The 142,436-nt window shown below is 39.4% G+C and overlaps 5 protein-coding genes across 9 annotated transcripts; 2 read left to right on the forward strand and 3 right to left on the reverse strand.

The window, feature by feature from the left end:
• Window positions 1-579: 579 nt before the first annotated feature.
• Window positions 580-31,298, forward strand: LOC127636603 (telomerase-binding protein EST1A-like). Of its 2 annotated transcripts, none has more exons than XM_052117242.1 (19): window positions 580-716; window positions 4,385-6,668; window positions 12,668-12,860; window positions 13,127-13,237; window positions 13,521-13,627; window positions 13,842-13,920; window positions 14,055-14,165; window positions 14,353-14,571; window positions 16,724-16,785; window positions 17,002-17,147; window positions 17,282-17,398; window positions 17,660-17,834; window positions 21,716-21,932; window positions 22,995-23,162; window positions 23,345-23,488; window positions 23,735-23,879; window positions 23,958-24,175; window positions 29,475-29,556; window positions 29,649-31,298. In XM_052117242.1, exons 2-19 carry the CDS (start codon window positions 4,522-4,524, stop codon window positions 29,777-29,779), a joined length of 4,572 nt encoding a protein of 1,523 aa, XP_051973202.1. In that variant the 5' UTR covers window positions 580-716; window positions 4,385-4,521; the 3' UTR covers window positions 29,780-31,298. The 2 variants fall into 2 exon arrangements, with proteins under 2 accessions (XP_051973202.1, XP_051973201.1); XM_052117241.1 differs by having other exon boundaries at window positions 596-686.
• A 52-nt stretch (window positions 31,299-31,350) lies between these two features.
• LOC127636604 (palmitoyltransferase ZDHHC20-A) lies at window positions 31,351-46,026 on the reverse strand. 2 transcript variants are annotated; one of them, XM_052117243.1, is made up of 14 exons: window positions 45,889-46,026; window positions 44,558-44,584; window positions 43,047-43,141; window positions 41,609-41,729; window positions 40,670-40,739; window positions 40,557-40,589; window positions 40,067-40,187; window positions 39,685-39,720; window positions 39,142-39,274; window positions 37,442-37,568; window positions 36,832-36,915; window positions 36,280-36,389; window positions 36,001-36,048; window positions 31,351-34,539 (listed from the first exon to the last, which is right to left on the reverse strand). In XM_052117243.1, exons 1-13 carry the CDS (start codon window positions 46,019-46,021, stop codon window positions 36,011-36,013), a joined length of 1,128 nt encoding a protein of 375 aa, XP_051973203.1. In that variant the 5' UTR covers window positions 46,022-46,026; the 3' UTR covers window positions 31,351-34,539; window positions 36,001-36,010. The 2 variants fall into 2 exon arrangements, with proteins under 2 accessions (XP_051973203.1, XP_051973204.1); XM_052117244.1 differs by lacking the exon at window positions 39,685-39,720.
• Window positions 46,027-62,221: 16,195 nt separating this feature from the next.
• On the forward strand, window positions 62,222-66,277 carry LOC127636980 (uncharacterized). Its single transcript, XM_052117798.1, has one exon. It carries the CDS (start codon window positions 62,437-62,439, stop codon window positions 64,969-64,971), a length of 2,535 nt encoding a protein of 844 aa, XP_051973758.1. The 5' UTR covers window positions 62,222-62,436; the 3' UTR covers window positions 64,972-66,277.
• Window positions 66,278-72,254: 5,977 nt separating this feature from the next.
• Window positions 72,255-102,614, reverse strand: LOC127636883 (pleckstrin homology-like domain family B member 2). Of its 3 annotated transcripts, XM_052117666.1 has the most exons (18): window positions 102,470-102,614; window positions 95,898-96,014; window positions 91,911-92,872; window positions 89,457-89,792; window positions 85,295-85,432; window positions 84,954-85,091; window positions 84,404-84,532; window positions 82,489-82,644; window positions 82,096-82,206; window positions 81,916-82,005; window positions 81,638-81,817; window positions 81,414-81,513; window positions 78,900-79,098; window positions 78,138-78,228; window positions 77,797-77,913; window positions 77,092-77,311; window positions 74,985-75,070; window positions 72,255-74,875 (listed from the first exon to the last, which is right to left on the reverse strand). In XM_052117666.1, exons 2-18 carry the CDS (start codon window positions 95,950-95,952, stop codon window positions 74,735-74,737), a joined length of 3,249 nt encoding a protein of 1,082 aa, XP_051973626.1. In that variant the 5' UTR covers window positions 95,953-96,014; window positions 102,470-102,614; the 3' UTR covers window positions 72,255-74,734. The 3 variants fall into 3 exon arrangements, with proteins under 3 accessions (XP_051973626.1, XP_051973628.1, XP_051973627.1); XM_052117668.1 differs by lacking the exon at window positions 84,404-84,532 and having other exon boundaries at window positions 81,668-81,817; XM_052117667.1 differs by lacking the exon at window positions 84,404-84,532.
• A 27,395-nt stretch (window positions 102,615-130,009) lies between these two features.
• Window positions 130,010-140,699, reverse strand: LOC127636542 (uncharacterized). The gene is made up of 7 exons (XM_052117134.1): window positions 140,302-140,699; window positions 137,231-137,515; window positions 133,704-133,982; window positions 132,791-133,117; window positions 132,558-132,647; window positions 131,689-131,751; window positions 130,010-131,106 (listed from the first exon to the last, which is right to left on the reverse strand). The coding sequence occupies exons 1-7, from the start codon at window positions 140,369-140,371 to the stop codon at window positions 131,039-131,041; spliced, it is 1,182 nt and encodes a 393-aa protein (XP_051973094.1). The 5' UTR covers window positions 140,372-140,699; the 3' UTR covers window positions 130,010-131,038.
• Between the last annotated feature and the right edge of the window lie 1,737 nt (window positions 140,700-142,436).

A 142,436-nucleotide genomic window follows, 5' to 3' on the forward strand; every position in this document is an offset into this window, starting at 1 on the left:
AGAACATTATAAATGTGTGCTTGCAATATGTATATTCTATAACCACAAAGAGAGACATAGAGAGAGAGAGAGAGAGAGAGAGAGAGAGAGAGAGAGAGAGATACTACTAATAATAATAATTTATATATTTCTGTTATTTATATATTACTAATAATTATATTATATATTGTCCAAGTTATTGGACAAAATTTATTTAGCTTTTATTTTATTTATTCTATATGATGCTTTGGCAACGTTGTTTTTGAAACTTTCATGCCAATAAAGCCCATTGAATTGACTTGAGAGAGAGAGGTATTATGTCATAAAATATAATAATTTATGTTAATTTAATTATTTATGGTAAAAGGAAATACATACTCAATCTTGAGGATTTGTATTAATGAATCAAGTAAATTGAATGACATAAAAATATGACACACAGTTTCTGTTTTAAATGGTCTGAATTAAAAAAAAAAGATGCCCTCTCACAATGCCCCTGAAAATCAGTTCCCGAGGGCAAATCTCGACGGGCGGAAATGTCAATTTCTAAACGCGTTATGGGGAAGTTTTTTGGACTTACCGAGCTACTGTGTGTTTGTGTTTGGTTCCAACGAAAATGGCGGACGAGTTGGAGAGAGTACGAATTTCAGCTGCGGAGCTCCGAGCGGAAGCGTCGAATTTCACCTCACACGACGACCATTTAAAAGGTCAGGAGCCCCTATAAAATTCTTTAACAAGTAAGCAAACTTATAGTTTGACACAAGTTCATTTTTGAAATGTGACGGCAAACTTATGCTTCAGTTGGCTAATAGCTAGCTAGCATAATAATTCAAAACAGTCTTTGCTCATGCGGGTTAAAGGGCGCTCGTTTTAAAAACGTTTAACTATTTTCCACGATAACATATCTAGCTTGCACAATTGCAGCGTCACGTAACTTAAACTAAACATTTAAGTGATACGATTCTTAAATTGGGCAAAGAAGGAAGCTTAAGGTTAACTCTAATTCTGTTCTAGAAGGCGGCATGTATGGGGTAGATTTAAGAGGTGAGTTTATGTATAGCCAACTGTTCAACCCCGACTCTTTAACTTCAAATCGCTAGTTGATTATTGCGGTCCTTGTTTGTGTGTATAGTTAATTTCTTATGCTGGGTTAATCTAGAGCGCATGCAACAGGTTGTTTTCCTTGTATGCCATAGCAACAGCATATTTTATTATTTTTGTTTTTGATCACTAAAAGCATCACACAGTATGTTGTGATCTCATTCTAAACTTGAATACATGCTTGATACGTACCTTTTTTTTAAGTACCAAAATAAATTATGCACTAGACATAATCATAAGGTTTTCTAAAGATTGTCATTATAACTTGTAAATTAAAATGTGACTGTCTTAATACACGTACCAGGTTTTAAAGAATATATTCTGGGTTCATTACAAGTTAAGCTCAATTGACAGCATTTGTGGCATAATGTTGATTGATTACCACCAAAAATATTTTCAACTCATCCCTCATTTATTACAAAAATAAAAGTTTAAAAAAAGAGTTACAATGAGGCACTTACAATTGAAGTGAATGGAGCCAGTCCATAAACATTCAAATACACACTTTTTGAAAAGTATAGCCACAAGACGAAAACAGTACATGTGTTCACATGATTTTAGTATGATAAAATCACTTGTAAACTTAAAGTATTAAGTTATATCCAATATTACAACTTTATTGCCATAATATTAGGGATGTGTGAGACTAGTCGACTAAACGGTTCTGATCCTGCTAGTCGGCACTGGAATTACTAGTTGGCAGGGGTGGAAAGAGTACTGAAAAAAATATTAAAGTAAAAGTACCGTTACTTATTATTTCTTAAGCAGAACACACTTTTTTTTTGCAGAATATCTCAGCTACTTTCCTGTTTTTTTTAATTATAAAAATTAACACACACTACATCAGGGGCCAGTTTTATAAAATAAAAAAAACAATATTATTAAAAAAATATAGTTTATATGACAGCCTACTAGACAGTGCTCTGTTCGATTACATGTACACTTAAAGTCCATTTTGATGCAAATACGCTTTTTGTTCCACTGTTTACGTTCACTTTAGACTACACCGACTGTGTTTACATTAATGCCTCACCAAGATGGGCATTGGAGTAATTATAAAGTGTATTTAACCATTCAAGCGCACCTACAGTAGCGCACAAACATTAGCCGCCTGTCAATCAAACAGCACACAGCTACAGTCATGTGCAGCCGGCAGGTGTTGAACTGTGCTTGAGGCATCCTCCACATCCATAGCAGTTGGTGCCAGATCTACAGTTGCCGTAAATAAAATCAGGACAGGGAAGTAGCGAACACAGATGGAGGGAAAATAGCGCAGTATAAGTACAGTTACAGCACTTAAAATGTACTCAAGTAAAAGTGAAACTAACATTTTTTAAACTACTTAAAAAAAAAAAAAAAGTACAATTCCTGTGAAAAACTACTTAATCACCCCTGCTAGTTGGTTAATATTTCCCCCGATTAAACTGATCAGCATTTTTGCACATTTACGTTTGGCTTTATATTTTTACAGAGGCTGTGCTTAAAATACTGTCATATTAATGTTACCTATTTTAAAGAGTATTAATAATACAAATATTATTTTAAAAAGAGCATATCTGATGGGGGCCTGGGTAGCTCAGCAATTAAATACACTGACTACCACCCCTGGAGTCACAAGTTTGAATCCAGGGTGTGCTGAGTACTCCAGCCAGGTCTCCTAAGCAACCAAATTGGCCCATTTGCTAGGGAGCGTAGAGTCACATGGGGTAACCTCCTCGTGATCACTATAATGTGGTTCACTCTCGGTGGGGTGCATGTCTCCACGGTATTGCGCTCCACATCATAAGATATGCGGATTGACGTCTCAGACGTGGAGGCAACTGAGATTCATTCTCTGCCACCCACCCAAATTGAGGCGAGTCACTACACCACCACAAGGACCTAGAGCGCACTGGGAATTGGGCATTCCAAATTGGGGACAATATATAAAAAAGGGGATATCTGGAGCAAATAGAAAGTTTCATTTCACCTCAGGCTGCGTGTGCTTCTTCCCTCTTTCACTTGTGGCGCAGTCGCTAGACAAGCAAACTCAGCAAAGTAGTTAAGAAATCACTTCGGTGGTGGTACGGGAATTGGATTTCCAAACGTTTTAAAGTCCCTATGGTTGTTTTCACATTTGAGACTACATCTGTGCATGCTTGTACATTATTTTTCTGCTGTGCAGGCTATTTCAAGTGCAGGATAGCTGCCTCAGGTGAGTCAGGTACCGTCTTTACCATGACGACATGTTAATTTCGCTCATCAAAAATGTATTTTAGAGTAAGCCTAGAAAATGACTTTATTTTCATTGAAGTGCTAACTGCTTAACGGGTTAAACTTTCTTTTATTTACTTTTTATATTATTTATATTTTATTTTACGTTGTTTTATTTTCTGTTTAGAACAGGCTGGGTTGCTCTTGGTCCTGCACTACTATTCATTGTTTTCAATAAATATGCCTGTTAAATATTCACTAATGTTGATTCAGTGAATGTGTGTCATGTTCTCTATTTAATATATAATGATCGTAATGCAAGGCAAGCACTTTGCAGATAAATGTCCCTTTTCAGTGGAATTTAGCTACGGATTTGGAATAGATAAAGTATTTTAAATGGTTCACAAGCACTTCTTTTTTTTTTTTTTACTTTGAAGGTTGGTTCTTTCTAGACTAATCGACTTAAAAAATTCTGTTTAAACGTCAGTGAAATTAGTCATTCAGCACACCCCTAATAATGCCACAGCACATTTTATTATGTCAATAGTCATTTTATCTAACTAAAATCAATGCAAAACATTATGACATTAAAACATGTTAACACATATAATGTTTATACCTTGTGGCTATACTTTTGAAATTTAAATTTTATTGACTGCCCCATTCATCTTCATTGTAAGTTCATTACTGCGAACTTAAAATAAACAAGGGATGATCAATGTTATGCTTCAAATGCTGTTGATCAAACTAAACTTGTATTAAACCTGAAATATTCCTTTAATGTGAATAATTTGGTTTAGTATTATTAAGTAAAAACAATTTTTTGGAAATCTTTTTAATCAACACGTAATACATTTCACTGTCTTTGAAATAACTTTGCTTATCGGTTGACATCACTGGGTCCTATCATTTTTTTCAACCCCTTCCCTCCAACCGTCTGTCATGTGGAGACTTCTATTTTACTAGACAATTAATTCCTGATCGATAAAATCAAGTTCTATCCTGTCCATTTTTTTTCCTTTTATATCATGTTTCACTCAGAAATACAACACATTACAAAAGTAAAATGTATTATGAGTGTTGTTTTTCTGCGTTTATTTGTTTTTCTCAGAATTGCAAAAGGAGGGTAAGAAACAACACCAACGAGACTGTAAGCGTCCAGACCTGCAGCGATACAAACCTGGCGGTGCTCAGTCACACAGACACAAGGACAGCGTAAGAGACGCACACATTGCCTTTTCGGATAGCATGCACCCACAAGGAGATTGCAGTTCTGAAAACGACATGAAAAGGCCTGACAACTCACCAACCAGTCCTGGATGCTCTCACAACCTTGGCATAGACAGTGAAAATTTCCCAAATGACAGTCAGCATGAGACAAAGGATTATAATCCTAAAGAACTTGTGGATGGAAACGCTGTTAAAAGCAGTGACAGTGCCAGTGCTAGTACATCCAGGTCTCCGAAGCAGTCTCGAAAGATGCGTAAACCTGACCGTGAGATATATCAACCAGGAGGGCGAAGGTCTCAGGGAAACAGAGAGACTGGGACCAACAAGGTACTAGACGGGGTCACCAAAGAGGAGAAAAGGAAAGAGGAAGCAGTGGGTGGTAAATCAGTGGAAAAAGATGCTAGTAAGAATTTACCTCTGGAGGAAGTGAAGGAGAAAGAGGAAAAGTGGAGAAACAGACGAGAGAAAGATAACAGGAAAAAGCAAGATCAAGGAAAAAAATCCAAAGGAAGCGTAGACTCCCCCTCTGCAAGCATCAGCGAGAGTAATGTTGAGAGTATAACTGGTAACATCAATAATCTCAGTATCAGTGGCCAAGTAGTAGAAGAGTCTGAGAAAAATAGAGAGGAAGGTGGGCAGGATGGTCCTCACAGGAGAAAACCTAGTAGAGAAGGACGAAGAGTCCAAGCAGGGATGGGAGAGGACCAAAAAAAAGAGAAAGGAAATGGGAAACTCAGAGCAGGAAAGGAGAAAGGAAGCAACTATGTATTTCCTAAGAAAGAGGAAGGAGAGGTAGGAGGAAGAGGCTCTGAGACTGCTCAATATGAGCAAGAGAAGGGTAAAAGACCAGAGGGAAGACGACAGAGAAATGTAGGTGCAAAGGAAGGAAGCCATGACCAGAATCTTAACCACGAAAAACAAAGAGGCAACAGATTGAAATTTAAGGGTGCAGAGAGAGGAAAAAAGTCTGAAGGAACAGATTTAAACACGGTCTACTCTGCTCCAAAGCGCTACTCTCAGTCGGATGTCCGACGACCTCGAAATCGCACCTACAGTACAAGTTCGGCCAGTAGTGGGACCAGTATGGATGGGCTAGCTGAGGCTGAGAGACGGAGGTCGGAGGGTGCAAAAATGGAGTCTGCGGTACGCACTACAGAGAGGACATCTGGACAGAGGGAGTTTGTCCGAGGAAGCCAGGCCCGTCAGAGGAGAAGGACAGCTCTAACCTTGTCGTCCACTGACTCGCTGGAGGAAAATGAGGCCTGGGAGAGAGAAGATAGAAGAGATTTGAGAGATCGAGATGCTGAAGACACAAGGAGCTCTCACAGGGGTCTTGAAGGGGGCGGTAGAGGCCAAAGAGCATCTTGTGGTCGAGGAGGAATTTTGAGAGTGTCTTTGCAGAAGTATTCAAGCACATCCTTGGGTGCCAGGGAGGAACAAGCAAGCCGTAAAAAACAAAACCCAGGAGGTCATGGAAGGGGCATCCTGGTACTTCCTGCCCACACCGATCTGACTATGGCCCCTGAGCCTGGCCCTCAGCTTGGTGGAATGAGAGGTGGAATGGGTCTGAGCAGAGGAAGAGGGGGCCGTGGAGGTGGAACAAGACGCCTTTGGGACCCAAATAACCCAGATAAGAAACCAGCTCTTGTGTCAAGCAAACCATCTCAGAATGCATCTCTCCAGCAGGCTTTGTACTTTCAGCAGGGTGGATGTGGGCCCTTGCACTTCCTAGACACTGACGACGAAACTGCTGGAAGTCCTCCAGTCCGCCAGGGGGAGTACTTGCAAAATCAGCAAGCTGCTGCGATGGGTTACTACAAATTCCAGAATTCCGACAACCCATACGGTTATCCCATAACTGCCGATTCCCTGAACACCCCTCCACGTTATCCATACCCGTATCACATTCCCTACCAAATACCTGTTTCTAATGGGATGTATCCTGCCTCTGCTATACTGTCTTTTTATGGACCCTATGGGCAAGGTGGGCAAGCTTACCCCCCTTCAGGGGGGTCCTCTCTCACCCCTGAAGAGGCAGAGGTGCAAACCAGAGGGGAGCTGGGAAAGTTGCTGCGTTTGGCTGACAGTCAAGAGCTGCAGCTCAGTAACCTGTTGTCCCGGGACAGACTGAGCCTGGAGGGACTGGAGAGGATGGCCCAGCTCAGGTGAGTAAGAATTTAACTGAGTGTGCTTATGAAATGGATTATATGAGAATATGAGTGTTCCATTTTGAAGATTGGAATTTGCACCATGAACTTTGAGTACCATCTCGTAATATTTTTTCTGACATTTTAGTAGCCTTAACCCTCTGGGGTCTGAGGGTGTTTTGGGCCATGGAGAAGTTTTGACGTGCCTTGACATTTGTGCTTTTTTCAGTTGCTTAAAAACATTAATGGCTAAAGTCTGATAACACTATTCAGCACAAACTGGGCTACAATAATATGTGAGCAATATGTGTGTACATGTTTGTGTTTTTGAGAAAACGTTTATGCATGGTTTTTGAAAAAACTAAATTAAGTCATTGAAATAAGGCCATATAACAAATACTCAACATTTGTCCATAAGCCTTTTGAGAACTGGATCTTGTAGCCTAGAGTTTTAGCTACAAAATTATGTGAAAACCATCCTGATCACTCATTCATACATACATTTTACTTTTGTAAGACACTTTTAGTGTTAGAAAGGTCATATGCGAGGAGGCATGAACTCATGAATATTGATTGTATTTCACACCTAAGGAGACAAAAGACCCCTCCTATCAATGAGGAATGTGACAAAGACAATGAATGATCAAAATCAAGTTTTAAGTTAAAAGTAATCCGACTATACATTTTCTTTAGATAAAGACTTAATTTTAGAACTACACTACCATTTAAAAGAACTCACTTCTGCTCACCAAAACTGCATTTATTTGATTGATATTGTGAACTATTTTTACAATTTAAAAGAACAGTTTTCTATTTGAATATATTGTAAAATGCAATTTGTGATCAAAGCTGAATTTTCATTGCACATGATATGTCACATGATACTTCAGAAATCATTATGCTGATTTGCTAATATGGGCATATTTAAAGTGCATTTTACTCATTTATCCTGAACACATATTTGCAAGCACAAGCTTTGTTGATGATAATGAGGCAGCATAAACACTATTTAAAATATAATCTAAACATTCATATTATTTTTGTATCATATTTAGGCTATATCATACAGCATACAATTTAAATACCTGCTTTAGCCGAAACAGCAATTAAATGTAACTAAACTTGCTTATTAGGACATATTTCAAATTTCATTACTTTGAATCCTGGCTGGCAAGTCTGGAAACAGTCCCACTAGTAAAATATGTACACGTTTATATAAAATAGCATGTCAACTAATGAAAACTAAATGACTTGCTCGTCCGAAATTGTATCCTTGGCTGAATCAAGTCTCTCTTTAAAATACATCGGTTCATCGGAGTCCCGCTCTTCTTCTGAGGCAAATTTTAACTCTTCATCACTAGCCAGGAGTTTTCTCACTTTTGTATTGTGCTGTCTTTCAAATGTGCAGAAAAGTGAATGAACTTTGTTTTTAAGGCACAGTCGGGGACGTTTACCATTTGCATTGATCGTCTCAGCACATTACTGTATGAATTGTGCCCTCTATCCGTGGGTGTGATCACATTAGAGATAATTAGCTGAGCCAGGAGAAATTGTACATCACTTTGTTGCATACAGATTTCATTGAAGGAGAAATTTTGTTTTAAATTTGAATTGTTTTAGACATTTTAAGCCTGCTTGGCCAGTCCATCACCTTCACCCTCAGCTTCTTTAGCAAGGCAGTGGTTGTCTTGGAGGTGTGTATGGGTTCGTTATCATGCTGAAATACTGCCCTGCGGCCCAGTCTCCGAAGGGAGGGGATCATGCTCTGCTTCAGTGTGTCACAGTATGTGTTGGCATTCATGGTTCCCTCAGTGAACTGTAGCTCCCCAGTGCCGGCAGTACTCATGCAGTCCCAGACCATGACACTCCCACCACCATGCTTGACTGTTTCCGCCACACGCTTGACACCATCTGAACCAAATAAGTTTATCTTGGTCTCATCAGACCACAGGACATGGTTCCAGTAGTCTGCTTGTCTTCAGCAAACTGTTTGTGGGCTTTCTTGTGCATCATTTTTAGAAGAGGCTTCCTTCTGGGACGACAGCCATGCAGACCAATTTGATGCAGTGTGTGGCGTATGGTCTGAGCACTGACAGGCTGACCCCCCCCCCCCTTCAACCTCTGCAGCAATGCTGGCAGCACTCATACGTCTATTTCCCAAAGACAACCTCTGGACTTGATGCTGAGCACATGCACTCAACTTCTTTGGTCGACCATGGCGAGGCCTGTTCTGAGTGGAAGTGTCAGGGTCTTGGCAATCTTCTTATAGCCTAGGCCAGGGGTCCCCAAACTTTTTTCTATGAGGGCCACATCATTTTTCCTTTCTATAATGGAGGGCCGTAGTCTAACAGAAAATGGCATGGGCCGGAGTGATTTATTGTGGAGATTTTATTATGATTTTAAATGGATTTACATTATTATGCCTCCTAATGCTAGATTCATTTATTATTTATGCACCATACATATCAAGTGATATATAGCCTATTAAAAGAGCATTATTACTATCGTAATGACATTTTTTCATATTCATTGCTATTGAAATCAAATTATTTACTTACTCATGCGTATTAGGCTAATCAGTGTGAACTGTGGGCTTGTTTCTGGCTGGTGAGAAGTCCAATGTCAGGTTCCATTCCTGTCACAGCCAGTCTCAAAGACTGATGCAAATGTTCATCAGTGAGTCTTGATCTCATCGGATTTTTCATCAGTTTCATGCGTGAAAAGGTTTGCTCACAGATATACGTGCTGCCAAAAAGTGTGGACATCTTCGTTGCATTCCTTCTGATGTTTGGGTAGGTCTCGTTAGGGAGGGCAGTATAGAATTAAATGAGACTGTTGGGCTTAAACGCGTCTTTCAGAACATCACAGTTCTGTAACTCAGCCAACTCAAACTGATAAGAAGGCAGGGCTTCGTCAATGTCAGCAGCAAAAGGGTTCTGAAAAAGGTGGATTTCTTTAGCGTGGACATGTAGCTCACGGAATCGCACATCAAACTCCGCCTTCAGCATTTCCAGCGCTTCCACTGACTTTTCAGCTGGGAATGGGACCACTGGTTTCTCAGCTGAGAGGCTTTGGGTAACAGGGAGATGGGTGAAGTCTTGCTTTTGCACTTGTCCCACAAGCAGTGCTAGTTTCACCTCAAATGCTTTTATGTGGGAATACATGTCACATATTAGTTTCCTCTTGCCTTGGAGCTGCACGTTGAGGCCATTCAACATTTCTGTCACATCTGTTAAAAAGGTGAGGTCCCATTTCCATTTTGTGTCGATCAGTTCTAGGACAGTTTTGCCCTTTGTCAGAAGAAAAACATTGATTTCGGGTAACAGCTCGTAAAAACGCCTCAAAACTCTGCCCCTGGCTTAACCATCGGACTTCTGTGTGGTAAAGCACATCTCCGTGAGAAGACTCTAGCTCGGACAGAAAGACTTGGAACTGCCTGTGTTTAAGTCCGTTTGCTCTGATGAAGTTTATGCATGACACCACCACTTTCATAATCGATTCCCACTTCAGAACTTTGCAGCACAGTGCTTGCTGGTGAATTAGGCAGTGTACTTGTGAGACCTCTTTCCTCCATTTCTCTATTCATGCGTCCTATCAGTCCCCTTGACGCGCCAACCATACAAGGAGCTCCGTCAGTCGTGATGCTGGCCAGCTTAGACCAGTCTAGATCCAACTCTTCTATCGTTTGGCACACTTTACCAAAAATATCCTCCCCTGTCGTAGTACCTTTGAGACTTTTTAGGGCTGCCAGCTCCTCGGACACTTCAAAGTTTGATCTAACTCCACGAATAAGAATGAGCAGCTGTGCCGTGTCCTGCACGTCATTACTTTCATCCAGCGCTAATGCAAAAAAATCTAATTCTTTCACTTTTTCCTTCAGCTGGGCATATTATACCCCATTTCTTCAATTCGTCTGGTGATTGTACTTGCGGACAGACTCACCGCATTTAAGATGTCTTTCTTATCGGAGCACACCTCCTCCGCAACAGCATTCATACATTTCTTTATGAACTCACAATCACTGAATGGCCTACCGCAGGTTGCAATCAGTTTAGCTACCTGAAAGCTAGCTCGAATGGATGACTGGTTCAACTGGGTTTGCAGTACAAACGTATTTTGCTGAGCAGATAGTCCAGTTTTTAGCTTCGACACTTTGTCTGCTCTCATTTGGCCTTGTAAACTCGCATACTTGTCTCTGTGGCGGGTTTCATAGTGTCGGCACAGATTGTATTCTTTGAACACGGAGACTGTTTCTTGACAGATGAGGCAAACAGCCATTTCTTTGCATTGAACAAAAAAATAATCACTTGTCCACTTTTGGTTAAATACCCTGCATTCTGAATCAACTTTTCTCTTTCCCAACCGTTTGGCCATTTTGTTGTCACTTTAAATTTTCTTGCTGGATCGCGTGCACCCGCTCGATCACGATGGAACGTTAATCCGGGTGAATGTAACAAATAATTTGGCTACTTTAATAATTATAACTAAGGGAAATTTTATTTTGAAAGCCAATATGTATTATCAAATACAAATATGATATGATTAAAACATATATAAAATTAAATTGTAAAAATATTTCTCTGCATGGCATTGTTCAGAGGGCCGGTCCAAATGTGGGGGCGGGCCGTATTCGGCCCGCGGGCCGTAGTTTGGGGACCCCTGGCCTAGGCCATCTTTATGTAGAGCAACAATTCTTTTTTCAGATCCTCAGAGAGTTCTTTGCCATGAGGTGCCATGTTGAACTTCCAGTGACCAGTATGAGGGAGTGTGAGACCGATGACACCAAATTTAACACACCTGCTCCCCATTCACACCTGAGACCTTGTAACACTAACGAGTCACATGACACTGGGGAGGGAAAATGGCTAATTGGGCCCAATTTGGACATATTCACTAAGGGGTGTTGAGTAATTTTGAGGGGACAGCAAATGTACACTGTTATACAAGCTGTACACTCACTACTTTACATTGCAGCAAAGTGTCATTTCTTCAGTGTTGTCACATGAAAAGATATAATCAAATATTTACAAAAATGTGAGGGCTGTACTCCCTTTTGTGAGATACTATATGTGGGCGTGATGCAATTTAGAACAATTTCTGGACAGAAAATTTTAGTTTTTCATTTTGGTGGTTCGTAACAGTTCATCTGGGTGAACTTTAAGGAAAACATCTAACTAGCTGCTAAACACCTTCTTACTGCCATTGGTCCACATCATCTCTATGTGTGACCTGCAGCTCCAACTACTTTGAGGTTGACATATTTTCAGTTACACTGTTCAGTCAGTTAACATGAACACACTGGCGTATAGAGTTATTTGCAAGTTGGTGCAAATTTACGTACATTTGTACGATCGTTCACGTAGAGACCATGTCATACAATGTTTTTGTTTGTTTAATTAGTCTACAAAAGGAATCAAATCTACTCATACTCTCAAGTGCCCATTAACCTGCCCATTAATCCATTAACATCTGCCCAAATTAAAATGTGCCTTTCTTATCATCCTTTTGTCTGTATTTTGCCCATTAACACTCTAATACATCCATCTATGTAGTTATATCAGTGTCATCATAAATTACAATAACAGCGTGTAATCGGCACATATTATGGACATGCAAAGCATGTTAGCTCAATAGCTGTGTATACACTCATTGGCCACCTTATCAGGTACACCTGTACATCTTGTACAGAATTAATGCATTTATCTAATCAGCCAGCCGTGTGGCAGCATTGTAGTATATAAAATCATGCAGATATGGGTCAGGAGCTTGAGTTAATGTTCACATCAACCATCAGGATGGGCTACAACAGTAGAAAACAATGTTAGGTTCCACTTCTGTCAGCCATGAACAGAAAACTGAGACTGCAGTGGGCCTACCATTTGTGTACCTCTGCAGAAATCCAGATTTGTCAGACCAGGCGATGTTATTCCAATCATCTATTGTCCTTTTTTGGTGAGCATTGTACTACAGTTTTCTGTCTTCTAACTTGTTCCTGCTCTATTCTGTTGTTTATTCAGGGCTGAACTCCTAACAATATACGAGCGGGTGATTTTGACAGACATAGAGTTCTCTGACTCTCAGAATCTGGACCAGGCGCTGTGGAAGAATGTGTTCTACCAAGTGATAGAGAGTTTTAGGCAGTTATTGAAGGACCAGACCTCAGACACCTCCCCAAATATAAAAACTATGCTCATGTCCATACTGGAAGAGGTATACAAAACAGTCTAATTCCTCTTTGTGAAATTCAATATCATTGTATAATTTGTTTGTTGTTTTTCCCTTTCTATCACGTTTATTTCATTGCCTTTCGTAATTGTCATTGTACATCACCATTGGCTTTCATGGTAGAATTAAACTATATATTATTGTTGGGAAAGAGATGATGTTTCTTGTGGATTGATATACAGTAAATTAATTAAATTATATAGACCTAATTAGAGAGGAAAGTAAGGTATAATGCAAATTTTTTGCTCTAGGGGACAGTATTCTTTGACTCATTGCTGCAAAAGCTGCAGACAGTGTTTCAGTTCAAGTTGGAGGACTATATGGACTGCATGGCTGTACGAGCAAGACCTTTACGCAAGACGGTACACATTTGTTTCTGTTCTCTAGCACTATATTGTGATTATTTACTTGAGAATCAAACCTTTGTTTGTTTAAATGATTATCATTAGTGCTACTGTCTGTGCTACCATCAATGGCCTCAAATACTTCACATTATTACTTCAAGCTAAACAAATATTAACTGATGTCCATCAGCTTATAAGAACAAAAACTGATCGGTCATCTTAGGTCAAGCAATTTTAAAATAGTAGCTGAAAGTTCCAAAGACACGTTCAACAAGTGTGAATCCTTTTTACCTTGTTGCAGGTGAAGTATGCTTTGATCAGTGCCCAGCGCTCCATGATCTGTCAGGGAGATATTGCACGATATCGTGAACAGGCCAGTGACTCTGCTAACTATGGGAAGGCACGCAGGTGAGTCATGTTCAGTTAATCAAACTGGATACAAGTGTTTATTTATGACTAATGACCAGTTAAATTAGTATAATATTGATTCTTCTATCAATTCTTGTTTTTAATAATAATCTTTATTTATCTGCCAATTTCTTGTCATGAGAGGTCTTTGGTTAAGTTGTGTGGTTTTTGTCTGATTTCAACTCTAGCAATAATTTTCTTGTTTAATGTGCAGTTGGTATCTGAAAGCTCAGCAGATTGCTCCGAAAAATGGGCGACCTTACAACCAGCTGGCCCTGCTAGCAGTGTACACGGTGAGAACACCACCATAACACCAAACTTTAGATTACTCTAAATAATTTCAACCTTCTATTTGTGTGGAAGAATGGAAATTGTGTTCTAATAATGGAAATCTAACAAGTTATTTTTCCCCCATTCTCTCTATCAGAAGCGAAAGCTCGATGCTGTTTACTATTACATGCGTAGTCTAGCTGCGAGTAACCCAATCCTCACAGCCAAAGAGAGCCTGATGAGTTTGTTTGAGGAAGCCAAACGCAAGGTACATAAGTTAATACTGCTGCTTCATTTAAGTAATCCAGTTTTAACACATCACTGCATTACCACCACATTTAGAAATATTTGCAATCTGTCTTTGGAGGAAAAACTTGACTGTCTACTGTGTGCTAAAACTGGAATACGCTGGAATTCACAGTTTCTGGATTAAACGTTTAATTTTTCCTACTCAGGCTGACCAGATTGAGCATAGACTGAAGCAGGATACAGATGGAGGTACCCGTAGTCTTAGAAGTCATGCAAGTGGGGGGCGTAGGGTTCGGGGGGAAGACACCCGTGTAGAGATCTGGATTTGTTCGAGCGGACACCCAGGCACGTCTCGTACAACTGGAAGTGAATCTGGTAAAGACTCAGAGCAGGACGCAGAGCTAGGCAATCTGAGTGCCAGTGATGTAAGTGCTTAGATAATAGCAGTTTTCTTACCACATGTTTCTTGGTTCTCTTCCTTTCTGATGCTAACAGCTATATAACATACTTAAAATATTCAGTAATTTTTTTTATCTGTATCCTAGGCCAATGTCTCTATCATATGCACTGTTTTAAAGTGACAAATTATGTTAATCTGAGTGTTTGTCCTAACTAGCCTTGTCCACAACAAGACATTTTGTTGGTTGCTTGATTTATATATTTGTAATTTTGTGTTGGGTAGTTATGCCCACAAGATGACTGCTTGCGGTCGAAGACGGAGCAACTTTCTGCTCTTAAGATTATTCCGTGCACTGTCAAGTGCTTCATCAGATTTGTTGTGTTGCCGGTCTTGGCAGCAATTATCTTGTCGCAAATATTGCATTGCGCGCTGTTGGCATCGGGCCTGGTGAAATGTAGCCACACTTTTGATCTTTTCAACATCTATGGGGGTTGAGACGCATACACACTACATCCTCACGTGTGAGCCGCGTCTCTGGGCGTAACCGGCGTAACCTAGTGTTTTTCCTTGATGCCTAAGTACAGCCAATCACCGGCACTTTTAGATTTGGGCACATCTAGCATGCTACAAGCTTACTGATGTTGATGATTAACTCCTTAGGTATCGAAATTTGGTACCGAACGACAACACAATTTTCGATACTCGATTGTTTTGAGGCAATTCGGTCGGTGCCTAAAATGTATCGAACTCGATACCCAGCTCTATTAACAAAGCAATCAAAGTGGATTGGAGGATAGCAGTGGATAGCAGGCACAACAACGCCGCTGCAGCATTAGCCGCCATCTTGATTGTTTTGGGTTGAATGAATCACATGACTGCGTCACATGACAACAAATATGTCCTCGTTTTTGAAAATCTCAGTTTTCCCTGTCCACACTACAATGCAATGATGGTGTTTTCAAATGTATCCACTTAGGAGGGAGTTTTCGCTCTGTGTTGTCATAAGGCCAAAACATAGAGAAAAATTTGCGTTTTCAAGCTAAAACTTATTAATGTGGTCATGGCCTGATTTGCTGATTTTAATATATTTTACTAGATGAGTTTAGGACCTCTTTCAGCATACCCTTACCCCCTCGGAGTGTTGCATTTTGCTGGTCATTTTGCCTTTTTTATTTTTTTGGTTTATTTTGTAGTTCCACCCACAGTGTAATCTCAATATTCCTACATACTACTCCCATAGCTTTTTATTTAACATACGATATGGTCTGATTTTGGCACTTGACAGTATTTTGCTTTTAGTCAAGTCAGAGAAATGACTTTAGTAAAATTAGCTGCAAACTTGTTGCTTCGTGCCTGGTTGTGTTCTTCAAGCAGCATTACATTAATTTCCCTCATTTTCCTTTTATCTATTTTGGTGGTTGAGTAAATTTGATGAAATCTGAAAGAAAGAAATTAGATGCCAGGCTTCTTGTTGCTTAGGTTTTGCCTCTACATTCTAAGTCGGGCACATTGTGCTGCAGTTAGATCCGTTAAATGTATTATTTTATAGCTACAATTACCGTTTTTGTGTCTACTCTGACATTGTATTTCTAAGTTTACAATCTGTGATTGTACGTGTAAACAAAGGCAAATGATTTCAAACACTTTGTGAGCTGAATGCTGTTACAAACTAAGGCAGACATACGTGCTGATGCTCTTGCAAAAACATGCACACATTAGAAGAGGTCATCTCGAGTTGTTTATGAGACTCACTATGAGTCACCCATCCATGGCAGAAAAGGGCGTCAGTGGGCCGTGAGGCAGCCGTCATCTCTGTAACCTTGGATATTTGCCCACGTCACCATTAAATGCACATTTACACTTTAAGAAAGTTCACCTCCTTCCGCCCCTCCATTCGTCATTAATCAGTGGCGCTTCAGGCTTTAAACTGATTTAATTAAGTTAGAGCATTTTAGATTGATCAGATAAACAAGGTGCTCATCCTGTGCTGAATTTATCCGTTTTCTGACCATTTTGTTTAATGAATCGAGCTGTGGTGACTGCACACTTATGAAGCAGTTGGTTTCATGAGGAAAAATCATGACCTATTTTTACTATGATGAATGATCACTGTAATTGCAACCATTTCTGCTGCTGTTTATAAACAATTCCTCATGTCTGTTTCTCTTTCTTTACAGCTCAATAAGAGATTCATTCTGAGTTTCTTACACTCTCATGGAAAGCTCTTCACCAAAGTAGGGTAAGTCATAATATAGACACGTTCATTATTATTTTATTATATTTAGTGTTGTTTTGCTGTTGATAATTTCAGTCACAGACCTTTGATTGAATGCCCAATCATTCCAGAACATCTTTAGCTTTACAGCTTCCTAATTAATGGACTGTCTTTCATTGCTCACATAATCACATAAACATGTTGAATTCATATTATTTGTATATTATGTTGTGTCCTAAGGATGGAGAGTTTTCCTGCTGTAGCCAGTAAAGTGCTGCATGAGTTTCGTGCCCTCCTCCAGCATAGCCCATCCCCCCTCGGCAGCACGCGTATGCTGCAGATTATCACCATCAACATGTTCGCTATCCATAATGCACAGATCAGAGGTTTTTTTTTTTTTTTTTTTAAGTATATGGGTATAATACCCATAATATTGATATGAATCATTCTCTCTTACCTTGTCTTTCTTGCTTCTCACATTTCTTTGCACTGTTTTTGAAATTTTTTCTCTCTCATTTAGCTGAAGGGCAGGGTGAATCTCGGTCCGTATTAGAGGAGCAGACCACATCTCTAGGTTTAGCTATGTTTGGTCTGCTGGTGCAACGCTGCACTGAACTCCTGAAAGAAACGCCAGCTGGTGAGTAGACATTTACAGTCTTCTAACTACACTCTTATGAGTTAATTCAAGTTTTGGTTTGTCATTTTGGTACCGCTGGTGGCATTATTCTGTTTGGTGCTGCTTGTGGCACACAAACTTTACCTGTCATTATTCACTCATCATGAATAATGTTGTTCCAAATTCTTATGCCTTTTTTCCCATGAAACACATAAAGAGATGTTTTAGGTAAGCTCAATTCTGCAACCGCATTTCATTGTGAATGTAACTTATCTCTCTTAGAGCCAATCCCTGCCGAAGAGCTGGGGGAGTTTGATGAGATGGACTATGAAGAGGGAATGGTACGCGTGTCTGCTTTCGCCCCTGACCTCAGAGAGCTTCTACCCAGCATTAAGGTCTGGTCTGACTGGATGCTTGGACACCCAGAACAGTGGAACCCTCCCCCACACAGTATGCAGTGAGTCTTTCTTTTCTTATATACACATGAATACAAAGGACTTTGCTTTCACAATTCATTGTATTTAGTCTATTTCAGTGTGAAACAGGATATTCTGTGAAAAATATTGTAGGTTTGGACTTAATTGTATCCATTGGGATGTGATTGGATGAAACATGTTTCAACAATTATATTATTGGTTAGGGCTGTGTATTGATACAGAATTCCAGATTGGATTCCAATTATATATCTATTCATATGGGTATATTTCAGTTATAATATCCCTTTTGCTTACACATGAAAGAAATTCTCTCCCAGCTAATGCTGTTAATTTTATCGGGAATCTTCTAACGAGGTACACTACCAGCCAAAACAAAATTTGTTTAAAATTAACAAATCCATGTATTCAATAAATAAGAAATGTAACTTTGTCAAGTAAAATATAGTTTAATACTCAATCTTTAAACACATCTTGAGATCACTTAGTTCTGATTTGCGCTCCAGGTGTTTTGAATGCAAGAACGTAACGCATGTCTGTGTTGTTGCTGCTAAAGGTTGTTTTCTTCACTGTATAAACTGCACGTTTTCATACAGCTGAAGTTTCACTTTAGAGGTCGACCGATATTGGTTTTTTCAGGCCGATGCCGATCTTTTGAAATCCGGGTCGGCCGATGGCCGATTAATGCTGCCGATATATTTTGGCCGATATTTGGCCGATATGTGCTTGTTTTTAACCTCTTATTTGAACCTTTTATTTGAAAGATAAAATGTAACACAAATAATTAATTAATAATTAAAAGACAACATTTCTCAACAAATACATTTATTGAACACTTGACCAATCTGCACTTGTACACTTAAAATTAAAAATGTATAATGTAAAAACATATTGTATAAATAATGTATAACAAATATATTAAATAAAAAAAGCAGGTGTTACGAACTGCTCCGAGACACGAAGGTTGAGATTCAAATGCAGCTTTAATTAAGGGGCAATCCAGACACGTAATCCAATGTTCAGAGCATCCAAGAGAAGCACAGGCATAACTAGGGATGGGTATCGTTAAGGTTTTAATGGTATTACTATCTTACCGATACTGCTTATCGATCCGGTACTTTAACGGTATTCTTAACGGTTCTTTTTGTTATATATATATATATATATATATATATATATATATTACACAAATATAAACGTTATATAGGCACAGTGATTTAATTTCAGGAAGGTCTACTAACATTACTGTTCAGGTGTGGTCTAAAAAGAAATCTAATAAAGTAATCAATTGTAAAATAACACTGCATAGTTTATCATAGATTAATGCTTATTAATGCAGAAGTTATTCATTCAAGAGCTGTAAGTGATTTTCTCTTTGCCTTTTGTTGTTTGATTCGCAGTAATGGCTCAATCGTCACATGGTTAATAGACAGCTTCCCCTTTAAGATCGAGTTCAGATCTAATAGGCTCCTGATGCAGCATATTTTCTCCCCAACTATTTCCATAACTACATACATTTAAGACATAAACTGTGTTTAAGTGAATCTCCAAGCCAGTCGTTTTGACATATTTTTGTGTATAGTTGATCGTTTAGACGCATGAAACCCAAAGTAGCCTATAGTTTGCTTGTCTCTTTGCGGTGTGTTTCAGAGCGTGCGCCGCCTTGGGAACAGTATCTCTTGCACTCTTTTTATTATTTTAATAGTAGTTTGTAGTAGTTTGTAGTGCATACAAACTATTATTTTAATAATAGTTTGTATGTACTATACATCATCTAATCATGACAATCCTCATATCTATCAATTCCTCATGCAAAGACGAAGAGAAAATTGGGTAGATTGTGTCTGTAGGATGTATTGTTCAGATTCTATGTAGATTTAAAATTTTCATTTTCCGCAGCCAAAAATCAAGCACGGACACAAAAGATGATACAAAAAATCACATATGGGACAATAATTTGCGTGGGGAACATCAAAATTCCTTTTCTAGACACCTTAAGGATTACAAAACACTAGGTTAAAAAAATATACCTTTCGGGTGCAGGTGAACCCCCCCTTCCTACCAGACTAAGTCCTTCAATAGCCTATACTGCGTTGGTATATTTTTATTACTTATTTATCTGCATTGAGTGACAACCCTCTCAAATATAAGACACACAAACAGAACAAATAAAAGTCTCAGATTCACTGTCTGTAATTGCAAAATTCTTGCTTACTTATTGTGACATGATAGCAACCCTTCTGCTGTGATAATGCAAATTCAACTACGCTATCAATATGCAAAGTAGCCGAACGTCATGTCAACTATCGCGTTTGTCACGTTTTTTCTTGAGGTTGGCAGTAACATATCAAAAGTTTAATTAAATCTAAAGAAGTTATACAAATTTAACCCTTACTGTTTTCTCCAAGGAGCTTGGCTCCTTCCTTTGGCACTGGATGAGGTCTGCTCACTCTGCTGGAAAATGACTCTAGGGGCAGCATGCGTCGAACACGTGTTCCACAACAACACTAGGCTGCCCACAGATGCGCCTGCCTAATAATCGGCTTGATATGCGTGGATATTGGCCTATGCCGATTATGTAAAAAATGCAAAAAGTCGACCGATTAATCGGTCGACCTCTACTCTGGAGTAAACAGGTGGTACTACAAGCTTGCATTTCTCAGGAATCTTCCTTAATGCGATTAATTGCGTAAATTGTTTTAACGCGTTATTTTTTTATAAAATTAATCACACTGAATTAACGGGTTAAATCGACACCCCTACTTTAGACATAACTCACTGTTTTTACATGAATACCTCAAGCATTTTGGTGGAATTTTTAAATGTATTTGACTATTCAGGCACTTGTATGCATCACCACAAGCATTCCCGAAACACACATGTTCAGCACACACACATAAGCCGATCACTAGTGAATTATACATTTATGCACTCTGGATTATTATTATTAAGAATATTAACTTTGTAAAATGTGGCACAGGCCTAGACTATATCACAAATATAGCCGGTTATTTTTTCATCATGGAAGTTTTAATCCGGCTATTTGTCCGGCTGAAATAAAAATTTAAAAAAGCCTTAATGTTGAGCCCTTATAATAAATGTATTATAACTAATAACAACCCTATTATTATAATAATAATAATAATAATTATTATTATTATTATTATTATTATTTTTCAAGTAATATTTCTCTAATAATTTCTTAATTTCTACGTGGCATTGCTATGGGATCTGGTTATAAAAATGTAGTAATTTTCTGTGTGAAGTTGTTAACAAAAGCCTTTGAATGAGCACCTGTGAATTCCAGTATGGTAAAATACTCTCATCTTTGCTTTTGTCCACACAAAAACCTGGTGTTATGAGATTGTTTTCGATTTGTGATTGTATAGTAACTTGTAGTGGCCAGTTAAAGTGAATTTAGGGTGCTGTAAATACAATTGAATGCAACGCATCCATTATTCTGAGCATGAGAAGATTCGTGGAGGGAGCACAGACAGAACCACCTCACGTGCGCTCAGAACAGAGCTCTGCAGAGCAACACGTGGTGCATGTAGACAGTTTGGTTGATTAAATCACACAGCACTTTGCAGTTTAATATTCATAAGGTCATATCTGGATTTCGATTTTATTTCAATGGATCGTTTACCCCAACACAATGCAATAGAAAGACATGTTGTTTTTGTATTATTTCAAGGCACATGACTTTTTAATCTCATCACATTGAATTTAGACTGCAAGCTTAAAACTTGAGAGTATCGTTCTCTTGCTGTGGCTGCTGAATGGTGGTGCAGGAAACACTGCTTTTCAATCCTTAAGTTATCCTAAATTAATGGAAATGTTTATTGGTCAGAATGGGTGGGAGCCCTGGATAATACTGTGCCCTGACCCGTGTGTGTGTTTATAGGGGTAGTCCAGATGTGTGGCAGTGCTTGGCAGAGCTGTGCAACTCTCTGTCACATGTGTATCACAGTGAGTCTCTACTGTATAAAGCCGATGTAGATGGAGAAGGAGACGAGGAGCTCCGAGTACTGCAGCTGGACGAGGACAAAATGCTGGCTGGGTTTGTCCCTCTGCTTGCTGCTCCGCAGGACCCCTGCTATATAGACAAGGGAGCAGATACGGTCAGTAATGTACACACACGGCACTCAACATGACTTGCTATATAAACGTCTACTCTGAGTCATGCATTGCTTCACCCTCATGCGCTGCCATGTTGTCTGCATGGTGAATCAAACAGAAGTCATCATATTCATATCATATTTAGGACTGTCACCAGATTAAAATAATCCAATGCAATTAAACTCATGATAGCAGCAGTCTTTTGGTGGTCTTGGTATCGTCAAAATTGTGTTTCACTCATACACTACTAGTCAAAACATTTAATCTTATCAACGCTTTGACTGAATAGTGAAGGAAACATTAGACTGGGGATATTTCAGACCTATTGTGCTATGATAATTAAATAATTCCATACAAAGAGTGCAATTGACTTTACTTTTGTTAAAAAGAATTAATTTATAAATTGAGGCATTAAGAAGGTCTTTTCCATAAACTTTGAAATGTGAGCTCTGCTATGGTGTGCTGCTATTTTTCTAATCAGTCTTCATAAAATCGCACAAACCAGAATTTGTTTTTCATTTTTGTCCCCTTTTCTCCACAATTTTGGAATGCCCAATTCCCACTACTATGTCCTCATGGTGGCGCGGTGATGGAGATGGACAAGTCTCAGTTGCCTCCGCTTCGGAGACCGTCAGTCCGTGCATCTTATCACGTGGCTTGCTGTATATGACACCACAGAGACTCACAGCATGTGGAGACTCATGCTACTCTCTGCGATCCACACACAACTTACCACATGCTCCATTGAGAGCGAGAACCACTTAATCACGACCACAAGGAGGTTACCCCATGTCACTCTACCCTCCCTACCAACCAGGCCAATTTGGTTGCTTTGGAAACCTGGCTGGAGTCACTCAGCACACCCTGGGTTCAAACTCGTGACTCCAGGGGTGGTAGTCAGCGTCAATACTCTCTGAGTAGGCCCCCAACAAACAAGAATTAAACACTTATAATGTCAAATTATTTGTTAAATAAATGGGAGGATGTAAAACGCATTGAATTAATCTCTAAAATCCTTGTTTTCTATAGCAGCCTTAATCCATATGAATGTTCTTGTTTTGTAGGCCATAGCAGCTGACTGTAAGAGAGTGACCGTTCTGAAGTACTTCCTGGAGGCTCTCTGCGGACAGGAGGAGCCGCTGCTGGCATTTAAGGGAGGGAAGTATGTTTCCATGGCAACACCACCTACACCCAGCATAAGTGCCGAAGACAAGACGCAAACACAAGAACAGGTACAGCGAACCACTGTTTTCTTGGACACCTGAAAGAGAAGTTTATTCTCATTTTGATTACGCTTATTTAATTTTTTTACTGTACCTGTTTTGTGCTTTCCCAAATTTCTAAACATCTTTTTTTCCATTTAATTGTAATTAACGTTCTGGGTGGAGCTCTACTAATCCTATTGTGTTCTTAGGAGGACGATGTCATTGTGGAGGAATCGTCTCTCTCGGCATCGGAAGGAGACGGAAGTGAGGATGATATCAAAGAGCTGAGGGCACGGCGCCACGCTCTCACACACAAGCTGGCACAGCAGCAGAAACGCAGGGACAAGATACAGGTATCTTTATCTCACAGTACCAGCTTTTATACTAATTTATACACATTTATCTTTACGCATATACAGTGTCACGTTAATTTAGTTTTAATATGGCCACTTAAACTTTTCAAAGTCTTATTTCAAAAGAGCAAGAAAAATCTTTCAATGGGGCCATTTAATAACACCAAAATTTTATATGTCAGAGCATTTGTGCAACTGCGTATCTGATGATACAGAATATGTATTTTATATTTTTTTGTCCTTCAGGCTGTTCTACAGACAGGTGGGCAGCTGGAGATTGAGATCAGACCGTTCTATTTGGTTCCTGACACAAATGGCTTCATAGATTACCTGGATGGCCTGAGGAAGCTTCTGGCCTGTGGAACATACGTCCTGGTTGTGCCTCTTATTGGTGAGTTCATCTCTGATAATCTAGATGCAAAGTTTCTCTTTTCTTTGGTCTAATGTAATCGTATTCTCTTTCTATCAGTGATTACAGAGTTGGATGGTCTGGCTAAAGGTCAGGACAGTCGTGAAGGGATCGGGAATGGTGCTCATGCCAGGCAGGTACAGGAGAGAGCCAAAGCATCAGTGATGTTTCTGGAAAAAGCCTTTGAGTCTAGAGATCCTTACATCAGAGCACTCACCAGCAGAGGAAACACACTGGAGTCTATTGCCCTCCGCAGCGAAGACACCTCTGGACAAAAGGTCTGTGTTTGGCGATTTCCCTTTTAAAAAAGTATGGTACTAGTCTACAGTTGACCTAAATGCTGATGCAATCTTCTAGTGACTACAGCGAGCCATTAAAAAATCCCACGACACAGCGGTTAGACTGGATAAAATCCACAATAAATCTTTAAAGAATCTACCCCACCTTTCCCTGAAAATGCTCCATAGAATTTTTTACTTCATCCGGATAACAGGAAAAATACCATCCGCCTGGCATGAGGAATAAATAATGCATATTCAAAGGCCAGGAAAAGACCATAACGACTCCATAAACTATTGCCCTATAGCTTTAACCAGTTGTTTATGCAAAACAATGGAGAGGATGGTCAATGATCACCTGGTCTGGATACTGAAATCTAAACACCACATAAGTAATGCCCAATGCGGTTTCAGGAAAGGTCGAAGCACTACAGATCACCTTATTTGTCTTGAAAGCTATATTCGTGACACCTTTACCAGAAAAGAACACATTGTAGCAGTCTTCTTTGATTTGGAGAGCCTATGACATGACATGGAAACATGGCATTTTAAACTATCTATACCAAATTAATTTTAGAGGTCGACTGCCAATCTTCATTGAAACATTTTTTTTATCGAACAGATTTTTTAGAGTTAAAATAGCAAACACCTTGTCTAACCTACAAGGACTTGGAGTACCTCAAGGAAGTATCTGTATGCATTTGTCTGCTTCGTTCACTACACAATGAACCAGAGCTGTTAATGGATGGAGTCCCCATTAAAGTTGTTAAAGAGAACAGGTTTCTTGGTATCACTTTTGACAGCAAACTGTCTTTTATTTCTCACATTAAATCACTAAAAAATAAATGTTTTAAAGATATTAATGTTTTAAAGGTTTTATACAAAACCAAATGGGGAGCAGACAGCTCAAATCTCATGAATTTGTACAGAACCATGGTATGCTCAAAGCTGGAATATGGAAGTATTATTTATGGATCAGCTAGGAAGTCATACATAAGACTTTTGGACACTGTACACCACCAAGGCATACGACTAGCTTTGGGAGCCTACAGAACATCACCAATCCAAAGTCTCTATGCAAAAGCCAGTGTATCTTCCTTTGAAATCAGATGCCTAAAGTTGGCCTTACAATATGCGACCAAACTTAAAACAAAGAAAACCCAGCCTATTCAGCATTTACCCACTTCAGCATTCAACAGTATATGAAAAAAAAAAAAAAAAGTTTCATTCGTCCATTTGGCATACGTATAAATACCCATCTGGAGAATCTGAAAGTGGATCTAAACAGTTTGGAACAGACACATTTCTTCAGAATTCCTCCATGGGATCTCAAAAAGTCTAAAATCTATCTGGATTTAAAAAGGAACCAAAAATCCAAAATGCATTCGAATGATTTCCATCAAAAATTTCTGGATATTCTAGCAGTATTCCCACAACTTATCCCAATATAAGATGGATCTAAATCTGGAAATAAAGTGGCGCAGCAGCTTTTTAAACAAACCAACTGTGTCGGTATCCACATCCCTGACCAAAGTTCAGTTTTCACTGCAGAGGCAAATGCTCTACTACTGGCACTAAAGTTTATTGAGACTGCTCCACAAAAAACTTTTTAATAATAACTGATTCAAAATCATGTCTTGAAGTATTGGAAGCTACTAAAACTGATCACCCAACAACTCTGAAGATTTTATTCAAACTGTCATATCTTGAAGCAAAGAGTTTTAATATTATTTAATATTATATACCTGGGCACTCAGGAATCACCAGTAATGAACAAGCAGACAGAGCTGCCAGAGAAGCACTATCTACTGAACCAGTTAAATGCCCTATACCTTCCACAGATCTGAAACCAACTCTGAATGTATATATCAAAAACAAATGGCAGCTGGAGTGGGATCAATGTTTAAACAACAAATTATGGGAAATAATAATAATACATTTTATTTATAGGTGCCTTTCAAGACTCTCAAGGGCACCTTACAGACATAATCAAGTTTACAATAAGAGAACATAAAAGATAAATAAAAATCTGAAATCACATATACGAATTGCATTATCATATGAATAAATCAGTGGTGGCTGCTGGTCTTTCAAAGAGGGGAAGCTCATTTTCGGCCTACATTATAAACTTATTTAAAAGTAAATTCTGCCCTACGTTCCTTTTCGAGAAAATGCACTGTGACGCTGTCGTACCAACTAGGCGTCTTTTCCAGTGACTTGACCAGTGTCTTCTCAATGGCCAGCAGAGCTAGGCTGCTTAAATGACCTTGGCCCATTGTGTTACGTGGCCCTTGTTGGTTGATTCACTACTCTCATCATGTCCCCTAAATGACAGCTCCTGTCGGCCAAGCAAGGATGTTACATCAATAAGGCGGTTTAGGAAGGCCCTGTTTTGTTTGACTGTTTCATTATGTTTAGTCACTTGAATGCGAGCACCTTCATTGATTGCATGCTCAACCCTGATCCTGCCCATGCAACTTAATCTTGCACATGCACTCACATGTTCATTGCTCTTTTCATGTCTTTTATATGCCCTGTCAAAGTTAGACAGATCTCCAAACCCCACTTTTGACCAAACAACACATCCGTGAGATGGTTTCATCAAGAGGCATGGCCAGCAGTACATTTTATTTGTCACAGCACTTCCAGTCAGCCAGCTTTGTCATACCAGGAGAGCTGAAAAGACCTGTTATTTTTCCCTATTTTTTGCACTAAATCAATCTTAGGTGTTGATCTGCCCTGCTGTTTAATTCTAATTTTTTCCTCGTAAGGAAGACTTTCAAATGGCTTCGCCAAAATCAGGTCGACAATATTAGCACCGTCTGCCATCGTGCACAGTTTCACCCGTACGACGCTAGCCTAGCCTACTGTATGAATGAATGAATGAACGAACGAACGAACGCTCTAAAACAAAATATATTAAACTTGGTAAAACTGAAACAAGGAATGTGGTGTATAATTGTGTGAAATGTATTATGCAAATTGACTAGCAATTTCGCCAAACAAATATAAAGAAATAGGTTGCAGCAGTTTGGCTTTCGACTACACTTGAGAAATCCATGATGGGACTGAGCTTGAAATAGCTTCAGTGACTTCTTATAGTACAGATTCGCTGTCAATCAAAAGGAGATGCAGTCTTTCGACAGATCCTCCAATCATCACGCTGAAGCCCGGAGTCCGGGCCAGCCCACTCCTCATTCACCCCCAGAGACGCTGAGCGTCCGTGGGCGGACATAATCGCAGCATTTATCCAATGACCGTCTATTTTCGAGCACTGAAAAAAACTGTTCAGAGCAGCCCCATTGAAGTCAATGGACGCTCGGCTTCAACAGGGAAATGCACTGATGCTACGGGAATGTATGAGAAGTAAATCGAGTCAGCCGACCTGCTATATGTAATGTAGCTGATTCTGAACGAACTCGTCTTCGAGATAAACGTGTTCTAACGCATTTTTAGTCAATAAATTGTTTACACAATAGTACATATTTGACCATTATTTTTTTGACATTATAGGGGAAGCTGAGCTTCCCTTGCAGTCTTAAAGAAATCCCCACTGGAATAAATACCTTCATAAATAAGAGTTATTTGTAGTACGCTAATTTAAAAAGGTGGGTTTTGAGGAGGGACCTGAATGTGGAAAGGCAATCACAATTGCGGATATCTGGCGGTAAAGAGTTCGAGTCGTGGAGCAGCACTGCTAAAGGATCTGGACCCCATAGAAGTCAGACAAACGAAGGTATCACAAGAGAGAGAGGGAGGAACAGGATCTAAGATTGCGGGTAGAAGAATATGTATGAAGAAGATGGGAAGGTGCTAGGATATGAAAAGCCTTGAAGGTCAATAACAGAATCTTGTAATGAATATGAAATGTAACAGGGAGCCAGTGAAGTTGTTGGAGGATATAAGTTATATGGACAGAGTTGGGGGTTTGTGAAATAATCTGTGCTGCTGAGTTTTGTAGCAGCTGTAATTTATGATGAAGTTTTTGTGGTAGACTAAATAGAAGGGAATTACAATAATCCAAGTGGGACGTTACCAGAGCATGTATGAGAATGGCAGTACTGTGAGATGAGAGGGAGGGTCGAAGACGATTTATGTTGCGCTTGTTGAAATGAGCAGACCTTGTACATATATTATTTATATGTGCTTCAAAAGAAAGAGTGCTATCCAGAATTGCATAAATAAATCTTGTTGTTGGACCAAGATATGTGTTCCATTTTATACATGATGCCATATAGGGCATACCAGACTCGCACGCCAATTTTTACTATCAGGAGAAAATTCACCAAAGTGCTCATCTTTTCAGAACCCACAATCCATTAAATATATTTTACTGGACTGTCACGCATCTGAGGAACATGTATTATTCAGTTGATACTTTTGGATTCACTTGATTGAAAACCTTTTCAAATTTAGTTTGAAGGTTTTTAGGAAAAATGAACCTTAAACACCTAATTTAACTATTTTTAAATAACTAAACCTGGCTCCTGCCATGAATATAGCCATAGAAGCTGGCATGGCTTAAAAACTTTAAGAAATAAACAAACAAATCTTCTAATTATATTAGAGTTTAATTCGATTCATGCTTCTCTCTCCCTGAAAGTTCCTTTTTGACATTGTTTTATTTGACTCTGAACCGTGGAAAGTTTGAATCAAGTGTTTACTCCCTGGTCTTAGGGAATGTTCACACAGGATGCTTTCTTGAGTTCCATCTGCACAGTTTTGTAATAGTTTGTTAATGTACTCGTGCCAATCATATGTCTTTGGCCGTTACATTGAGCAACACTGATTTTTCTCAGTGTCTTACACATTGAGTGCTGCATTTTTAAGATAGTATGTCAAGTTAAAGGGATAGTTCACCCAAAACAATGACAATTCTGTCATTTAATTATTCCCCCTAATATTGCTACAATCACTTCATGTATTTTTACCATTTAATGAAAGTGAATTGTTACTCCAGTCTGTCAAGGTCCATAAATTACCATAAAACCACTCCACAATGTATTCCGAATGCAAAGTCTTCTGAAGCCATACAACCACTTTGTGTGATGAACAGACTGAAATTTAGGTCAATCCTGCAACCTGTGCACAAATCAAATATGTTTAATAACATTAAACCTCATTGATTCTTGCAGTTCTTTCTCATGACCAAGAGTCATTACGTCATACAAGTTGTTTCAAGCATTCTGATCTTGCTGAACACCTTCAGTGTGAACAGCCCCTTAGAGGTTCATAAATATTCATGAAACTTTATGCTCTATTTTAAACCCACCCATTCATTGTGCATCTGTCTTCGCAGGGCAACAACGATGATGTCATCCTGTCCTGCTGTCTGCATTACTGTCAGGACAAAGCCAAGGACTTCATGCCTGCCGAGAGAAGTGAGCCATCTCACTGATTACTTGTTGAATTTGTTGTTTTCCTCTTTTATAATTTTCCCACTTGACCAACACCTCTGTGTATTGTTTGCCAGATGGGCCAGTGAGGTTGCACAGGGAGGTGGTCCTGCTCACGGACGATCGCAACCTGCGAGTCAAAGCTCTCACGCGCAATGTTCCTGTCCGAGACATCCCTGCATTCCTGAGCTGGTCTAAAGTAGGCTGAACCACAGACCGGATCTACTGCTGTACAAACCATTTGTCCTCCACTATAACAGTTGGAGAGGAAATGATGTCAGAGAGAGAGGTTGAATATAACGGTGGAAAATACAAGCTTTTTGTCTGACAAAAAGAGCGAGAAACCAAGCCACTTAATAAGAAACGAAGATCTTCCCCTAAAAATGCAGCGTGCATAGACAGCAACATGCTTCTGAGAGAGAAAGGAAAAAATCATGGGGTGAAACCAGCTTAGCTCATTTAGGGGGTGGTCGGAAGTGGAGGGCTGGATGAGGAGACATCAGTGAATGCATGCATCCTGTAAGTGAGAAACCAGCATCAGCTATTCTGCTGTTTAGAGTGTCAGCTTGTAGTGATTGTGTGGAATCACGCAGAAAGAGTGTCCATTTGCACTGCGAATGAGTTTGTTCCAGTGCTAGGGCGATTTCTCAATGCACTTCAATGGCCTGTGATGAGGTGAGAGCTCAAGTAGGGGGCCGTAAGAGGGGATCAGAGCGATGAGACATTCAGCTCGCAGGTATTCTGTGGCCTGGGAGGCAAGTGTGTAATGCTGTTTATTGTGTTGTTTCATTGCCGCCCTGCATGCTTTTGTTTGCTCAGAGCATGATTATGATCTTATGATTTATTTATTTTTACATGTGTATTTAAGTTAGCATTGCATTTTGATTAATTTACCAGTTCTCAATCACATAATTTCTCATCACATGGTTTAGTTCTAACACAGTAATAACCATTTCATCTTCTGAATTAGCTCTATGGAAAAACCTTGGCTTCACACATTTTATTTGTAATAAAGTCAAGATATAAGGTTATAAGCTCATTCACTCCTGAATAAAATAATTCACAACACTGATGTAATTAATTGGTTATGAGGTTTGTCTTAACACTCGAAGAGGAGTCCAAATGTCATGGTGCTTCTTTTGCATTACTGAAAGTGTATTTGTCTCTAAATGGAAAATAAAATCTTTTGAGTCACAAAGGTTCCACATTCTAACACACATTAATTATACGAACAATTGGTTTTCATTTTAGCAAAATTAAAAATGCATTAAGGACAAATTGTATAGTGAGCTATTATTCATACACCTCAAAAGAAAAAGGGGCAATGTACCAAGAATGGTGAAACCAGATGTGCATTTGTTTGGTTAACATTCAGAAACACTGCATAGCTTGATCAATTTTAAGTTTAATTCATAGTGTTCCTATAGATCTTTAAAGGTCGTAAATATGATGTGCAGGCGTTTGTCTATACTTGCTCATAGAAATAGATTTTCAGGATTGTTGAATTTGTTTCAATTTTCACAGATGTGAAAAAATTATTTATCTTTTTACAGCTAATTTGTTTCAATAGTCAAAGTACCATCCTCACTTTTTTGTTCTGTTGTGACATGAGCCCTTTTGTTTTAATGTTGTGAACTCTGCTTCGTTTGGGCTTTAGATGTCGCTATTTCTTTTTGATTATTGTTACTGTGTCACTGCAGGAATGAGAACGTCAAAGAATAAATAATTTACAAAACTATCTTTCATCATCTTTATTTACTGTGATGTCAGTTGTGTTCAAATAAATCAGACTGAATTTTATTGTTAAGTTGATTTTAAAATGCATACACCGAATACTTGTTTCCTCTGCAAAGTACAAACATTACATTTAATTAGACATGACAAATTTGTGCAAACTGTTCAGAATCATCTTAACATATAATATGAAGGGTAAGTATATATATATATATATATATATATATAAAAAGCTGAACATTTTGCACAAGCAAGTTTTTTGTAAATAAAAATAACAGAAATCTGAAAAGAGAAAATAATCCTTCATATGTTTGGTATTTAATTCCAGTAATATTACATAGTCATGAGGGATTAAGTGATTAATTATTGAGTTCCTTGATATCAACCTATTTTTGGCATAATCACTGTTCTTACTCATATTTAAATGATACAAAACTCATATGACCTCCAGCAGATGTAGCAGCCCATTAGAAATCATATTTAAACAAATTGCATATTTCGGTATGATACTGCTCAGGTAACATCAGCTCCTGTTCTGCATAAATGGTGATGTGAGGTCATGAAGTGGTAAACCACCTCATTATCCAGACCATGTTTTTCAATATTCTTCACATTGATGTGCAATAACATAAATTAAATGCTTTGCAACTTTGTTGTGCTGCTAAACCATAAAAATACAAAAATATCTAACTCTTCAGCAAATTAACAACATAACTTGATTCGCTGACTTTCTTGATAATCAGACCTGAAATGGTGCATTTTGGACTGATCAAATTTTTCAGTTCGCTAATCTGATAATCAACTGACAAGCCTTCCTATTACAAATATGAGGTCACAATCCTTCAGAAATAAACAAGACAGCACAATGCAGCTGTAAATAAATCTCTCTGCTCACCTCTCACTTCCATGATTACGCATTAATGGAACAGCTCACCCAAAAGCAAAAATTTCTTTTTATGGAAAAATATGTAACGAAAGAGAATGGTGACTTAAGCTGTCAGTCCCTAATAGAGGTAGAGGATATATCTCGGTTTTAACAATTAATCAGTGCCAATAGTTGCTTTTTAGAGCGATCGTTTATCGGCAAAAATCTATGCCGATGTTTTTATTTATTCCTCTGTGTTCCTCCGATAATTACGTTCTTTAAGTTGAAGTGAGGCCATGCAAAGAAAAACGTAACTATGGCAATGTCCCTTGTCAGTACATACATTGAGTCTCTAACTTCATACATTGTGAATAATAATATTAATAATAATAATATAGGCAATACAAATATTAATTTGGTAAATATAAAATATAGAGCATTGTAACCAAGTCTCCGTCATTTCAAAATAAATGTCCCCGGTCTGTTTCATGCTTGTTTAGTGTTAAAAGTCACACGTTAGGCACCCGATCTTCTTTTTTTCCTTATTTTTATTGGGATTTGGTTAATAAAATGTTTTTTTTTTTTTTACTATATCTGGGATTTTATTAATTTTGGACTTTGGCCTTTAAGTCTGTGCCGACTAACACCCTGTTTATACCGGGCGCAAATGCTGTCTACATTGGACGCGTTCTAAACCATTTATTTGTGTTGTTTGCAGCAGTAACACCAGTTCGTACATCGCAAAATGGAACGGGACACTAGTTTACTCTCGCCGTGATGGACGCGCCACAACGGATGCTTCCAGTGTAGACAGCATCATTGAATATTACAGGGTTCTATAATGTATGGTTTCTTACACCCGGTGTAGACGGGAAAATTCTATTAATCCATTTTTTTTTAACTATCGGCTGATAAATTGGTTATCAGCCTTTCCACCATTAATGGTATAGTTATTGGTATCGGCAAAACCCACTATCGGTCAATTCTAGTCCCTAACTTCTTTCTAGTCCCATTCTTCTTAACATCTCCTGTTCTATGGAAGAAATGAGGACAATGTTTTGGGGGTGAACTAACCTGATCAAGAAAATAAAAAATGATCACCAAGTGCAATAAAACAGTTTTAACTAGTTTCAAACATTACCTTTATATCAAAACTACAAATTAAGCTTTTTTTTTTTTACGATTCTAAGTATTTGGCCTGAGTTCCTTTGTAATAAGCAAGTGTTCCGAGATGTGTTTGCGGTGCTACACAATCTAGAAAGTTTTAAGAGTGCTTTAATGTCACACCATCTGCAATAATATGTAACCCTGGAGGCATAAAGTATAAAATGCAGATTGGCTTGAGGTCAGAAAAAATTATGTTTAACTTGATGTTGATGAATGGGTGGAGGTGTGAAGCCCATTTTAAATGGGCCCTTACAACAAATACTGAGACATAAAAGTTGTAGAACGCCATTGAATACTATACAGTATTTCCATCTAGAACTTTATAGTTAAAGGGATATTTCACTTTTTTTCCATACTAACATAGTGAATGGTGACGGAGGCTGCCAAACATCTTTTGTGTTCTATGGAAGTGGAAGCAACGTGAGTGTAAGTAAATTATCAATTTCATTTTTGAGTGAACCATCCCTTTAAATGGGCTATTTTCAAAAACATAAAATACCTCATTGCAAGTTATGTGGCAAAATATTTTGACTAACATTTCTATTTCAGAGTCACCTAAGTCAATTTGTTTAGGTTGGCATTGATGAGTAGTGAATATAAATCTATGGGTTAATACATTCTAGTGCAAAATACTGGGTTGTACTTGGTTATTACTTCATCTCCATAAATATCTGCAAAAACCTTCATCAAAAATCCTTGGTGACAAAAGTGCATCTTGGATATAAAACACCTGAAATAAAAAAGCCTACCCATATTGACAATTTTTGGCCTACATTAACAAAGTAGTCCCAGAGATAACCAGAAAATATAAAAAAAAAATGACAAAGTATCAGATAGAAAAAACAAACAAAAAACTAAAGATCAGCTTAGGATATTTGGTCAAACAAAAAAACATATGTGAAAGTCTGGAGAAAAGGAAAAACATCAGATTACCAAGTGCTGTTAGCACCACGTCATAAAACTGGTGAAAGAGCCATTCAGTTCAGTCAATATTTGGTTCAAAGAGTTTGTGCTGATTTGAATTCAGTTTAAATACATCCACCACAGCGGCATGCTGCAGATCGTTTCCTTACAGATGAGATAATGCTGATAACTTTAAGGCATTATATCTGAGGGTTATGTGGTCTTTCATGTGAGGTCTTAGGAAAAGAGTATCCTAAAGACAGGAAAACCAAATACTTGTTTGCGCCATTCTAAAAGTCCTGTAAAAGAGGAAATAGGAAAGTTGAGATTGTGCTGTTTTAAAGAGTACACAAACATTAGAAAAAGATTTGTCCATTGTAAATACACTGTAGCTTGAGCTGCAAGTTAAAGTAAGCAAAGCAGCAGCATAACTGCAACAGCAGTTTTACGCTGACAATGTAACTGCTCTGTAACAAAGAATTTACATTAATGCAGAACAAGTGCTAAAACAGCACTGTCTCTTTAAGACTACCGTCTGAGAGCATGATAACAAGAGTCACATGACTTAATTTGAATAAAGGTTTATGTTGTTTTAACAACTGACTCGAACAGAAAGAATATTAAAAGAGACATTATCAATGACAAATGGATTGCATGGATCTCAACTTTGAACATGCATTAAATGGAAGGAGTCAAACCAAACTTCTACTCTCAACTTATATTAAAAGGTAGATTTTCGGACTTTAAGAAACGATATCTAGATTGATCGTAAAATCCATATTTTTACCCAGCCCTAATCTGTATTATTTTTAAGTCATATATTTTGTTTCATAGGTAAAAAACAAAACACAATTAAAGTTATTTTTATCATGTAACCGTGTCTATTCCCAACTGGGGTTCCAGGAAGTGAAAATAACTATTTTCGGTTACATGATAAAAATAACTTACATTTTTAAAAGTATATCTCGAGACATCTGCATTCTTTTCCATTCGTTGCGCTGCATCTATCTTTTTTTAGTGCAGGTATCCTAAATATTTGACGTTCTGAAGAAGTTCGGAGTATGTTTAAAGGAATATTCTGTGTTCAGTTTCGACAGCATTTGTTGCAGAACCACAAAAAATATTTTAGACTCGTCTGTTGTTTTCATTTAAAAGGCACTTACAATGGAAGTCAATTGGGCACATTTTTGGAGGGTTTTAAAGGCAGAAATGTCAAGCTTATAATTTTATAAAAGCACTTACATTCATTCATCTGTTAAAAGTTGTGTATTATTTGAGCTGTAACATTGTATAAATTATTATTTTTACAGTCATTTTAGGGTTTTTTGACATTATATTGTTGTGGCAATGAAGTTGTAACGGTTGGATAAAACTTAACATAGAAAAGGTTAGTAAGACATTTTATCACACTAAAATCATGTTAACACATATTATTTATGTCTTGTGGCTATATTATTAAAACAGTGTGAATTTTAATGTTTACGAACTGGCCCCCATTCACTTCCACTGTAAGCGATTCACTTCCAATGCTAGCGCTTTTGGGTCCGGGCTTAAAATTTGACGGTACTGGATGGGTTGGGTCACACAGTCTCTGGTGTGGGCCGGGTATGGGCTTCAATTTAATGCCTGTGCAGACGTCCACCACAAGAGTATTTTTTTTTTTACAAACAGCCATAAATTGTAAAATGGTTATCAGAAGTTGGCCATCATTTTCAACATATTTTTTTTGCTGAACTTGCTTTCTTGTGGTGTGAACTCACCTGACAACGACTAATTCTCCATGGTAATGGAAACAGTGTGGCATCCCTCTGTAAAACAGACCCAAACAGATCTGAATTTTATATATGAAAACATTCACACATACATTAATTTTCACATTTAGTGAAGTCATGTTATAAGCTATGTTAAGGAGCAGACAGCTGATAAAAACATTTCTAGGCAGAGCTCAAGAAATCAAGTAAATAGTTACAACTTTAGCACTGCCTACATTTCACAATGTTCTCTAGCATTTTCAGTATCAAACCTCAGTTGTGACGTACCACTGTTTGCAGGGCTTCCATCTTTCTGTTCCTCAGTGCGCACATCGTTGCCTATGAGATGATTCTGTGACTCACTTAGAGGTCTGGCGTTTGTCTGTCCATCAACTGTGCTGTTTTTACCATAACAACCATTATGCTATCAGTCATAAACACTTGCAGATGTTTCACTCTACCAGAATAAACCTTACCCTGGATTACATGATACTCTTAATAGAACATTTCTAGGAAAATAACTTAAATTATCTCAATTAATTATCAAGGCATTGTTCACCCAAAAATTAAAATTTAGTCACCATTCATTGTCATTATATTGGGGGTAAAATGTCATCAAAGTGAATAATGACCGAGGCTGAAAGTCCCTAATATTCCGTCAAACATCTTCTTTTGTGTTACACAGATGCATACAGGTTTGGAGCAACATGAGGGTGAGAATGTCATTTTTGGGGAAACTATCCCTTTAAGAAAAAATTGCATGGTTTAATTTGTCATTTTCCATACATTAAAATAAATGAAGGTGACTGCTATTGAAACTAAATAAAATTGTACAATTACCATTTAATGGTCTGGTGTTCAACATTGCCTTGCTCTGTGTCAATGTTGACTAGGCGGGTAGGGAATGTGTATCCATCTCCCAAACTAGAGGAAGAAAAACAATTATTCATTCTACCGTAAATGCACAGAAATGGCGAATGTTTACAGAAATGACAGAGGAATCTCACAAGAGAGTGCTTTTAATATACATACAGTATATACAGAAAAGATGACTGAATATTATGCACTTTCACACATTATGAAACCTGTTAAATAACTGGTTAAACTCCAGAAAAAAGTTGTCACATCTGTTATACACATGTGCAATGCACCACCAAAATGCAGTTAAAGCACTCTGATGTCCTTTGCCAGAAATTACTTTTAACCATCTGTGTCGAAAATATAGGTAAGTCTGTAACTAGATTGAAAAATGGTGGAACGTAATATATTTGGAGATGACTGCACAATGTCTGCTATGCTGTTTATGTTTGATGCATTTTCGTAGTGAATGTTTGTATTTATGCACATGATTTTTAAACAAAAATGCTGTTACATTTTCAGCAAAGGCTGCAAGTGTGAAAGTGCCTATTGTAGAACAACCCAAATGATGCAACATGTATGGCTTTTTTACCTGGTGTAAACTGGTAAGCACCAGTAGTACTTCTGGTCTCCAAACACCTGGGTGATATTCTTGCGAAAGCCCAGGGTGAAACCATTTTTATCTGGGCCATTTCTGAACACCGGTGCCCTAAAAGCCTCTGAACAGAAGAAAGGCGTGGTAAAACACTAGAAAAAAGTATCACTACAAACATAAATGATGACATGATTCACTTTTGAACCAAATTTGGCAGTGAACCAAACTTTATCATTGTAGGTAGGGCATAGAAGTTGTGTGTGTTACGTGAAGTGTGACCCAAATATTTTTCAGAAAAGTACCCACAATCTTTTCTACATTATACTTCAATCAGCAGTCATATTTGGTTTCTAAACATGTGGCTGCAGTTTCCCTCAATAAAAAATGATGAGAAATAGGTCACAATATGGAATTAAAAGATAAGAAGTCTAAACAACTTAAAAGAAAACCGTGCCAGGGAAAGGGGAATATAAACCTTGGGCTGAACTGCTTGAAAATAATCCGGATCTAAAGAGCAAAAACTGTATTTACTATATGCATATGCACATTCTTGAGGGAAATGTCAGTGTTTGCAAGGCTAGAAAGAGAACCAATAATAATGTATTATGCAAATTAGGCCTGTTAATCAATTATAATATTTAATCAATATTTTCAATATTTTCAGACTTAATTGTTAAAATTCCTAGTTTACAAAAACAGAAATGCACACCTAAGGCTGAAATTAATGCTGACCAATCACAAATTAGAGCTGTCAATCGAGAATAATTATTTTTTTTTAATCTCAATTAATCTAATATAGTTTACAAAGTTAACACATTCATATTAAGTAAATAATCATTAAATGGACGCCCGGCACTGGATTAGCCCAATCAGCTGGGAGAGGGATAAAGAGGAGCGAGGGATGCCAGTTCAATAGAGAGAGAGAGAGAGAGAGAGAGAGAGAGAGAGAGAAAACTGGCTCGCCGATCCCTGAACAAGCTGTTGACTGGTCCTCAGCTAACTGTGCCGCAGTCCTCTGCGATGCCGGCGATGGCGCTGGACCTCGCCTCCAGGCGGATGTGACTCTAGGTGTGGTAATCAGAGTTTTTACTTGCTGAGCTACCCAGGCCCCTAACAAACACTTTTCAGTGTATAACAAAACAAAGCAATTTTATGTTATGTTTTGTTCATTTGTTTATTAAAAGTTTATGTTGACTGCTCAGCCGGTTCCTGCCTTTTCCTTGCCCATTGTGTGAATCCATTACATCTTGCTATACGCAATGCATAATTTAAACCCATTGTATCCTGTTCAGAACACTCAAGGAGTCATTTAAGGGTCAACCTTCAGTCACGTGACCAAATACCATGGCGTTGATTCTATGAACTGCTTCTTCTTGGCACGCTGATAAACATGAAGTACACCGATGTGGAGCGGTTTTCTGACAGACGTTATTTTGAATAACTTTTCACAATCACAAATCTGTGGGTCATTTTGCTTCATTTTAATCAAACTTTTGTTATATTTGTATTTGTTAACACTGTTCCAGAACCCCCGCATCTTCCATTGGTTGTACAAAAAGACAGTCCAGCAACAAATTCACACCATTGATCGAGGCATCGAGCCAATATTGTTTTGCACGTTAGCTTTAAGCAGTTGGAGCTGAATTCATTGCAGAAAAATGTGAGAAGAATAAAGCAGTGTGATAATTTCTTCTTACCTATGGTGGTTCTGTTTTTTCCCACTAGCCATAAGTGGTAGCTGAAGAGTGACAGGATGCTGATGAAAAACATGGCCGCCACAAAGAAGAGGAACAACACATGGAACTTTGCATGAGTGTCCGGCAGCTGATTCTGTTGAGAAAGAAATCAAAAGATGAGAAGACAACAAAGCCAAAATTTCAGAAGTCCTTCCAGGCCATGGAAATATGTTAATCAAAATATCAAGTATAGATTCTAGTTCAGCATTTGATGAAGCTTCTAAGGCTTTTTGTATTTCAGGCAAGCACAGCAGTGTTATGAAATAGTCTCAGATGTCCAAAATCTCACTACATTTGTCAGAAAAGCTTTTAAACTTTTGTATATACCTGCCTCAGGGCCCATCTAGAATAACTAAAAAGCTTGAAACTAAAATGTTTTGCTCTTTACTGAAAAACTGCTGTTTATTTCCATCAGTGAAAATACACAGCAAAATGAGTGAACAGTGCAACATCACACCAAACAGCCACAGTCACAACAGTACAAAGCAAGCGTGAGTGGTTTACCTCCGGGCAATGCTCTATAGCCCTCCGTCTGCAAAGCTTCAGGCAAAGTGTTAAAAACACAGACAGAATGTTAAAAGCAGACTGATACATCCCTCTTTTTTTGCTTTCATTCTTCCTCTCAGAAACACAATCTTTTATCTGTTTTCTACTCTTTTCAGCCTTCTCATTTTCTGTAAAGCTTTTCCACATGCTAGTTTAAATAACTGTTCAGTCCTTTGGTCATACTTATTAGCTTATACATTGTTAATTCAGTTTCATGCTGATAGAAACACACATAGGCAGAAAGACAAGCTGCAGTTAGCGCTTAAATATAGCACATGGTGAGAGACAAAAAATGTGAGAGATGAGAGAAATCCCATGCTGTGAACACGTGAGGACTTACTGTCCAGAACTTGATGAAGTACTGCAAAACGGTAGAGGCAATGAAGATGCAGTACAGCATAGAGAATGCCAAGAATAGCACAAAGAACTTGTAGTTTGAGAATCCAACACAGTTATTAACCCTGAAAGAGAGACAGACAGAACTCAACATTATCCACATGGTTAAGCCAAACACTCAAAAACTAGAGTGCTTAAAGACTTAAAAGTGGTTCTGCTTTAAAAGAGCCCAGTCGTTTAGAATTAAATTTCCAATCAAACCAATAACGCTCAAGAGTAACTTTAAATGTAATTAATGCTTATTGAAAAATCACATCTGAACATGTAAAAATATCCTCTAAGAAATTCTTCTGCCAAAAATGAAAATTCTGTCACAATTAACTCATTTATAATTTAGCTTGGGTTTAGGACAACATAAGGGTGAGTAAATTATGACAGAATTGACATTTTCTGGGAACCTGTTCCTTTAAAACTGAAGTGCCAGAGACACGTACCAGGGACAGTGGTGATCCATTTTCAGGACACACCTGCAAAAACAAAAGATCAATTATAAACTTTATGCAAACCAAAAGAAACAAGATAACAAATGCATTTTGAGTGGACTCACTTGTCGCAAGTGGAGCAGTGATGACATCTGTCTGGTTTGATCAGCTGACAACGGTCACAGTATCGGATAGCTGAGGATGATGGAGGACACGTTAATAATTCTGAACAAAACAAAACAAAAAGTACCACCCTCCAAACCCTCCAGTGTTGTTCCAAAGCCATATGGCTTTCTTTCTTTCTTGGAATACAGTGTGCAGAATGACAGCCTCATTTACAATTCATTGTATGGAAAAAAAAGATTGACCGATAGTGGATTCTGCTAATAACAATAACTAAGATGGTGGAAAAGGCAGATTAATCACCCTATAGTTATTAAAATCGATTCATAGAAGGTTACAAAATTGTATTAGTCAGCACAGACATAGAGGCCAGAGTCCAAAATGACAAAAAAAAAAACAGATGTAGTTTATTTTTGTAGTAGATGTAGTAGATTAGGTGCATAACGTGGGACTTTTAACACAAAACAAGCCTGAAACACAACGGGGACACTTATTTTGAAATGACGGAGACTTGGCTAAATTACAATACTCATATATATATATATATATATATATATTATTTACCAAATTAAGATTTTTCTATCTTAAATATTATTTTTATTATGACAACATATGAAGTTGGACACACAATGTTTACAAGGGACGTTTCCATATTGTCAATTAAATTTATTTTTTGCATGCCCTAGATTCAATTTAAAAAACGTAATTATCAGAGGAACACAGAGTAATTAAAAAAAACTATAAGCAACTATTAGTATAGATTTTTGCAGATAACCAATAGTTCTAAAAAGCAACTTTCTGCACAGATTAATCGGTAAAACCGATATATCCATCTACCTATATTACATACTGCCTAACGGGTTTGGAACAACATGAGTGTGAGTAACTGATCATTTTTAGGTTAGGTATCCCTTTATGGTTGAGTTATAATATTCACTCACCCCCAGATCCTGTGCGTGTGTATATGGGCAATTCTCTAGCCACTTTCTTCAGGATTTCCTGCTGGGATTCTGGTCTCTCCTCTTTCTCATACATCTCTTTCTCTGTCTTAGGGAGACAGAACTAAGAGGGACAGGAGATGTTACATGAAGATTTATGTGAAAATATGCTTGTCTACATAACACTCCACATTTTCAAGTTCTAACCAACCATCTTTAGTCCTAAAGATGCAAGCCAAGTAACAAGTTCTGCGGTGTGACATACTGTACTCCATCTAAATCTATTTTTTAAACAACATTCTGATAATTATTTCATATTTTGTTATGCATACAAGTTTCATAACTCATTAATTGAGAACCTACACGGAATATTTGTACTTGAAAAATGTATTTGACACACACCAAGATTTAAAATTTACTAGCGAAAGCAAAAAGGTGGTGACCAGTCAGCACTTAAAATATACACTCTCTCTTAAACACGATGAACAAAGGCAAACATAAGGGCAAGAACTGTATAGTGCAGAATCAAGGGCTTTAAATTCTGAATCTAGAGTTATGAACAAAGTTTTTCTCCAGTGTAATATATCCCTATGATCTGTTTTAAAGTTCAGTGTTTGATATTAGGAAACAAACTGGCCTGGTTTGCCTTCAGATATTCCTAGATGACCTAAATCATTGCCTATGATAGGAAAACAATAGAAGTAATAAAACAGGAAGCAAACAAATTGTTATTCAAATGAATTCAAACTGTTCCAGATACTTAAATAGTACAAATAAGAACACAAATGGAAACATGAAATGTAATTGTGGCAGGGCGGAGGGCAGGGCCGGGTCGTGATTCTACACACCCGGTCCCTTATCAGGCTAATAAAGCCTCCGCAGTCGGCCTTTATCCCTCTCGGAGGCTTTATTAGCCTGATAAGGGACCGGGTGTGTAGAATCACGACCTGGCCCCGCCCTCCGCCCTGCCACAGTAATTAAGTATGTTAATTATTTGTAATTATGTAATAAGCAAACTTTGCGTGGATGACCATGTAGTGTAGCTCAACCAACACCAAAGAACATTTTTGACTTCGGAAATCCCCTGTAGGTCAATTGTCATTTTTGAAAGTCTATAAATTTTTTTCTTTTTTGCCCTTCTCCCCTTCTCTGTCATTACTGTAGTATTGAAACTACAGAGCAGCCTGCTAACCTCCAGATGTGAAAAGTATTACAACTGAGCCTGGAGCTTTCCAGATAAACATTACAGTTTGACTCCCAAAAAATATGATCAGTATGATGTATCACGAAATATTCTATTCCCCTAGCTGAACTGAGAAACTAAAGGCCCCAGCAATATGGAAGAAAGCTTTAACAGCAATCTATACAAGAAATAAAGGAACAGGAGCTGAGGGAGAGAAATAGATAGAGGGAGAGAGAGAGAGAGAGAAAAAAAATGTACCTCTTTCGAGGGGTTGGCTGGCTTGGAAATAATGGTCTTCCAATAGGACCATATAAACATGAAGAAGCAGATGTGAAACACTATGAGATATATAACTGCAACAAAAACAGCATGCAGAGACACACAATTATTTCATTTCAGTCACACTAGTGCTTCATACTTACTTTATAGCCCACAATAAAAGCTGTTACTTCATAACAATGCATATGTAACATATGTTCACTCTGGTGTGACAAAACATGTGACAAAAAAACAGGAGGTGGCTAGAATAGCTAACAAAAGGATTTGTCTACCATTTTTGCAATATTGACTGTGTCCAAAACCTAAAGCGGCCACATTGCTGCCTCGCGACTCTGTCAGGCAATTACTTTTATTGCATCCATCTACACTGTTTTTCAATTGTTTAAATTATCTAAACATTAAAGGTAGATCGATACATCGGTTTTACAGATTAATTTAGCTGATAGTTGATTTTATCTGCTAAAATCTATGCTGATAGTTGCCAATTCTTTTTTGTATTCCTCTGATAATTACGTTTTTTAAACTGAAGCAAGGACATGTAAAGAAAAATGTGACTACGGTATATGGAAACATCCCTTGTCAGCACATACATCATAATAATAATATAATAATAATTATTACTGAGCTATAAAAAACTTAATTTGGTAAATATTAAATATAGAGCATTGTTACAGAGCAAAGTCTCCGTCATTTCAAAATAAGAGCCCCTGGAGTGTTTCAGGCTTGTTTAGTGTTAAAAGTCGCACGTTATGCACCCAATCATCTTTTTTATTATTATTATTATTATTATTATTATTATTGGGATTTGGGTTGAAATATAAACTACATCAGGGATTTTATTCATTTTGGACTCTGGTCTCCATGTCTGTGCTGACTAACAACTTGTAACATTCTATGAATTGATTTTAAAATATATCGGCCAATTAATCAGTTATCGGTTGACCTCTAGTTAACATGAGCTAGACGGACGTCTTTGACTGTTGACTTTGACCATCTCATGCAAAAGCACCACATTTTTTAGATGCCTTATCAAGTTAAAACAAACTTTAAATAAAAATTTTTTATAAAAAAAAAAACATGACACACCTCTGCGTCTAGCTTATTTAAATGCAAGAACACATTTAGTCTGAAAGGTCCCTTAAGCAACTATAATGTCACATACAATACAAATTCAAGTGAGCTTTAGAGAAAACCATACAAATATATCACTACAATGTTTATTTCTCTAAAAATTGGGTCATAAGTTGAAGGATTTTTTTATTTATTAATATACTCTTTTAACAGCTCCTTCAGGCACAATGTTTCTTTTTCCACAGTCAAACACCGAATTGTAGGATATCATACGTAGTGAAAGATACATGAAGGCATCTTAAATGACAGGACGTGATGCAAACATTGGAATTGAATGTGCATTTATGCCTTCCAACTATGAAGTAGTTCAGATTTCTGACATATCCATTGTGTGGTTGATTTCACTAGAGTTTTCTTACCTTGCTCCTCGGTGTTAGGGATTGTATCTGCAAAGAGAAAGAAGCAAAGGTTAATCAGCAATCCCATTAACAACAATTGGCACAAAGGGAAACCACTCCTTTTGTCTCAGTTCCCACCAGCTCAGCTTGATCACCCCAGTTAGGCCCGGGCACTGGGAGACTGGTACTGCCATCTGGCAGAGAGCTGTCAGAAAGAGCCTTGTGTCCATCACTGATAAAATACACCCAGTTGCCATGACAACTAAACAACTGGCTGACAGATGTTATGTTAGCATTGTCAGTGAAATTTCTGACTGTAAAACTGTACATCTTTTAAGCAAAAGGAGGAAGAAAAATCAACAAGGAGATATTTTAATAAATCAGTCAACTTTACAAGGGCAGTTAACAGACTGGGACTCACAATAAAATGAGCATATTTTAAGACTGATGGGAATGTAATAACTGGGTGGAGTTGGTGTGGGAAAAGAGTTTATAGGTCAGTGTGAAGTGGTTAACAACAGATGTGCTGAGCTATAACAACATAGACATGTTCTTTCATTTAGCACACACGTTTGACTTTTTATTACTCAAATAGAAAGGAGATCTAACCAATATCATAGACAATTGAGCCACTGCAAATTCAGAGATGGAAAAAAACAATTATGGAAAAATATATCCAACTGAAAGAGTATAAAAACTAGAGATTAAAAACAGAAAGTAAAAGGAAAGCTGCTTAAAAAAAGTTTAAATATTGTCAATTTTTGTAAATGGAGATACTTTTGTCAATTTAGGTAAACATGGGGACATATATGTGTAGTAATACACGAAAAATAAGAAACACTGTATTTTTATTTTTAAGACTGGATTATGTAAGATTATTTTGTGCTTATTTAAAATAAGAAAATATATTTTAATAATAATAATAATAATACTGTGGTGAAATTACAGACATGTGGTCTAATATGCAGTCAAATTAAACGGACAGCTATGTAATTACGCTATGAATTCACACTCTTTACAGTGTGATATAAATCAGACTTGAATGAACTCCCTCCAAACCTACTCTATAATATCACAGCATCTCAACCAGTTTTACAGCTGGGTTTACGACTCGCATTTTAACTACAACATATACTACAATAACTGAAATGAAACCACAAACTTTACAAATACACGTCTGGCTTTCGATACAAAGCATGCACGCATTTGTATGCTTCGAACATAAGCAGAATTTATGTTCCAATATCTGCTGGTTCCAGTCAGTTTCTGCCCAAACCACCACAGCAACAACTAACCAGCAACTTTTATACCCTATGATGTATTCAACCAGGCAAACTCAGATCGATACTTACATATACATAGCTCCACCACATAGGCGTAGTAGGACCAGCACACGACCAGGTTGATAAAAATCACAGGTATCCAGGATAAGCCCCGTTGACAGCATCTTACCGCATGAGAGGGCGCCATCTTTAATCCGACCATCGCTCGAAAAGGGTGTTGGTGACGTCACGGCACGAGGCTCATCTGACAGAAGAGCGAGCGCTGAGAAAAACAAAGAACCGCTTCACACTGACAGCACGTTAATTCTGTGTTTACGGCCATTTAAACGTTATGACACGACAAGTTACAACTATAACATAATAGATGACTAGTTATTAATATAATCCCCTTACATTTTGAGTTTAATTGGTCTTATTGTAAGAGAGAAAATCACACTACTCTCAAAGTCAGAAAAATAACTATTATTTTAATGTAAATTATTAGTTTAACGCTAAGGCTAGCTATACCTTATTCAGAGTAGCGCCGTATTTAACCATTGTGCGACTTTCTGGACATTTTTGTCATTTTTTTTAATCGTTTTGGCTGTGTTAATGCCAATAGCATACATTTTGCCAAAGGTGTGTATTATAGGGGGAATTTTGATATGTCAATCTTATTTCCTATAAAACATCTTATATTACCAGGCCCGCCGTCAGGGGGAGTCAATTGGTAGAGACGACCCGGGGCCCAGGGGGACCATGCAAGGGTCAACTCAATAAAGGGTCAACTCAATAAAGTTGACCCTTAATGGAATCAAGTACTACAATTTACTTACTTATACGACCGATAATAGAATGCGCATGTATTTAGACTTCCGGTAGCGCGCGAACACTGATGGCAGCGTGAGGGAATTGCTCTCCAAACAGATATTTGTAAAAGCCCCCGAAATATTTAAATATTCAGTTAATCTTTATATAAAACACTACAATGGAGTGTGGGGCTGGAATGGAAACAAAGGCGAAACAAAAGAAAGTTCCAGGACGCGATGAAAAGACTGGAGAAGAAAAGGGTGAAAAAGAGCCGACAGCTCGCAGTCATGCTAACGCTGAGGGGGAAATTAACCTGGAAAAGATACTCGTTGAGTTAAGAGAATTCAGAAAGGAAAATAATGAAAAACTAGCGGACATCAAGGAGGATTTGAACACTACAAACAAGAGAATCGAAGATGCTGAGAATCGTATCGTGGAAGCCGAGGAACAAATTCAACACACTGGTGAGGTGCTGTCTGAACTGCTGAAACTCCAGGCTCAGCTCGAAGCGAAGTTAACTGATCAAGAAGGCAGGTCGAGGCGAGATAACATTCGAATATACGGAATTCCAGAGGGCAGTGAAAATGGTTCATCGACTATCAAATTTATTGAAGACTTGCTGAAGGATGGGTTGGGGCTTGACCCAACGACGGATCTCCATATTCAGAGGGCTCATAGAGCTTTAGCCCCAAAGCCAACGGACAATATGAGACCACGTCTCCGTTATAGCTAAATTCCTGAGCTCCAAGACGAAAGAAGAGATCTTGGGACAGATGTGGAAAAAAGGAGGGCTGAAATGGAACAATGCAAGAATTACATGTGACCACGATTACCCCCCTGATGTCCTAAAGAAACGAAAATAATATGCACAAGCAAAATCAGTGCTGAAGGAAAAAAAGATTAGATTCCAAACTCCATATCCAGCGAAACTCCGGGTGTTTTACGAAGGCGAGACAGTGCTCTATAATTCTGCGGAAGAGGCAACAAAGGACATGAAGGACAGAGGCCTTCAGGTGGATATCATCCGACCGCAACAGACGCCACTGGAACGCCTTCAGCGCCGAGCTTGGTCGACGAAAAGGGGGCGAGGAGGGAGTCAATTGGAAACCGATACAACACCGGACTATGTGGAGCGACTGAAAACTTTCAGACGAAAATAATTAGAAAGTGAGCTCGCACACTGACCTGTTCAACGGATGTAACTTTAATGCCAGGAAAATGACGGGACGGCATATGCAGGTCAGGGGATGTGTTTATTTGGAACTTTTTTTTGAATAAACCTTGGCAGAATAAGTTAACTATACGAGAAGAACGGTAGCCCTTTCCAAGTGCTAGTTACTCATAGTTTAATGTTGGGAGACCTTAAAATTGTATCACAAGGTGCCATTATATGACAACGTGCCATCGAGGGCCCTCACTTCAGCTTGCAGGTGTGAGGCTTTTCCCTCAGAGCCAAATTTTCATTCAGGCTCGAATAAGATCCAAAGATTGGGGATCTCTTCTATGGGAGTCACTTTACATGATACATGTTCTTGTTCATGTTCTTGTTTTTTGTTTTACATTGTTCAAAGCCCTGTGGTTCTATTACTGGGTAAATGGAAGTACAGTTGCGTTTATGTGTACGAAGGTGTTAATAATAATTATACATAATACATGGTTGGCATAGAGCAAGTGTTTAAATTAGTAACATATAATATAAATGGAGTCCATAATCCTATTAAGAGAACTAGAATTTTATCAAAATTAAAAAAGAAAAGGTTCAGGTAAGCGTTTTTGCAAGAGACCCATTTAGATCAGGCAGAACACTCTAAATTGGCCCGAAATGGATTTAAATATGTATTTTCATCATCCCATCCTTCTGGTAGAAGGAGGGGAGTGGCTATTTTAATATCAAACAAGCTTAGGTATGACCATCAGACTGAAGTTAAGGATAAAGAAGGACGCTATATTTTAATCAAAGGACAAATTGAAGGGGCTCCAGTTACATTTCTTAATGTTTATGTCCCCCCAGGTAGCAAATTTAAGTTTTATCAAAAAATCTTTGATATGATCTCAATTGAGTCACAAGGAACCTTAATTTGCGATGGAGACTTTAATATAATTTTCAACTCGAAAATGGATACCTCTACAAAAGAGAAACCGATAACTTCTACAGCAAGGAAATTTAAAGCTCTATTAAGAGATGTAGGATTGATAGACCTTTGGAGGGATTTTTTTCCTAAAGGACGAGATTATACTCACTACTCGTATGCACACTCCAAATACTCGAGAATAGACTATCTATTTCTGTTCAGAAAAGATAGACATAAGATAAACAAATGTAGCATAGGAACAATGGACCTGTCCGATCATGCACCAGTATATGCCTCAGTGAGTCTAAATAAAATTCATAGAAATACATTATGGAGACTAAACTCTAGTATTCTAAATAATGAACAGTTCATAGAACGGATGAAAACTGAAAACGCTATTACGAAGCTGGAAGTAAATCATTAAAACGTCTAGCGTGTAAACTCCATAAACAACAAGCTGACAACACAATTTATAAAATTAGAGATCCTAAAATGAAAAAGACTAAATTTAGATTAACAGAAATTCATGAACAATTTGAAATGTTTTATAAAAAATTATATACAGAAAATATATCTAGTCAAGAATCGGATATTAATGCATTTCTGAGTTCATTAAAATTACCCAAATTAACAGAAGAACAAAATGAAAGTTTAATAAAGGACATAACTTCACAAGAACTGTCAACAGAGATCATTAAATTAAAACTAAATAAATCACCAGGCACAGATGGGTTTACAGCTGAATGGTATAAGAAATTCAGGGAACAACTTGTCCCTATTCTCCTTCCAGCCTGTAATGCTACATTTCATGGAAGCGAGATTCCCATTTCATGGAATGAAGCGATTATCTCTACAATTCCTAAGGAAGGAAAAGATAAATTAGAATGCGCTTCGTATAGGCCCATCTCAGTTTTGAATGTCGATTATAAGTTATACACAGCAATATTGACTAGGAGGATAGAAAAATTACTTCCAGAACTCATCCACAACGATCAGACAGGATTCATTCAACAAAGACAAACACAGGACAATGTTAGACGCACCCTACACATAATGAAACACATTCAAGAGAGTAACATGCCAGCAATGATAGTGAGTCTAGATGCCGAAAAAGCCTTTGATTTGGTCAGATGGGCATACCTATATAGAACACTAGAAATATTTGGTTTTCATGAAAACATTATTAAAGCCATACAATTAATATATTCGAGACCACGAGCCAGAATTAAAGTAAACGGGAGTCTATCTAATTTTTTTAATCTGGAGAGAGGCATAAGACAGGGGTGCCCTCTCTCCTCCCTCCTTTTTGCCCTCTACATTGAACCCCTTAGTCAATGGATACGGCAAAATCATTATATTAGCGGGATAAAGATGGGAGAAGATGAACATAAAATATCGCTATTTGCAGATGATGTTATGATATACTTGAGAGACCCGGCAATATCATTTACAACCCTTATGTCAACACTAGATAAATTTAGCACTCTATCAGGATACAGACTAAATGTTAAAAAAACACAAGTCATTTGCTATAATTTTATTCCATCTGAAGAAGTAAGGACCAAATATAGGATAAATTATAATGTAGATGTAATTAAATATTTGGGAATCAACCTGCCAAAAGATACTAACACCCTGCTAGATGTAAATTATAGACATTTAAATAGTAAGCTTCACGCAGATATCCAGAGGTGGAGTGTTATCCCTTTTTTGAATTTGGGGGAGAGAGTGGATATTATTAAAATGAATATGCTACCGAGGCTTATATCTTTTTCAGACACTTCCAGTAAAGGTTTCAGAAGAACAATTTAAACATTGGGATAAATGGATTATGAGGTTTATTTGGGAAGGTAAAAAATCAAGAATTCGAGATAAAACACTCCAGATACCTAAAGAAAGAGGTGGCTTAGCCCTCCCCTCCTTAAAAGACTATTACATAGCTGCCCAGTTAAGAGCCATAGTTTGCTGGTGCAATCCAAGCTATAAAGCTAGATGGAAACAAATTGAACTTTTCTTTTCTCTGAAGTACCAATCCAAGCAGTAATTGCAGATGATAAACTACTAAGAGCCCATATAAGTAAAGAATATCCATGGATTACTACCACACTAGAAATATGGGCCACAATAATTAAAAAATGTGAATTGAAAGACACTTTGAAAATAATTAGATGGTGTGCATATGATACAGAATTTACCCCCAATACTTTAGACAAAGTTTTTAAGAAATGGATTAAGAAAGGAGTTACGTTGAACTATTCTATCACAAACAACAATATTTTCTTAACCTTTCAAGAATTTAAGAATCGGTTTGAAGTGAGTAATCATGATTTATACAGATATTTTCAAATAAGACACCACTTCAACACAACAGTAAATAAAACCGGGAATTGGGAACAAAATGATTTTGTGAAGATACTCTTGTCCACATTTAAGGCTACTACAATTAGTAAGGTTATTTCTAAACTTTATCATTGTCTTCAAAACCATAGACCAGAATCTACCTCCTATATCAGAATTAAATGGGAGAAAGAAGTAAACATCACTATATCAGAAGAGGCTTGGTTAGAAACATGTAAATACCAATGGAAAACTACGGGCTCCCATCAATGGAGGCTATTCGCCTGGAAAAATATAAGTAGATTTTTTATTTCACCTGCTCAAAAGAGCCATAGTGAAGTAGGATCAGGATGTTGGAGACACTGTAATTCAGAAGTAGCAAATCACCACCACATATTCTGGGCGTGTCCAGTCATTCACTTATTTTGGAAGGATGTTCACAGGACTGTAGAGGCTATATTAAGGATGAAAATTCCATTCCAATGGTATACCTTCTTTCTGGGAAATCTGGATTTACAAGAAACCGATTATATATACCTATGGAGAATATTCCTGGTGGCAGCTAAAAAGGCTCTTAAGCGTAAATGGCTTCAACCTACCTCACCCACTATAGAAGACTGGAAAGCAATTGTTAGTGAAATATATTGGATGGAAATCCTTACCTTTTCTTTGAGATTAAAAAAACAAAAAGGGGCTCTGTTATGGAAGAGATGGAAGGAATTTGTAGGAAATTGAGTAATTATATAACAGATGAAAACATAGATTATTATTGGAAATAAAACACTAATGATGCAAAGGTGCCACTAGACTGCACTGTACCCCATTTTTGTTTGTTTTTTTTCTGTTTGTTATTGTTTGTTTTTGGGTTCTTTTTGTTCTGTTTTTATATTATACAGGATTCGACATTTATGTATGTGTTTATATATGTATTATTTTGTTTGTAATTAAAAAAATACAATAAAAAAAAAAAAGAATGCACATGTATTTACATGATAAATACATTATATATATATATATATATATATATATATATATATATATAGAGATATATATATAGAGATATATATATATAATTTGTATAATTAAAACACATTTCAACTTATCATCTGATTCTGATACCCCATCCCCCGCTGTTATTGTGAAAATGGTTCGGTCGAAACACCTGGCCAATCAGATGTGTGGAACACACACACATTGTGCAAAGTGTGGGCTGACTAGATAGTAAAAATGCCTCACCAAAGGCTAAAATCAGGGGCACAAAAAGAAATTCGAGCAAACAGAGAGTAAAAGGGAATGTAAGAAACAGAGAGGCGATGGCCAAATTTCTTGCCAAGCATGAAGCACTAGGTATGACGTGGCAAAAGCGAGGAGCTACTGTAGACTAGCAAATAAAACTGCAGCTAGCTAGCTTAACCTTTAAATAACGTTAGCACGTTCACTTAGCTAGATAAGATATCACTATAATAGATAGATATAAGTAGGGATGGGTACCAAAACCCAGTATTAAACGGGCCCCGGTGCTAAATTATTAAAGACCGTAGTATTGATAAGCTCCGACATTACGGTTCTTTTTAACGATTTTGTGTATTTTTTAATCACGCTGCTGCAGCCTTTCTGTGCTGTTTCGGAGCTGTGCTCCATACATACACACTTGGGGTGACCAGTTCCCAACAAACGTGCCAATGTCGTCACGTGGTGCCATGTGAGGCTCTGCACACTTTCTGACACATCCATTGTGTGGTTGATTTCACTAGAGTTTTCTTACCTTGCTCCTCGGTGTTAGGGATTGTATCTGCAAAGAGTGGGGATGTCGAGAAACGGATCGATTATCTGGAGTCATCGGAGAGGGAATTAGCTGCTAAACGGCTAGTGACTAAGGCAGACTTGGAGTGCATCTAGGAAAAGTTGGAAGACTTGGAGAATCATAACCGTTGAAACGACATCTGAATTGTTGGAATTCCTGAAGAAGGCCAAGATATGTTGAAATTCCTTGACGGGCTCTTCCCTATTCTGCTCAACATAACAGGTCATAAGCTGTAAATCGAGCAAGCTCACAGAGTTCTGGCTCGGAGATCCACGAAGAGAGACTGGCCCAATCAATTCTGGACACATTTCTGAGATCATTAAAAAAGATCTTGTGTTACGTGAGGCGAGGAGTAAAATAAGTCTTTCTTGGAAGAAAAACTGCATTTTCTTGTTCCCAGACTTTGCAAATTCGAAAAGAGAGAAATGCGATCGATTCAAGGAATGCAAGAAACTCTTACATCAACGTAAGGTCACTTTTGCACTGATGTTCCTGGCCTAATTGAGAATAGATACTAAGGATGGCTGCAAAATATTTACATGGCCAGAGCAAGCAATGTCCTTCATAAAGTCAATGGAATGAGTAAGTCATTTTGTGGTACTCTCAATGCAGCCAAGTGAGCCTGACTCACTGAAAATTCACTTGACTGTCAGAGGAAACTGAGTGCCTTTTTGTTTCTTTTTGTGCTGGTTCCACTTATGGCTCCTACCCACTACACGACTTTCAAAAACATTGTATCATGGTACCGTTCATATTACAAAACTCATAGCGTTTTCAAATCACACAACGAATCAGTGACAGGGGTGAACACATTACAAGACATTTCACTACTGACGAATCCCCGACAACTCTGCCTGGACTTCAAATTAAGTTTCACAACAGACTACATGCGAGAAGTTATACAAGATCCGAAAACAAATGCTTGATCTTCTACCTATTTGCTTACCTGACTATCCAAGAGAATTGGCAATTTCTCTCCAACTCTTCTCTTTCTCCACCCGGTTGTGGTACAGTTCAGAGGAAATATCATATAGGCACTGGTGCTCCTGCCAATGTTCCACAAATTTTTCCTCCATTTCTTCAGTCCAATTAGAGTTTCTTGATACCGCAGACATGCTTGTTGATGTTCTGTTGCAGGTACATCAGGACTCCTCCCACTGAAACTTCCCGTGCCCTGTTTCTTGCTCTCTTATTGGCTGTAGGTCATTCTGTTGTATGCAGTCAAAACATATTTCACACTGCATGATTTGGAGTCGCAGACCGGTCCAGATATTTAATATTCTAGATATCTCGCTGACATCGGTGAAACGTCGCCGATTCTCTCAAATCGCGTCTTTGATAATTGATACATTGCGATCGTCGATCATGGGAGCGAGCTCCGATTTTCCCACGATTTCAGGCTTTTGTCGGCGAGCGAAAATCGGGCTTAAAATCATGTAGTGTAAACTCAGTATTAACGGCTGGAGTTTGTTTTGTGGAATAACACTCCTTCTGGACAGTTTCTGAATTAATCTGCACGTTCTTTGTGCTTATGCCTCCTATTGGCTGGAGCTTGTTTTTAGGAATATTTCTTGTAGGACATTGGAGTGATTACGTAATTTGTTGCACTCATGTAACAGCTGAGTGGGCTGGCTCACTGAACATTTGTTTGACTGTCCAAAGGATCTGAACAGCCTTTTTTTTTTCTTTTCTGTGCTGGTTCCGCTAGGGACTGGAGCTTATTTTGTGGAGGAACACACCATCGGGGCAGTTATGTGGATGTATCTTCACGCTCTTTGTGCTTATGCCTCCTATTGGCTGGAGTTTGTTTTACAGATTATTTTCTGTAGTGTAATTCTGTCTCACAAAATCTTTATACAAGCACCGGACTTGAGTAATCCGGCGGTAAAATTGTGCGGGGGCTCTCATATGCGTACATGGACTGTTTGAGTTTAGAGGGATGGTCGTGCGTGGGGCTAATGCGTACGTTTTTCTTTTTTCAGTTTTTTTTTGTTCTGGGAGATTTTTTGTTCGTGGTTTGAATGTTGCACTAATGTTGGAATGTGGTCGTTATAATTTATTTTTTGACACACAATCTATTTTTTTATATGTCAAAATGTAAAATGTTAATATGAGCGGACTGTCTCCACATGGAATGTGAATGGGTTTGGACACCCCATTAAAACAAGGAAGATTATTTATTTTCTTAAAAGTAACAAATATGAAATAGTGTTTATGCAAGAAACACATCATGTTTTGTACATGTTTTCTTTAGTGCTGGCTCAAGTAAGAGCAGGGGAGTCATTATATTGATAAGTAAGCATCTACAATTCAAATGTCTCAAACAGCTTAAAGATAAATTAAGAAAAGTCATTATGGTTATAGCAGAAATTCAGGGGCAAATGTTGATTTTGGCTAATAGTTACGTACCTAACGCTGATGATCAGGGCTTTTTTATAGATCTTGAAGGGAAGTTGCAATCTGCTGGCACCCCTAATGATATAATATTAGGTGGAGACTTTAATCTTTTGATGGAAACAAAAGTGTGTAAGCCCCCTAGAGCAACAGTGACGCTTCACAGGATGTGTAAAAATTTTGGTCTTACAGATATTTGGAGACATTTGAACCCATCTGTTAGGGACTATAAATGTTTTTCATCAGTCCATAAGCTTTTCTCAAGAATATATATATATATATATTTTTTATATCTAATTCCCTCATTTGTTGATTGCTCAATTGGAAGCATCTTAGTCTCAGATCACGACCTGGTAAATTTAGAGGTGTTGCCACATACAGAGAAAAATAAATTATATAGTTGGCACTTTAATGTATCCCTTTTGAAAAATTCTGAATTTCAACATATGTTAAAGGCCAAAATCAATGTTTATATGGAGACTAACTGGACCTCAGTATCCTCTGTGGGCATGGCTTGGAGGCACTTAAGGTGGTTCTTAGGGGTCGGATCATACAGTATGCCTCATTCATCCAAAAGTCCAAAGCACAAGAACTCGTGGAGTTGGAAGGGAATATTAAAAGTGCCAAGGCAGAGCTGAAGCGGCAAATGTCATCTGAGAATTGGCCCGATTGAAATACAGATATAACACTATTTTGTCACGGAAGATGCCGTTTTGGCTATTTAGGGCAAGACAGTCATACTTTGAGTTGGAGGACAAAGCAGGAAAACTTCTGACTTGATATATAAAGCAGAGAGAGTCTTTTTCTACCATTCCCTCTGCTGGTGATGAAATCTTTTACCTTGACCATTGATATTAATATCTTGTCAAGGTAAAATCTTGATCTCTATAGCTCCACATCTTTGTCTACTGATGAAGATATTAGAAATTTTGTGGAACCATTAGAACTTCCTATACTGATGACTGAGCAAAAAAATTATCTTGATTCTGAGATAAACTTGGAGTAGCTTGGCGAGGCAATTAAGGCCTTCCCTACAGACAAGGCACCGGGGCCAGACTGCTTTGCTGCGGAATTTTTTAGATCTTATGCTACAGAACTGGCTCCATTTTTATACGGACTCATTAAAGAATGGAAAGCTTCCGCCAACCATGACACAAGCCCGGATAAGGCTGATTCTTAAAAAGGACAAAGATCCAAGCGAGTGTAAGAGTTATCGTCCAATTTCACTGATGATGAAAAAAGCTAGATGTAAAAATATTGAAAAAAAATGTGGCTAACTGATTAAGTAAAGTTTTGACATCTCATAGAGATCAGGTGGGGTTTATTCGGGGCTGCAGCTCTTCTGTTAACATTAGGCATTTCATCAATATTATGTGGTCAGTGGCGAATGATCAGACTCCGGTTGCTGCCATCTCACTTGATGCTGAAAATGTGTTTGTATGGTAGAATGGGATTATCTTTTTAAGATTTTGGAAATATATGGGTTTAAGAGTACTTTTATTGGATGGATTAAGTTACAAACAAATGGATTCATTTCAAATTATATTACTCTGGAAAGAGGCACCCGGTAAGGTTGCCCTCTTTCCCCATTATTGTTCTGTCTTGCCCTGGAACCATTAGAAGCCGCTTCAGGAGTGATAAAGGAGGAATGGAGGATAGGCTTTTGCTTTACACAGTTGATGTTTTACTATTCATCTCCGACCCCACTAGATCTATGCCTTGCCTCCACAGGATTGTTAATTCCTTTTCTAAATTTTCAGGATGCAAAGTCAATTGGTCTAAATCTGAAGCTTTGGCTCTTACTGTGTACTGCCCAGCGATGGCTTTTCAGCCGGCGTCTTCCAGTGGCCCAAACAGGGCAATAAGTATTTGGGCAAATTTGTGTGATTTATTTAGAGTTCATTTTGACCCCTTAATTAAACGTTTTTCGAGCGATGTGGGCAGGTGGGCTTCATTGCAATTATCTATGATTGGGAAGGTTAATGTTATTATCCTTTCACCTGAGAGAGCCCCTCCCTGGTTTTGTATTGAACAGGAAGTTCTTGCCCCTTTTTTTTTCCTTTGCAAAGCCTTTCTATCAAACTAACTGGAGAAGTTGTTACAACCATCTCGCATTTGCAAAATTGTCCAGAGTGTTTAATTTGGACATTTATTTAAATGTTGCCTCAAGCATATGGCTGAATCCAAAATTATGAATTAATAAGTCCCCTTTCTGCTGTTCAGAGAGCATTGTGAAGGGGTTGCTACAATCTGTGAATGTTGAGAGCCTTTGAACATTTGGTTCAACATTTTGGGATTCCCAGATCTCAGTTCTTTAGGTATTTACAGCTGCACCACTTGCTCTGTACTATATTTGGGAGTGGCATACGCCCCCTTAAAGTGGCAGATACTCTGGGAGTGGTGATCAGCGTATTACTCCATGCAAATTTAGAGTCTGGGGGACGGAGCTTTAACTTCTATCAAGAGATTATGGGAGAAAGATTTTAACTTGGTATTGGAGGAGGGAGTTTGGGCAAGGATTCTAAAAAACATCAAGTCTGTATTTAGAGGTCCAAGGTGCGGCTTATGCAATTCAAGTTTTTACATAGATTCTATTGGACCCCCTCTAGATTGTATAGGCTTGGTCTTAAAGACACACCCATGTGATGGTGATGCCAATCAGAGGATGGAGACATGGCCCATATTTTTTGGTGGTGTGCTGAGATCCAGGAATTTTGGTTGATGGTTCAGAGTTTTGCGTGTGACGTGTTGGGCACTCACGTTTCATTTTGACTGGTGATGGGGGGTCATCGATATAGGAGATAAATACATAAAAAATTGGGTCCTGATCAGAGTTATGACAGGCAGGCAGATTATTTTAAGGGGATGGAAGTTGACTGGAGCACCCTCAATTCGGGAGTGGTGCGAGGAGATGGGGAGGGTGGCAGCTTTCCAGGAAGTGTTGTGTAGAAAGCTGGGGATCTGGGATTCATTTGATGGGAAATGCAGGGGTACTGTGGAGAGAGAGGTGTGGTTTTAGATGTGTATGATATAACCGGAGAAGTTAAGTTACAACCTTAAGTATATATTATACATGTTAAGTATATAAGTTAAGTATATATATGTATACATATATAGAGAGAGAGAGCAAGACAGAGAGAGAGAGAGTGTGTGTTTGTGTGTGTGTGTGTGTGTGTGTGTGTGTGTGTGTGTGTGTGTGTGTGTGTGTGTGTGTGTGTGTGTGTGTGTGTGTGTGTGTGTGTGTGTGTGTGTGTGTGTGCGTGTGTGCGCTTATGTGAGACCATGGGGATGTTCGTTGGGGTCAGGGTGTCAGAATCAACATTATACCACAAATGCTATTGACTGAGCTTAACAAGTCATTGTTTGCGTGCACCAAACAACAGAATGAAGAGAGACGTTGTCCGTGTTGAGTCGTAACTTCTCTTAACAGCAGTTGTATCGTAGTAAACTCCACACATAGATCACACCAGAAGGATTGTTTAGTGTTAATCATGTTGAAGAACAGGTGGTCAATTCATTGATTAGCTGTTTTCTCACAAAAGCAGTTAATTCAGTCTACAGAAGCATCTCCTCCATTAACGTCCATTTAAAATGAAAACAACCTTCCAAAAGAAAAAAATAAATAAATAAAGAAGAAGAAATAAAATCAGTAGACAAAACTCATAAAACATGCAACGTTTTCGCTGTCGTGTTGTGTTTAAAACGACTTAAAGCGTTTTACCATACAATGTTTTGGTATGGGCCATGGAGATTTCTCTAAAAAGTTCTTTTTACATACTTGCAATTCTGTGTCACGCCAGCAGAGGGAAGCAGCGCTAAATTTTCCGTGCCATTTTGTTGGTCTCCCATAGAGATTGTACAAAACAAAAAATATTAACAAATTAAAAATAAAACCCATATTTCAGTCCTGACAAAATTGACCCAGCCAAATGGATTCGATCCATTCAGTGAGTTCATGTTTCATGTGTCTCTTTGTATTTGTGCATTATTTGGTTAATGGTTTGTTGACTTGGTGGGCTAGTTGGGTTGTTTGTAAGATATATTATATTCTTTTCCACCCTGGGCTCTGTCCTGTAGAAGAATTATGGTATTGTTGCCAGATATGTTTAATTTCTCTGTAATGTAGAGAATAGAGCCCTCTAGTCCTTTCTCTCCTCCATCTCTTCTCTTCAGGAGATTTCAGAATCAGATGTGAGGTTGTTAGAGAAACAAAGAACAAACTGTCTGTTCATGTACTTACTTGTGATGAGATCTTGTGCTGGGCCTGATATAGAACTCTCGCTCTTGTTAAAATGAAATACTTTCTTTTTTCTCTTATTCACACAGTCTTTCTCACTCTCTCTCCATGCTCTGCACTGTGAGTGTTTATATAATATGTCCCTCATGTAAAACTGTTCACTTACAATGACTTGCTCTGCTCATTCAGTGCAGATTGACCTAAAATGGTAAATTAAATACTGTAATGCGAAAGTTTTGAACTTAAAGCCTTCACCGTTAAAGGGATAGTTCACGCAATAATGAAAATTCTCTCATCATTTACTCACCCTCATGCCATCCCAGATGTGTATCATTTTTTTTCTTCTTTTGCTGAACACAAATTAAGATTTTTAGAAGAATATCTCAGGTTCATACAATGTAAGTGAATGGTGGCCAGAAATTTGAAGGTCCAAAAAGTGCATAAAGGCAGCATAAATGTGATCCATATGACTCCAGTATTTTAATCCACGTCTTCAGATGCAATATGATAGGTGTGGGGGAGAAACAGATATTTAATATTTAGGTTAAGTCTGAGAGTACAAGTAAAAATGCTTCTACTTTGCATTATTTTCTAATTTAATAAATTACATAAATTATAAATTATGTACGAGTGAAAAGCAGAATGTAACAATTTAAATGAATTTTAGATCATTTATTTTTTGTATTTTTCATATACCCCTTTTTTGCTTTAATGACATCATGCACTTGAGCTTGTATGGATTGCACAAGTTTGTGCAAAACCTGATGATCCATATGAAATTGGACCTTAAAAGGAGTTAACATTGTCAATGTCACAAATTTGTTTATAATGGATATGATGAATAAGTTAAGATGAGAGAGTAGAGAGAGTAAGATGCGTCTTGATCAAATTTTGTAAATTATATTTGATGCAAAAACCTGCTCTTAATATAATGACTTGTGAGGTCTCTTATAATCAGGGGAAAAATAATCAGAACAAGACTTGAACTGAATTGAGAGCTGCTTTGAGAGGTGCTTTCATTGGTGGTTTATCTCTTCTAGCATTTGTTCTGGCATATCACTCTTTTCTATAACTATGTTTGTGTTTTTGTCTCTGCAAAGAATAATGTGTTGTTCTGCCTGGCCAGTCGCCCTGTTTTGTGAGCCCCAATGAAAGCAGCACTTTAGGAATGAATGAATTTATTGTTTTGTGGCGATGAGGTGAAGGAAGGAGGAAAGGGGTCTGTTTTAAAAGGGAGAATACTGAGCAGATAAGAACAAGATAGAAGATGGAGAAATAGAAATATATATATATATATATATATATATATATATATATATATATATATATATATATATATATATAACTGATGTTCCAGAGAAGAGGAATGTGGGCATGAAATTCATATGTAGAGGGAAAAGGAGAGAAATGGGAGAGAGACAATAATTTTGAAAGAAACAGATAGAAAATGGGAAAATGAAGCCGAGAAAGAGCCAGAAAGACTCACTGCTCTGATGGAGAGGTAGAAACCTAAATCAATTAATAAATGTCTGTATTTGCTTGTTTATCTATAAAGCTCACTTTTTTATATTCAGATGGGAGATTATAGTGCATTGTAAGCATGTATGAAACATTGTACAAATTGTACCAAAAAAACTGTCCATTAAAGGGATACTGTAGTTCACCCAAAAATTAAATTCTACAATTATTTACTCACCCATATGTTGTTACAAACCCATATGACATTCTGTGGAACTCAAAAGATGCAGAATATTAGCCTCAGGTACCATTCACTTTCATTGTAAGGAAAAGACGTAATCCAACATGAATGGGAACAGGATAACATTCTGCGTAACATTTCCTTTTGAGTTCCATGGAAGAACGAAAGTCATATAGGTTTGGAACAGCATAGGTAGGCCTATGAGTAAATGACAGAATTTAAAGAATTTAGATTTTTGTGTGAACTGTCCTTTTAAGGGTAGGGTTAGGTGTGGGTTATGGTTAATCTATATAATTATAATTAGCTTTATATAAAAAACAATTGAAGGCTATGACATGTCCCCATTTAGTTAGGTAAATTTATGTGGGAGAGATTATGGGTAGTTTAGTAAGAGGGGAAAAAGAGAGATAAAGAATGAATGTTGTTAGGGGAAAAGAGCACATGTGATATGATGAGAGATGGGCAGAGAGTGATGGAAATTACCTTTTGGATCATTTTGAAGCCTAAACAGTTTTCATATATTACAGCCATATAAGTGAGAACACCCTAAGCTGAAGCGTTTCTCACCCTCTAATGTACAGAAATTCAATATATGGGCTGGAAGTGATAGCATATTGTGATATTAGTGATAGTGATATTTTGAGTGGCTTGTTTGTAAATCTGTCACAGGATGCTGTAACTGGCATTGTTGCTGCCTGTTTCGTCCCTGTCCCATATGCAGCAGTGATTCTGTTAACAAGAGAACAGAGTCACAAATATGAAGGATAAATATGGATGCCTAACTGGATGCGAGAAATGGAAACACATGGTTAGATGATAAAAGGGAGTGGACAGAGAGATTGAAGGAGAGAGGGTAGGATGATGACAGCCCCTGGCTCCGCTCCATTGCTGACGAAAGCTGCTAAGACCCTCAGTTGCCATGGTGACCAGCTGGAGCAGCTAGAGGAGAGGAGCAGAGAGAAAGACAGGGAGAGGGAGGGCGGAGGCTAGGGAGGGAAGAACAGTGTGTGAGAGAGAGAGGAAGAGGGAGCGCTTAAAAAAGAGCAATAGACAGAGGGAGGGAAGGCGAGTGGAGACGGAGATAGATACGCATTGCTAGCAAAAACAGTCTGCAGAAATACAAACGCAAAGGTAATTATTTATTTTATTTTCATTAGAGTTGTATTTAATCCATCTGAGGAATGGAGATATTTACTAAACACTGAGGTATTTTAAAGAGATCATTTAAAAGGGTAGGCAGAGAGATTGAGACGAAGGTTAAGACACACTGCAGTGGAGCTGGAATATGGATGCACAGTCTGAGAGCTGTGAACCACCGCTATGTGACCCCCAGCCTTCAGGTAAAATCAGGAAAGCCTTCAAGCTGTTCGGCAAGCGAAAGCCAGGCAGCAATGTTGCCAGTATCTTCTCCATGCGTGGGAAAGGAGATGGAGGCCCTAAATCACCACCATCAAGGAGCAAAACTCTGGTTGAATTAAATGAGCCTACCGCCCCCGAAGCTGAGGCAGAGCAAGTGGATCTTGACCAAGAGGAGGAGGAGGATGCCCCATTGGAGGAGTTCATGAGTGGGAACATGAATTCAGAAAATACCCCAATGAGGCAGTCCATTTCCTCCCTAACATCTGCTAAGTCCTTGAGCTTCCTTAATATGCTTCGCAAAGGCAGACGAGGAGTAGCGGGAGAATGGCAGACTCAGACCGAGTCTCAGAGGCCCGGGCGACAACGCAAAGGCTTGAAAGGATTGTTTAGTAGTGTACGCTGGCATGGTAAAGAGAAGGAGGGCGAAGAGGAGACTGAACCTGACCCTCCCCTTCTTGCTTCCCGCACCAACAGTGTTGAGATTATAAAGGAGAGTGTACCATTGACACCTGGGCCATCATCTCGTTCTGTGGAGGAGCAACAGCAGGAGGAAAAGAAACAGCTTCCTACTCAAGAGGGCCCTAAATCATCTGAGGACTCTACAAAGGTTAGCGAAGCAACAAAACCACCAACAAATGAACGCTTGAGCACGCTGCTTGGAGATATCTCATCAATTTTGAGTTTTGATTCACTGATGGCATGTGGAGATATTGTAGCAGACGTTGAGGCAGAATGGGTCAAAGTCAGCACTCGAATGGAGGGACCAACTACACTGATGATGAATGATTTTGAAAAGGATAAGACTTCATCTTCTGTAATTTCCACCAGATCAAAGACCATCCTTTCTCCTCTATCAACTCTCAGCCCCAACGCCTCCTCCAAACCTTCGCCTACTTCAGCAAACAAACCCATCCCTTCACCTACCACCAGTAAACCCATCCCCAGCACTTTGACGAAACCTGCCATTTCCCCAACATCCTCTCCAGTGACCAAAATGTTCCCATCCATGCCTTCTGCCCCTATTAATCTTATCTCAACATCCAGCCCTCTCGCTAAACCTACCCCAACCCCATCAGCTATGAACATTATCCAGCCTACCTCAACACCAATACCAACCCCAATAACTCAAGCTACCCCAACTTCAACATCTACCCTGATTATTCAGCCTTCCCCAAACCCTACATCTGTTTCTATTGCACAGTCTGCCCAGGGCCCAATATTGATCCCTACGTCTAAACCCACCATTTCCCCAGCTAAACCTGCCCGGTCTCCTAAATCTAGCCCTGAAATCAAACCTGCCACAATACCACCATCTAGCCCCACAGCAACCCCCTTAACCAAACCTATATCATCCTCAACACACACTCCTGTCCCTGTCTCTACCTCTTTTTTTGAAATCTTGCCCCCACTATTGACCCCTAAACCTGCTGCTGTCACAAAAACAGCACCTACTCCAACCCTTGTGACTAAACCCACCCAAGCCCCAACCCCTGTTACAAAATCCACTCCAAGCATTGCAAATGAATCTAAACATGCTACTTCTACCTTTGCAACCAAATATACCCCTTTCCCACCACCATTTGGTAAGTCCCCCCCAGCCCCTGCACCAACACCAAGACCAAAACTTATAACAACATTTGGATTATCGACAAGTCGGAACACAGCTCCTATCAAACTTGAGACAAAGCAGCCCACAGTACAAGCTACAAAATCTAGCCAATCCACCACCCAAACTGAAAAAAATGGCACAACATCGAGAAAAGCCTCAATCTCTGAACTGCCTGCCCCCATTGCTAAAACACCTTATGCAGTTAGCCCTCCAGGGGTTTTCTTTACATCCCACAATCCGGTTCTCAAGTCTCCTCCATGTACTGCTCCACCTCCCATTTTATCAAGAAAAGTGGAAGAAGAGGATACTAGACAAGAAGGAGTTGGCACTAGAGACTCTGTGGCTACTCAGAGCCTCACCAAGGCAGTGAAAAATGGGCAAGCAGTGAAGCCCACATCCCTGAGTAAGATCCCTGTGAGTGGTGGAGGCAGACCTACAAAGCAGCAACACCGAGAGGCCCAGCCTAATGGAGATGAAGACCATTCAAATATACCAACACCGGTGCATGAAGAGGATAGACCATTCTCTCTCTCACGAGAAAGTAGCAGCAAGGAAGCCCTCAGTGATTTCTCCACAGAATCAGGGACTGTCACCCCAACCCTCTCCCACATCCAAGAGGACATTATGGATGCCAAACTTAGTCTGCAGGCATCTGCACATCCTACAGCTGGTTCCACAATCTTAGCTCGGGAGTCCAAGATCCCAATCAAACATGGCTCCACTGCAACCTACCATTCAGTGCAGGGAAGGGCAGAGGCTGCACGCTCCAAAATACCTGTGTCCAAAATGCCCGTCCGCCGTACAAGCAATAAGCCTACACCCGCAGCTACAGCTGTCGTCACCCGAAAATAACGGATAATCATATTCTGAAGATGACAAAACATAAAGGATTCCACTGGCTACAGTCTTCTAAGATTTTGTTTTTATTTTTGGTCAAGCATCACTGGGCCTGGTTTAAGCCTTTTTGCAGCAGATATCCTTACAAAAACAAATGTATTGTTATCATTATTGGAAATAATTTACATACCATGTCAATCACACTGTTACATTTTTTAGCAATTGTGTGTTTCTACTCATATCACTGTTAAACAGACTGACGTTATGGATTCAACCCTGTGCACCACCAGGAACAGGCAGCACACACACAGGCTTTGTTTAAATGATCCCCATGGCAACCAAATACTAATTAAAAGGCAGACACTAAAGCACAAGAGCCCACATGTGGATTACAACGCCATGAAGTCCTTCTCTGTAGAAGCAAGCAGTGCATCTATTTGTCCATTATATTTGGTATAGAGCATACTCTTGTCAACAGCATAAAAATGGTCCATAATGGTCTTATGTGGTAATTAAAAGCCTCATAGAAGAATATAAGCAATCCTTTTGGTTTTTGTCCAGGTCTATTACACCAGAGGCGCTCAGTATCATCACAAAGGTGCTTTCTTATCTTCCTGGCCTGCCACACCAGAAAAAAATATTTTATTACAGAGCAATGGAGGATCTTTGTAGCCTTTGTTACTTGGCCTTCTTTTTAAGATATTCTTGTGCCTGTCTTTTTTTAATTTTCTTTTTCAAGTGAACTTTGTGGATCAATGTTAGTCTTTTTGGAGCTCCCATGTGTTGTATGCAAAGAAACAGTATCTCTTACATGTACAGTTAATGCCAAGACAGGATATTCCACAATATCTTTTGAATGTATGTAGCAGATCGCATGCCCTACTTTTTGAACCAGATGAGCCATCTCACCTCTCTTCCTCTCACCATAACGTCTATTTCTTGCTGTTTTTTTAAACACTGTGTTAAGTCACACAGTGCCTGTCAACTGTGTATGTCATGTCATCGAAGTGGCATATGGATCTATCTATGTGGATTTTTATTTCTGGCTGCACTGAACATTGTGTGAGACTGCATTAAAGAAGTCTAAGGACAGTAGAGGTGGTTTTCCATAGCCAGTTGGTGTAATAGCTAAGCTAAGGCTTTCATGGATAACAGTGGTGTCAAGCTTTGGATAGATAGATACTTTTTTGAAGTTGCCATCACATGCACATGTTTAATAGAGGACTATTTTTGTGTGTGTGCGTGCGTGTGGGTGTGTGTGTATCTGGGTGGGAGTGTTTATCTTAATTTCACTGTTTCCTATTTCATCAATAAAATGTGATTATACCTAGAACGGTTTCAATTTCATGCAATGTTTTAATGATAATGATTATTGAGTGAGATGAGGACTTGGACTGTGTTCGGAATAGCAAACTAGCATACTGCTCTTACTATTTCAGCATTATATTGTATGTAAATACTGTACACAGATTGCAAATTTTTTATAATCCTGTGTACTATATGTGTTCAAATGAATGCTGTATGAATACTACAGCGAATACTGTATCCCACAAGGCAATATGCTTGACTGGAACTTCCATTTCCAGGGTTATGATTGAACTGGAAATAATTATAGCCGTGATTTTTAACATCTGTTTTGACTAATTATTTGTCCTGACTGCCAAAAGTTAAGATATTTATTAACCAAGTTGGATTTAAAAGCGAAACAAACATTTATATTTTCAAGATGATAACTGGATGCAACGTGATAAGACATGTTACAACAATATAGAAAAGTATTATAACCTTTATCGCTGAATATTTCCTACTATTTCACTTAAAAATAGTAATTTCTAAATAGTATACACTGTGCAGTATTCAGTAAGTAGAATGCTAGTATTCCATTTAGAACACAGCCTGAGACTAAATTAACAAGAAGTTGTGACAAATTGATGGTGTAGTGACTGTTTGTTTCAGAGTATGATGTTACGTTCTGGTTTGAGGACAGATATTAGAAGTTGAACACTACAAAGCTTCCACTAGAAAGACCCAGCCCCCTTAGCAATGCCAACACCCCACACCACCTGGTTTTTCTGCAGTGCCATTCTGTTGTGCTGAAAAACCCACTGACCTGAATAGCAGACCTCATGAATGTTGGCATTCCCTGGTCAGTGAGCTGTATGCTAAGATGCTAGAGGATCCCTGCTACACAACCACATAACCACTGAATATGAACAAAATTCCTGTACATTTCTAATGGTTTGTTATCTTGCCTCTTGGGCAAGAGTTGTGCATTCAGTTATTCTCATCCTTAGTCTGCATGGGCCTCTTGACTAAAGCCATGTCAACCTTTATAAAACTTTATTGAGAGAATGAATGAGAGACAACTGGAGGGACAGAGGCACACAGAGAGAGAAGGAAAATGAGTCAGAGTGGGGGATTGTGGTAGAGACAGAGAGAGAGAGGACAAGGAAGGTGAGGGTGTGGAAAAAAGTATTTTTGATTTCATCAGAGTTGATGTTGATTCTATGGTCATGACATTGCAGGAAACCTTATAGGCAGTATGCAATGACATTGAGAATGACATCGTTTTCTCGAACAGCACATTTTACATATGCACATGCTACAGAAGGGTGATTCTTGTGAAATCTGTCAAGAAAATGGCCTGGTCATATTTATCCCCAAATCAATACATATATATATATATATATATATATATATATATATATATATATATATATATATATATATATATATATATATATATAATTATTCAAAAAATGTTAAATGTCCTAAACATAGATTTCTTTTTCTTTACGGAAAATATAATTATACAGGGTGTTTGTGTGTGTATGTATGTATGTATGTATGTATATATATATATATATATATATATATATATATATATATATATATATATATATATATATATATTATATTATTTTGCATAAAAAATGTTTAGAACCATTAAGATTTTTTGAATAATTTTAGGACATTTTACCACCCCAATACTCATTACCGTCACACAGTCATGTTTTTACTGTATAGAAAAATACTGTTGTAAAATGATTTTCTTAATCCCTGCAAAAATTAAAGTTAGCACTACTATGTGAGTACTACTGTGATGTAAATTCTTCACAATTTAAATGAATGTTCTGGGTTCAATTTAAGTTAAACTCAGTCGACAGCATTTGTGGCATAATGTTGATTACCACAAAAAAAGAAGCAAAATAGAATAACATTTTTTGGGTTAAGGGAACTGTCCCTTTAACAGTACAACTAAGACAACTAATATTAAGGACCGATTCGGTCGTTGATCGCCATCTTGATAGTGAAAGGAGGCAGAGAGCGGAAAGTAGTTTTCCCAAAATTAAAAAAACAGTACGGATATTTACAGATGAATCTGTTCACAGAGACACGGCACAAACAAAGCTCTGTTGTCTGCTACAGACCTCAGGGCAGGACTATTTTAACTGGAAAAACATGAGGATTTCACCACTTCACAGGGTGATTAGCCAAAGAGCAGCCCACTGTTAATGGAAACTGTCCGTTCCGTCCTGGGGTCTGAAGAAAATGAAAGCCTTTTTTTGCATTGATAGCTCTTTACCTACACTGCAAAGTCATAGATCAGCAACTAAAGCCACTGTTAATAAATGTATTTGCATGTAAGTGGCATGTATTTTAAAGATAGCACAAGCTCATTTAATTACTCATAAAGAAATTTGTTAAGTTTTAAATGATTTAATTGAAATTGATCAAATTGATTAATGAAAATTAAGTCATATGTATGCAGACACTTTTTGGGTTGTCAAATTTGACACAATTTGGTTGTAAAACATCCATAGTTGTGACATCAAGGTGAACTGACCTTGAGATCAGTTGGGTAAGTAGCATGATTTATTTACAGATGCCACTTGTTTTGATATTTTGTATCTAATGCAATCAAATGCATACATTTTTAAGTTTGACTTAAACATCCAAATATTATTTTGGGCCAATGTAAATGACAATTGTGCTTATCAAGGAATGGCTTTTGACAAAACTGAATCATTGTTATGTGAAAAATGTCATACGCAGCGTGCAGTCGGATCTAGGGCAATATAAATTGAGGGATGTTGAACAGTGCAGGCAAGATGGTTAGGTGAAAAAAATCCTGCACGAGAGACCTATTTTGAGTCCCTGTTAGGCATTGAACTGTCTGTCTAAACCAGTGAGAATGTGGAACATATGCAGCCATCATAGTGCAGCCATGCCAGACAGAATGACCTGAAGCAGATGGCATAGCATAAAGTCACTAACAGAGCATCAGTAGACTTACTAGCTATATTCACAATTACATATACACACACAAACAAATAAGTCTTTACTAAATGCAATGGGTGATGTCACTAAGAGTGGGATTAAAAACAAGCTTTAAAATGAACTCCATATGTATATCCAAACATGAGATTAACACCCTAATCCCTCTGAGAGATTTATGTTGACATATGAAACTTGGGAAACCTAAAGGCAGATAAACTATATTCATTTAAGGGAAGAAGCTGCAGGAAGAATTGTAAAAATTTGAGATAATTATGTTGCAAAGAAAAAATCACAAAATCAGGAGATGAGATAACTATGTTGCCTGATATTACATACCATTTGGCTCATATTCTTTAGATAATGCAGAACAGATAATGCACCATTATATGCAGGAGAGATCTTCATGAACTTTCCTGATGCTTCTAAAAAGGTCATGATGACAGAGTGCTTATGTCTTACTTTCCATCGGTGCAAAACACCCTCGGTGAAAAGATGTTCTCTGTTAGGTGTTGTTTAGCTAATTACCCACACTCCAATGAAAACAAAAAAAACGTTGCTAGGGCAACCTCACTAGGTCAGGCAATGGTGTGCAATTGTAGCGAACACAAGTTGAGACAGTCACAATGTCGGGGAAAAACTGCTTTATTAAATAAAAGCAGGCAACAGTACAAAACAAGGGCAAATCCAGCGAAGAATGGTCAGGGTGAGCATTAGGTCAAAAGCCGGGGAATCAAGATATAAACAAGGGGGCAAATGCGGGAGAGAGTAGTCAAAGGGAGCGTGAGGTCGAAGCCGGGGAATCAATATACAAACAAGACAAGCGAGAGGAAAAGACAGGGGAACAAGGGGGGCTGGCAAGCTAAGGGGTAAACGAGAGGAGTACAAAACTAGACGAGACTAGCGGGGGGCGAAGATGCGGGGTAAACTAGAACAATAACCAACACAACAATTTATAGGGGAAGGTGCAGGTGTAAACAATTTAAGGTGATGAGACGAGTGCAGGTGAAACGAATAAAGGGGTGATAGAGACGAGTGCAGGTGGTCATAATGTTCTGGCCATTGGGAGCGGGCATGTGAGCCCGAGGAGGGAGACCTGCTACGAGCATGAGAGCTCAGTAGGAGCAAAACGCAGTGGAAGCTCGAGGGAGCAAAACGAGCGTCGCGAGCTCGAGGGAGCAAAACGAGCGTCGCGAGCTCGAGGGGCGAACGAGTGTGGAAGCTCGAGGGCGGAGCAGCGTGGAAGCTCGAGGGGCGGAGCGAGGGAACGGGGTTTGTGACAGTACTCCCCCCTCTAAAACGGACGGCTCCTGACGGCCGCACTCGGTTGCGAGGAAGTGGTGCTGGACGAACCCAACAAACAAAAAACCCTGAACAGACAACCAACAAAACACACAAACAAAATTGAGGGCGGTCCAAGGGGCACAGAGGGAAATGAGACAGTCCATGGGGTCAATGGGCAGTATCAAGGCAAGGTCTGGGGGAACATAGCGGACAGGCGGGTGGTCGGGAGATCTAGGGGGCAGCCGTAGGGCAGAGGCTGGGTCAGGGGGTCTGGAAGGCGACTGGAGGACAGGGACTGGGTCCGGGGGTCTGGAAGGTGACCACCGGACAGGAACAGGGTCAGGAGGCCAGGGAAGAGGCCACAGGACAGGGAGAGTGTCAGGGGGCCACCGGACAGGGTCACAAAGTAAATATGTGATACAAGTTTGTGTCTGTCATGTTTTTATATGAATGTAATTTTACACATTTGTGACTATTTGTCTTGAACTTTGAATTATTGTCTTTGAGTGCATATTGCAGCATTTAACTTCAGATTTTCATTTTACAAGTTTTCATATCAGTGCTGTGAGTGTAAATTTTAACTTACTTTTAACTCTACAAGCTCTCGAGTTTTGCAACCAATTTACCTTCATAAAAAAGAGGGGCGTGGTGAAGAGAGGTGGTAAGGAGTTCTAAAATGGACTCTCAAATATGTAACTATTTCTTAATCTAACACTTTCATTTCATGCATTTAAAAATTACATATATAGTCATCTTTCTATATTATAAAATGTGTAAATAAGGCTTGTTAACGTATGCAGCAATGTTTTCATGTATCAGGACCACCATGCTGGGATGTGCCAGTCAGTAAGTCACATCTTGCAGCCATATTCTAAAGTTATTCATCATATTCGTTAGCAATGACACATAACAACAAACAAACACTCAGTTCAAAGCCAATGTTATCAGTCACAATTATCAGAACACACAAATATAATGACAACAAGTGTAAAAGTATTTTACTCATACATAGATTTTATTACAGTTCACATTTTAAATGAGCTTAAAAATCATGCTTACAATAATATATTGCTTATGTCGCAGAAACACTGAATGGGTTAGAAAATACTGAAACGTGAATACAAAAGTAAAAGTATAAATTTTGAATAGCTTGTTATTAAGTATTCTACTGTGCTTTATAAAAAACTTGTGCAGGTGCAAGCATGCTTTAGAAGGAATTCTGGTAAAGCTGAAAGAAACACCCAATGTCTAGGGATAGGTCTTAAATATTGTTCAGTCACACTGTGCTTATTTCAAAAACATGCTGATATTTAGTCTGAAATATTACTATATTTACCTACAGAATGCAGCAATTAAAGGAATACTCTGGCTTCTATACAAGTTAAGCTCAATTGATAACATTTGTGGATTGATTTGATTTTGATTACTACAAAAAATAATTTTGATACTTGCCCCTCCTTTGCTTTGAAAAAACAAAAAAACAAATTTGGGTTCCAGTGAGGTATTTACAATGGATGTGAATGGGGCCAATATGTAAATGTTAAAATACTCACTGTTTTAAAAGTATAGCCACAAGATATAAACAATATGTGTTAACATGATTTTAGTTTGATAAAATCAAAAGTCAACAAACCCTAAACCTCTAAAATGATTGAATGATTTAAACAACTTTACAGCAAAATTATAACTGTAACTTCGATTTATGCTTCTTTTTTTAAAGAAAAGGACGAGTCAAATTGTGTTTTTTTTTTTTTTTGGTGGTGGTGGTGGTGGTGGTGGTAATCAACATAATGCCTCAAATGCTGTTGATTGAGCTTAACTTGTATTGAATCTGGGAAATTACTTTAAGAATTATTGATCTATTGGTTAGTCAACCAATTTTCAAGTGCTTTACAGCCTACATACTTGGCAATTTAAATCAGACTGAATAACAGACATAATTGCAGTCATGATGACAATTTGGTCTCCGTAGACAACAATCCACATGTTTTGCTGTCAGATAGCACCTGTGACTTAATCTTTTCTTAATACAACAAACCTTTCAGACATTTCATTTTGACACCAATATTCACATCATTTCTGTTGTATTACTCTTAATCTGATAAATGGAATTAAGCTGATTCCTAAATGCTTCAAAAATAATATCAGATACACAATCGTAAGCTCAGACATGCATATAACAAAACTATTAAAAACAAATTGTTTAACACAGTGTCAAACAACATTCTTGGCATTATGTGGCTGATGGAAACAAAATCTGCAATAGCAGAACCATCCGGAATCACTAGCCGCTCTCTGCTGGTCAGTTGAAGTAGTACACTCTCATTGCAGATCAGTTACTACACTCATAATTATAGAGAGCGGTCAATCAAACTAGCATGAGGATTCTTATTGAATCTAAGGCCACGTCCACACATTCATTTAGTTACGTTTTCACCTCGTATCCACACTAAAACAGCATTTTCCTCCACCAAAAATGAAGCCTTTCGAAAAACCTCTCTATTACCGCATACCAGGGCCGTTTCTGAGAATATGGGGGCCCTAAGTGAAGAATATGGGGGCCCTAAGTGAAATCCCAAAACCTCCCAACCCCTTAAATGGTCAGGCTGCATTTCTCCTCCTCTTCTTTTTTATATTTTCCACTCCTGATTTGTAGGTGCGCTTCATGATGATAACTCCTTTCTAGCAACAACTCTGTCCTTGCAGTTACATTCTCCATTCCCTCTCGGGCCACAATGGTGCCCCCTTTAACTGTCAACTTGATCCATAATAGCTGCCTGAGTCTTACTCACAGCTTTTAGTGTATTTAATAACAACAACAATAAAAAAATCGACCTTAATTTGCAGGGCCCCCTGGTGGCTCGTGGGCCCTAATTGGCTGCTTATACCGCTAGCTAGAAACGGCTCTGCCACATACTTTGGAACGTGAATACAGATTAGTGTGGGTGTGGACTAAGCAGAAGACAAGATTTGCCTTTTTTCAGTTTATAAACATAATTAATTACATTAAACTGTAAGAAATCCAATTCTGTTACATTTTAAATGATGGGTACACATCATTACATTTATATCATACTGAATACAAATTCAGCTTGTCTTTGGTATGCTGCACTTCCTTCTGGAATTTTCCTGAGTAACAGGGAGGCACAATTGGTAAATAAAAAATAGCATTAACAGCCACAGTGCTTTTTGGGGCACAACAGTTCCTGTCCACATTTTCAGCAGTCTGAGTTCCGTTTTTCCAATTAATTTTCTGCCTAGAATTTATATAAAATCCTTCATTAAAAAGTTGTAAGCCAGGAATCAAACCAGGAAATCCTCTACCAAATACAATGTGAAACAAACAAGTTGAAAACGAATGGCTTCAATGGAAGCATATACCATCCATAAACAACCTCTGAACTCATGGTGTGTCTCTCTTTAAATGTTTATAAGTTATCGTTGAAAATCTATTCGTTTATGGAAAAAATGAATGGGATTTTAACATCCCGGAACCAGACTGTTGCACGCTATACCCTTATACAAACCAGTGCCTAATAGCTAAATATTTAGATATTTAATGCACATGCGCATACATGTAAGGCACTTTGGGAAATATAATCTTATCATATAAACAGATACAAGGTATTTTAAAGATTAAAAAAAGTGTTTAAAGTAGAAAGGGCTACAGCTTAATACTGCTGAACAATATCACGACCACCTGATATGTTTTTTTAGAGTCTGTATGGCACATCAGTAACATTTTATCTTTGGTGTCTCATTTTAATGAATGATGCAAAAAGTGATCAATTATTTCTTTGAGGTATATCCAGGTCATAGCTTCATGAAGAGTTTGCAAGTGTGCAGAATGGTTATAGAGACCATAAGGGTGATTCTTATTTACTGAGTGCTGTCCTGAGTCTGAGACTTGGAAGTGGTTAAAATGGGGTAGAATAATAAAGCTGTTATAAAGTACCTTTGAAGTCTTACCTCTGAAATCCCAGACATTGGTGGATAACACACTTAAATGCGTTTCCAAAATACTTCATGGATGACTGCAAAATATTCAGTCTGCACTACTGGTTTGATGATCAGTACTAATAAAAGTGAATAGTTTATTAAAGAAACCTCTTCAGAATGTTGAAAGTGCTGGACCAGGATGCATTCAGCAGGCAGGGCTGAACTCTGAAGGTCACTTTGAGCTTGTAAAATGTTGTTTAATAAAGATGAGCCCTACTCACACCAGGAAGTGTGTATATCCCTCTGCTCCAGTGACTATAACATCCATCCAGATTCTCATGGCCTCTGGAGATGGAGCCACCATGTAATAAACCCGATCATGTGTCTTTACACTGAACGTCAGGGAGGGATTAGGGCTCTGAGACAATATAAGAGTGTGCAAGATTTATTATGCAGCAACATTCTATAACATGAGTGAGCACTTAGATCTGTGTTTGTAAAATCAGTGTAAGTGTGCTGCAGCTCACCTTGTGTGCGTTCTTTAGGTGGTCATAATAAACTTCCTCTATGGCTTGGAAATAGATCACACCTTTCATTTTGGTTTCATGTTTATCTGGAGAAAAATATAAAAAATATATTGTGGTTACTGTGGTGTTTTGACAGAAAAGTAATTTGGTGAAATTAAAACAGCCTTTGTTAAATACTAGTTAAATAATTAGGTATAATAATACAATGTAAAATGAAAGTGGTGTATAAAAGATAACATCTTTCAGTAGTAGATTTGCAGGTCAGGGCTGATGACAGCAGTGCTGATGCTGTCATCATCTTCCGTGGTCTCTCTAAAGGACACAGATCATTACTGCCCCCTTGTGGTATAGACCAGCACTGTACGTAATAGTTGGAAATGTATTTTGCATTGCTTAATAAAACAAGTCCTTCACTATGCTGCACTATGTAAGATTTCTTTAGTTACAATTAATAAAAGTCCATTATTATGTGAGTTCATAAAAAAGTAATGTTTAAAATACTGGCCTGTTTACATAATGCCCATAAGCTCAGAAATGAAGGGCCGGCTACTGTGTCGCATGTGTGTCAGCTGGGGAAGCTATGGTGGTTCAGTCAGTTGCAGTTCAGGACAGCAACGGCAGGACATTAGTCTCCGAATGGAGTTTTAACTGTTAATTGTCGGCGAAGTTGTTTATTTGCAATAATGTGTTTTCTGGGAGGGTTGATGAAGCTTATATTGGTTGCCATGCTTTAACCTCCTGCGACCTAAGTGTCACTGATGTGTGTTTTTCATTTTCCTTTTGATTTGTAACCAGTAGCACCTAATAAACAAGTAAAAAATAATAATAATAATAATAAATCTAGAGCAAATAGTTTCCCTAAAAACTTAGGTCCACATATATGGACAGAGGGACTATGTTGTGACTAAAATTTACATAATACAAGCTATAGAAAGTTTTTCATAAAATTGTTTATGTTTCCAGGAGTGTTGGTTATTCATGTTTTTGAGATGTTACAGACGTCAATTACATCAGACATTAGCATAATTAATTCTGATGCAAAGTAATGGCCAGCATCATCCAATCACTGCCAACCATGTTAAAATAAAATTATGCATTCTCAATGCTGAATCTATGTACTGGTTACCATTGTCACATGTCTGCCAAACATGTTGAGTGGTCAAAACATCATCTGCACCCTGAAAATTAACTTTAAATAGGAAGTTTGTATTGAATGCCCTTGGCTACATAGAGAGCTATAGGATGCTCCCTTGCTCCCTATTTAGTGAATAGCTTAACCTCTAATGTGCTGTCTGTCTGCACTGGTCTCAGAACAGTTTGAAAAGCAGCTTTTTTTCATTCTAACTTCATATAAAGCCTCCATTTTCCATTTTTTTAAATGCATCCATTGATTCTCAATATGATACTGTACAGTGAATATGGGATATTTTAACTGAAACTGAGCATACAGTCCACAAATGTGGTCATTGTGTTTAAAAGTGTGCCGTTTCACGACAAATCACTCAAATAAAAATAAATACATTTCAGATTAAACTAAAGATTTTGAGTCAAACAGGTTTCAATGTATAAACTTAATTAGGTTTCTTACAAGATATAGTTTTGATGGCGTTTCAACCAAACACAAACTCCTCTGCGATCACCGCCATGTTGTTTAGTCACATGACTCCGTACGTCAAAATTTGAACCCTTTACTAACAGTACAGAGTCTCCTGAACTGAGATCAGTCAGTCTAAATGAAATAAAATTTTGCATTGTAGTACAAGGTTAAAGGAATATTCCGGATTAAATATATCTATGGTCTGCTGTCAATTAAAACTGAAAATAATGTCAACTCATTCCCCAGTTTGTAAAAATGAACAAAAAACTTTTCTGAAAGGTTGATTCAGACAACTTTACTGCTTTTTTCCACCTAAAGAATAAATGTAAGTGCTTTTAAACCCTCCATAACACTTGTCTGCTGGACTAACATGGTAATTGCATTACTGTTAACATGCTTTCCATGTGTTTATACAAACTGAGGGAAAATTCAGCGTTTTATTTTCTGTGGTAATTGACAGCAGGCCACAAGTTATATTTAACTCCTTTAAAGATTAGTTCATGTTATTACCAGCATAATATGCCAGTGTCCTGCGATTGCGGTCAAAAACGAACCACCGCTTCTTCCAGGTTTTAATTTTTCCACCCATTTTGACCAGGAACCCCCTGCAGGTCTTCTCGGTAATGGCCAGGTGAAAGCAAGTTTCAGGATGGTGACCAGCCACCTCGATGTGACCTCTCAGGTCAAAGTCATCCTTTCTCACTGGCAAGTAACGTGTCAATGGACGAGACTGGAGACACAAAAGGCAAAGTTCAGGTAAAGTCTCAACATGTCAGTACATAGTAATGTGTGTGTGTATTCCCTTCTGAAAAACAGCAAAAAAAAGCTTGCTAGTCAAAGCTGGTTTAGGCAGGTCTAGGGTGTCTCTTAGCCTGGCCATGCTGAAAAATGGCCATAACTCAATGAAAACCATCAAAACAGACAAGCCTAACCAGTATGGCCATGCTGGAACACCAGCTAACCACCCTAGGCTGGATTAAGCTGTTTTTTTTCCAGCAAGGTTAGTAGAGAGTGAGAGAGGAAGTCTAATCATTAACTACAGTAGTATGACAAAGAATCTACAACTGCACACACTCCCTCAGATTTGCTCAGAGGTTGTTTTTGCATTATGTTAAGTGCCGTGAGATTAGTCTTTGCCATTATTAGTCATTTCCACATCTACTTATCTACATCTCTCTCAACCTCTCCCTCTTTCACAGTCTCCCAGAGCTTCACCTCTCTCTCCACAAGTTTCTGTCTTCTGTTTGTCTCTTCCTGCAGTCTTCTCTCCAAGTCCTCCCTCCTTCTCCTCTCGTCCTCAAGAGCCTGCCTGCGGAACTCCATCTCTTGCTCCTGTGGTGGATAAACAAATTAACAAACATGTCGACCAAAACAATGGCTATTTGTTATAAGCAGCCACAGATGGAATGGAACTTTTTTCACATTTTCTGCACAGATATGGGGGAATACCTGTGGGATTCTGAGAAATGCATTTCAGTATTGCAAAATAGACTCCATGTGAGCTAGTTAAAAACATGAGGGAGAGATCTTTGCTTAGTAGGAAGAACTTGAGTTACCCTGTGCTCCAGTAGTCGGTTCTTCTCTGCTTGAGCCTCTCTCAGCATACGTTCCATCTCCTCTATTTTTACCATATTTGCTGTGCTGGCACTGTGCAGACCACACAAACAGGTTTAGTGACACAGATTCAAAGCTAGGTTAGCATTTTTAAGTCTTTAAGGTCCTAATAAGATTTATCTAGTCAAATTAATTAAAAAAAAATATTTTTTTTTTTGAGATTTTAAACCTCATTTGGCAGTGTGTTCAAGAGCATCTACAGATTCAGCTCCTTGGAGTGGCTTTGGAATGCAATACAAATTCCAAAGACAGGATATGTGTATATCTGAGCTAGTAATTGCAGACTCTTGTCTATTCAACTTCCTTATAAACAATAATAAATTCACTTATAGTGAACATAGAGTACACAGAATAAAGATACACACATACACACACTTACACACTTCTCACTTGACAGCATGTTAACATCAATGGTGACAAGGCCTTGATTTACTTTATAAAGCTGCCTTCAAAGTGGATTTTAATGTTGGTTTAAAAGCTTTAAATTATTTTATAAATATAAAAAAGCCTATCTTATTGTCCAGCAAATATCTGTAACATGGGAGTCAGAATAGATGCTTAGTTACCAAGTGCAAAAAAGCATATGTTGAGCCAATCATTGAGCTGAAATTCAAAGAATACAGACCTCTTATCTATGTATAGACTATAGTCCTGATCATTATTGAAATGCCTCATAAGCTAAAATCCCTTATTTCTGGTCTTACGTGGAAATGTTGTCAGGTGAACAGGCTGAAATGCTGGTCTCCAGGCTTTCTGTACTGTCTACGCTCTGTGTGTCAAAGTTGTGTCCATTATCCAGGTAACGGTTTAAAAACGGTTCCAGGTACACATTTGATTCAGAAACCGTCCTATTGGACATCTCACTGAGTCTCTGCCTATCATCATTAAGATACAGCTGTCCTGCTGCAAGAACAAGAGAGAGAGAGAAAAGGATTTTCATAACATTATTTACTATTTACTCTAGTGTATTAGGTTTTCTACATGTGTTTATGTATGTGTGCTTTGTGATGTTTTAGATTATTCTGTTATAGATCATTTTTATGTATTCATAGTATATACAAGTGTTGGTTTTAACATTTAAACTACTTTAAGATGAAAATGTGCCACTTTGGCTAAATCTGGCACATTTTTATCCCTGTGCGATGTTATTTAACGTGTGCTGCCCAATAAACAAATACACATATAGAAATCTGATATGTAAAACATATACTGGATGTATGTTCATGTATGGCTTTCACTGATATACAAACGTCACATGCTTGCAAATACATATAGGTATATTTCATACAACAAAAATATATATTTTATAACATATTTTCCTAAATAATATTAGTACATATTAGTATATATTATATATTCAGATTTATGACTATATTTTCAGATTTACGTTTACATTTTCAGATTTATAACTATATTCAGTTTTACATTTATATATTCAGAATTATATAAATATATTCAGGATTCATAACTATATATTTGGATATACAATTATATATTCAGAATTTATAACTACAGTTGAAGTCATAAGTTTACATAGAATTAGGTTGAAGTCATTAAAACTAATTTACTTAAGCACTATATTGCAAAATATAGTTTTGGCAAGTCGTTTAGGACATCTACTTTGTTCATGACATGAGTAATTTTTCCAACAATTGTTTACAGACAGATTGTTTCACTTTTAATTGACTATATTACAATTCCAGTGGGTCAGAAATTTACATACACTAAGTTAACTGTGCCTTTAAGCTGCTTGTAAAATTCCAGAAAATTAGGTCAAGTCTTTAGGCAATTAGCCAATTAGCTTCTTATAGGAGGTGCACTGAATTGGAGGTGTACCTGTGGATGTATTTTAAGGCCTACCTTAAACTCAGTGCCTCTTTGCTTGACATCATGGGAAAATCAAAAGAAATCAGCCAAGACTTCCGAAAAAATATCTGGATCATCCTTATTTCCAAACGCCTGAATGTACCACGTTTATCTGTACAAACAATACTACGCAAGCATAAACACAATGGGACCATGCAGCCATCACACCGCTCAGGAAGGAGACGCATTCTGCGAAAAATGCAAATCAATCTCAGAACAACAGCAAAGGACCTAGTGAAGATGGAGGAAACAGGTTCACAAGTATCTATATCCACAGTAAAACTAGTCTTATGCTGAAATAACCTGAAAGGCTGCTCAGCAAGGAAGAAGCCATTGATCCAAAACCGCCATAAAAAAGCCAGACTACAGTTTGCAAGTGCACATGGGGACAAAGATCTGACTTTTTGGACAAATGTCCTCTGGTCTAATGAAACAAAAATTGAACCGTTTGGCCATAATGACCATCATTATGTTTGGAGGGAAAAGGGTGAGGCTTGCAAGCCGAAGAACACCATCCCAGCCACACTTTGCACTTCACAAAATAGATGGCATTATGAGGAAGGAAAATTATGTGGATATATTGTGCAGCATCTCAAGATATCAGCCAGGAAGTTAAAGCTTGGTCACAAATGGGTCTTTCAAATGAACATTGACCCAAAGCATACCTCCAAAAGTGTGGCAAAATGGCTTAAGGACAACAAAGTCAAGGTATTGGAGTGGCCATCAAAAAGCCCTGACCTCAATCCCATACAAATTTTGTGGGCAGAACAGAAAAAGAATGTGCAAACCTGAATCAGTTGCAAAAACGTTTAACCCAAGTTAAACAATTAAAAGTCAATGCTACCAAATAATAACAAAGTGTATGTAAACCTCTGACCAACTGGGAATGTGATGAGAGAAATAAAAGCTGAAATAAATCATTCTCTCTACTGTTATTCTGACATTTCACATTCTTAAAATAAAGTAGTGATCCTAACTGACATAAGACAGGGAATGTTTTCTACGATTAAATGTCAGGAATTTGGAAAAACTGAGTTTACATGTATTTGGCTAAAGTGTATGTAAACTTCTGACTTCAACTGTATATATATATATATGATTTACAAGTAAACATTTATATTTACAATTATACAGTGTACTTAGATTTATACCTACACATTCAGATTTATAACTATATTATATATATACATAGAGAGAGAGGTTGAGAGCTGGATATTCATATAATGTTTGTATTTAAACTCTAACAATAAATTATCTGAAATATTTTAGAAATAGGAATATTTACATCTTTAAAACTTTGAATTGAAAAGGTTTAAGTGTAATATTGTAATAAGTGTGTATTAGTGTATTACCCTTGAGTAGTCGGCGAGTGTCCAGGTCATGGGAGGTGGCCGACAGAGTGCGGGGGAGTACACTACTGCAGCTAGAGCTTTGAGACAGTGGCATATGGGGCTACAGGATTAAAAGAATAGAGAGAGAGAGAAAAAGAGATTTGTAAAAGGAAGCCTTTTCCACATGCCGAAAATCTGGAAATGAGCACAGAAATGATAACATACTGATAGTTCTTTTAATATACCGTATATGTGTGCCGTATTTGATGTCTGACCTTGGGAGACAGACTGCGACTAAGTGTGGAGTTGCTTATGGTCCCGGAAATCTGCCTCTCTCTCTTACGGGACACTCCGCCCTCACTCTGCAGAGCTCTGCCCTCCTTACAGCCATTGCTCCGCCTCCTCTCCTCCAGAGAGCGAAAATGCTGGAACATTCAAACAAACAGATAAAATAAGAAGTCTTTCAGAGCCTGTCTCAAAGCTCTGTGCTTGCTTTCAAAACTTCAAGCAAACTTTGCATTACCTCCTTCATGGACACAGGGTTAAGAGGGAAGGCCTGACCACCTGTCAACTCAGTGTATTTCCTCTCTAAAGATGATAGGTTCTCCCGTTCCTGCAGAGAGATTAGTAAAAAAATATCTATCCAGTGAAATATATAAGCATTGATATACACACATTCCTATATGTATAAGCAGATCCTTACTCTCTGCAACATATAAATGAGGGTTCTCTTTTCCTTCAAGAAGTTTTCCTTTTCCCGCTGTGTCTGCTGGGTTATCTGGGTTGACTGCATCTTCAGGGTAAGAAGCCTTTCCTTCAATATAGGCATTTTGTGGGAGGAAGAATAAATATCATTATAAAAAGCTCTTTGTACAAACTCAAATGTTGTGCAACACAATGACATGTGTTTTAATGTATGCGAACATGAATGAAGTGTGAGAGCTGCAGTGGAAGGAAAGATTTCGGACTGTTCCGCTCACAAAGCTATCGTATGGATACATGTTCGAAACAACATGAGGGTGAGTACACTATGACCGAATTTTCATTTTTGGGTGAACTATTCCTTTAAAAATAATCATGCATAAAGCATACACACCTTTCGAGTGACAATGGATCTTTGATATTCTGCAATCTCTCTGAGGAGCTGCTGTGTCTGTGACTCTTTTTCTTCATCTTGACGGCTCTCTTTTTCCAGCTGCTGAAACTCGAGATCTTCGTAACGCTTCGTCTCGGCTTCCAAGGCTTCAGTGTCCTATACAATGTTGAAACTTCAACTTACAAAACCAGCTATAATTCAGAGGATTGCACAAAACAGACAAGAAAAAAGCAAAACTAAACTTAAAAAGATAGTTCACCCAAAAATGAACATATTTAATCTATTACTTTTTTCTTGCATTGAATACAAAGCAGGCCTCAGTCACCATTCACTTTCACTCAGAGGTGTAGTGGTAAAAAAAGAGGTGGGTAAACTATAAATTCTGGTGGACCACGACGTGGTCACCCGGTAAGGTGGGCCACTGCCTACCGGTGTATGTGTATCCTGATGACATCGCTATAGGCTATCATTTGATGGTACTACCAAGGGTATCACTGGTTGTTCCCTCATCATAGGTCACACAATCACTATTCAATTCATACATTAATCTAAGTTCTTGTTAAAGAGACCCAAGAAGGAATAATATGGTTGAAATCTATAAAGTTTACTAAATGACAAAACAGAGAGAACAAAAATATTTAAGAGAGATAGAGAGGGAGGCTTATATCCAGGGCTTCCAATGCAATACTGTACATAATGATTAGGGATTTGGGATTATTTTCATAGTCGATTAATCTGTTGAATATTTTCTCGATTAATCAATTAGTTGTTTGGTCTATAATATGTCAGAACAATGTGGATCAGTGTTTCCCAAAAGCCCAGGAGGATGACGTCCTCAAATGTCTCGTTTTGTCCACAACTCAAAGATATTCAGTTTACTGTCACAGAGGAGAGAAGACACTAGAACATATTCACATTTAACAAGCTGGAATCAAATAATTTTTGCCCGCCACAATATCAACGCTGACCGTCACACATTGATTTTCGATTTATTTTTTATTTTTTACTAAGCCTATTTAAAATCGTATTTGATTGCAGAGAGCCGTAGTGCATTCGCTCAGCACTAGGCTACCTCTCGCTCGTCCTTCTCTCTCTCTCTCTCTCTCACCCGTACCTCTCGCGCTCTCTCTCCGACATGGAACACCGCTGCATAAATCTGTCCAACACAGCACTGTCAGTTATTACTTATTAGCCAGCATGCAAGGAGCCTAGCTAATAAGGAGAGCTAAGTTATTGTTCGAATACAGCTGGATTTTTGAGGTCAGCACGCTGGTAGTAGTCAATATCGATGCACGCGCAGGGGAAACACTGGCAGCAGCACATTATGAAAGACTTCGTCTTAGGTTTAACAACCTATGAAATTAATAATGAACAATATGAAACTAAAACGACATAAGCTTAATTTAAAATGGCTTAGGAACTATCTATTTAGAGGTGGATAAACGCAATTTAGAGGTGGATAAACCCACTTTGGAGGTGGGTAAACGCTATTTCTGAATTTTGGGAAGTGCGTAAACGGCATTTACGTGCGTTTAGCCTCCACTACATCCCTGCTTTCACTGTATGGAATAAAGATGCAATCATTCTGCCAAGCATGTCCTTTTGTTTTCACCAGAGGAAAGGAAGTCTTACAGGTTTAAGAGCAAAATGATGACAGAATTTTCATTTTTGTGTGAACTATCCCTTTAAAAGCTAAAACATTTTGGTTACAAAGCAAAGCTAAAACACACAAGGAAGAAAGGCCTACCAACAAGAACAAACGGCCTCTCAAGAGCTGTTGCAGAGAGGAAAGAAAGAAGAGAAAGCCTTTGTCAGAGAGGTAATGCTGGTCTTTAGGGCATCAGAAGAACAGACAGAAGAATAGGTGGTAGCACAGGTGGGCGCAGGTACAAGGAGAACAAGGTATCTGACTGACCCTGGATAGCTGATTCTGGAGCTGCTCCTTCAGTGCTTCAGGACAGGTGTCCAACTGGATCTTCTGTTCTGAAAGCAGCTCAGCTAGCCTCTCTACTTTTACTCTCTCAGCCTCCAACAGGGCTTTGTCCTACAACACCGCAGTATCGCAGGGATGTATATGGATGATGTACACAAACAGAGCACACAAATATGACAGACAAAGAAGAGATAGGGCAAGGCTGGGTTAGAGCAAGGAAGAGATTAAGTGGAAAAAAGATGTAGGTTGGGGGAAAAAGTATATTTTCCCTTATCGGAGACCATATTAAAGCATTGAGATCAGGGTGCTGGTATCCCCCAGCAGGCTTCTTTACTAGCTTAACTAGTAAGACTTGTCTAGCATTTTGCTATGCTTGTCCACCAGCTAGCTAGACCAGCACCAAACCAGTACTAACCATTATAAACCAGCCTGGATTTTAAGCTAGTCTTTTCAGCAGCATAATGTTTGTGCTCAATCTTTGATAATCTAGGCGTAATCTTTGCAAACACATCTGTTACTCAGCTGCATTTACCTGAGTTTGATTGTTTTGAGTGTTTTTCTCCATGTTGCCCATTTTTTCATTGAGCTGTTCCAGTATTTCCTTATCACTCTGTAGTTGAGACACCTCTGCTTCTTGCTCACCATCCAAGAGAGCCCTCTCTACCTCCATCTGGAGCAAGACAGAGGGGGAAAGTCTTTATTGACTTTAGTTCCTCATTGAGGAATAAACTCATACACTTAAGGGAGCAAAGTCAAGCAGATCGATCGGTGGAGTTATTTACTGGCTGATGAATAAGGAGACATGAAGACAATCAATTAACACACATTCCATTACTTCAAAACACATAAAGCAACTAATTTAAGAACACAAACCTCTCTTATGGACTCATCCATCTGCGTGTCTAGATCTCTGATCTTCTGTTCCAGTTCCTCAATGTTGTTGAGCACCTGAATTCTCTCTTCTTCTATATGTGTCACTTCCTGCCTCCGCTGCATGTCCTCAGACACTTGCTAACATCGGACACATTATCAGAAATCAATCATACTTTATAGCAAACATCCGAGCTATGTCATAATATAATTTATATCCAACAACAAAAACCCTTTACAAGTTGAGATGTAACATAATTGTTGTAAACGCTTGGCAAAACAGAATTCAGACATTTTACAATATAATCAGTATAATTATAATAACAGATCATGTTATGCTTTAAAACTATACACATTGCACACACTTCACAACAGAAGTTCAGCTACAAACATATCAAACTCTCACATAATATTTATATTTATTTATAAGCCATTAATATTTGTTATATTATATTTGACGATATATATGATAAAATATAATATTACATATATATATAATATTCAAAATATTATTATAATATATTATCATAATTTTAATATTATCATTATTATATATTATCATAATATTAATATTATCATATAAATATTATGTGAGAGTTTATAATTAATTTATATACAGTAAGTTGTTACATTTATAATAATATAATAAATGTATATACATTATTTACTGTATAATATATAAACATTATATATATATATATATATATATATATATATATATATATATATATATATATATATACTGTATATACTTTTTCTCAGGTGTATCTACTAAAATTCTTTAGGAGAAATAAAAGTATATATAAAAAGTATATGTATATATTACGTACAAAAAAAGAGAACATTTTTGACATACAATGTGGCCTTGACAGAATCTGATGAAAATGGTTGCATCCTGAAATGTCTGACTTTTGATTGGATTTTGATTTGATCTTGTTTCTGTTTCTGAGAAATAAAGGAGATACTCCAGAGATCTCAATTGTGATTTTTCTTTCCTATGGGTAATATTTAGCAATGGATGCATTTTAAAGACATTAAAGGGATAGTTCAACAACAAATTATAATTCTCTCACCCTCATTCCATACCAGATGTGTATGACTTTCTTCTGCTGAACACAAACAAAGATTTGTAGAATATCTCAGCTCAGTTGGTCTTACAATGCAAGTGAATGGTGACCAGACGTTTGAAGCTCCAAAAATCACATAAAGGCCACGTAAAAGTAATCCATAACACTCCAGTGGTTAAATTCCATCTCTTCAAAAGCGATATGATAGGTGTGGGTGAGAAACAGGTCAATTATTAAGTCCTTTTCTACTATAAATCTCCACTTTGACTTTTACATGTTTTCCTCATTTTGAAAATGAAAGTGAAAATGGAGATTTACAGTATAAAAACAAAGGACTTAAAGGGGCCATGTCATAAGGAATAAAATGTTCCTTTATATTTTGACATATAAGAGGTCTTTCTACTATAAAAACATACTGTTATTTTCAGAACTCAAAACTTAATTCCCAATGCAATAAAAGCATTTATTGGAACCAAGCTGCAAAAACACCCGTTCTCTACTTCCGCGACAACCCTACATCACTAGGGGTACATTATTCATGACCACCTCTATAGCGAAAAAACATCAACACCTACTTAAAATCATTGAACCCTTGGGCTCACCCACTGGTGCTCAGTTCGTACTCAGAGAGAACAACTATTATTGAAGGATGGGGCAGTTAAAACACTTGGACCCGATGCAAAATATAATGGCAGGACTGTTTGATAGTTAATGGTGCTGAGTTTTAACTGTTGTGCTTTAGATGAGCAGTTTAATATATTCGAATGCAATGTGTTGGATGCGCATTATGTGTAAACCCTGAAATTTAGTTTTATAATAAGGGGCTTATTCATTCCGTTTCTATTTAGTTTCAAATATGGCTGATTTCGAGGGGCTGCATGCTGTTAGCCAATCATAACAGTGGGCATAATGTTAAAGTTTTAAGGAGGCACTTAGGCCAAAACTAAGCGTTTCAGACAGAGGGCCAGTGACAGGGTGGAAAAATTATCATATATTACTAAATTATGACTGTTTTGGTGCAAAAAAAAAACTTCAGCGTAGATAATAAAACTATTCAAAAAGGGCATTTTATAATCCTTTAAATATTATCTGATTCTCACCCACACTTATATCGCTTCTGAAGATATGGATTTAACCACTGGAGTCTTTATCTCTTTCTTGCAGAAGGAAATGATACATATCTGGGATGGCACGAGGGTGAGTAAATAATGAGAGAATTTTCATTTTTGGGTGAACTATCCCTTTAAGCAGATGTGTGGATTTGAGAAGTAGAATTTGTTTGAATCCATTGGATCCAGTCCATGTCTCCACAGACTTTTTAAGGCTTTTTAAGACACGGTTAACCCATTTTAAAGAGTTTTAAGGCTGACATGGCAAGGGTAATCACGGTGAGTGAACATCTGTCATTGGTCTCTGATCACAATCTTACTTCTACTCAATTGATTTAACATACAGTACACTCATAAATACTTTAAGACTTGATGTTAAACAGACTGTTCTCTTATTCCATTGATAGAATAAACACACATACAGACAATCAGACCTATCATGAGAGTGAACTCTTAAAACTTATACCCCTGCTCCTCATAAGTGCTTTACCCTAGTCCAGATCTTTATGGATTGTTAACTTGGCAGTTCCAGAGGTTTCCAGTGACAGCACAGAGGAATGTAGCTGAGCAACAGATGGAGACTACAGAGATGCCTCTGTCTGACTCTCCCATACTGATAAACGTGTCTGATCTCCATGCCATTGACATTTACCAGAAATATCCACCAGTGAATGGGTACATATTCTGCATATGTTTCTGAGCTTGTGCAACACTAATTGTGATCAACAATAGCAACTTTGTCAAAACACATGAGAGCCAATTAAGAAATATTGCTGGAGAGGAGAAAACATGTGTGGTATAAAATATCTGCAGATCTCTATTATTTCCTTGTATTTGTGTGTTGCTTTACAACAATTACTGTCACTCAGCACATAGACACACACACACATACAGCACATCCACTGGGAATAGAGTCATTTCCTGTTCTTCTCCTGTTGCAAGGGAGGCACTAACTGCCCCTCTCTCCTGAGAAAGTCTATTAAACTCAAACACACCATTATGTAATTATAGTCATCCACTTGAAAAACAGTTCTTTAACAAAAAGTCCCCTTCGTAAAGGGATAGTTCACAAAACTTTCAATGTGTTATTTTCTTCTCTGGAACATAAAAGATTTTAGGCAGTATGTCCCTCTCAGTTATCATTAACTTTTTTCCATACAATAAAACTAAATGGTGACTGAGGGTGATAATCTGCAAAACATCGACTTTTCTGTTAAATGGAAGAAAGTCATACGGGTTTGGAACAACATGAGGTTGAGTAAATTATCATACAACTCATTTTTGGATAAACTACAGGTATACAGATGTGCAGATGTAATCTGTTTTAAAACTTGTTTCTGTCTCTGATAACAAAGAGTTTAAGGTCAATGTTTTTTAACATATAAAGGTTAAAGTTCACTGTGGCACACTGTTAAGAAAAATACATCAACATTGAAGCTATCAGGTATAAAGACTCCAATTCCCAAGTATGTATTCCCAAACTGTTTCGCATACTTCAAATCCCAGAGAACTGCATAGTTTCCATTGCTTCATTAACTCATTCAGGGATACTGAGGGGTGAATTCGCTCAACAGTTGCGGCAATTTTATGCTATATTTGTTTGGAACTAGGCTCCATGTTTGTTTTCATTATTTTATTTATTTATTTCCAAATGTCATGGTAGTAGAAATAAATCAAAGGATAAAGTAGAGTGTTAGTAATCTGCAAATATCCAGATATGCGGTGTAGAAAAGCACACCTTGCAGACTGCTTTAGATTTTAACAAGATGAATATGGTTCAAATAACCAAACATCATTATGACAAGAGCTCATTATGCAGTTTGGAGCTAAAATCAATTGAATGGGATTTCCATTGTATGACATCAGTAAAGGTAGATGCAACATTTTCAAAATAAAATTTCCTGTTTCTATTCCAAAAGATATACACTCACAAACATATTGCCACCAGACAGGTTCCTAGCCACTGGCTAGCAGTATGCAGGATCTCACCTTGCTGCGGATGTGTGGAGAAGGAGAGGGAACTGAGCTCCTTATGCTGGTGGTGGGTGACTGAGGCCTGGTCTCCCGATGTCCGCTGAGTCCACGCTGTCTCCGGGTTAGGATATCGCTACGAGCCTTACCCACAAATCCACTATCCAGAGATACTCCTGCGGTTGAGTCAGAGAACACAGATTCGTCGTCAGACACCTGGAGCTTCTCCAGCTCTCGGTTGATCTTCTGCAGGTCCGAAATGGACGAGACGCAGGAGTTGGTCTCCAACCGGCTGAGTTCAGAGCGGCCCAGCTCAGAACACAGGCAAAGGATGGTCTCAAGGCGTTGGCGCTCCTAGAGGAGATTGAAACAGAGGTTGGTATTCTCAGAAGAACCAATGTAGAACATGATATTCCATTTTTTATTCACGCAACAAACCAATGATTCCTTTTACAGTAATAATATACAGTGGGATGCAAATGTCTGAGACTATATTTGAAATATGGGATTTTTTACTCAAACTGATAAGCTGATAATGCAATCGTAATTAAAAATGTTGTATTACATTGAAATATAATAATGCAAAAAAAGAGGCTTATTTACTAGTGGTCTAAGACTTCTGGACCCCACTGTATATTATGTGATGTCGCCTTTAGCTTACTCACAGGGGGTCTAAATACAAATATTCATTATCATATTCTGTAAAGCTGCTTTGGAATGATGAGTGTTGTGAAAAGTGCTATCCAAATAAAAATGACTTGACCTGTTATAAATAAAAGTGGCTGATAGGGTAGGGTATTGATACAGATTTCCCAATTCGATTCAATTCTGATTCACAAGTTCTCGATTCAATTCGAATGGGTACATTTCTGTTACAATATAAATTTTGCTTACATATAAAATAAATTCCCTCTCAGATAATGCTCTAAATAATAAAGGCATTAATTATAAAACCTTCTAGGTTCAATTAGGAAATATTAATTTGACCAATTATATATCTTATCATTAGTTTTTCATCAAATTGGTCAGATTTTAGCCTTTGAAAAATGTATGTCTCGAAATGTTATTGTTTGCTTGCATAATTTGTACTATTTACAAGTATTTACATTGATGTAGAACACATGCTTAATTGTACTGGCTCTTTCAGTCTAGCAGCATCAGCTATTGAGTGCATATAACAAGAGAAGACGTGCATGGTTTAGAATAAAAATTAGAATTTTTTTTGAATCAACAACTGACTTTAAAAAACAGAAAGGGTAAAAAGCGGCATTATTCAATGACATATGGATCCGTTGATCTCGTCTTTGGAAACACAGAATGAGTTAAACCAAACTTTTACTCTTAACATGCAGTGAAAAGGCCTCTGTGCTAATAACTTCTTCTCTATTATACTACTCAATCACTGGTGAGTGAAATCTGAATGTTTACTAGCTAGCCAGTGGCTAATCATAGACATTTTTAGTCGTATAGTTAGAAATTTGTTTGCACATGCAAGTTATTTAAATGCATTGTAGAGGGTTGCAACATAGAATGAATGATCGATCTTGGGATTTAAGAATTGATATCGAGATTGTTCAAACGAAGATCGCAATGCATCATAAAATGTATATTTTTTACCCAGTCCTAGTGGTTGACCCAATAAACTGAAGTTATTTTTTGAAACATTAGATATGTTTTGCAGTGGGTTAAGGTATTTGGCCCCTAAAACATATTTAGCTGCACACAGACAAATACACATATTTGTTTTAGCTCAATGTTATCATGTGACCTTCTAGAAGGCAACATTAATAAAACTAGTCTCCAACAACATATTTCAGGTTCCCAAACTGTAAAGTAAAACCGAATTTAAAGTGGGTATACCGGCTGGTACATGGATTAAATACACTTATGGTCTTTAGCTGTGAGTTCATTAAATCTGTATTCCAATTGTTAATAATCAAGTAAACCTCACTTATAAACCTCACTTAATGCTCAGGGCCAAGCACAAAACACAGATCAAAGGCCTGTAGACACTTTCATGCCTCACCACTGTCTCAAAGGAAGCAAACTGAAACCAAAAGAGCTGAATTCAAGGCTGAGAATCGACAATTTTACATTTACCTTTCACAATATTCACAAAATTATCTCCTTTAGAGAGATTGCATAAGGGTGTAAGGGGCCATTCAAACAGGACACATTCTAGCGTTAAAATTGTGCTTCTTTAGCTCAAATTAAACACAATTTTTTTTTATTGTGGTCTATGCTAGCTAAGGCATGACTTTACATTTCTAAAGCTGCCATATTGAGCAATGAGCATTGCAACGCCTGTATCAAAAAGGCGGGAGGAAGACAGTACTACAGTTGACATAATTAGCAGTACATTTCTTCCATTAATCTATATATAAGAGGTCCATCTCCACCCCTTATAATGTCTATGATGGAATGCAAGAACGTCCCCTAAGCATTTCTGTGGTTGAGTACAGGTCTCCTTACCAGTCTTTCCACTTCCTGTTCTCTCAGTCTCTCATCTCTTTGTCTCTGATGATAATCTCTGAGCTCTTCTTTTCCACTTAGCGAACTGATACTGCCCCTCCTCTGCCCCATGCCTGGTCCCAGCCCCCCTTTTCCAAACGACAGCCGTCTTTCCCCTACACCCAGGTCTAGACATGGGGCAGAGCCTGCGGAACAGAGGCTGGCCCTGTGAGGACTGCCAGGCACGTTGGCTATCACGGTCACATCTGGTGGTTTTTCCATTGATGGAAGGCTGCGACGTGGCTTGGTGGTGTGACGAGGTGGCAAAGAAAGCATTGGAGCATCCCCTCGATACAGCCTTGGCAAAGAACGACTATGTCCGCCAAGGCCATTCAATGAGCCGGTGGAATATTTTCTCTGCCGGAGCAATGGTTCCACAGCGGACTCCCCAGTTCGCAATAGCAGCCTGCGTCCCAAGCGAGGGCTGGAGGGCATGCTTGCTGCCCCGCTTGGACCTCGGCGAGATGGAGGAAGAGCATCTGTCATGTAGGAGGAAGAGGAACCATTCCACATGGAGAGGAGTGAGGGGGTAGTGTTTGGATGGCGGACTTCAGAAGAAGGGCAAAGCAACAGGTTATCCTGTGATTGGTGTCGTGCACGGGATTGGCTTGGGACTGGACTTATGGGCCGCTCTGATTGGTGAGGGGAGGGTGGCAGGCTTAGGTGACTGGAGGGAATGTAAGTGGATGGGACTCTCATAGAAAGGGGAGGATGCTCCTGTAGATAGGAGGAAGCTGATTGGGGACTGGGGGGTGGGGACAGGGTGAGGTAGCCACGATCTGCAGTGGCCTTTAAACTGGCCTCCAGAGCGGATTTCCTACGCTGCAAGCTCTCCATCAACTCCTGAAGCTCCGCCTTCGAGCGTGTGCCACGACCAATTGGTCCACCCAATGAGCCGCCATTGGAATGAAGCGTTGTTGCATCTGAAAGATGACATGAAAACACAATATTTTGCATTAAAGATGTTTTAAATTGGAAATATGAGTTCCATTATCTATGATAACTTTCAGAACTTCCTCCACAGTTAAGAATATTTATGAAACTAAGCAGCAAAAATGCTCTCTAGGAACTTCCGCAACATATTAACATCAGACAGCTCAAACCACTCTGGCAATTGACCTCTCTCATCAACAAGGTTTTTTGGTTTTTGGCACCATTCTGAGTAAACTCTAGAGACTTTTGTGTGTTAAAATGCCTGAAGATCAGCAGTTACAGATACTCAAACCAGCCCGACTGGCACCAACAATCATGCCACGGTCGAAATCACTGAGATCACATCTTTCCGCATTCTGATGGTTGATGTGAACACAAAATGAAGCTCCTGTCCCATATATGAATGATTTTATTAATGATTTGCAATGCTGCCACGTGTCTGGTAACGTGCATGTAAAATGGCAAGAAATAGCCTTTTAATTTAGCTTAAAGTTGACAATTTATAATCTACTTCAAACTGAATTCTCTGTCTGCTCGTATGAATATAACACTGTGGCAGGGCGGAGGGCGGGGCTATATGATTATACACACCCGGTCCCTTGTCAGACTAATTAAGCCTTCGAGAGGGATACAGGCCGATTGCAGGCGGTGGCCCGACAAAAGAGAGATAATTTACGGAAATGTCCGTCATGTGTGTGTTTGTGTTTGTTCAAGTTTATCATTAAAATATTATTTATATTGTTAAGCCGATTCTCGCCTCCTCCTTTCCGTTGAACTGCTTTACAAACACATCATAAGAAAGTGTTTCACCACTGTTCAAATGCACTTTGGGTCGTATCATTTATATGTATAAATATTTTCCATCTGAAAGGACTAAATATTAAATTAAACAAACGACAATAAAATGCAAAGTAATCTCTTCAGTAATCAAAATACTTTTTGAATGTAACTGTATTCTAATTACCAATGATTTCAATTGTAACTGTAGAGTTACTTATATTTTGTATTTTAAATACGTAATCCTGTTACATGTATTCAGTTACTCCCCAACCCTGTGTATATATCATATACATCTTATTTTATACATATTGTGTCACTTTCCTGGTGAAATGAACACTACAGAAATTAAAACATCAATGACTTTTCACACAAATCACAAGTATAGCGGCATATTATCAGTTCATAAACACTTACCTTTTGTCCTGTTCCGCACACAATGCTATCTTATGACATCTAAGGTCTTTTGCTGTAGTACATGACTTTTAAGCAGATACATTTTGATGCTACACTACATAATAAAAGGACCATCGAGTCAACACGTGAGCCGAAAATGTCAAAGAAGCACCAGGAAATTACATGATTGCTTCAGCAATTGTGTTTTTAATTTCACATTTGCTTTTTATTACACTATCAGTTAGGTTTAGATTTAAGGTTTAGGGAAGGGAGGTAGATTTTGTTCATCTGGGAACTGCAGCGATAAACACATTTTTTGCAAACATATCGCCATAGTCACATAGTTTTTATGAGATGAGGCTGTAAAAAGCATATGATGTGACCTCTTTAAAGTGTTCCATGAAATGTGCATAATAAATTAGGTGATACATTTGCTAAATTTGATATCTAATAGAGAAATGCTAATGAATGCTGAATGTTTCTGATCAGGCAACATTTACATAGGGCTACATGTAATGCTTTCACTAAAAAGAAGTAGGGTAACTAAAACATCTGGCGGCAACTTCAGTGGAGTGAAATTTCCCCAAGGAGTTGACCAGGCAGTTATGCATTTAGCTGGAACTAATCAAGAGTTGTAACATGACAAACCCTTGATGTGATCTTGTTGTACTAATACAAAAGCTCATTGTTTGCACAGGTTGCCTTGGACACAGACACACACAGATTTGTTAAATCTCACAAGATAAACAGAGGAATCTGGCTAATTTTTTGGCTTCGCTGGGGATGTCCAAAGGTCACATGAACTCAGCCTGCATTGATTGCTGACTATAGAGTTAAGAAGCCTTTCTCATACAAATCTCAACCCACACAAATATGGATGCCTTGTGTTTAAGGGGAAAAAGGTCCTCTAAAAATGGAAGAACCAAAGCCAGAATTGGTTTGTAGTTTCTGGCACTGGAGCAGAGGAAAGGGACCTGGTCAAAACTCTTCCGCAACCAGAGTGTGACTTGTGGGAGCAATGGTGGTCTCTTTGAGGGAACACACACACACACACATAGATACGCGCGTGCGGACCACCTGTACTCCAGAATGTTTATCTACATTTTGGGTTGTAAATCACTTTAGCTTAGTGGTTGACCTGGAGCCATATGGATATGATTTTACATTGTCATTTATTTACAATGTAACGTGGTCATTTGTACAGCTGTGGCTTCTTGGTGGTAATGATGTCTTGACATTCTTAACTGTATCCAACTAAACTTATATCATGCAAACCATTTTATAATTTTGACAAAATATTCTGAATTAATATTTAATTCATTCTTATGATATGTCCAACTAATTTTGCACGCAACCTATTACAACATGATTTCCCTCTGTTTATATATATTTTAACATTCCTTAAAATCTCAGTATTTTACATTCAACCCTTTTACCAAGTTATAGTAAAGAGAACAGTTAAATTATGGAAATGTATGTTTATCAATAACTAGCCCCGACTTAATGATTTAGGCTACATTTACAACCCTACTTGCAACCTTATTACCCATACGCTGGCATAGTCTTTTTTAATTGTATTTACAAAAAGAGGATAAAGCATAATTTATGAGATTGATGAGACTGTTTGCATGTTTAATAATCAATCCAATAAACACAAAATGGCAAAGACGGACACAACAGATGGTACTGAGTTGCACTCTTCCTGTGTATAAAACAGTCTATGGCATGATAATGGAGGGGGCCAATTAGGCTGCAGGCAAGTTACTCTGTTTATAAGAAGACAGCAGAATGGACCTAAAATCAAGAGTTGGCTGGGGGAAGGTGGAGTACGATGTCACTCACCCGTGCTGAGGGACAGCGTGGGCCCTGCAGTGTTCTCTGGCAGCATGTTCTTCATGCGATTTGCCTCTTCTAGGTGGTTGAAATGGAAAAAGGATCTGCCCAGACAAAGAGTGCACCCTGTGGAGAACCAAATCACACAGGTTTTAAGCATAAAAACATTCAGTCCAAGTCCAAGGCACAGTAAAAAAAAATGAAGCATTCATAAATCATGAGCTCAGACATACAAGCCCACAAATATGATTCACATTCACTCTAGCATTAGAGTTAAGACTAAAGAAAGTTACATAAAACTATAGTATTCTAAAGAGGTATGGTAATGAAAGTGTCACGAACCCCGCTCCCTCGCTCCGCCCCCTCGAGCTTCCACGCTCGTTCCGCCCCCTCGAGCTCCCACGCTCGTTCCGCCCCCTCGAGCTCGCACACTCTTTTTGCTCGCTCAAGCCCTCACGCCCACTTTGCTCCTACTCGCTCACATGCTCGTAGGCAATCTCCCTTCCTCGAGTTTCTCACGTGTTTCCAATCCCCCAGAACATTATGACCACCTGCACTCGCGTCATCTGCACTCCTGCACATTAGTTTCACCTGCACTCGTCTCATCACCTGTCATGGTTTACACCTGCACTCGCCCCTATATATATCACTACCCTTTCGTCTCACGGTTGTTGGTTATTGTATTTAGTTTCCCGTGTCTTTGCCCCCCGCTAGTCTCGTCTAGTTTTGACCTCCTCTCGTTCACCTCTTAGCTTGCCAGCTCCCCTTGTTCCCCTGTCTTTTGCTCCCTCTAGTCCCGTCTCGCTGATTCAGCTCACTAGAGCGGAGGTGCACGTCACATTCGGCGCGAGGAGCTACAGTTTGGAGGCAGGACCGAGCGCTCGCGGCCCAGGGGCAGCAGGTATGTTCTTTGTCTGATTTATGTCACCCTGTTTCACCTGTGTCTGCCCCTGAGCCCGTTGATGCTTTCCACGCATCCGCGAGCGCCGTATGCTCTCCATCCCCGGAGAGGTTTTATGGCTCATCGGACGCCAACCAAGGGTTTTCCGTGCAAGGCAGTGGTTATGTAACTCATAACCCCGTCTTTGACATTATGGAGCCAGCGGCCCGACTCTTGGGTTTGCGCCAGGGGAGCCAACCCTTGGAGGCTTATATTATGGATCGTCATTTACTGTAGGGGAAGGCAGAAACTGAACCAGCGTTCCATACCACGGCCCCCGTCTGGAAGCCTTACACGGCCCTAGTCCCGAAGCCTGTCGCGGCCCTAGTCCTGAAGCCTGTCGCGGCCCTAGTCCCGAAGCCTGACACGGCCCTAGCCCCGAAGCCTGACACGGCCCTGGCCCCGAAGCCTTACATGGCCCTAGCCCCGAAGCCTTACACGGCCCTAGTCCCGAAGCCTGTCACGGCCCTAGTCCCGAAGCCTGACACAGCCCTAGCCCCGAAGCCTTACACGGCCCTAGCCCCGAAGCCTGACACGGCCCTAGCCCCGAAGCCTTACACGGCCCTAGTCCCGAAGCCTGTCACGGCCCTAGTCCCGAAGCCTGACACGGCCCCAGTCCCGAGGCCTGTCACGGCCCCAGTCCCGAAGCCTGACACGGCCCTAGCCCCGAAGCCTGACACGGCCCCAGTCCCAAGGCCTGTCACGGCCCCAGTCCCGAAGCCTGTCACAGCCCCAGTCTCGAAGCCTGGCACGGCCAGCGAGTCAACGCCCATGCCTGCCACGGCCAGAGAGTCAGCGCCCATGCCCGCCATGGCCAACGAGCCAGCGCCCATGCCCGCCACAGCCAACGAGCCAGCGCCCATGCCCGCCACGGTCGGCGAGCCAGCGCCTGTAGCCTCGACCGTCCCCATGGCCACGTCCCCTGATGGCCGAGGACGCAAGAGAAGGAAGAGGGCCCCTTCTCCCCAGTCTCGTCTTGTGCTCAAGACCGCAGAGGTTCCCTCAGAGTCTTCCACAGCTCTACCGACCTCTGCTCCGCCCTCAGAGTCTTCCACGGCTCTGCCGGGTTCTGCTCCGCCCCCAGAGTCTTCCACGGCTCTGCCTTGTTCTGCTCCGCCCCCAGAGTCTTCCACGGCTCTGCCGGGTTCTGCTCCGCCCCCAGAGTCTTCCACGGCTCTGCCGGGTTCTGCTCCGCCCCCAGAGTCTTCCACGGCTCTGCCGGGTTCTGCTCCGCCCCCAGAGTCTTCCACGGCTCTGCCGGGTTCTGCTCCGCCCCCAGAGTCTTCCACGGCTCTGCCGGGTTCTGCTCTGCCCCCAGAGTCTTCCACGGCTCTGCCGGGTTCTGCTCCGCCCCAGAGTCTTCCACGGCTCTGCCGGGTTCTGCTCCGCCCCCAGAGTCTTCCACGGCTCAGCTGGGTTCTGCTCCGCCCCCAGAGTCTTCCACAGCTCTGCCAGCCTCTGCTCCGCTCTCAGAGTCTTCCACGGCTCTGCTAGCCTCTGCTCGCCCGTCAGAGCCCTCACGGCCTCCGCCTCTCGAGTCTCCCAAGGCTCCTCCTCCCAAGCCTCCCAGGGCTCCTCTCAAGCCTCCCAGGGCTCTTCCTCTCAAGCCTCCTAAGGCTCCTCCTCTCGAGCCTCCCAGAGCTCTACCTCCCAAGCCCCCCAGGGTTCTGGCTTTCAAGTCTCTCGAGCCTCCCAGAACACCGCCTCTCAGGGCTTCTCCTCCCGAGTCTTTCAAGGCTCCTCCTCCCAAGCCTCCCAGGGCTCCTCTTCTCGAGCCTTCCAAGGCTCCTCCTCCCAAGCCTCCCAGGACTCCTCCTCTCGAGCCTCTCAGGGCTTCTCCTCTCGAGTCTTTCAGGGCTCCGCCTCCCAAGCCTCTCAGGACTTCTCCTCTCGAGTCTTTCAGGGCTCCACCCCTCAAGCCTCTCACGGCTTCACCTCTCGAGTCTCTCAGGGCTCCACCCCTCAAGCCTCTCACGGCTTCGCCTCTCGAGTCTCTCAGGGCTCCTCCTCCCCTCGAGCCTCTCAGGGCTCCGTCCCTCGAGTCTTTCATGGCTCCACCCCTCAAGCCTCTCACAGCTTCGCCTCCCGAGCCCCTCACGGCTCTGCTCCCAAAGACTCCAGAGCTTTCTATGGCTCCGCCTCTCGGGCCTCCTACGGCTCTACCCCCTGAGACTACAGAGCCTGCCAGGTCGTCGCCTCAGGGACCTCCCATGGTGCCACCTCCATTGGCTCCACCTCCTGAGCCTTCCAGGCCTCCGCCTCTAGAGCCTCCCACGGCGCCACCGTCATTGGCTCCACCTCCAGAGCCTTTCAGGCCTTCGCCCCTAAAGCCTCCTTCGGCTCCACCTCCACAGCCTTCCAGAACCCCACCTCCAGAGCCGCCTACAGTGCTGCCAGCACCGCCTTTCACGGCTCTTCCCTGGCCCCCTGACCCTGTCCGGTGGCCCCCTGACACTCTCCCTGTCCTGTGGCCTCTTCCCTGGCCTTTTGACCCTGTTCCTGTCCGGTGGTCACCTTCCAGACCCCCGGACCCAGTCCCTGTCCTCCAGTCGCCTTCCAGACCCCCTGACCCAGTCTCTGCCCTACGGCTGCCCCCTAGATCTCCCGACCACCCGCCTGTCCGCTATGTTCCCCCAGACCTTGCCTTGATACTGCCCATTGACCCCATGGACTGTCTCATTTCCCTCTGTGCCCCTTGGACTGCCCTCAATTTTGTTTGTGTGTTTTGTGGGTTCTGAAATCATCAGATTTCAGAACACTGATTTTAAGTTACTATCTTAATATGTTTTTAGGCAATATATACAACTCTTCACTCCCTCATCTCCAATACACCACATGTAATACTACATCCATGTACAAAAACAAGCTATAAGCACACAGGGTTTTCCTGAAACTTCATAAACACACACACACACACACACACACATGCTGGTGCGGCTATCCTTAGGAGGACTTTCCATAGGCATAATGATTTTTATACTGTACGAACTATAGATTCTATCCCCTACACTTAACCCTCACAAAAAATCTTTCTGCATTTTTACATTTTCAAAAAATACAAAAACATAATTTAGTATGTTTTTTAAGTGATTTGAATTATGGGTACACTAGAAATGTCCTCATAAACCACATTTATAGCATAATACCCTTGTAATTACCAGTTCGTGACCTAAAACATTTTTTCCTCATAATCCACCCAAACACACACACAAGCCCACTACTTCAGTCTGTGGCTGCCTATGAGGAGTCTGTCCAGGAAATGTGGTGTCATTTTACGCTGTCAGCGACACAATCCTTCACCATGAGTTCACCATCTCCAAGCACCTGAGAAAGCTTGGCTTTCCTCAAAGTCAATAAAATGGGAAGTCGATTGTCTTATGGAAACAGAGAAGCAGAGAAGTGTTGTTTTTTTATCCATCTTGCCTCACATCTTAATAATCGTATCCTCAAGTACTGTGGGTTTGCATGGCAGTCTCATTGAAACAAAGCAATTACTTGGGAAGAGGTGATAAAGGTATATAAGATGAACTGTTATGATACAGCATATAATTATTGCTCAGGCACTCCTGGATGTGCCAAATTCTTATAAGTCTGTTGCAATGTCTTTCTCACACCATCTTCATCACTGGCTGATGCAAACTCTCAAACATATGGAAACCCTCCCTTCGACATCATTTGAACAGCACTGCCCCAGATTAAAGGAGTGTACACTTACATACTACATGTCTCCATAACGTTTTCATGTGTAGTGTAATTACTTCCTTCTGAAGTTTAACAGCTTGTTTGAGTTTAAAACCTTGAGAAAAGACTGAAAGTGCATTTTGCTAAACTGTGGGATTTCAAGCTCTAGGTCGGGACTATACAAACCACAGTCATTCTCTGTCTAATGACTTGCAGCACTTGTCATGCTTTCAGCACGAGGCTCCTACCAAACTGATAAAGCTTGTTTTGCAATGCTTAAAACTATGATAGCAGCTCTTTTTCCTACTATGAGTCTATAACTGCATGCTAAGCCCAATAAGTAAGCAGTATGTCCAATCATCCGCACCATTTCTTCCCCAAGTCGCCCCTCACAAAACTTTATGTTGGTAACCATGGTTTCACCAAAATTAATATCAGTTATTGTAACTATTGAAAAACCATAACAAATATGGGATGTTTTTTTAGAATGTAAAAAGCTTTCAGAATCTTTCTTTCATTGTTCCCTTTTTTACATTTATTTTTATGACAGCCGATAAGTTATCATGTTTGTGTTAAACTAGTTTTATTGTAATCACAAAAGTCGCGTTCATACATACAGCCTTTTCCAGAAAATTACCTACAATTTCCAGTTTAGAGGTCATGTGTGAACACGACCCTTTTGAAAATGCTGGTAAATTTTGCTCTGGTGATTTTCCTTAATGCGAAGTTGTATCATTACCTTTACATTTCCTTATTGATGGTATGTGTGTACAACACATTTGGTACATTTACCAGTAAATACAACCCAACGATTTTCCTGTAATTTACCTAGTTGCATGTAAGAATGGGGCTAATGACCGTAACTGTACATTTTTGTGAGGTGGAGGCCCACCATATAGAATGGAACAGAACAGACTATAACACAACAGAACAGCAAAGAACAGAATAGAACAACACAGAACATAACAGAATAGAGAAACACAATGGAACTGAACTGTATTGATTTGAAAAGTCTGGACTAAACTAGACTAAAATAGAATAGAATGAAACAGAATATAACACAACACAACAGAATAGAAAATAACAGAACAGAATAGAACACAAAAGAACAGAACAGAATAGAAAACAACAGAATAAAACAGAACAGAATAGAACAGACTAGAACATAACAGAAGATAAGAGAACAGAGCAACAAATTGGAACCAGATAGTATTGAATTGAACCGACTAGACTAAAATAGAATAGAATAGAATGAAACAGAACAGAACAGAATAGAACACAACAGGGTAGAACAGACTTAAACAGAATAGGACATAACAGAACACAGCAACAAAATGGAACAGAACACTACTGAATTTAATTGAACAGACTAGACTAAACTAGAATAGAATAGACTCAATTTGAATAGAATAGGATAGCATAGTTTAGGCATGCATACGTTGTTACATAAACATGTATTTAATCAGTCCTCTGATTTCATACTAAAAGAGTGCACATTTAAATGAAGCAGAGAAATGTATGACCAACAGAATAGGCTGAATAAGCACTATTAACACTCAGACTGTTTTCTGTCTTCACCACTAATCCCTTTAACATACAGGGACTAAAGCTGGGTTAAATATCAACGATGTGCACGCGTGATCCGCTCAGCGCAAAGCAAACAACAGCTCGCGGACTGCATCTCTTGATCGGTGTCACCCTGTGTTTGTCAGTCTAAAGTTCCATCCCGTGTCCATAAACAAGACTTTAGACTGCTTTTCTAACGACCAAAACCATATAACGGTTTACAACTCAAAGCCCATCGCTGTCGGACCTCCTGGACATCAATTTCCCCAACAATTAAACTCTAAACAAAACTATTCAAAGAGCCAAACTAATCGTATCAGGCTCTTCAAAGACCTTTAAATAACTTTTCTAAAGCTCATTAAACTCAGTCAGCATTCGCAGGAATAAAACGAACCTTTGTTTAGTGTCCCATTGACAAAGCCTCAGGAGGAGAATGATGCGCGGTCGTTCCTCTCTCTCTCTCTCTCTCTCTGTCCGGCCAGTTTTAAATGACAAAGAAGACAGACGCGATGCTGAGTGCGGTAAGACCTTGATCGTGCCTGCGGACACTCCTCCTCTCAGCGGGGACGCGCTTCAATGGAACTCTGGCTTTTGGCTGCAATGTGTTGATCGAGAACGCGCATTAATATGGGGCCATTCACACCGAAAATGTATTAGCCTCAGTCCGCGCTGTTTATCGCGTGTTTTTATTTTCCTGTCTACACATCTTTGACCGCATCCCGCTGTTTTATCGAGTTAAAAAGAACGTCAACTGTATTAAAAGCGTTCTGCTCTATTTGTGTCGTTACATCTAACTTTTTAGCGCATGGACGTGTTTGCTGTGAACTGCCCCTATGTATTTTGGTTGATCGGGGACGCGTAAACTTCACAACCGATAAAGGGAGGTTTGGGGATGCTGTAGCGGATTTGGATTAAATTTTTATGACTCATATTTTGATTATCTATCCCACTACTTTAATCAAGCTAAATGAAGTCACACTCTCTGTTGTAATTCACATTAAAACCTTATTCAGACAGGAAGAAACAGAAATTCCCCTTACTCGAACGCATATTTTCTAAGGTCTGGTAACAATTACCATATAGGCTACCACCTCTATCACTGGAGTTATGCATACTTGCTAGCCAAGAGAAGCAAACTTGATTTTTTTTTTTTAAACCATATAGGCATGTGTGTGTGTGTGTGTGTATATATATTATACTCAGTGTTGGGAGGGTTACTTTTGAAATGTATTCCACTAGATAACCGAATACATGCTGTAAAATATCATTTGTAACGTATTCCGTTAGATTATACATGGACAGTAACGTATTCTAAATACGTTGGATTACTTCTTCAGCACTGGTATATTTTTTTTACTTGTTTTGATTATAAAAACTCTGCCAGTACAGTAAGACAAAATACACATGTTAAAAATACATTCTACGAAAAAACAAAATATCTTATGCAGTGTTGTTTCTAAAACAAGATAAATCAAACCGATCTTGTTTTAGAGGATTTTTAGATATTTTTACAGTAAATCAATACAAAAATTATTATCAAGAATACTATTTTTGCCCTAATATCAGTATACATCCCTATTGATGATGCGTAGGCTGAATATTGAATACTGAATTGAATCTTTTCACGTGGCAGTCCCCATGAGGGGACCATGTTTGCAAGCATTTATGAATGTCCCGAAAGAATGCCCCATTCTAAATCTGTGAATTTCAGCTAACTGGTTTACCAGGTCTGCCACTCTGCACAGGCTGTCTGAGAGTTTATCAAATATCTCCACTGTTTTGACTCCAGGTGGGCAGTGGTAGGCTCTCTCTTAAGAAATTCTGATCCAACGTGAATTTTCTTGATAAAAAAATATGATCGTGTCTGGTAACATGTGCATGTAAAATGGCTTGATATAGCATTTAAGCTTAGCGTAAAGCTGACAATTTACACAAGGTTTATTTCTATTTCTTCTGCATCAACTTACTTCAAACGTACTTCTCTGTCTGCTCGTATGAATGTAACACATCATAAGAAAGTGTTTCACTGCTGTTCAAATGCACTTTGGATCTCATCATTTATATGTATAAATGTTTTCCATCTGAAAGGACTAAATATTAAATGAAACAAATGACAATAAAATGCAAAGTAATCTCTTCAGTTATCAAAATACTTTTTATGTAACTGTATTCTAATTACACTAAATTTAAATTGTAACTGTAGTGGAATACAGTTACTTCTATTTTGTATTTTAAATACGTAATCCTGTTACTGTCACAGTCTGTCTCCCTCATTTTCTTCAAGAACACTTATTTTGAAGTTTTACCCTGCACTACGTTTCCCAGAGTTCACTTCCCTAATCACTTCCATCAGTTCAACATCATCCGCACCTGCCTTCCATTCCCTCTTTAGTTTCCCTGTGTATATATACCCTCTAGTTTTCTTCATCATTGGTCAGTCATGAAGTTTTACATTGAGTTAGTGTATTGCTAAAATGTTTCCTTGTTTTGTTATCTTGTGAAGTTGGCTCCATTGTTTGTTCCACTCCAGCGTTATAATGAAAGAATTTAAAGGTTCTACTCCTCCGTCTCCTCTCTTCCACTCCTAGACACCAATGTTACAGTTACATGTATTCCGTTACTCCCCAACCCTGATTATACTGTATATACAGTTGTGGCAGGGCGGAGGGCGGGGCCAGGTCATGATACTACACACCGGTCCCGTATTAGGCTAATTATGCCTCCTTTAGGTTTAAAGGCTGACTGCAGAGGGCCGTGCAGGAGAGAGAGATCATTAGCGGACATGTCCGTCATATGTGTTTGTGTCTTTGTTTTAAGTTTACCATTAAACTATCATTTATATTATCAAGCCGGTTCTCGCCTCCTCCTTTCCATTGAATACGTTACACTGGTGCCGAAACCCGGGAAGGAGGAGGGATACGCCGTAGTAGAGTTCTCGCCACTACCGTCCACCCCAACGGAGCAGCCGCGGCCATCTGCCGGGGGACGAGGAGTCCAGCCGCCTGAACGAGGACGATGGCCGCCGACCGCATGGGGAGAAGGGGCTCCTAGCCGACCGCCTGGAGCGGTCTGGGCCGCTGACAGGGGCGCAGGAGTCACCTACCGGCCGCTGAAACGCGGCAGGGTTGAAGACCGCCGACCGCGAGCAGGGAGGGGCTCACTGGCGACCGCCTGGAGCGAGAGGACCGCTGCCAGGGGCGGGGGAGACCCCTTCTGTTCCCCGAGAACGTGGCGGGTGTTCCGTCCGCCAGGGGCTGGAGGACTGCCTTGGATCCGCCCGGAGAGGCGCGGCTGTCGTCCGTTGGAGTGTGGAGGAGTGGCCGAGGAACAAGCTGCGGCGTATCGGAGAACTGGCGAGTAAGAGTTTTTTTTTTCATCTCTCTCTCCTCTCTCTCTCACTGTTGCTCTGCGTTGGCCTTTATCCTCTTTTAAATTTTACAGTTGTTTGGGGGGTACTACACTGTTACAGGAAGTACCCCCCATTTTAATTATTTCTGTTTCCCTCCCCTTGTCCCCTCCCTCGTCCAGGTAGATGGGGATGACCTGCTGGCAGACAGCGCAGAAGGCGTGCCCTCCCCCAGGGAAAGAGGGGGGGGGGTGTACGTCAGGCCGGGGGCTCCCCAGCCTGAGAGAACGAGGGAGGAATGTGGCAGGGCGGAGGGCGGGGCCGGGTCGTGATACTACACACCGGTCCCGTATTAGGCTAATTATGCCTCCTTGAGGTTTAAAGGCTGACTGCAGAGGGCCGTGCGGGAGAGAGAGATCGTTAGCGGACATGTCCGTCATATGTGTTTGTGTCTTTGTTTTAAGTTTACCATTAAACTATCATTTATATTATCAAGCCAGTTCTCGCCTCCTCCTTTCCATTGAATACGTTACAACAGTATATGAAAACAGGGACGTTTGCAGACTTGTCATCACTGGGGCACAGGCCCACCAAGAATTCATAAAGTGTCCTTTTTTTTGTAGTGGGGTCTTTTTGTACTACTGTATAGTATTATAACTATTGGCTGGTTTCACTTGTATAATTTCGATATATTGTGATATCATAATTGTCTCTTGGAGAGCTCATAAAATTGATTTGGAAGTAACAGTGTGCCAAATTTGTTGTGTGTTTACATGATATGAATACACAAATAGTTGAATATAAATATTGATACATGGATCTAAAGTATCAATACAATATCATGAGAAAACTTATATGGATATATCAATATTTGATTGCATTGACACAGCCCTAGTAACAACATCCATAATTGTGTTACTAGTAACTCTGATATATCAGAGCTAATTAGCTAAAATCTACTGTTAGCAATTTAAAGCCCGCGTGAAGTACCTTGTTGAGCGTATTGTTCGTTTTTGATGTTTTGACGTATTACTGAAACAGGAAGTGGGGAATGAGAACGACTCATACCATTTTAAAAAATAGCCAAAAGGCTTTGGATACAGCCACACATACAAATCCATTCCCACCGTGCTGCTCGTGAGACCCTTACCAGTGAAATTGGAGAAGCGATCTCTAAAAACATGATCTAACTGACAACATTATTTGATTCTAATATCTCATTTTGCGTTCCACTGAAGAAATTAAGTCACATACGTTTGGAACAACATGAGGGTTAGTAAATGATAACGGAATTAAAGTTTTTTGTGTGAACTGTCCCTTTAAAAATATATAAAAGCAAGGGGCCTGGGTAGCTCAGTGAGTTTTGACGCTGACTACCACCCCTGGAGTCACGAGTTTGAATCCAGGGTGTGCTGAGTGACTCCAGCCAGGTCTCCCAAGCAACCAAATTGGCCCGGTTGCAAAGGAGGGTAGTCACATGGGGTAAGTTCCTCATTGTCACTGTATTGTGTGGTTCTTGCTCTTGGTTGGGCACGTGGTGAGTTGTGCGTGAATGCCGCGGTAACGCGATTAAAAAGCCATGTGATAAGATGTGCGGATTGACAGTCTCGGACATGGAGGCTACTGAGTTTTGTCCTCTGCCACCTAGATTGAGGCGAGTCAATACGCCACCACAAGGATTTAGAGCGCATTGGGAATTGGGCATTCCAAATTGTGGAGAAAACACAATACAGACAGGTCTGCCCTTGTCAACAGACACACTTTCTGGCCTATCAAAAACAAGATTATTTTTGTGTGTTTCACTGGTTTCATCTTCTGCTTGACCTCACATTAAATCCATGACCTGGAGAGTGCACTGGCATATTTTCCATTGTAAAGTTCCTTCAATGTAACAGTGTGCTGCTGGGAGACGTGTAGGGGAAGAGAGGGAAAGACAGACCCCTCCCCCTGCCGCCCAACGGGCACTCTGTACTCCATCACTCTCAGAATCCAGTTGCATCATGGGGAGGGGGTGCTGGAGCACTGCCCGGCAACTGTGATTACTTCCAGACCTCAGCTACACTGTTTCAACAGACTTTCCATATTCATACCCACATACAACCACATATAAACACACACACACACACACACACACACACACACACACACACACACAAACATATAGATTCATTTCTAATTCCTTCATAATTACACTAGATGGTAAACACATGAACCTAGTCTTTTTCTCACTTGTTTACACTGTAGAGACACATGTGGGGGTTAAACACAGAGACAAACAGATAACAGCACAACTTGATGAGTGAATCATTAGGAATGCTTGTTCATGCCTGGGATGCATGAAACAGCAAGCAATCTTAGGGATGTCCAGAATTCTGAAATACTGTTAGGCTCTCTCTAATGTGCATAATATGAACGGAGTTGTGTCTGAGCACTTCAGGAACCAGAATTGTATTCATTTTCTCACCCTCATGTGGTTCCAAACCTGTATGATATTCTTTCTTCTGTGGAACAGCAAAGGAAAAGTTTAGCAGGATGTCCAAGCTGCTCTCTACATACAATGAAAGTGGATGGGGACCAGGGGCTGTCAAGCTCCAGTAAGGACCAAAAAAATAAATCAACATAAAGCTATAATCCTTACTACTTGTGTATTATTTTTACTATACTAGTCTTCTGAAGTCATTTGATACCTTTGTTTGAGGAACAGATATTACCATCCACTATCATTGCATGGAAAAGAGCAGCTTTGTTTTCCACTTAAAGGGGTAGTTCACCCAAAAATGGAAAATTCTTTCATCATCTACTCCTCCCTGCACAGTAGATGGTGATATGCACAAAGAACATGAATCTCCAAAAACAAAAGAAGAAGAAAGTGGAAATGAAAGTGGTGATTTATAGTATAGTAAAAAAAAGGACTTGAATATTTCTCAACCAACACCAATCATATTACTTCTTAAGATTAAATTTAACCACTGGAGTTGTATGGATTACTTTTATACTGCCTTTATGTACTTTTTGAGCTTCAAAGTTTTGGCTACCATTCACTTGCATTGTATGGATCTACAGAGCTGATATATTCTTCCAAAAATCTTCATTTGAGTTCTGCAGAAGAAAGTCATACACATCTAGAATGACATGAGGGTGAGCAAATGATAAGAGAATTTTAATTTATTGATGAACTATTCCTTTAAGAAAAACAAAGAGAGAGAGAAGAATCTTGAGGAGAAGAGTAAAAGAATGAGACTTTGAGAAAGATTGAGAGAATGAGAGAGAGATAGAGAGAGTGAGAGAGAGAGAGAGAGAGGAGACGTGTGTGACCAATCAACCATTAAATACAACATTCTCTGGGAGTGTAGAGTCACATAGAAAGTGTGTGACCTCATATCACTCTGATCAGAAATGCAGAAAGGAAGAGGGAGGGAGATAAAGAAAAAAAGAGAAAGTAATACAGAGAAACAGTTTATTTAGAGAATCTGCTAAACATATGACAGAAAATCTAAACTTATAGGAGAGAGCGAAAGAGAGTTTGAGAGTTGTACGAGAGTGAGAAAAAGTAAGAGAGAGAGAGAGAAACTGGATGAGAGATTTTAGTCCTGAGTGGTATCAGCATACAGCAAGTTTTATGTTGCCATCGTTTGTTGAGATTTCTCTCTGAGGCTGTGAGCAAATACAGTTAGAAACACAAAACCTGCTGAGCCGCCGAATAAGACATGGCAACATCAAATAGTTGATCTTCAAACATGAAAGCAGGATTTTAGCACTATTAATGCAATGAAAACAAGTCAGCATTAGTGATCTTGTTATTGCAACAGTACAGTTAGGCTTGAATAGTAGGCTAAAATTACTGTGTTGAGTATGTTTGAGAGAGTGTGTTACCATGAGTAAGCTTTGTGGGCTTGGTGATTGGAATTCCATCAAGAGAGCACATATTTCCACAGGGGTGTAAAATATAGTTTCCAACTCTGGTGGTGATGACACAATGGTGTGACCGGATCCTTGGACCATCAATAAGGACATGTGGTCCCTCTTCATCTTCAAGGCCAATTTGTGTTAATTGTATAAGACAGTAATGTAAGAGAGGTTCAATTGAGTATATAGAGTATGCTGATTAAAAGTCAATATGATTTACCAAAACTAAACAGATATAAGTGAATTACTTAAAAAACTAAAATAATTATGGATTGGGTGGGATGGCTGGATGGATGGATGAATGGATGATGGACGGAATCGGATAGGATCGGATGGGATGATTGGAATGAAAAGTAAAGGCAATGAATGAATGTAGGAAAGAATGGAATGGAATGACATGAAAAGGAAAGGGAATGAATGAAGGTAGGAAGGAAGGAAGGAAGGATGGAAGGAAGGAATGGATGTATGTATGGATGTGATTGATGGATGTATAGATGTGATGGATGATTGGGTGGAAAGGAAAGGGATGCATGGATGATGGATGGATGGATGGATGGACAGATGGATGGATGGGACTGGGTGGAATGGAATGGAATGGTATGGTATTGTATGTGGTGGATGGATGGATGGATGGATGGAGGGATTGGGTGGAATTGTATGGTATGGTATGGAATGGTATGGTATGGCATGGTATTTTCACATCATTGCATTTTTTCACAAGGACTCTTATTTTGAAAGTTTGTAGAGACTCAGTTTGAAGTTTGTATCTCTTTGTATTCCTCTGTTATGTCTGTCTTCATTTCCATTGCCCTAATTGTATCCCAGGTGTTCCTTGTCTGCTTATTAGCCCCTGTTTACATATGAAATGGAAACAAATGGGATTGGCTGGAATGGATGACATTGGCAAGTTCAAATACTGGAATCCTAGGATTGGCCTGAGGTGGAATGATGTTATGGAATTAATGAAATTGGCAAATTCAGTTCCTTAGACTGAGTTGAGAAAATTTTAATTTCATCTTCTTTTCAGGAAAGTCTCATTTAAGCTGGTATTTTTGGATAACTTGCATCTACTATATATTAGTATTACATGTCAAATGCAGGTTTAATTTTAATCATTGAGGAATGAGCTTCTCTATTCTGGAATATCGCATATATTCAAACAGTATCTAGAGGTTAGGATCTGATCATAAACCAAACTGATCATAAACAAAACTGATCATAAAATGCCATGTTTGTTTTGTCCTTGTTATCTAATGCAATGACATTCATACATGTTGTTTAAATGTCCAAATACTCTTGGGGCCATTGTAACTAAAGTCTGCAATTTGCATTAAAGATTTACTCAAATTGTCAAACTAGGTAGTACTGTAATATAATAAATTGTAAACTCTCTGAGCTATGGTGAAGTTATTTTTTTTATTTTTTATTTTTAGTTAAAGTTGCTTGAGCAGTTTTTTAATGGAGCCTAAGTAAAATACCTTTCAGTCTTACACACACTGTTTGAAAATGGGTTTAGCTGATCTGCTATTAGCTCAGACTGAGAGAAATCCATAGCTGCAGGCACAAAATCACAGGCAAGATAATAGTGGTTTCAGTTTTAAAGAAAGTATGCCTCTCAGTTAATGTGAGAAAGAGAAGATGAAAAGGAGGTTTGGGGAGGAATGAATTCACATGATTTTCGGTGACAAAGAAAGAGAAAAGGACAGACAGAGGGTGGAGAAAGAAAAGAGGCCAGGCCGAGAGGGCTTACTATAAATTGTCATGACAGAAAAACGAACAAATATCAGAGTGTACCACGGTTAAAATGTTGAGGAGACCTGAGATCGGCAGCCAAAATGAACAAACACAAAGCTTTGAAATCAAGGCCAGTTATCAAATTCAACCGTTTCACCAGATTACTTCAAACTGAGAGCAAAGAGTTATGATGTGGTACAATGTAGAGACTATTTCCATGAAAATAAAGAGCTGGCTGTAACATGGGTATTCTTTTAATCCGTTTTTAAATGAAATAACAGAAGTAAAAAAGTGAGTGACAGTTTGTGCGCCATAATAGGGTTTATGGGCATGAAATGTCATGCAAGTGTAAACCTACAATCTCTATTAAAAGGCAGTAAGAAATTTAGTTTGTAGCTAAAAACCAGACATCGCTTCATTCGAAAGCCACACACTAACAGGGAATCACAAATGATCTAGAATCAGTTTCCCCAAAAATGGTGATGTTTATCTGGGGGTATATATATATATATATATATATATATATATATATATATATATATATATATATATATATATATATATATATACACACACACATACTTAGACACAGCAGTCATGCTCTGGGATATATTGAAACAAGGCTGTTACCAACTGTATGTTCTCCATCTGGCTGGCTTTCTGGGTGTTTTCTTTGGCTCTGTAGGGAGGAAGTGAGGATTAGAAACAGCTGAGAGCACTGGACTCCTTCTTATCTCTCAGTTTCTGTATGTGATATAGTTGGCTTGTCCAGTTCTCCCCAGTATTAATGTCAAAGTGGAAGAAATGTATTGTCTTGCTCAGAAAGTGCTTCCCCTTCCTGAGAGAGTGCTAAAATAGGAATGAGCTGAGGTGGGTAGTAACGCACTACATTTACTCTGTTACATTTGCTTGAGTAACTGTTTGAAAAATTATTTCTTTTTGAGTAGGATTAAAAGTGTGTACTTTTTACTCTCACTCAAGTAAATATCTACCGGTAATTATTTTTTTTTACTTCTTTACAATGTTCAGTGTTCCTGTCGTTACATTACTGGGTTTAATTTTAGTTAATATGTAGTTCATTGAGAGATTATTGAATGGGACTTTTAGGAGAATGGATGTTCACCCAGCTGTGCACTGCTGTCACAGACTGTCCCTCAAGTCATCAGTGCTGCAGAATCAAACTCTTCAAAGTGAAACACTTTCTTCACTCCGAACAGTGAAATAATAATTGTTTTGTCATGCAATGCCATCATTTAACACCAAGACAAGTGGATATTTTCAAGTTTAAAATCTAAGCTTCAATTTAAGGCAGCACTTTCATAAGACACTTTTGAATTTGAATGACTGTGCCATGTAAGCCAAGTAGGTATATCTGCAGGCTGGAGATCTCCAAATGGGGGTGTAATCTTCAAAAGAGGGCAGAGTTACTCCAGAAGGGAACAGGGTTACTCCAAAACGGGGTGTCACTTCCTCTCACGGTTAGGGTTTGGTTAGGGGCTCCCTATTTCTTTGCTGGCAGATTGGAGCTCCCGCCCGTTTTTGTAGTACTGCCTGCAGCTCTATCCTTCTCAGGTAAGGGGGTGAAATATGTGGGAGTGAGGGGAGTTGGAAAGTAGGTGGGGAAAATGTTTAATTCTCCCCATAATTTGTCTATCATGAGATGTCATTTTGCACATGTAACTTATTAACTTAGCCCACCCTTTCTTTAGATTTTCATTTGTTTTATTCTGTATAATGTATTTTACAAAATGTCATTTTGTTTCTCTTGGATTTAATTGTTTTCTCTATGTAGATCTCCTAGAATAAAAGGTATTTGATTTTGACAATTTTATCCAACAAGTTTTCCATATATGGAAGTCCTCCATATTGTTCAGCCCTAGTGGTCAGATCTTAAACTGTTTAATCATCAAACAAACACCAAACAAACAAATGTCAAGCTAATGTGGTGGGCCAGAGAAATGGGAAATGTGACTTTTACATACAGTAGCTTATATTAGGAAAACATTTTTTTGACTATATTACCAGACTGAAGTTCTCGCATTTTCTTAAAACCAACATTTTGAATATTATCCTCCTTGTAAAATGACCTTACCTACTTTCAAACCAAATCTACACCCTTGGTCTTGGAACAAGTCATGCCATGAGTTTAAACCATATCAGATCCGTTATATCCTAAAGGGCTGCTTTACCCACAAGGCCCAAAAGAGTTAATCATCTGTATCATTTAATGATAGACCAATTGGTGCCATGGGATTCAATCAAGCTCAATAAGTCCACACTTTTATCAAAAGGTCCCAAATCTCTCAGGCCTGGGAAGTTTGCTTGTGATTATTCTAGTCTTAAGTGGAACCAGTTTAGAAGTTTACTTGACCATATTTTCACAGCTTATTAACTCGCCCACTCCCAATCCCCGACCCTGTCCTGACCCCCAACAAACATCCCTGTAGTCACACATGAGTAAAAACACACACAAAAGCAAACAAACACACAAACAAAAGTATATATATATAAATCATACTCAATTAAAACTATATTACTCTCTCTACGCTCCACCCCGAGAGCCCTCCAAAAACTCTAAATAGTTGCCCCATTTCCCAACAAACAAATCCAAGTTACCCCGTCTTCCAAATGACACCTCTTCAAAAGCCTCCACCCTCCCCATCTCCGTCCACCACTACCAAAATGGGGGATGCACCAGCTGAGCGCCAACCCCTCTAATTAATCTGCCTGGTGATCATCACACTGGTCAGAACCCGATTTTCTATGTGACTATTCCCCACATCGATGACCATCCCATCGCCCAAAACACAGAGTCTGGGGCAAAACGAACCCAACACATCACACACAAAACTCTGAACCTTCAACCAGAATTCCTGGATCTCAATACACCACCAAACAACATGGGCCGTGCCTCCATCCTCCAATACCAAGTTTAAATCTTTCACCCATAATCTCTTGATAGAAGTTAAAGCTCCGTCCCCCAATCTCTGAATTAGCAGGGAGTAATACACTGATGCCTCATGATCTTGTAAGCTACTCCCAAAAATAGTACAGAGCAGGTGGCGCAGCTGTAAATACCTATAAAACTGAGATCTGGGAATCCCAAAATGTTCTCAATACTCCACTATCATATAGGTCACTGAGCGTATTAATCTCCCTCACAATCTGCTCTGACCAGCAGATAGGAGACATATTAATGTAGAATTTTGGGTTCTGCCATATGCTCGAGGCAACATATAAATAAATGTCTGAGTTAAATACTCTTGACACTATTTTTTTATAGGGCATAAATACATAAAAAAAATTGGGTCCTATATTGTGTGGACATATTTATATATTATATATATATATATATATATATATATATATATATATATATATATATATATATATTTATATTTAAATTGCTTATATTTTAATACTTGTTTTTTTATATTTAGAGAATGTGTGACACGCGCCTACAACACCAAAACAAATTCCCTGTATGCGTAAAAAACATACTTGGCAATAAAGCTTTTTCTGATTCTGATTCTAGCCATTTAGTAAATAATGTTACTCATTATTCTCTGTAGTTACTTTCTTTACATTTTGTGCGCTTACCTGTATACGTATTATTATTGTTATTTGTATTATTCATATTTTACGATTGGACTTTTTTAGGTATGTAATGCATGTTTTTTTTTTTTAAACTTTTTTCCCCATGTTTGTTTGTTTTGATAATTATTTGGCAACATTGTATATTGCATGCCAGTAAAGCTAATTTGAAATGCATTGAATTGAGAGAGAGAGAGAGAGAGAGAGAGAGAGAGAGAGAGAGAGAGAGAGAGAGAGAGAGAGAGAGAGAGCTCTTACCTCTTGGAGACAAGACTGGCAGTGTCACTCATATCCAAGTGTCAGAATCAGACTCCAGACCACATAAAAAGTTCTGTATATTTCCTGATCTTCAAGCCGAAGTGAGATGATGCCCTTTTAATTGTTCAATTCCTTCATGACAGGATCACTCAAACTTGTTTACAGGAATTAACTGTTATGTTGTTTCAGTGGAGAGAACCGCTGACACACTGTTATTATAAACTAGCTCATAAGGCTGAAATGTAAGTCCTAAAAATCTGAATGTGCACGAGGGAAGGACATGTCGCAATGTAAAAAGGAAGAACAGATCAGAGATTAATATGACATTTTAATACGTTCAAAATCAACCATAGCCTCATTTTTGTAAAAAGATATTATACTTTTTTCCTGACAGGGAAACAGAATCACATGCTTCAGAACCAGAGAGAGAGAGCAAATATGTACTAAAGACAGACCTGCAGCTGAGAAATGTTTATTAAACAGAAATGTCGCCACCTGTTGGTAGTAGACTGTCACATTTTTCCCATGTGTGCTTTCATTCGTTTATTCATCTATCTCACAGAAGTCACATTCCTAGAAGCCCATTGTAGCCCATTCAAATGACCAATTTTTAAACCAAAAATGTAGATAAATAAACCACAAATAAAAAAATTAGTATATCAAATAAATTAGGCTTATCATACTAGATGGCTAGATCATACCAACAGTGTGAAGAAATTTTACTTGCCTACAAGATTTATGTTTAAACTATTTTGTATCTATTTTATTAACTGTGTTTGCAGTTTTTAAGATTCAACCAAGGGATTTGCAATATTCCTGAAAAAACCTGCACTGTTTACCACTATTTACTCTACTGGAAATATTCCAGAAGTTAGAGCTGAAATCCAGTTCTGTTTAGTCTGTACAGGCTTAAAGTCATTAGTCAGCACCAATCCCAAAAAATCCAGTTCATACCAGTCACCTGAAGCCATTAATCTGTGAGAACTCAGGTATGACACACACATACTTGTCACTGTTATAAAATGTCACTGTAGTTTCTGTCTCTACAACATTTCCTAATGTCTGTGAATCAGATGCATCAGGAACAAGTTTATTTCTCTTATTTTCTTCATCATCAGCTACCTCTGTATTCAGCTCAGGTGTGAACAGATTTATGATAGCACCTGTTGGTGTTTGTGGTCTGGATTCATGTCTTTCCTCTGGTATAGCAGGTGTAGAGGAATCAACGTGAACAGTGCATACATTCAACATAATACGTTCTGTTGGTGTATGCCGCAGGATGTCATTCTTAAGGCTGTCAGGCTGTTGTTTAAGTGATTTGGATGCTTCAGAAGCTGCTGTTTTTGACTGTGCTCTGTGAATTTCTGTCTCAACAGATTCCAAACCATTGCGTCTGGGTTCATCTCGCCCTTGTCCTTCAAATAGCGGGACTTCTGCTAAAATTAAGAAAAAATAATATATTAGAGTGCTGAATTCACAGGAACAGAGAATTTTCTTAAAGGGATATGCCAGGTCCTATAAAAGTTAAGCTCAATATTTGTGGCATAATGTTGTTTACCACAAAAAACAATTTGACTTTGAGAAAAAAACAAGGTCACTGTGAGGCACTTTTTGAAGCACAATGGCCAGTTTTTGGAGGGTTTAAAGGCAGAAATGTGAAGCTTATAATTTTATAAAAGCACTTAAAAAAGCAAATTAATTGTATCATTGCTTTTACGGTCATTTTAGAGTTTTAGGGCTTATGGCATTTCATCACCATGTCAACGAAACTTTACACAAAAGTTTAGTAAGCTATTTTATCACACAAAAAATCACGTTAACACGCATATTGTTTATGTGTAGTGGCTCTACTATTGAAACAGTGAGTATTTTACAGATTTTAACGTTTACGGATTGGCCCCATTCACTTCCATTGTAAGTGCCTCATTATAGCCCAGATATTTGCTTTGAAATAAAAAAAAATCATAATCAACATTATGCCACAAATGCAGTCGATTGAGCTTATATTGTATTTAACCTGAAATATTCCTTTAAATAAAATTAGCAGGATGATTTTCTTATTTTACCAGTTTTGTTGGAACATCTGTTGATTTTTTCATTCATGTTTGAATGGGCTGCAAGAGACAAGAGTGTACATAAACTAAAAGCTTCAAGGAAATTGCATAATATTGTACAACATTATCTGTTCAAAATGACGGCATTTTTTAATGAACCATGTGAAACCAAAACAGCACACAAAATGTAATTAATTTACCTCTCAGCCTAAAACATCGTGACAGGGCTACAGATGCAGTGATCAAAAATATGAAGACAGAGGCAGCAGTTCCCCACCATGACCTCCTGCAGTCATACTCATCATCATCTGAACAAAAAATATTACAATCCAATTTAACAATAGTAATAATTTCATTACAAGCTCCCAATCCATTCAAATCAAATTTAGAAATGTCCAAAAACTGATAAATCTGGTGGTCATTTTAGTCATTTACTCAAATCAAATTATCCCATTCCAGTTTTCTATGCATATTACAGTAAGCAAATCTTACCAGAAACATGAACTGTAACATTGACATGGGTTTGGACCTGGTGTCTCATTTGGAAGCCATAAAATGTGCAGGTATAGACACCAGTATGTCCTAAGCTGTCTGGGTTTAGAAGATGTAGGGAACCATTGCCTAAATTAGCTTGTTCTATGTCTATTTCGGCTTTACTTTCCCACAGGTTAGCAGTCCGACGGGTCCGGCTGTCGTAGGTGAAGATGACGATGTGTTCTGTGGTTCTGATGAAGGTCCAAGTAAGAGTAAAATTGTGGCGAGGTTGAGGCACCATGCAGGGAACCATAAGTTCAGAGCCTTCTTCACCAAATAAGTCATCTATAAATAGATTACAATTTTACAGAGTCATAAAATGTATGTAGATAGCATAAAGCTCAGAATTTTTTTTATGGCAAATGTTTGAGTTCATATTGAAATCTCTGACTTTTGATTGACTTTGGTGTCTGCAAATCTTTGCACAGTTTGAGCAATTGTTGAGATCTCTTTTGAAACTCTAGAGGAGTGCAAATTTTTCGAGAGGTTACCTTGGTGTTTCAGTGATGCGGTCCACACCTGCATTCCATCTGCTGAGACAACAGAGCAGAAGTATGCGTGGTCAGAAAAGTTGCCCATCACTCTGATAGTGCTTTCAACAGTGAACAGGCCTTTGGAGTCTGATGTTTTACGAGTGAAGTTCTGGAGGCTTCTGGTATTACTAGGTGGATCAGTTGACCAGGTGACCTCAGGAGCTGGATAGATGTTCTGGGACAGACAGGTGACCCTTTCCTCAAACATCTCAAGCTTCACAAATTGGATTAGAGCTAAACATGACAGAGAATACAAGATATGTTTATGAAATTCTCAAAAAAAAAATATTTCATTAAAAACATTTTTATTGATTCGTAGAGAAAGAAAAATCACAACATATATATACAGTGAATCAACATTTAACATTTAACCCCCACTATTACCCCTCCCCAATCACCAACCCCACCCTGACCCTCACCAAACACCCCTGTGGTCACATATAAGAATATACACACACACACACAAAAAAAAAGAAAGCAAAAAAAGAAAACAAAAAAGAAAATATAATAATCATACCTAATTAAAACTAAACTTCTTTCTCCAAAGCCCCTCCCCGAGAGTCCCCCAAAAATTCTAAATAATTGCCCCATTTCCAATCAAACAAATCCCAAAACAGCCTTCTACTTGACACCTCAAAAGATGCCACCCTCCCCATCTCCACACACCACTCTGGAAATGAGGTCATTCCATTCGACTTCCAGCCCCTTAAAATAACTTGCATACCAATCATAACACTGGTCAGAACCCAATTTTGTATCTGTTTATCCCCCGTATTGATAACCGCCCCATCGCCCAAGATACAGAGTGCTCAATACGCCAGATATAAAACTCTGAACCTTCAACCAAAATTCCTGGATCTTAACACATCACCAAAAAGCATGGGTTGTGTCTCCATCTTCTGATTGGCATTGCCAGTAGATGGGTGTTTCTTTAAGATCAAGCCTATACAATCTAGAGGGGGTCCTATAGAATCTCTGTAAAATCTTGAATTACATAAGGCACACCCTTGGATCTCAACACTCCACTCTCATATAATAATAATAATAATAATAATAATAATTCCTTGCATTTATATAGTGCTTTTCTAGGCACTCAAAGCGCTTTACATAGTATAGGGGGAATCTCCTCAACCACCACCAGTGTGCAGCATCCACCTGGATGACCATGCGTAGCCATAGTGCACCAGAACGCCCACCACACACCAGCTATTGGTGGAGAGGAGAGAGAGGTCACTGAGTGTAGTAACACCCTCACAATCCACTCTGACCAGCAGAAAGGAGACTTATTAATACATTATTTTGGGTTCAGCCATATGCTCGAGGCAACATTTAAATAAATGTCTGAATTAAACACTCTGGACACTTTAGTCCATACCAAGTGCAAATGCGAGAGAACGGGGTGTGACTTAACTTCTCCGATTAGTTTGATAGAAAGGCTTTGCAATGGCGAAATATGGGCAAGAATTTCCTATTCCATACTAAACCAGGGAGGGGCTCTTTCAGGTGGAAGTGACCAATGAGTCAAATATCTGAGTCTGAATGCATAATTATAAAACAAAATCTTGAGTAGGCCTAGCCCACTTTTGTCAATCGGCCTATGTAACTTTAAAATGTAAACTAGGCTTACCATTCCAAATGAAGGACTTCGCTATGCTATCAAATTGCTTGAAATAAGAGAGGGGGACATCTACAGGCAGAGATTGTAGCAGCTAGTTTAATTTTGGAATACAATTCATTTTAATAACATTAACCTTCCCAATTATAGATAAATGTAATGAAGCCCACCTGCCCACATCGCTCAAAAACCTCTTTTGTTAAGGCGTCAAAATTAACTCTAAATCAGACAAATTTGCTGGGAATAAAATGCAAAAAATATTGAATGCCCTGTTTGGGCCACTGGTAGGTGCCCAGCTGAAAAGCAGTTACTGGGCAACATGCTATCAGAGCCAAATCTTCAGATTTAGCCCAATTGACTCTCTATCCTGAGAACTTATAAAAGGAATTAATAATTCTGTGGATGCAAGGCATAGATCTAGTGGGGTCGGAGATGAATAATAAAATATCATCAGCGTAAAGCAAAAGCTTATGTGCCATACCTCCCTCCACCACCTCTGGAAAATCATCTTCCTTTCTTATCACAGCTGATAATGGTTCCAGGGCAAAACAATAATGGAGAAAAAGGGCAACCATGCCGGGTGCCCCTATCCAGAGTAAAATAATCTGAAATGAATCCATTTGTTTGTACGGCCACTACCAGGTGTCTATAAAGTAACTTAATCCATCCAAAGAAGTATTCCCGAACCCGTATATTTCCAAAATCTTAAAAAGATAATCCCATTCTACCATATCAAATGCCTTTTCACCGTCGAGTCTGATCATTCGCCACTGACCACATGAAATTGATGAAACGCCTGATGTTATCAGAAGAGCTGCGGCCCCGAATAAACACCACCTGATCTATATGTATAAGAGATATCATAACTTTACTTAATCGGTTAGCCAGAATATTTGACAATATTTTTATGTCTAGCTGGATCAGAGAAATTGGAAGGTAACTCTTACACTTACGCTTGGATCTTTTTCCTTTTAAAGAATCAGACTGATGCAGGCTTGTGTAATGGTTGGCGGAAGCCTTCTATTCTTTAATGATTCTGTATAAACTTTCATGTAGGCAAGGCCTTAAATACCTCGCCAAGCTCCTCCAAGGTTATCTCAGAATCAAGAGATTTTTTTTGCTCAGTCGTCAGTTTAGGGAGTTTCACGCTCGGCTGGACTTTGGAGGAGATGGTGGAAGAGGCTCTGCTGGTCAGCGGCTCGTCACTCACGGTGTACGTGGCAGAGGAGAATCCTGCCTCACCTCCCGCGGTGGCGACCTTCAGCTCGCCCTTGGCTCTTCCCGTCATGCCAGTTCCACCTGTCAGTGAGCCCATCCCTACGCCAGTCGCCCCCCACGAGCCAGTGCATTCATCTTCGTCTGCCCAGAGGAGGAGGAGAAGACGGGCTTCCGCCTCCCGGCCCACACCTGTCCCGGTCTGCAAGCCAGAGCCCACGCATGTCACTGTGAGCGAGCCAGAGCCCACGCATGTCACTGTGAGCGAGCCAGAGCCCACGCATGTCACTGTGAGCGAGCTGAGTCCTCGTCAGCCACGTTGAGCGAGCCTGAGCCCTCGACCGTCCCCGAGCCAGCGCCTGTAGCCTCAGACATCAGCGAGCCAGTGCCGATAGCCTCAGATGTCCCTGAGCCAGCGCCTGTAGCCTCAGATGTCCCTGAGCCAGTGCCTGTAGCCTTGACCATCCCTGAGCCAGCACCTGTGGCCTCGACCGTCCCTGAGCCAGCGCCTGTAGCCTCGACCGTCCCTGAGCCAGCACCTGTAGCCTCGACCGTCCCTGAGCCAGCGTCTGTAGCCATGACCATCCAAGCGCCAATGCCTCCCGAGCTTTCCAGAGCTCCGCCTCCCAAGCTTTCCAGAGCTCCGCCTCCCGAGCTTCCCAGGGATCCGCCTCTCGAGCCTCTCGAGCCTCCCAGGGCTCCGCCTCTCAAGCCTCTCGAGCCTCCCAGGGCTCCACCTCTCAAGCCTCTCGAGCCTTCCAGGGCTCCGCCTCTCAAGCCTCTCGAGCCCTCCACGGCTCTTCTTCCCGAGCCTCCGACGGCACCGCCTCCCGAGCCTCCTACGGCTCTGCTCCCAGAGACTCCAGAGCCTTCTAGGGCTCTGCCTCTACAGCCTCCTACAACTCTTCTCCCCGAGCCTCCTATGGCGCCACCTCCCTCGGCTCCACCTCCAGAGCCATCCAGGGCTTCGCCTCTAGAGCCTCCCATGGCGCCACCTCCCTCGGCTCTGTCTCCCGAGCCTCCTACGGCTCCGCTTCCCGAGCCTTCCAGGTCTCCGCCCCTAAAGCCTCCTACGGCGCCCCCTTCCTCGGCTCCGCCTCCTGAGCCCTCCTCAGCTCCGTCTCCTGAGCCTTCCTCAGCTCCGTCCCCAGAGCCTTCCAGGCCTCCGCCTCTAGAGCTGCCTACGGCGCCACCGCCCTCGGCTCCACCTCCTGAGCCATCCTCGGCTCCACCTCCTAGGCCTTCCTCAGCTCCATCTCCTGAGCTTCCAGAGCCTCCCTCAGCTCCGCCTCCTGTGCCTCCCTCAGCTTCGTCCCCAGAGCCCCTTTCAGCTCCGCCTCCAGGACCTGTCCCTGTCCGATGGCCTCCTCCCAGGCCCCCTGAACCGGCCCCTGCTCTACGGCCATCTCCCAGACAACCAAGACCTGTCCCTGTCCGAAGGCCGCCTCCCAGGCCTCCTTGACCTGTCCCTGTCCTGTGGCCACCTCCCAGGTCCCCTGAACCGGCCCTTGCCAAGTGGCCAGCCCCCGGGCCATCTAAACTGGCCTCTGTCCTGTGGCCACCTCCCAGGCCCCCAAACCGGTTCCTTTTCCTTGTCTGCCCCTCGTTGTCCCCTGGACTGCCTGTCTGCCCCTCATTGCCCCCTGGACTGCCTGTCTGCCCTTCGTTGCTCCCCTTGGTCGGTCTGCCCACCACAAGCTTCCCCCCCAGTCAATGGACATTTGTTCTTCCTGTTTTTTGTTATGTCACTTTTGAGCGTCTGGAATCCGCTCCTTTAAGGGGGGGCTCTGTAATGATTACCTTGTCTTGTTTCACCGTTGCCCTTTGTTTATCATTTTTTGTCACTTTTGTAATTCCTTAGTTTTCACTTTTGTCCCTTGTGTAGTTCCATAGTCTCCCTGTTAGCGTTCGTGTTCATTGTTTTCACCTGCCCTCTTTAATTTGCCATTGGTTTCTGTTCATCACCTTGTTACCTTGTTTGAGTTCTGTTTGTTCATTGGTCCCTTTTTCCCTTGTTCATGTATTTAAACCCTGCCTGTTTGTTCAGTCTCTGTTGGTCGATGTTTGTGAATGGATGTATGGATCGTTTCATGTTTGTTGTTCTTGCCCCCTGATGTTGATTCGTGTTCGTCCGAGGTTCCCTTTCCCCTTCGTGGAGGTTTGTCAACTTGTGTTCACCCGTGTGTCACTGTGTGTTTGAATGCACTTTTCCCATCGTGGACTTTTGATTTGTTCCAGTGTTTTCTTATCTGTGTACATTCATTAATAAAAAACGCGTTTGGATCCTACCTTCTGTCTGCCTTCTCCTGATTTCCCACATCGTGACAGTAGTGCATTAACTAATGTTAAAATATACAACTAATGATTTAAAAAATGTATCAGTACATGTTGAAACTAACATTAACCAAGATTAGTAAATACTGTGAAAGTAGAGTTTATTGTTGGTTCATAAACTAATGTTGATAGCTTTTTTTTTAACAAATTTAACCGTATTGTAAATTGTTACCAATGAACTCAGAATGCAATCAACATAAAGCAAGCTGTCAAGATGGAAAACGTCTCGGGTTATGACTATAACCCTTGTTCCCTGAGAAGGGAACGAGACACTGCGTCGTTGAAAACGACTCTTTGGTGCGTGCGCCTCTGAATTATGAATGAAACTATTCCAATCTTGATTGGTGTTGCGTCATGACGTAACATGTGACGGCATAACCGGATGCATAAAAGTGACGCCGGTACACACACACATTAGCCTAGCGATGAAGCAAGCCGCTCTCAGGCATTTAAGGGCGTGGCAGGACGACGCAGTGTCTCGTTCCCTTCTCAGGGAACAAGGGTTATAGTCATAACCCGAGACGTTCCCTTCCGAGGGAACTCGCACTGCGTCGTTGAAAACGACTCTTTGGGGAACGAATGCCCACTAGGCCACGCACTGAAAAAAGGCCTGCCCTAGAGTGAAACTGAACTCTAGGACGAGAGCACACGTGCGCCAGGTGTACTAGGGAGGTGCAGACTATAAAACCTGATGAAAGTGTGCGGGGTAGCCCAACCGGCTGCCTCACAGATCTCCTGGAGGGGCACTCCCGATAAGAGAGCCCTAGAGGATGCCATGCCTCTAGTTGAATGAGCCCTTATGGCCAAAGGTGAAGGCAAATTAGCACCTGTAGGCGAGATAATAGCCTGAACAATCCAATTACTAATGGTTTGTTTCAAGGCAGGGAGCCCTTCTTAGGTGACCCAAAACACACTAACAGTTGGTCCGACCTCCTCCAAGAAGAGGACCTCTCGAGGTAAATGCCCAAAGCTCTGACAGGGCAGAGCAAATGGAGCCTCTCTTCTTCTGCCGACACATGAGGTGGAGGATGAAAAGCCTGCAGGACCGTGGACCGTGCCGCGTTAGAAGGCACCTTAGGCACATAGCCAGGTCTCGGGTCAGAATGGCTTTAACTCCGCCAGGGTCAAACTCCAAGCAAGCTGGTGTTACTGCCAGGGCTTGAAGATCTCCCACCCTCTTTAGAGAGGTAATAGCTAAGAGAAAAGCCATCTTGAGCGTCAGGTCCTTGGTGAAGCCGACTGAAGGGGTCGAAGGGGGCCAGGGATAACCCTTCGAGAACCACCGCCAGGTCCCAGGCAGGAACCCTGGACCTGGTTGTCGGTCTCATCCTCCATGTACCACGGAGAAAGCGAATGACCAGCTGGTGCCTCCCCAGAGGCCCATCACTCAGTGGTGCATGGAAAGCCGAAATGGCAGCCACGTACACCTTAAGTGTGGAAGGGAGAGACCACAGAGAAGCGATTTTGAAGAAACTCCAGAACTGAAGCCACCGGGCAGTTAACTGGATCTAATTCATGTTCTCTACACCAAGTGGAGAACACATTCCACTTGAGGCCATATAATCTCCTAGTAGGCGGAGCCCTAGAGCCAAGTATGGTTTCAACCACCCCGCTGATAGACCAGCATTTAGGTACTGAACCCCTCAGGGGCCAGACCCACAGTTTCCACAGCTCTGGGCGAGGGTGGAAAACTGTGCCCCCTGCCTGAGACAACAGATCCCTCCTCAGAGGAATCTGCCGTGGCGGAGCTATCAGGAGTGAAATTATGTCTGAGAACCATACTCGGGCCGGCCACATCGAGCAACCAAAAGTAGACTGATGCCCTCTTGGCGGACCCTTTCCAGGACTCCTGGGAGCAGAGCGATCGGGGAAATCGCGTACAGGCGAGGCCTCGGCCAGGCCTGTACCATGGCATCCAACCCCAGTTGGGCTGGATGTGAGAGGAAGAACCAAAGTGGACAGTGGGACGTCCCTCGAGACGCGGATAGATCCACTTCCGATGGTCCAAATTTGTCCCCTATCGACTTCACCACCTCTGGATGAAGTCTCCATTCCCCGGGCCTCAGCCCCTGCCTCGACAGGATGTCTGCTCCCTGATTCTGAACCCCTGGAACATACATTGCTCTGATAGACAGTATTTTCCCTTGGGACCAAAGAATTATCTGATGCGCCAGTCTGCACAGAGGGTGCGATCCGAGTCCCCCTTGTTGGTTCAGATAAGCTACCACTGATGTATTGTCTGAACGTACTAGGACATGGTAACCTTAGATGTCTGGAAGGAAGCTCCTCAGAGCCCTGAACACATCCAACATCTCTAGACAGTTTATGTGCCAAGAATTATGATGGTCCTGCCACAGACCCCTGGCAAAGCGGCCGTCCATGACCACGCCCCAGCCAGTGAGGGAGGCGTCTGTCGAAACGGTTTTCCGGCGACATGGCGCTCCCAACACTGGCCCCTAGGGACAGGAACCAAGGTTTCTTCCATATTAGCAGAGAACGAAGGCATCTGCGCGTTACTCTGATTATACGAAATGGATTCCCCTTGGGGAAAACCCCTTGGCTTTCAGCCACCACTGGAGGGGCCTCATGTGTAGAAGGCCCAAAGGTATAATGTTGGATGCCGCTGCCATGAGGCCCAGCAGTCTTTGAAACTGCTTTACAGTGATGGCCTGGCCTAGTTTTAACCCGGACACCATCGCCAGAACGGACTCGATACGTGCAGGAGACATGCGTGCCTGCATCGTAACCGAGTCCCACACAACACCCAGAAGCGTTGTGCACTGGGATGGTTGTAACACACTCTTTTTGTGTTGAGTCTCAACCCCAAACTCGAATATGGCCAAGGGCGACATCTCGATGCCGAACCGCCATTTCTCGAGACTGGGCCAGAATGAGCCAGTCATCGATAAAATTCAGTATCGCGGATGCCCTGAAGTCTCAGAGGAGCAGGAGCTGCATCCATACATTTGGTGAATGTGCGGGGAGAGAGTGCTAGGCGAGCGGAAGAACCCGATATTGGTAAGCTTAGCCCCAAGCGAACCTCAGGAACCTCCTGTGACATGGAAGGATGGGTACATGAAAATAGGCGTCTTTTAGATCTATCGTGACAAACCAGTCCTCGGATCTGATCTGACTCACGATGACAGGAATGGTAAGCATTTTGAACCTGAACCTCCTCAAAGGCCGGTTCAAAACTCTGAGATCTAAAATCAGCCTCAACCCCCATCCTTTTTGGAACTATAAAGTACCGGCTGTAAAGACCGGACTCCTGTCTGAATGAGGAACACGTTCTATGGCCTCCTTCAGCAGCAGAGATTGCACTTCTTGTTCCATCACCTGAGCCTGCTCCGGAACCACTGTAGTCTGCACCACCCCAGAGAATTTGGGGGGGGGCGGTGCCTGAACTGCAGTCTGTACCCTGATTTTATTATATGCAGGACCCATGCAGATATGTTGGGAAGATGATTCCATGCCTCTACAAAATCTACTAAGGGAACCAGCCACTCGAGGCTGGTCTCGGGTGTTTTTCAAGCACTGTTCTCGACTTCCTGAAGCGAGATACCGGCAGGATTTAGTCGATACAGTCCTTGTGACCACAATTGGCTGGAAATTGATGTGGCCCGAAGCGTCAGAGACGGCGGGAACCGACACCGATTTCCTGAGGACTCCGCTCGAGAGCAACCTCGGTTGCTCTGCAGCGAGAGGCAGCCCTCCGAGGTTCTACCACCTCGGTAGGACCTCTTTCGAAGCTTCTACTAAGGGAACCAGCCTCTCGAGGCTGGCCTCGGTGTTTTTCAAGCACTGTTCTCGACTTCCTGAAGCGAAAGACCGGCAGGATTTAGTCGATCACGGTTTCTGTGACCACCATTGATGCTTGTTTTTATTTTTTGACCACGAGCGGCGCGGTGTGCGTTCAGCTGGAAATTGATGTGGCCCGAAGCGTCAGAGGCGGCGGGAACCGACACCGATTTCCTGAGGTTCCCGAGGTTGCTCTGCAGCAGGGGGCAGGTTCTACCACCTCGGTAGGACCTCTTCCAGCTTCAACTAAGGAACCAGCCTCTCGAGGCTGGTCTCGGGTGTTTTCGAGCACTGTTCCCGACTTCCTGAAGCGGGAAACCGGCAGGATTTAGTCGATACGGTTCTTGTGACCACAATTGATGCTTGTTGGGTTTTTTTAATATATAATTATTTATTTTTATTTTTTTACATGAACGGCACGGTGTGCGTTCGCTGGAAATTGATGTGGCCCGAGCGTCAGAGACGGCGGAAACCAACACCGATTGTGTGCGGCCATGTAAGCCCTACTTATTAAAGCAGATGTATCTCTGCAGGGCTTACTAGGCAGCGCCGGGTTTTAGCCCATATCCCGTGCCCCCAAAACATCGTCTGTAATCAAACACTGGGGCTGGAGATCACGGGACGAATGCGGTTTACCCCACGATCTCGTTTTAGATATCTTTGTGGAGATCGGGAAAAGCGGCAAACCCGGCGCTGAGGTTGTGATCTGTGCCGCAGGAAGCGCACGTCTAATTTGCTTTCAACTTGCGTTCCCTGCTCATTTTGTGGCCAGCTGATATTCAGTCTGGCCACGCACGCGTCACAACCTCAATCAGCTCCTCATAAGCTTGGCCAAAAACTGGCGTGCTTGGCTCACGGTCAGTCCGCATCGATGCTGAGCATATCCACTTCCTCGGAAGCAGTGAGCTCAAGCAACGGGACCTGATCATGGGCAGAAGAAGCGCGACGCGGATTCTGCACCACTCACAGTAGGCTCGGGATCCTCAAGCGAAGAATGAGAACGTGCGCAGCAGTCTCATTCTCATCTGCAAAATCCGCTCGCGAACCCCGCGATTTCAATCGCTGCGCTGCCCTCAACAGACGCGGTACCAAAACCGTGGGAGCGAGCCTGACCGTGCTCATCAAAGCACGCCAACCGGAGCGCAGCACTCTCATGGGTAGTGCTTCACAACTTTCACAGGCAGATCCCTCGAGAGCTGCCCAGTGCAGCTAGCGCTCCCAAACAGTTCACACATAAAGCATGCGTGTCCCTACACGTAATGAAACGAGGGCAGGGGTGCACGCACTTCTTGAACTGTTCGGTGGCCATAATATTTTTAAATCAGACAAACAACACCAAATAAGACAAACAATTTCAACGTAGAGCGCTTGCTGAAGAGCGAAAGCTAATGTGTGTGTGTGTACCGGCGTCACTTTTATGCATCCGCTTATGCCGTCACATGTTACGTCATGACGCAACACCAATCAAGATTGGAATAGTTTCATTCATAATTCAGAGGCGCACGCTAAGGAGCGTTCCCCAAAGAGTCGTTTTCAACGACGCAGTGCGAGTTCCCTCGGAAGGGAACTTCAACAGAACACAAAATATATATCCTCAGTCATTTTGTTGGACTAATAAAATTCCTCTGAATTTCTTTGAATTACTGTTCAGTTGATTCTATTTTCTGTCATTCCTAATCAACATCATATATGAGAATGTGTTATGTTGTGTTTTATGTCAAATAACCCAATCAAACTCAATTTATATTTAACTTTATATGGAACTTATATGGAAGTCCCCACTACTGACCTTTGACCCCTAGGTTAACGAAGGTTTCCTGGTTTCCCTTCTTGGTGCTGGTGTAACACTTATATCTTCCTTGATCCTGGACTTTAACTTTCCTCAGCACCAGAGAAGCATTTCCAAGTGCGATCTGGGAATTAAACAGATTTGTCCGTCCACTGAAGTGCTTATTCTGGAGCCCGTACTGGTCTTTATTGTAGTAGTAGCTGTGGACAGGGATTTGCTCCTTGTACCAGTGGATGACCACAGCACCTATGGGCTTAAAACTGCAGGGTAACACGCAGTCCTCGAAGAACAGGCACGTTGCGTGAGCATCTAGAGTGAGATGATGTTAAAAATCACAACTTCTAATGTTGATAAAAGTCAACAGTTTAAAGATAAATGATTGTGTTTAAATGTATCACATACCATTTTATATGCTATAATTTTCATGTAAATCTTAAGTTTGCTTTATTTGCAAAACGTAATGCCTGTATTTGTCGCTGTAGCTTTGTTACATGGCCACATAGAAAAAAAAAGTTGCATATCAAACAATTCCAAATAATATAATGTCAAAATTGCAAACCTGAACATAAAGATAATGAACCTTTTTTCTCAAAGAGCCTGTTTTCCAACAATTGTAGGTGTTAAGATATTTCCTTGTAGGCTGCTTAAAGGGATAAATGAATCACAGAATGTGATTGTTCTCTTTCACCAGGGTCATTAATCTGAGACTAATGGAGTTTCCTACAAGTACTGCTTTGATCAATGCATTGAGCCAACAGCTATGGTTGAACAACTTAAACGCTAAGTGATGTAAAGCACAGACACTATTTTGCCAAATAACACAATTTCACCTCAATAAATTAACAAATTAATTTTTTAACATTAGTTAACGCAATAGTTAACATGAACTTAAAATGAACAGTCCTTTTACAGTGTGTATTAATCTTGATTAATGTTAATGTCTGCTTTTTTTTTTTTTACAATTTGAAGTTGTATGTTTACATTAGTTAATGCCAAATGAAATAACATGGGCAAAAACTAGTACAAACAATAGCATTTTGATGAATTAACATGAATTAATATTAATAAATGCTGTAAAAAGTATTTCAGTATTCATTGTTAGTTCATGATAACCAATAGACCCTTATTGCAAATAAAATAAAGATATGTTTGAACTTGTATGTGTGTCAGTGTGCCCTTGTAAATCTCCAGTGTTATGCAATTATAAAATTGACACTTCTTTCAATCTCATTTAATGTACAAATAATTTCTTACATTTTATGTTATATTTTAATATAAATAATAGAATGTTTTAATACATTAAACACATTTTAAACAATATATTTATTTAATATAACCTATTAACACTAGCCAATTTTCTTGTGAAATAACATCTTGTACAGTAGAATATTTTGTCTTTCAATAAGAAACAATTTATACATTAAACAAAGCATGTACAAACTTTCCCACAAGACAGATTTTCCTTTTCTCTTCTTTGCTCAGAAAAGTATCAAAGGTAAGTACTTGTGTGTGTGTGTGTGTGTCTGACTTACCTTTAGTAGTACGTATACCAGATACATTCATAGTCCTAAGAAAAAGCACAAATGCAGCATATAGATGCAGCAGTTCCATGACTGTCAGATTATGCCACGTTTTCAGTTCAGTTAACCGAGACACCACAATCTCTCTCTGGCCTCCCCTTGTATATGTGCATATGTTCTGAGAGTGTGTGTGAGAAAGGGGGAGAGAAAGACCCTTGTGGACATATCAATTAAACCAGTAAATGATTAACTAGATGGTGCATGAGTGGACATATAGTGACCAGAGCTGCTTTGGCAATGTTAAAGGAACAATTAAGCACAGAATAAAAAAATATAACAAATTCAGTTCACCAGCACACTGGTGTCTGCATGCATTTGTCATGTCGTGCTTACTTCAGTTCAAATTAACAAAATGATCATAATAAAATTATTACATATTATATTGCAATAAACTAGCCAATGTTGGATTTATGGACATTTATAACATAAATTATAATAATAATAATAATAATAATACATGTTTTTAATAATAATTTGTGGTCCCAGAACAAATTACAGGAAAATATTTAATCAATGCACCATTAAAATACATTAAAAACATGATTTTTTTTCTTGTTCTGAAAACCCTGTGACATTTTGTTGTCATTTAACAGTCCCATTATATGGTCTTTCTACTTGTCTGGTAGAGTGGTTTCTCCCTTCTTTGTAATATACTTCTTTCTTCTCTCCAGAGCTAACTGCTACTACCTAAAGGTTGTGTCATAAGTTTACTTTCTGCTTGTGGCTCTTCTGTTGGTTTGTCTATGAAAAAACAAAAGATTAAAAAAAAAACATTAGAAGTTGCAAGATTGCAAATAGATTTTTACATTATATGATAGTAAATTCCTGGTTGCATGGGAGGTAAAGTGAAGACAGCGAAGTGAAGACAATGAACAATTAAATACAATTTCACATTTTTAAAAACTTCGTAATGAAATCCAAAAATAAAAATCAAGTTTTGTGGCCATCTATGCTATTTACTCATAAACGCTGACAGATATACAGATATACTTTTAGCAGATATACAGCAGATATGGCTCTTCTGGGACATATTGATGACTCATCTTGCACTGCACAGATTTTTGTCCAGTCAAATGCTTGCTAAAATGAGAATTTTCATCCCCCAATACCATTTAGCATCAACTAACAAGCAGCAAATCATGCCTGTGTCACAAACTAAGCAAAACTGTGTTTGTCAAGCCATTTCATAGGGTCTTAAATGAACCATTGTTCAGTTACAGTACATTTTGACTAAATTCTCAAAATGTTACCCTTGATCAGAAGTTTTGGTATGGAATGGCAACTCTTATGAAAGTGTACATTGTAATAAAAACATGACGATACCTGTGTTTATCCTTTGCATCTCTTCGTCCGCTTGAGCGTTCTCTTGACTCCTTTTTGATTTAGCTGCGAATACAAATATCAGGGACCATTTACATAAGCTGAACATGCTAATTTCTGACACTGTAATAATTATATATGTATTTTTAACAATAAACACTAGCTTATTAAAGGTAGAGTGTTCAACGTTTGTGCCACTACCCAGATAGCACGTGAACATATCTGAGATGTCTGTTTTAGATCTTTTCATCTGGAAAGTTTCACAATGTAATTAACATCTGCTAAACATCTTAAAAAGAACAGATTCACAAACATTCTAAATCATAAATGTTTTAAAGACTTTTGCTGAATGTCTTACTGACATCCGAGACATACTCATTGACAAACATCTTAGATGTATTGCAGATGAACAAACAACTTAAAAAATACGTCTTTCAGATGTAAACACACATCAAATAGATGTCTGCGAGATGCACATGTTCTGTCAGGGCAGCTTCACTAGCTGGAATTGTGATAATAATGGCTAAAATAATGAATAATGTTTTCAGAGGTTTCCCAGCCACTACCCAAGGCCAACCAAGCCTGTCCCAAACTCAAACTACTGGTTAAACTAATGTTGCTGTGTCAGGCTGGTCGAGATGTTTAAACAAACAAAGCAATATTTTGATAGCACCACAGAGCCAGTGTTTATACTTTTCCAGGAAATTAATCTAAAAATGGCTTAATTATATTTGTCTCCGCACATTAAACTGGGACAGAAGAAGGTATTTTAAGTAAAAAAATAACACACATCACATTTAAGCAGATGGATTATTATGGATTAATGGATGGACAATGAGGACAATAATCCTTTATCTTCTCTTCAATATTACCTTTGCATCTTTTTATAAGTAAAGTCACTGCAAGAAGTGCAAGTAAGCCCAAGACGATAGCCAACATCCACAGATTATATGCAGTGGAATCTACAGAGAGAGAGCAAGAATTTTAAATTTAGACAGATGTTGCATTTAAAAAGAAAACTGCCATGTTTCAACAGGAAGTGAGTTATTTGCTTGGTCCAACAGATGAATTAATAGACGGATGGAATTCATGGAACAATGGCTACCTTTCCCATGCCTGGAGTATGTAATATTGACATGGGTCTGTATCAGATGTCTTGTTTTTATTCCTGAGAATGCACATGTGTAGATTCCAGAATGATCGGAGCCAACAGGCTTCTTTAGAGTAAGGGATCCATCCCCCTTAACTACGTTCTCCTCATCAAGTTTTGTGTGATCCCTGAAGCTGGTGGTTTTATGGGTCCAGCTATCATACTTAAGGATTTCTGTGGTTTTGTTTGCTTCCGTTAAAGTCCAGACAAGAGTGGAGAACTTAAAGTTCTTGGGAGCTGTGCATGGGATGACCAGATCTTGCCCTTCAGAGTCAGTAATTTCTGTGATGTACATGGGAAAAACAGAAAGAGTCCTTACTATTATCAACCTATACCAAAGAGGGTAATTTTAATTGTAGAGTGTTAAGTTTGTCAAATTGTTTGAGCAGTATGTGTAATCATTAATTTAAAGTCAGAAAAAATATTAACTTCCTGAAATGTATGGACATATGTGATTGAATGTTTGTTTCTCATTGCTTTAAAACTTGAGCCTAAAGGCTTATATTTAAAAGGTAGTTTAGTAGACAAATATGAATTGTGCCTATGTATGAATTTCTTATCAAAACTGCTGCTTTGAAGAAACTAATACATTGGATAATTAATATAAAAATATATACAGTACATTTATGTCCAACCAAAACCAAACTTTTTGGTCAATGCATACTTATTATCCTTTCATTTATGTTATTTCATAGTTTTGGTGACTTTACTATATTCAAAAAAAGATAAAAATAATAATAACATTAGTCATAAAGAATGAATTGGTGTCCAAACTTTTGACTCAGTCTTGATCTACAATAAGATTGCAACTTATATACATTTTTGACACATTTTCCAAAAAGTCCCAAAAAAGTGTAATTTGTTTTACCTTTCAGTTGTAATGAAGCTGTCCATGATTGTGTGCCATATTTGGAGGTGATGTTACACACATAAATATATTCTAAGCTGTTATTCTGTTGTTTCAGGACGGTCTCAACATAAAAGAGGCCCTTTCCGTTAGGACCCATGCGGGTGATGGGCTGCAGAGCAGCAGAAGTTAAGCTGGGTTCTGTGCTCCACTGTACCATCGGTGGTGGGTAGACATCTTTAGTAGAGCACTGAATCAGCCCAGAGGGGGTTGTGTCAATGGAGATGACCCTGATAGGAGCTGGAAAGGTTAAAAAAAAAATAGGTACATCAAAACGAATTACTTAAGGGGAAAATGTGCTGGCAATGAATGCTGGTATAAGGCAATCAACCTGTTATTTAGTGTAATTTAGTTAATCAGGTGATATTTGTCCTTTTTCAGATTATTGACATCAGCCAGTTACAGTTCCCACACTTGTTGTGTGCACTGCAAGTCAAACTTTGAACTAGCTAAACACATTGTTCAACAGCTAAAATAATATTTTGTAAAGTATGTTTAATATCCTAATTATTTGTAATTTTTTTTATTTTAAAGCCATTACATCAGTGAATAATACTAATGAAAAACATATAAAGTTATTTCCTACAGCAGTTTACAAATTGTTATTGATAGCCCTATTGCAATTATAAAACATACAATTTGTGTAGTATTTACACTGTAGTAGTAAAAATTGCAGGACATCAAATTTTCACTCAAAGTTGTATGAAAAACAAACAAACTGCCATTTTGAGAAGGACATAGCTACAGGCGGAGCTCCAAAAATGGATGGGAGCTCCGATCTGTCAACAAAGAATGGGTGTTTCTCAATGATAATAATGTGTTCACGTTGCGTTATTGTAGTCTAACTACCTTGAAAGAGTGAACTGGATGTAAAACGCAACTATGAATTTTGATATGTGCTGCAATATGTAGATTCAACAATCTCTTTAACTATTTTATTTTTTGGAAGTGGGTGACGACATCAAACAAGTCCACAAGATTGTAAAAACACAAAAAGAACAGACAGGAGAGCCCCTAAAATAACATTTTTCCTTAGGTGACACCTCCTTTTAGAGTTGGCGCAACCCCTTTTTGAAGTAACTCAGCCTATTAGACAGTAACCCTGCCCTCTTTTGTAGATTCCGTCCCCATTTGGAGTTCTCCAGACTGCAGCTATCCCTACTTGGCCCTTTCGGCCTGCTAACATTTGTGATTTTATTTCTAAATTGACTAAAAATTATCTTCCCACAGATGGCCAATCAATGTGTATTATGAGTTGTGTAGAAACAACCAGAAGTTGATCTGACAACATTTATGTTGCCATATATGCCAGGAAACCCCTGTAGCCTACACTAAACATTTAGAAAATGGAGTGTATACATATATCGGCCATCAGCCAACGAGCATTCTAGACATCTGCATGAGATATTGAAAATCAATTTTGCTCAACTCTAGCCAATTTCATCCATATTGCTAAATTTCACTTGCTACTGAGACCACCACATGCCTAGCTTCAACTTCAAGCCCTCTTTCCAAAGCCCTGCCCTCTAAACACCTGTCAGCCAACCCGCTGTCATCCAAACACTAATGGCAGAGAGCTTCCTCTGATTGGCTAAAAAAGGGCGGGCCGCTTCCCCTACGGACTGCCGTTACCACAGAGACAGGCATTATATCCCAGGACACCTATATCAGTGCTATCTGTCAGAGCTCAGAGGTATGGAATGATATTCCGGACATTATTCAAAAGGAATTGCAAATTGTATTTGCAATTGCGTTTTCAATTTGTGGACGCATAAAATGTGACATAATCCAAACGCAATTGCAAATTGCGCATTACGTTTGCATTTTCGTTTAAGTGAACGCACAGTGACTGCCAGACTTCAAATGGAAAAGCAAATGCCGTTTGCAACTGTGTTTCCCATATCTTACGAGTTTTGGCCCTGTCATATTTAAATAGCAATTTCAATTACCACGTCTGCGTTTTCACTTTCTCAGCGTCGCGTATGTAGCCAGCCAAAACTCAAATGAAATACTAATTCCCTTAGTATTTCCATTGATGCCTTACACGGAAACCTGTCAATCAGGGTCATGGACCAGAAATCTGTAAGATGGCATCACTGCATCATTCTAAGGAAGCATAATATCTTGAGTTTTGACAGTTTTGTAAATTTTTCTTTTTTAAAACTAATTTTTAAGTGTGTGAACAACGTTGCACCAGAAATATTCTGTCAACTAGTACATAAACAAAAGAGCGGAATAAGAACTAGAGGCACAGTAAGTGGAAACTATAGCCGCAAAACGTAGAACAACATTTGGTCAGACATCATTTTCAGTAAGAGGCATACATTTGTGGAATGCATCTGAAATTAAAACATTGACAGACTTCAAGGTTTTTAATACTCATTTAAAGCAATGGCTGAAACTGAAACAACTTTGTGGACACTGACTGTACAGGACATAACACAATGCATACAAACATAATGTTGCATATGTGAGCACGCACAGACATATGCACCCTTTTGTGTTCTTGTATTGTTAAATGTGTCTAGACTTTGATTTATAGTGACTTCCACATCTACTTAAGCCCATATCTTATTTCATATATGGGATGTATTTGTTGTATGTATTTTATTAATTCTAAATCTTAAACTCAATACTCTGTAATTTTTGTTTAAATTTATGCTAACTCTGTAATATGTTTGTTATGTCATAGTGCTTTACCTAAGGGCAGGCATGTAGGCAAGCACTTATAATAAATAAATAAATAATATATATAGCTAACCAGGCAGGTTGCAAATTAGTCATGGCTAGAAACATGTATGCATGGCATCTACTTTGTATTCTTTATAAAGCAATGTTCTATGCATTTGTCCCTGTCAACTAAACATTAAAATAAATACAAAATAAATAAAGAGGTGATGCCCTGAACAGACGCCGGTTTATTTGATCTTGACCGTGGACTGTGAGTGGTCTCTTCCCAAGACAAACACGCCCCATACCATAATCCCACCCTTGACCCTGATTGACAGGTTTCCGTGTAAGGCATCAATGGAAATACTAAGGGAATTAGTATTCCATTTGAGTTTTGGCTGGCTACATACGCGACACTGAGAAAGTGAAAAAGCAGATGTGGTAATTGAAATTGCTATTTAAATATGACAGGGCCAAAACTCAAGATATGGGAAACACAGTTGCAAACGGACTTTGCTTTTCCATTTGAAATCTGGCAGTCACTGTGCGTTCGCTTAAACGAAAATGCAAACGGTAATCCGCGATTTGCAATTGCGTTTGGATTATGTCACATTTTATGCGTCCACAAATTGAAAACGCAATTGCAAATACAATTTGCGATTCCTTTTGAATAATGTCCGGAATATCATTCCATACTGAGGTATGTTTTATATGTGGTATTTAACGAAAATAACTTGTAACGCCTTTATAACAACAGATAAAACATTTAAAATAAGAAAATTATAATTAAATGCAACAATTCGTACAGAGAAACACACCTTCTACTGTGGCAATAACATATGTCTGCGTTGCATTGTTGACCACACATTTGTATCGTCCTTTACTCCTGATGTCTACATGTTTCACAAGCAGCGATGCGTTGCCCTCGGAGATGTGGTCGTGAAACAGCCACACTGTGCCATTTCTGAGCCGCTCTCCCGCATTCTGTAAACGAAGTATTAGCGCCTCCTGCTGGTACCATTGAATATTCACATCCGCTCGATTAGGCGTGAAAGAGCAGGGCAGGATACAGTCCTCAGAGAAGATGCAGTTAACACGAACCTCTAAGAAAATTAACAAAAGGGATTTGAGAATTCTACACATACCAATAACATCAAAATGGCGTTGGAATCCTTTAAAAGAAGCGCTACTTGAATATAAACCTGTTATGAACTTATGTAGGCCTATTCAAATGAGTTATATAGCTTACAAAGGCCAACAAAGTATTTTGACACTTAAACCACACTTAAAATTTATGAATCTCATTGCTTTAGACTGCAAAATAGTAAGCAAAGAAATGCAAGGTCTGCCAACAAATCAATGTCTTTCATGGATGACAAGGTGTGAAGTCTGATGGTCCTCACTTTCACATAGTTCATCATATTAACTCGAGGCTTTAAGGTTTGACATTGAGGTCCACTAAGGTTGAGTCTCCAAATACTTATTTGTTTTAGTTTTGAACAGCATTTCGATTGTTTTATCTTTTAAAACCTAAAAAATAATGCTACTTGACATATTTGGTTATGACATTCATACAGTACACTGTATATAGAGAGTATACTGGCTGCAACAGATCCAAAGGCAAACCTGCTGTTTTAAAGCTACTCAAACATGCTACTCAAGTCAAAGACACTGATGACATGGCATTGCTGCACCAGTTCTTTAAACCTGTAAAACCACATCCTGAGTGAGTATGCATGTGTAAAAAAACATATGCACCTTTATGTGTGTGTCACCCGATGCATGGCCGAAATTTTCTCTACTCAGAAATATTGAGTTTTGCTGGCCCTATTTGCTGCCAGCACATTTATTATGGGTCATTACATTTGTGTGTACACCCATAACATACAAACCATCATCACACTAAGAGGCCATTTATCAGTAATGACCACTTATGACTATGATTGTTTTGCATTCAACATACTCACATTATCTGTCTAACAAGACCCTCTCTAAGAAGATTGTCTGTCTATAAATACAAAATAAATAAAGCGGTGGCAAAGTGCATGATGGCGCTGTCCTTTTTCTTGGACATCGGCACAGCTCTGCATGCACTGCGAGACATAGATTGTGCCAAACTAAGTTTTTAACAGTTTTAATGGCTGCCAAAAAGTATTTAGACACTTAGGCCACACTTAGAACTGTATGAATGTCATGGGATTTTTATAAAATATCAAATTTAGTTTAAAGGAATATTCCAGGTTGAATACAAGTTAAGCTCAATCCACAGCATTTGTGGCATATTGTTGATTACCAAAAAAAATAAAAAATTGACTCATCCGTCCTTTTCTTTAAAAAAAAGCTAAAATTGGCTCTTACAACAGATGTGAATGGGGCCACATTTTTTGTTTATAATTTTATATAAGCACACATGAATTATGTTAATACTAAATTTATTATTTTAGCTGTAAAGTTGTTTAAATCTTAATTGTTACAGTCATTTTAGGGTTTGTTGACATTACATCGTCATTGCAACAAAGTTGTAAATATGGATATAACTTTACCAAGAAATGGTTAGTAAGTGATTTTATCAAACTAAAATCATGTTAATATGCACATTGTTTTCATCTTGTGAATATACTTTTGAAACAGTGAGTATTTTAACGTTTACGGATTGGCCCCATTTACTTCGATTGTAAGTGCTTCACTGGAAACCAGATTTTAGATGACTGTTTGAAAGAAGTCAGGTTTGATGATAGATACACACATACTAACTGTATATCTTCAATGTAGTAATTGTAACTTTGAACCTGATTAAGTCAGCTTCTGAAACTATGAACTAAGAACTTCAAGCAACCGTGGTAGGTAATGCTTCAGTAAGTTTAAAACCACAGTTCACCCATAAATTAAAATTCTCTCATCATTTACTCACCCTCATGCCATCCCAGATGTGTATGACTTTCTTTCTTCTGCAGAACACAAACAAAGAGTTTTAGAATTGTTTTTTCCAGTTCTGTAGGTTTATACAGTGCAAGTGAAAGGTGACCAAACCAAACCTTTTTGGAGCTTTTCAAGCTCCAAAAATCTCATTAAGTCAGAATAAAAGTAATTCATAAGACTCCAGTGGTTTAATCAATGTCTTCTAAAGTGATCCAGTTGGTTTTGGGTGAGAACAGACCAAAATGTAACACCCTGGCATTGCATTTTAGAGCTTTTGGAGTTCTGGTCACCATTGTATGGACCTATAGAGCTGAGGTATTCGTCTAAAAATCTTCATTTGTGTTCAACAGAAGAAAGAAAGCCATAAACATCAGGGATAGCATGAGGGTGAGTAAATGATGAGAGAATTGTAATTTCTTGGGTGAACTATCACTTTAATAACATTTGGTGAGTATAACTTTAGTACTATGAAGAATGCCTGTGGAAATTCCTGACCATAACTACAAAACAGATGTCTTTGTCTGATCTTGCCAACAGTCATTCCTTATTCCATGATGAGTAGCATCATCTTTATGTGCATTACATAATAAGGTATATGCCAAATAATGATTCATCTTTCCTGGAATTTTAATGTGACATGATGTTGATTTTTGCATGATGATTTTTTATGACATGATGATCGTGTTTATTAATGATCTTGCTTTAAATGGCCCTTAGAAAATAGTAAGTACAGAAAGCTGTCTGAGTGTGAACAAAGTAAAGGTAAATCAGCCACTTGTGAAGTGATTTTTGAACAAAACTTTAAATTGCATGATTTCAGAAAATAAATTGTTAACAAATTAAACCATTTTGGTGATATTTTATATTACAAATATACCATCTAATCACATCAAACTTTGAAAATAAAGTTACTTTACTTTTAGAAAAAATGTCTGTCAAAAAAATTAAAGTGAATAAATGTCCAACTTACCAGGTATTTTACACTCCACTAGTGAAATAATCCATAAAACAAAATATACGCCATTGTGGGTCTTTGACATCCTCTTTCAAAACAATGGGTAAAAGCTGAGGAAAAACTGAGAGAGACTGAGAGAGGCGTGGAACTCAAAGAAAAGTGTAGACACCGAAAGCAAATTGCTGAGAAGATGAGACTCTTCAAAGAGACTCTCTTAGGGACGTAATCAAATCCTGTTCCTCTTTGCTGTTTCAACGGTTTGAAAGAAAGTAGCTTTTAGGTCCAACAGAATGAGTCTTTGTGAATACAAAAAGAAGACACTAAAAAGAGAGAAAGGCTTTATCCCTAGGTGACTACTCAATAAATAGACTGTAATGTGTGAGTTTGTTGTGGGTAAAAATGAGTGAGAGAGAAAAAAGTGAGAGAGAGAGTGAGAGAGAGAGAGAGAGAGAGAGAGAGAGAGAGAGTTGGAAGACAGGTTTCCACGCCTCTTTCATAGATCATGAGTTGAGTCACTAAATGCCAGGCCCCCTCGCTAACCCCCTCTCCTCCACGTCACTTGACGATAACCTTCCCATATCCCTTCAGGCCAACCTTTTTAAAGAACTGTCTGTATTCTTGCCACCTTGATCTTTGTTGATTGTTTGTTGTCTTAAATATAGGAGTGGTGCAAATTGCAAACTTTCTTGTCTATTTTTACCAAACTTAATGTGTTTGTTAACTTTGTGTCTTGTGTTCTTAAAAGTTTTTTGCATTAACTCTGTTTCTCATGACGTTGCAGCATGAAACATTTGTTGCCTTCCTGAAGGAAGCTTAGATGGGTTTGGCCTTATAACAGTTTAACCATTTCTATTTTATTTATTTATTTATTTATTTTAGCTATGCATTCCACTTTCTGATCCATTTGACAGATAATACATACATAATACAAAGAAGTTGAGCAAACTTTTTACAGACGATGTCATTGACAGGGTGACTTAAGATGTGCTTGAGATGTCACTAACCTGAGTAGGTCTACAGCCCTGAGGCAATAGCTGTACTATTGCTGTCAACAACATACCAGATGACATGGCAGTGGTGGTAAAATTCTGCCACAAGGGCAGAACATGGCTTATAGTCTCTAGTAGTTACATTCCTCTTGCTCTGTTAAAGCCAAGGTCTTTATTGGAGCAAATCAGCTCTTAGCACCATCTAGGGCAGGGGTTTTCAAACAGGGGTCTGGAGAGCCCCGGAGGGTCTCAAAGGCGGTACTTGGGAGTCCATGGAAAATCTCAGAAAGAAAAAAACTTTACAAATTTAACATTTATCAAAATTGATAGTATTAGGTGCCTTTCAAACTAAATCCATTCTTGATTTAAAACAAAGCTAGATGCCTAGACTCAAAAATTAGGATGTCTGTCTAGCACATTATCTAGAATCATGCAGTGGCAAACAGCAAAGATGGATGAAAAAATGTGTTCCATTTGATTTTTCTCACATTGTATACAAGGGTCTTTAGAAAATAAAATATCTAGTTGCCTACATATTTTAAGAAAGGTGGTACAGATGTTTGCCATTTAATTTCAATACCATATTTTAAATAACCAATAAAATCTTAGAATAATGGGATCATAAATTTAACTAATTTATACTATTAATTCTTCAAGTGGTCCCCTCCCTACCCTCCTCTTTCTGCTGTTGAAATCAGGAAGTAATCACGTATTTATAATGAGCATATTCAGCAATTTGGAGATGCATTTTTTCCCTCTACATTTACCCCACTGATGGTTAGGTTAAGGTTAGAGGGTTGGTTGGGGGATTCAGTATATAAAATATGCATTACTCTTCTTAAACTGTAAATATCCCGTTTTAAAGAATACAGCTTCAAGTTTTCAAGATGAAAAAGAAATTCAGAACACCAAATTCAATATTCTAAAAATCTACAGATCTACAGAAAGTGGTTACAGAGATCAAGCTTCCGTGTTCCACAGGGAAGAGTAGAGGGTCTCGGAAAAGTCAAACTGAGCTTTTTGGCCAATTGCAGGTCGAGGTGCAATAATTATCTGGCGCGAGCGTGATTCAAAAGGTCGCCATTCTGACCATGAAGTGGTTCTTAAACTTTTATGATTTATATTTTTATGGTTTGCACGTTAAGACATTCTCAGCACGAG

The sequence above is a fragment of the Xyrauchen texanus genome, chromosome 44, assembly GCF_025860055.1.
Source record: "Xyrauchen texanus isolate HMW12.3.18 chromosome 44, RBS_HiC_50CHRs, whole genome shotgun sequence".
In the NCBI taxonomy this organism is placed as follows: domain Eukaryota; kingdom Metazoa; phylum Chordata; class Actinopteri; order Cypriniformes; family Catostomidae; genus Xyrauchen; species Xyrauchen texanus.

What these genes read in the sequence shown, in the direction of transcription:
- LOC127636603 (XM_052117241.1), top strand. Translation starts at nt 596, where the DNA reads ATGGCGGACGAGTTGGAGAGAGTACGAATTTCAGCTGCGGAGCTCCGA. An exon ending in CAAGACCTTTACGCAAGACG is followed by an intron (nt 13,238 to 13,520) that starts GTACACATTTGT and finishes ACCTTGTTGCAG; the next exon opens with GTGAAGTATGCTTTGATCAG. An exon ending in CCCTGCTAGCAGTGTACACG is followed by an intron (nt 13,921 to 14,054) that starts GTGAGAACACCA and finishes TCTCTCTATCAG; the next exon opens with AAGCGAAAGCTCGATGCTGT.
- LOC127636604 (XM_052117243.1), bottom strand. Translation starts at nt 46,021, where the DNA reads ATGGTCGGATTAAAGATGGCGCCCTCTCATGCGGTAAGATGCTGTCAA. An exon ending in CACACGCACAGGATCTGGGG is followed by an intron (nt 40,740 to 41,608) that starts GTGAGTGAATAT and finishes CATCATCCTCAG; the next exon opens with CTATCCGATACTGTGACCGT. An exon ending in ATGGATCACCACTGTCCCTG is followed by an intron (nt 40,188 to 40,556) that starts GTACGTGTCTCT and finishes TCTCTCTTTCAG; the next exon opens with GGTTAATAACTGTGTTGGAT.
- LOC127636980 (XM_052117798.1), top strand. Translation starts at nt 62,437, where the DNA reads ATGGATGCACAGTCTGAGAGCTGTGAACCACCGCTATGTGACCCCCAG.
- LOC127636883 (XM_052117666.1), bottom strand. Translation starts at nt 95,952, where the DNA reads ATGAAGAACATGCTGCCAGAGAACACTGCAGGGCCCACGCTGTCCCTC. An exon ending in TGGATGAGTCCATAAGAGAG is followed by an intron (nt 85,092 to 85,294) that starts GTTTGTGTTCTT and finishes GTCTTGCTCCAG; the next exon opens with ATGGAGGTAGAGAGGGCTCT. An exon ending in GACACTGGCATATTATGCTG is followed by an intron (nt 75,071 to 77,091) that starts GTAATAACATGA and finishes ATTTTTCTCCAG; the next exon opens with ATAAACATGAAACCAAAATG.
- LOC127636542 (XM_052117134.1), bottom strand. Translation starts at nt 140,371, where the DNA reads ATGTCAAAGACCCACAATGGCGTATATTTTGTTTTATGGATTATTTCA. An exon ending in ATACTCCAGGCATGGGAAAG is followed by an intron (nt 132,648 to 132,790) that starts GTAGCCATTGTT and finishes CTCTCTCTGTAG; the next exon opens with ATTCCACTGCATATAATCTG. An exon ending in GATGCAAAGGATAAACACAG is followed by an intron (nt 131,107 to 131,688) that starts GTATCGTCATGT and finishes GTTTTTTCATAG; the next exon opens with ACAAACCAACAGAAGAGCCA.